The sequence below is a fragment of the Nelumbo nucifera genome, chromosome 3 (genome assembly GCF_055504915.1).
Source record: "Nelumbo nucifera cultivar China Antique chromosome 3, China Antique-T2T, whole genome shotgun sequence".
Taxonomy (NCBI): domain Eukaryota; kingdom Viridiplantae; phylum Streptophyta; class Magnoliopsida; order Proteales; family Nelumbonaceae; genus Nelumbo; species Nelumbo nucifera.
The window spans coordinates 54,432,351-54,576,529 of NC_142651.1; the positions used below are offsets into that span (position 1 = coordinate 54,432,351).

Genomic DNA, 144,179 nt, shown 5'->3' on the forward strand with positions numbered 1-144,179 from the left:
AGCATGTAGAGCATCAACGTTTGCAACATGAGCTGTTAGAGGAGAGGTCAAAGTATTCTTAGAAGGAGTGCCCAGGGGCTGAGCAGGCTAGGGCGGTGGCGGTTGCTTCTTACTTGAAATCCCCTGCGTACGAGAACCAGTGAGTAGTGGATGGTATCCCTTCGATGAAAAGGGGTTTCAAGTTGTGCTTCCGCTATCTTAAGTCTCTTTTTCCCAACCTCGACGTCAGTTCTGTAACTTCTCAGAAGGTACCGCTCGAGCTCGTCAGCCAGGTGGACAAGGAGCCACTGACCCCGTTAGAGGAAGAGGAAGACGATGAAGAGGCGTTTGAAGGGGAAGATGGTGAGGAGGCTTAGGATGATGCTGGTGGTGACGAGTAGCCTACTTCTCAACTCGGTCGAGGAATCTGTTAGGGCTGTACACGGTCGGGTTGGGTCGGTTTATTGGGGTTTTCCCAACCGACCCGACCTGGTCGGGCTACCTGAGGTGGAAACCGAAACCGACCCACTGATAGGCAAAACCGACCTGGTCAGTTTGAGTCGGGTTGGGTCGGTTTGGGTCGGTTTCGGTTTTGCTCTTGTAGTCAAACCTTATTTCTGAAACTTGTCTCACCTTTGGTCCAGTGTCAACCTTACTGACCCAACCCCTATTCCACTCAAAAAGCTTTTGTATTCAATAAGACAAAAGACAAAACTGTTTTATAGAAGACAAAAGTTATCAATATTCAATAAGACAAAAGTTAGAAGACAAAAGACAAAAGTTATCAATATTCAATAAGACAATAAAATAGAAAGGCAAACTGTTTTATAGAAAGAGGGCTGAAACATTTATATTTAAAGAAACTTTCTAAATTCTAATCTAGGTAAAAGAGGACACCTAATTCTAATTGTAATTGCCTAATGGGTTGCCTATTTGGTGTAAAAGACTATAGAAACTAGGATAGATATAATTTAGTTAAGTAGGAACTAGAAGATAGGGTTGTTCTAGTTCTAGTAGAAGACTAGTTAAGTAGGAAACTAGGAACTACCAAACTAGTAGAAGACTAGTTCGGTTTGGTTTCGGGTCAGTTTCGGTTTTTACACAAGAAAATCGAAACCGACCCGATATTTCGGTTTATAAATTTGCCCAACCCAAAACCGACCGGTGCTGATGAAAACCCGACCGACTTAGGTTGGGTCGGTCCGGGTTGGTCGGTTTGGTCGGGTTGGGCCTTCTTATGAACAACCCTAGAATTTGTGGTGGTCTTTGGTGGTGCTGCTCAGTTGTTTCGAGGGATTTTATGCTCTTGTTAAGATCTTGGGGCTTGCGTGCCCTATATTGTCCGAACTCATGAAACCATTTTTTTTATGCGGCCATTTGGCCTGCCTCTTATAGGGGGAGGGTTCTGGTTCCCCTTTTTTCTTTCTTCAGTAAAGGAGTTTTGTTTCTCCCAACGTTCCATGCTTGTTTATTTTGCGTGACTTAGCTGCGTTGTGTTGTTGTGGGCTTACCTATTGCCTACTGTCGGGCGAGCTAATTTCTAGTGCTGACGAGGTGTTCGACTCCCTTTTTTTGGCATAATACCGGTGCAGGTTGTCTATGTTCCATGCTCGGGGAACCATTTTGCCTTCAAGTGTCTCAAGTTTATATGCATTCCCACCGAAAATTTTAGAGACTATAGGGACCTTCCCAGTTTGGTCTGAGCTTCCCTACTCCAGGCTCATGCATCATGATTTTCTTGAGTACTAGGTCTCCAACTCTGAAATTATGTTTTCTGACTTTATCATTATAGTATTGCGTAACACGCTGTTGTATGCTACATCTGAATGTGAGCGAGTTCTCTAGTCTCTTCTAGTAGGTCGAGGTTAGCTCGTAGCTATTCTTCGTTTGATTCTTCGGTGTATACCTCAGATCACAGGGTTGGAATTTCTATTTCTGTCGGTATCACAACTTCGGTTCCATAGGTTAGATTGAACGGCGTTTCACCAGTTGCTGTTTTGACAGTAGTCCAATAGGCCTATAGAACACTAGGTAGCTTGTCCACCCACAATCCTTTGGCTCGAGATAGTCGAGCTTTGAGTCTTCGTAATATTGCTCTATTGGTGACTTCAGCTTGGCCATTGGCTTGGGGATGTGCTACCGATGTGAATTTCTGCCTTATTCCCATTTAACCCCACCAATCTTGAAATTTGATATCTTCAAACTGTTTTCCATTATCAGAGACTAGTACTCTTGCTAAACTAAATCTGCATACTATGCTTCGCTAGAAAAAAATTTGAATGCTACGAGCTGTTATTGTTACTAAAGGTTCCACTTCCACCCATTTGGTGAAGTAACCCACAACTATTTACCAGAAACTTCTTTTGTCCTTTAGTTGGTGGAAAGGGTCCCAATAAGTCTATGCCCCACTACGCAAATGGCCACAAAATGGTTAGGTATCTTAGGTCGGTAGCGGACTGATGTAGGATGTTCGCATGTCGTTGGCATTTGTGGTGTGGGCTTGCTTCAGGGGTTGGTTAGTTTGCACCACTATGGTGAAGGCTTGGAAATAGGGCCTCAACTTTCATGCAGCTAATACCAATGCAAAGGTGAGTTTCTCTATGTTGGGGTACCTTGTCTCAGCAGCGTGGAGAACCCTTCTGACATAATACAAAAGTCATTGTACTTTGTCTACCTCCCTCACAAAGGACTGAGCTTATCACCTCGTCACTTGCAAAGAGGTAGAGCTTGAGCTCATTTCCTTTCTTTGGCCTGGTCAATAGGGGGGGAGGGCGAGATAAGGTATCATTTCAGTTCTATTAGACAGTTTTGTATGCCCTTAGCTTCAATCAGAATGATGTACTTTATGAGTTTATTGTAAATGAATAAAGATACATATTTGATTCATGTTCCCTTGGTATGTTTCTGTGTAATACCCTTAAACTGGACACTTAATGAGACTCGTGTTAGTTTAGAATGTTCACAGCCAGTGGGTCGGTCTGGGGAGACCTATCCTGACAAGGCTGACACTGTGGTGCCACCAAGTCGGTTGGGGTGGCCTATCTCAGCTGCCAGGGTGAGACCCTAGGCACATACAGTGTAGGATTAATTGAATCTTTGAACTGGACCAGATTTCCAGTATTGCCTTGGACCTTGGAGATTGATGGGCAAAACTGGAAAGTTACACCCGACCCCTAGACTCGATTATGATACTGCACTAGGTGTCGGATTGGGCTATCTTTGATGTACCAATCAGTGAGATCCTTAGCGGGGGTCAAAACCTGGATATGTTGGGACAGTCTGAGAATTCATCTGAGTGGGTGATCATAGTGGCAGGATCAGCCCCTTTGTCGGACAAAGGTAATGATCGGGAATGCACTCTCACTGATGGAAACCAAGATTGCTGGCAGTCGATTTCAACCGTTGAGATTTGTTTTTTTGCAAAGTATATTTTATATGAGATATAAAAGTATATATATTATGGTTTCTAAAAGGTTTGCAAAAGGTTTTAATTCCCGGGATCCATATAAGTGGAGAGTGCAACACTGTTCCTTGCAGCCGAGGGAGAGGTCCTCTCTTGTCGGGCAGTGTATGATCATTATGGGCTGAGAGGTTAAGTGTAAGACCATTGAGGATAGCACCTGATGGGCTAATCTTGCATCTGCCCACAGTCTCTGGGTGTTACAAGGTGGCTTGGCCCAGGGACCACTTAGTATAAGTGTTGGGCCCATAGAGCCCATTTGATGGGTTTCAGGGGGTACACTGTCTTCAGCAGTGCATTCGGCCAGGCCTTGTAACAAAGGCTGGGCTGAACCCATGTGGCTGATGTGTACATCAATGCTTGGGTCCCACGCCATACAAGGAAGCCCAACTGGGCAGCAGTTTGGAAGGCTTTTTGAGTACATAACCTTAAATGGGCCTTAAGCCCATTTCGAACTGGGCTGATTTGATCAGTCATTTAAAGGGGGCGAATTCTGAAGTGGGTCAGCTAAAAGGATTGGGCTTAGACCCTATCCACTCAGAGAGTCCAAGATTTAAATGAGATTTAGATCTAGAAACCTCCTAATTATATTAGGAGATAGCTGATCTGATCTGCAGATAAGATAAGGATTATCCCTTATCACTAAGGGACTTCTAACCCAAATATGATTTGGATTAGCAACTCCTAATCTGATTAGGAGCTGATCCCTTTGAGATTATAAAAGGGAAAGGGGGCGGCAGCCTTTTACATCATCAACAACATTCTTCTCTTAAAGAAAGAGAGATTGAGAGATTTCCTGCATACTGCGAATTCTCTCCTGCCGCCACCTTCCTGCCATTGCCATTCCTTCAGTTCGATCTCCAGTTCTTGGGAGCAATCAAGATTTGATCTTGATCTCAATCTTTTGGGAAAAGATTGGTTGGAGCTGTACTCACAAGCCGTCCAGTTGATTCTTGCGAAGGGTCAAGTTCTTTTGAAGAACGTTGTTGATTCTGCTCCATCCTTCACTACGCCATCTTCAGTGGGAGCAGATTTTGGATCCTTCCTTGGGCATGAACACCTCCATTGGGAGATAGTATTTTTCGTATCAGGTATAATCCTCTCCCACTCCTTTTGGTTCAGATCTGGTTCAGTTTATGGTTCAAGATTGATCCTTGAAAATATGATTTTCTAAATAGGGAATACGATTCACAGTTGAAGGAAGAGATAAATTTTTTGAAATTCGCCCCTTATTCTGCAATCTTTGGGCGTCCATAGGATGGATCTCTCATCCCTTCAAGTTCATCGAAGACGAGCTGACATTCTTCAGTTCACTCAAAGGCTTGGTTCTTTTTTATGGCCTTAAAAAAGGGAAGACACTTCCCAACTAATTTAGACGTAAATCGGTTCAAGGTTGCTACTTGTCGTGTTAGTCTCTGGGTTTCTTTAACTGACCTAGGTGGTCTCATATGTCGATGACAAGGTTGCTTGCTTTCTTTACTAAAACTGGGTTGGCTACCCAGGTCGGGTATTGGACTTCCTCAATGAAGTCTACTGCTAATAGCTTCCCCATCTCGTCATTTTCTATGTTCCACCTTTCTGGGGCAAGGTTTCTCTTCCTTTACCGGACTGGTCTGACTGTAGGGTCCACATTAAGCTTATGAGTTATCAAACTAGGGTTATACCAGGCATTTCGGCAGTTGACCAGGCGAAAACTTCTAAATTATTTAATAGAAAACTTACCAATTCAGATCGCAATGGTTCCTTTAGGTGGACTCCTATTTGGAGTACTTTTTCAGGTTCGGCTTTGGAGACCTGTACTGTTGCCGTTTCTTCGATTGGGTGAGCTCTTTCTTTCGTCTTCTCCGGTGGTGGCTCCAAGTCTATATCAATTGTCGCTTTGCCTTTGTCTTTTAATGAAACCACAAAACATTTTCGGGATTCCAGTTGGTCGCCTTGTAACACTCCTACCCCTGTATCTGTCGAAAATTTTAGTGCGAGGTGGTATGTTGAGACCACAGCTCGTAGTGCATGTAGTATTGATCATCCCAGGATTGTGTTGTATGGTGATGCGGAAGCCACTACCAGAAAATCATGTTCAAAACGTATCATGTGGGGTGGCGAGCCCACCTCAATAGGCAGCTTGATCCTGCCGATCAGGCGAACTACCTCACCACTAAATCCTACTAAGGGTACGTCGGCGAGCTGCAGGTCACCTTTGCTAAGTTCCACCATGTTAAAAGCTTCTACAAACAAAACGTTTGCTGAGCTTCCTGAGTCCACCAGAATCCTCTTCACCTTGAAATCATTGATTAGCAATTTCACCACTAGGGCGTCATCATGAGGGTATTGGACCCCGCACATATCATCTTCTGTAAAATAAATGACTTCCTCCTTCTGTGGGCGCTTACATGGCTGGCTGTCTTCTTGCTTCAATTCTCGCCCTGCGTTCTTCCTAACTGATGTGGTGCAACTTGCTATTATTGAGCCCCCAACAATTACATTTATGGTCCCTCGGACCTGCCTTTCTTGTATTTGCTTACTCTACGTAGTTTGATCCTGCTACCTGGTGTCCTGAGGTACCTCCTTGTTTGTTCCTGCTTTGGTTGTTGTTCATCCTTGATGAAATGTTTCACGTAACCTCATTTGATGAGGTTTTCTATCTCGTTCTTTAAATTCCAACAATGCTCAGTGTCATGTCCGAAATCCTTGTGAAAATGGTAATATTTATTTGAGTTCTAGGTGTTGGGGTCTCCCCTCAGCTTGGGAGGCCACTTTACATAATCATTGGATTGAATTTGCATTAGGATCTCCTTCCTCCTGGTGTTCAGCGGGGTAAACACCCTCGTGTATGTTAGTGGTATTACTACTCGTTGTGCTACCCTCCTAACCGGCAACCTGCTTTTTTGGCATGGCGAGCTGCTATGTCTTCTCCTTGGGGATTTGCTCTTTCTAGGTGACTTGCTCCTTCGCCTGGTTCTACTGGTGCTTTCTTCGTCAACTCGCTTCCTTTTGGTTGTCTCAGACTCTGTGCCTACTACTTATTCTGCTCTAATAAAATCATTGGCTACTTCAAGGAATTTCTCCATGGTAGTCGGGGGATGCAATTCTATTTCCCACTTCAGAATTTGCAGTTGTTCCATGTTGAATCGCCGAATGTAGTCCCTGAGTGTCTCATTGGGCTTCTGTACAATGTTGAATAGACATGTAATTGATTTTGAATGCCGCTTGCTGGTGACAAACTGATTAATAGAGTCTAGCAAACTGGTCCCAACTCTTTATAGACCTTGGGGCCAGCCCTGAATACCCTAGCCATGCTTCATCCTTCAAAGTGGTGGGAAACGCAATGCACATACTGGCGTCATTCGCTCCATGAAGGAGCATAAGGGCTTGAAAGCTATTTGCATGTTCTACGGGGTCTGTTTTTCCTCGGTAGGATTCAAGGGCGGGGGCCCGAAAGTTTTTGGGCCGTGGTACTTTGAGGATTTCGGGTGCCAGGGGAGTCTCGCGGGTCAAGCTATGTTGTACTTTCTGAGAGGGAGACCAATTTACTGGTTGCAATGTTGCATTCTCCAGGTGGTATCATACTTTTGGCCTGGGCGAGCTGTACTTTCTTTCCCGCTCGGTGTGTTCATTTTTTCTTCTTGGTATACTCGATGGAACTAGCTGCATTGGACCCGGCCGGTGCATCTGCTTGACTCTCTACTGGGACTTGTTCATTTTGAACCACCGCTTCTTCTTTGTCTGGGACTTGAATTTGGCTTCGCACTCGCTGAGGGGGTGGGTTTTCATGATAGGAGTTATGACAAGGAGGTTGTTGGCTGTTGTGAGGTTGACTTCCTCACGGTATTTACTGATTGTCTTGTTGAACTGGTTGATCTGGTACCGCAGGGTGCGGTTGTCAATACTGCTATTGCTGGTGCTGTTGTTGCCTAGAAATGAATACAAATTTGTTTTCCCACATTCGCATTTGTTTTGTCATGTTGTGTATGCATCGTACCAAATCAATAAGATGTTGTACGTCCACAGCTGCGGGAGGTGCCATTGGAGGTGGGGGTGGCATGTTCACATTGTTCTATGCATTGACTGGTGGTAAAGGAACATCGAATTGGCCTATTGTGATTGTTGGCATTTGGCCGTGATGTTGTTAGCAGACGGGTTGCTGGAAGATGCCATTGAAAGGTTTATTTGAGGAAAATGAGAGAGATAAAGAAATGAATAAAAAGAAACACAGGCTTTTTGCTGCGTATCCCACAGACGTTGTCAATTAATGAAGCACAAAATATGCCCACCAATAGATAAAGCATAGAATCTATTCACTCCCTCGTGTCTGATGATGTGGCTCGGACTGGGTTCAATCTACGGTAAGCCGAGTTGTGAAGCCAAGCTGAGGGTCCAAGCTAAGAGTTGCTGAAATGAAAGAGAGGTTAGAGTGCCTGGGTAAATTTTACCCAGGAGGACACTTCGATGCTTAAGTTAGTGAGCAGTTCTCTTAGAGAAATTGAGAGAGTGTGAGAGCTTATGTGTGCATACCTTTCAGATTGTCCTTGGGTTCTTTTTATAGTTATTAGGTGTTCAGGTGTCACTGATCAATGTCTTTGAGTTTTCTGCGGAGCTGTTTCTACAGAGCTGTTTCTGTAGTTTGAGGGAGCGCTGAGCGGTTAGTTGCTAAGCTCGTGTGACTGTTATAGGTCGCATGTGGGTCTTGTGGCACGCAGTTCGGTGAGCTATCCCCTGCAGTTTTGATAGTGGTGCTAAACTGAATATGGCGTGTAAGACGGTTTCGGGCGAGCTGTTGTTGTTGGTGGGCCGAGCTCTCTTCAGCTAGGCTGCACACCTATTATAAATTTCCACGTGTTGAACAGGCGAGCTGTCTTGTTGATTTGGATGTTGTATTGCTGACAACGTCCATGTGTCCTTCACCAAGTGGGTTGACCAAAATGCCCCTCATCACTAACCATCTAACTTAGTTTGAAATTTGTTTAGTAGCTTTAATACTGATTTGGAAGGTCTAAGAATTAGAATATCTCTAGGTTTATTTTGAATTCTAATTAGTGAAGAAAATGAATTAGTGGCTTAGAGGATATATGCAACAAGGAGGATTGGGTTGAAACTTAATTACAAGTTACAACAAGATAAACAATTCATGCTGGAGAATGATCCTTAGTCAAATCGTGAGAGTAGGTTTGCTGATTAGGCTATCTAATGAGAAGGCATCCATTTGTTCTTGTCACTAGCATCAATTCATAGGTTGAAATTCATGTTATAATAAAGTTAGAAAAGGAAAAAATAAATTTGAGGAGGATGTGGAGCAAAGTAAGTAAAGAGGTAGAAGAAAATTTGGAGACTCAAACAAAAGTTACAGAAGCAGTTGAATCCAATGAGTTTGATCAACAACTTAAACTGATTAAATCAGTCTTGATTTTGTGATTTGTTCCAATTAATAATTGGATTTGTTATGGTTCTTGCATATTTCTACCCGATTAAGACCCAAACTAATTTTTGAGTTTATATATATATATATATATATATATATATATATATATAAATGGGTAAATTTGATAGGTAATCTATAAGTTTTTGTGCTTATGAGAATGTTCTGATATTCTTAGTTCCACCATGAACCTACCCAAATTAGATTGTACTATAATAACATACGTTTTCTTTTGAGTGGCAAGTGACCCCATGGGGAAGTGAGTGATCCTTTTGAAATTGAATTAGGTGGTTTTTTTGTCAAATTGTAAGGAATGCCAATCAAATTCCCCAAGACACTTTGGCTCACTTTTTGTGATATTCGTGTTTAATTTTACCCAAGTGTTATTTTACATAGAAAATGATAACTCTGTTGCCCTAGCCAAGTGGCCATCTATAAAGTTTAAACATATATATTGTTGTTTATAGAGTTTGGAAAGATAATTGTTACAACTTCATTTTTTGAAAATTGGATCAAATTCTTGGTAAGCAAATACACTCTCACTATGTGAAATCAAGACTTGAGGCTGATTATACATAGAAGGAGTTGGCTGACCTTGCCATGGTACTCTTTCTGTCAGATGCAAATTAACTGAGGGAATTAAGCTCAATCTATTCACTTTTGCTAGTGTTCTTGCAGCTTCCACAGCTAAGTGCATGGAATTCAAATTCAAAGGCAGGTCATAAAACTTGGCTTCGAGTCAACAACATTTATGGGAATTCTTTGATAAGTATGTATTCCAAGTCTGGACAAATTAGAGATGCTAGTGCAATGTTTGAGCACTGAGGATGAATTGAGAGATGTGTGACTGCAATTCACAGTGAGTAGGAAATCTGGGCTCATGAAGAACCGTGATGCAATTTTTTCTTGGAATGGTATGATTTCGGGGTTTGTGTTGAATGGGTTATAACATTAAAGAAATTGGTTTTGCAAAACAACTTCACTATCGGGTTCTAAAGAATGGGTTCGGATATGATCTTAACATTACAACAACACTTACGGTTGATCACTACAATAAGTGTGGTGAAATGAATGGTGCATTAGATTTATTCTCTACAATTAATGTATGGTGTTCACAATGTGGTATCATGGACAACCATGACTTGTGGATATTTGCAAAATGAGTAGGGAAGATTTTAGAGTGATGATGTTTCTTTCTATCTTTATCCTTGCTAGCTTGCTGGGTGAAGAGTGTGCAAGGGGCAGCTGTTTTTTTATCAAATTTTTCCATCCAATTAGCAGTTCCAAATATCACAGTAAACTCCTCAACTTTCTAATGATGTATTAAATTTATAGCCAAAAAAAAAAACTTTCTAATAATGTATTACACTGTAAAAACAACATGGATCATAAATTGAGCGACATTGATGAATAAATTAGTAGCCATTCACATGAGAGACCAACCAAAGACAAGAAAAGAAATGACAAATGGGACATGAATGGTAGGAGACCCAACCTTCTTCTTTTACAGTTTTCAGGCTTGAATATCACTGCTTCTAAGACTTCATGGTTTCATCAACAATTCTTTTACATGCAATAACAACTTCGTCCACATTATTAGTTTGGATATTCCATTTCAGTCCCTGATCCATTAGCATATGTCCTAAACAGATGCCTTGTGTCTCAACCCTTACAACCCCTTCCTGTAAGTAAAGAGATCAGGCTTGACCAGTGCCACAAAACTCATAGGATCATGAAGGAAACTACCTGAATTTAGCAACTGAATGAGTAATTCCATTGAGGTGGCAGAAGAAAAAGAAAATATTTTAGAATCATTAAGCTTATTAAGGGAAAGATACCATGGAGACCATCAGATTTCACATGATAATCTCTGTAAAATTTGCACATATCACTTAATAATTTAGCACATCTTCCTCTTGAGTCCCTCAACTGGGAGAGGTCTGCATCTGAAATAAACAAATAGTTTTCATGATTAGGTTAACATGCCAAATTAAGCAGTATAGGTATAACATAGCAGTGTTAAAAGTATAAAGAATGAAGTGAAAGGTATGAATTGCACCTGCTAATTAGCTTCACTTGGGTGGTAATATTTATGCTAACAACAAGAATATTTGCTCCAGATGCAAACACAAAATCAACTGCTTCTGAGTCACCATAGATATGCAACTAACTCTGAATGGGATTGGCAGTACTCTTATCATTATCAACATAGTTAACTATGGAAACTCTGCTTCATATCCTAGTCAGCATGATGCATGCTTGTAGGAGTACTAGGTTGCATGATGATTAAATGAATGATAAGCTGAAGAAAAAACGAACATGTTGAGTGCATTTGGAAAACAACATCATTTAGGAGTATAATATAGATGAAGAGAAAATGAAAAACGAGTGTGCATTTTAGAGCAAAACTAAATAAAAATGGAAGCTTAGATACTGGTTAGGGATCTTTTGTTCACAAAGAGAGCAAAAAATACCAAGTTGGGCGCTTAAGGGCATTTCAGTCATGAAAATATGTTTAATAGAGCTGATTCACCATTTAGGAGCAGTTTTCTAGTTTGGGTTTGTCAATGATCCCACCCTAAAATTTGAGTGCATGTATGTACTGTAAGCAAGCCAAGCCTATTAGCATTGCATACTTGAATTCTTGAACTCCACTTGTAGTAATTGAGTTCGAGTCGAGTAGTTGGTCAAGTAGAGTTCAAGCTTCATAGTTAGAGTTGCAACTTAGGTGGATTGGGTTGGGTTGAAGGTCAACCTAGGCCCAACCCTAAAGGTACAAACCTCAAGTGTAGGTTGCGTTTGGGCAGGTTGGTTCGGTTTGAAATAATTTATATGTACATTTTTACATAGTTATCTTTTGATGGGCTTTTATGGCCCAATTTAAGAGTATAATTGATTGGAAATATATAAAAATTTCATTTACAAATGTACATATACACATGTATAAATAATTAAAAAGATAATTTTATATAAATATAATATACATATATGTGTTATACGGGTTGGCTCGGGCTCTGGTCAAACTTGGGCTATTTGAGGCCTCAGCCCAAGCCCAACCCAAGCTTAGGTTAGGCCCAAAACTCAAGCCAACCTGTGCAAAAACTTGAGTTGGATCAACTCGGTTTCAAGTTGGACCCACCCAAGTTGCACCCCTATTTGCAATACTCCACTTGAGTGGCTCGGAAGCCTAATCGAACTTATAATAAAATACTATTTTTTAATATATTTGTATTTATAAATAAATAGATATAATTTTTTGACATTAACTTATTTATAATATAAATAAATAAATTTATAATTTCTTTTCATAATATATTTTTATTTATAGTATTTATAATATTAATTTATCAATAATTTTTAATATATACTAAAGTTTCCTAATATATTTTTATTTTTAGTATGTTTAATATTAGCTTGTTTATAATTTTTAATACTAATTTATTTATAATTGGCTCAAGCCGAGCTTGAGTAACTTGCAAGTATTAACTCAAGTTGAATTCCAGCTAGATTTGAGTTTTGAGCTTTGAGTTTTTGAGTTATGCTCAAGCTCGAATAGCTTGATACTCAACTCGATTTCAACCCTATGTATATACACATGTAAATATATATCTATATATGTATGCATGAATTTGTAGTTCAGTTGGGCTCAGATTGGGCTTGGACTAGGACAAAATCAAGACTAGCTCAGATAAGGATATATAGGCTACCTTAGGGCTAGGCCTGGGTCTAACCCAAATAGTAAAGAAGCCCAAAACCTTGGGCCCAAACCCAGCTTAATGACCAAAAATTCAAGCCCAATCCAAGTAAAATTACAGGTTAGGTCAATTCGAACTTAGGTTGGGTTGGCCAAAGTTACAGCCCTAGCCTTCAAGCTCATAATTGGCCAAATCCCAAAAGAGAGGCTAGTGCAAGGTTTTAAAAATCAGAACAGACACAGAAGCATTTTGGCCACTGGTTCTCAGGTCAAATGGTTTGATTGTCCAGTTTGAATGGACCGCCTGATCTGATTTAAAAAATAAAAAATGGCCAAAATCATTGTCAAATTCGACTGGATGAATCAACAGGTCGCTGACCAAATCAACAGTTTTTGAGTGAAATGAAACCAGTTGCCTGACCGGTTGTTGGGTCAACCAATCTGACTGTCCAGTGCAGTCTGGTTTTCAAAACCATGGCCTAGTGGGCGGTTTTTGGGCAGATTTGAAAAACCAGTTTGTAGTTTTATATGTATGTATCGTAACTTTCTTTTTGTTAAATGGTATTGGTTTTCAGATTGCTTACCCAAAACCACATCGAAGGTTGACAGGAAACTCCAGTCTATTTTCAGTTGTTTGGGTGGAGCATTTCATTTACACATAATTACCAAGGTTGTGTTTGGATAGATTTCAAGATTTTGTATTTTTAAAGCTCAAAAGCACAAAGGCCCAATTTTAAGTTTTGTGGTTTGGGGCTTAAAAGTGTTTTGATTTAAGATTATAATCTGTTCAAGACTAACTCTTACCAATTGTTCAATACGCTTTTTTGCTCACATCTATTTTTCACATCTTAAAGCTCAAAAGTAAAAATTTATTGGTATAGGATATCTGATATCATGAAAATGATTTTTTTTTTGTCAAATATAAGAGGGATCAACAAATTAAGGACATGGGATAGTTTCTAAAACTTTGTTCTTTTGGAATTTTTAGAAAGGGATTTTTGTTAAAAAAGGAAAAAAAATTAAAAAGTTAGAGGCCTAAGGGCCTGTTTGGGAGGGTTGAGTTGAACGTTCTTGATAGCTATTAAAAGAGGTTAAAGCAGACAACCATTCAAATGACTGGTTCACAGCAAATTTGGGCTCTCTAGATTTTTTCACCAAGCATAACTTGTATAAGCGGTCTGTGGGGCCCACCTAAGAAATCCAGAAGCTATTGTGATTCAACTCTCTCAAATGAGCACTAAATTTGGTTGTGGCTTATCTGTGTGTAGACCTGTTCGTGGCCCGGCCCAGGCTGGGTCGGGCTTTGCCTATGTATCAATAGAATACATTCAGGCCCGACCATTGGGCCTAGGTCTTCAGCCCGAGTCCGACCAAAAAATTGAAAATAGATTTTTTTTTCTTTTTATTCAATAAAAAAATGTTTTATTTGTATTAAAAGCCCTCAAAACTCGAAAATAATAAAAAATCTCACTATTACTTGAAGACAGAGAAGAGAAACAAAAAAAAATATTGTATATATATTATTAAATAAAATATATTTTTTATTATATAATATATATTATCAAGTTGGGCTTGGGCTCGGGCCTGACTTTTTTAAGAAAGCCTGAGCCCAAGTCCGTGGTCCTAAAATAATGTCCAAGCCTAACTTAGAACAGGCTAGGGCAGGCTGGCCCATGAACAGGTCTACCTGTGTGTAAGACAAGATGTTACTGTTAGGAGTGAGCATGGGTCAGTTCAGCTGGGTTTCAAGGTAGAACCTAGAACTAGGGCTGTCAATGGATTGGCTCTGGTTCGGAACATGGTAGAACTAGTCCCGAACCAACAAAAAATATCATGGACCCGGAACCAAATCAGACCCTCTACGGTCTGTAAATCTTAGAACCAAAACCGAACTGATTGGTTCTCAGGATAATCGGGTCTAACCCAATGGACCCGACAATAATAAACCTGTGAAAAAAAAAGACAACATATGAGCTCAATAATGGAGATCGATTTAAAACAAAAACTCTTGATGGCTTAATCCCAACAGCTGAATTCAACAATGTTTGATTTCAAACAAAACCCTGGCTTAATCCCAACAACCAAGTTCAATAGTGGGATTGATTTCAAACAAAACCCTCAATGGCTTAACCCCAATAGCTAAGTTCAATAGTAAAGAACTGAACATCAACTATTAAAAAAAGAAGAAATCAACTGGTAAAAACTAAAACATTAGAAATAGAGTAATGGTGGAGAAGGAAGAGACCATAGAGAAAAACCAGCGAGAGAGGAGACTGATGGCGACAAAGAAGAGACCGGCAAGAAAATATACTGATAGTGAGAGAGGAGAGACGAACGAATGGTGAGAGAGAAGGTTAGGTTGTCTCAACTGCAGCCCCTTTTCCTTTTGCCTTTTGAATGGAGAAGAAGACTCCAGCTTCGTTTTTGCCTTTCTAATGGTGAAGAAAACAAAATGGCTCATTTTGGTAGGGCTTTGAATGAAATCCTACCAAAATGACCATTTAAATTATTAAATATTACATAATATATAATCTATTAACTATTATATATATTATACATTTAATATTATATTATATAAGGTCGGACCGAGTCCAAGTGGGTTTGGGACATGGTGGACCCAGTTCCGAACTGATAATAATCAGGACAATTTGTTAGGAGGAATTATAGAACTAGAGCTTGTCCAATCAGTCCAGGTCCATCAGACCCAACCCATTGACAACCCTATCTAGAACTTACTTTATAGGGGTTAGATCCAGGTCCATCAAATCAATTCCCTGGGTTGATTTGGGTAGGGCAAACCTTTAGACCTTGAAATTGGCCTATGTTGGGGATAGGGATGGCAATGGAGAGGGTTTTGTAAACTTTAAACCCTACTCACACCTCCTTAAGCCTCTAAACCTGTACCCTCTTCAAAACCATTAATGGGTTGGAGTTTTAGAATCCAAACCCTAGGTGAGCATTTGACCAAACTCTAATTGGGAAAACCAAACTGAAGCTGAACTAGGTTAAAACCAAAATAATCAAACCGAAATTTTTGTGGTTATTTTGATTTAACCGAATTTAATTGTGGGAGTTTACAGTATAGGGGAAAGATCATTCTAATTAGACAAACTGGGCCCTAGGTTTCTTATGTTTACCTAGTTCCAAATGTGAAGGGGTTTGAATTGATCCTGTTGCAAATATATCTGTATAAATTTTATGTAGATTTGTCTTGAAAACCCAACTCTTGTTGGTTTTAGAAATACCCAAACAGAACCCAATCTAAATTTAAGCTAGGCTTATTACCGTGAACAGAACAGTAAACCTAAACCATCAATATAGTAGAGGTCGTCTAACATCCATCTTCTTTTCCTCTGGAAAATCTAGGTAAACAACATTAATATGAACCATCAACTGCATCGACTTAGAAAAAACCCAAAACTGAAATATAAAACATAATAATATGTAGGGGGACTATGATATAATCATGTCCCCACCAATAATATTTTGAGAAAATCAAAACTTAAAATTGGTTTTTTTCGGTTAATCAATTTTCCAAACTTGAGCACTGAAATTGAAATCAAATATAAAAAAAAACCAAGATAAAAAACCGAAACTAAACTGATAGTTGAAATAACCATACCGAAAAAATCAAAACCAAAATTTCAGTTTGTTTTTTTTTTTTTTTTTTCTAACAAAAAGCTCATCCCTGTTAGAACCCTCCTTCCACATGAAAAATGCAAAATCCTCCCTGACCCTACCCTTCCACATTTGATGGTGGATTGGTGGGGTGGGTCAGGTTGGCGGTTTGGGCCCAAAATCCATGCTAATTTCTTATTATGTATAAACAATAAGCAAGTAAAATAATATGAACAGACATCAAAATTTTCAATTATATGATTAAAACATATAAAAAATACATAAACTATCAATTATCTTTCACATAAAATTCAAAATATTATTAAATTTAACACCTAATACATAAGTTCATATGCCTTCCAACAATATATGGGTCAGGTTTAGCCTAATGTTGTACCTTGCCCATACACACATGGGTTGTAAAATCCGAAAACCCATCTCCACCCCAGAATCCATTTTTAAAAAAAATAAAATCCATCCCAACTAGAAGGTTACCTACCAGGTAGGTTAGAAATCACCATCCCTAGGTGGGGTCGGTTCCAAGAATTTGGAACCAAACCCTACCTGACAAAAATTGGGTAGGGTCAACTTGAAGCTGGTTCAAGATCGTTCCAATCAATTTCAGGTAGAACCTACCCATTTGCTCAATTTCAAATAGAATCTACCCATTTGCTCACACCTAATTAATTGTAAATAAAAAGGAAAAGAAGTATTCATACTGTTAGTAGTGTATGCTAAAATGGTCTAATTTAGTGATTTTATATTTTTCTTTCTTTTTCTCTAGGCCTGGTTTGTTTGCATTGCAGTTTCATTTGCACTAGTATAAGAGTGCAGGAATGCAAGTGATTTGAGATTTTGAGTACATAACTACAGATTCTGATATATTTTTGCTTCAGCCTTCTTTCTTTCTTGTTTTTTGAATAAAAGGAACAATCACAAGAGACACAGAACTCGCACAAAAAAATAAGAAAAACAATGAACCTAAGATCTGAGTGGATTAAGTGAGTGAAAACCGTTTTATGATCCAGACCATTGTTGGCTAGCCAATCCGCTGCACAATTACCTTCCCAGAAGGTATGATTGTACTCGATCGACTAAGGAAGAACACGTGCAATACTTCTACATTCTTGGATGATAGAGGTGCATCTTCATGGTGGTTGAGCTTCTCCTTTCAGCAATTCGATTGTGATGAGGGAATCTCTTTCTATAATGAAATAATAATCTAGGAATTGAGCTGAAAGCTTGTGGGTTTCTAGGACAGCCCACATTTCCGTTACTGTGATTATTGTACACTCTGTTGGTATTGGCCCATTTTGGCTTGTTAGACTTCTCAATTGTGATTTCTTAGAATACACCCATAGGCACACATTCCATTCTCTTTGGTTGAGGCATGAAAATTTAATTAAATAGCATTACAGGTGGGTGGCTCTGGTCGAATCCAGGTTAGGGATTTACTTGGAATCTGATTTTGGCCCTGTATTTCAAGGATTGAATTTGCTTCAACAAATTCCTTGATAGAATTTTGGATCTTATTTACAATCATCATGGGAGTACTATCTTTGATCAGAAAGATTTTTTCATTTCTATTTTTCCATTAGTGCTTATTGTTTCAGCATTTTTATCAGGCCTTTTTTTTCTATTAAATAAAAAGTAAAATAAAACCTAAAGCAAATCTGTTGGGAGGGGTTCTAATGTTTAAACATTAGAAACCCTTTAAATCCTACTATATAGTGTTTCTCTTTTCCTTTTTTTTTTTGGTGGAAAGTATATAGTGTTTCAGTAACTCTAAAAATGGATACATTTAGTATAATATAGTATTATACATATTGATACTTTGAACCATGAGTAAAACCAAAAGTAAAGTTAAGGAGAATTTCTATTCTTCTCATTTGCAGAATTGCACTCATACATTCGTATTAGTGAAAATGAAATTGCACTACAAACAAACAGAGTCGAACGAATAACTAGTTGACTTGAACAAGAGGCAGAGGCAGAAAGATGGGCTATCATTTTGGCGTGCATTCGAATCATGTAATGGACTAAAAGAGAAGTATGCGTCTTGCTTCAAAAGTGTGCTAACATAATTGTCACACCTTGGACAGTTGAACGTGCATTTTACTCAAAAGCTTTTTGTTTTTTCCTTTTACTCTTCCCAGTATTATTTCCTAGATATCTCTCAGTAGTAGGATCTTTGTTTTCACTTAGTGGTCCAAACTTGATTTGCTGGTAAGAAGATCACAAGGATGGCTTGCCTTGAGAGGGCGTCGCCAGCACTGAAGGAGGTCCTGCTCAAACTGCACCGGTAAGCCTTGCACCTTTGACATTTTAATAATGCTTTCAGTGCAAATGTTGCTTCATTTTGTTTTCTAGCACCAGTGGCTCTTGACATGCAGAGCTCTGTATCAAGTGATATCCTTTTGTGGATCCATCAAGAGGAGCTACTTTTCTGTTTCTCCAATGGTTTTCTCAGAGAGGGGAATGCAAGATTGGACTTTCAATTCTGATAGTAGTGCTCAGGGTCCATTTGGTTTACGGGAATAGGGGTATGAAATTCTGACTGTTTGGTTAGGCAGAATCAGAATCTGATTCCCACTCCTAGTGGAATGACATTCCCCATTTGAGGGAATGACCATTCCCACTCTCCCTTGGGAATGAAAATTTCATTCGAGCCCATTCCAATTCTGATTCCAATTTCCATCTGAAAAAGACAGATGAGGGAAATAGACCATTTCGATTCTGATTTCAAGGGATTTTGACTCCATTCCATTTCCAACTGCAAACTAAATGTATCCTCAGTTGCTGACATATCTGAGATTTATATTACCCAAAATGTGGAAAATTGGCCTCCTAATATAGAAAAGATGACAAAAAGATCCCAAGCTTTAAAGTTTAAATGACCATGTTCTTTTGCTATTTGGACCAAACTAATTTTATTTTCTCAGCAAGTTTGCTCAACGAGAAACACTTTTTAATGTGTGAATGATCCCGTGCCAGGATTATACGCGGTAAAGTTTGCTGCATTGTGCCCAAATACTATGAAAGTCAGAAAGGGCTTAACATTTTTCTTATTTCCAAACAGCCCTTTCTTCTTGACTATTATTGATACTGCGTAGACAACCACCAAGTAGTGAACTACCCGGCACCCACCTTGGCAGGATGCCGTATTATTCTTTTTAGTGATACCTGCATTCTCCACCAGATAGGATGCAGAGCAACCAGTTGAGTCAGTTGACTTCTTCATTCAATTATTCATATAAAGTCATATGATGAGATGCAAACATATTGCAAAATTATTGCAACCTGTGCAGAAATTAATGTAGTTAGGTAGCTTCTCATTCAGTTCTATTGGTTGCAGAACAGTGGTTAATGCTTGGGTTTACCAACCCTTTCAGCTCTAGCATATGGGAAAATAGCTGTTCAAACTTCTACCCTTCAATCCTTCATTGCCAGTTTGCAAAACAAGTCTTTCCTGTGAATGAGGCCTTGTAGACAGCACCATCTACAAAACAAACATAGACTACTTTAGATTTTAGAGGACTTTCATGGTTATGTAAGGTCCACAAAAACTACAATTCAGAACATAGTCTTACTTGTTGAGTATTTCATACTTCATATTTCTAGGCAGAGGTTGCAGTGACCAGATCGTGGGTCTAGAAGTATAATGCCTGAAAGATCAGAATCTGTAAATCCAGTAAGAGTCCATTATATCAGTGGGCATTACCTGGTTCTGATATTCCTGATGCTCCGGTTGATAATGCACTCTCAGATTGGTAAGCAGGAAGTAGGCATTTGATTTTAGAAAGGCTGCGGTTGATAATTGAAAGTAACAATTTTCATCAAAAAGTAGTAGCAAAATGGAACACGAATTATTAGTGAAACTGAAGAAAGAAAACAAACATAGAGATAATGATAAAAGTAAAGCTTAGCACATTATGATCCACAAGTTTCTAAGTTTCTTTCTCTTAAATTAGGATTTTGGTGTACGTCTTATATTACTGGGATCATAAATGAATAAAAAATAATAAAGTGATTTAAAAGTACTGGAAATATTAATACTCCAACACATAACCACTGCACAATGTATTAAAGCTCAAGTAGTCTTCCAATGAATATTTAGACATTAAAATAAGTTAGAACTTTCTCTACTTAAGCACAAAAAAAAAAAAAAAGAAAACAAATAAGTACACTGCACCACACTGCAAAATTCTGAATTCCACTGCAGACCTACAACAATTCAAAATGTCAAACATCCCCACCCTAAACACCAATACCCACCCATGTATTGGCATCAATTCCGAGCTGGCACCTATGACCTACCCCAACAGTACAGTGGGGCAACGAATTCTGGGGGTGGACTGAACTGTCATTCTCCCAAAAAAAATTATTACAAGCATTCGCATTTGAAAAGTTAAGACGATCTGCAGCTAATCTAATATTGTTTTTTTTCAGGTTAAGGCATCGAAGAATATTCTTTAAAATTCTTAATCACAAATTCGTTGTCAGGATGATACATCACATCTAAGACAAAGTCTATACACAATGTCATGTGGGTGATGTTCCTGAACCCTATTTGAAAATAGTCTCACTGCTAGCATAATCTTCATTCTCCTCTCTCAGAAAACTATTAGAGATGCCAAGTAAAAGAATGGAATGCCATATGAATCAATCTAAACTTGTAGCTAAGTCCTTGAGTGGTTCTCTGAAATAAAGAATGCAATGGTAACTTGAATACAAAGCTAGTTCACATTTAAAATTCCCGTCTCATTACCTTCCACCCTCATAGTTGACAGATTGATCCATATCATAATTTCCTCTCTTGCTATTCTGACACAACCATTGCTGGCTTTGTTTGTTCTTCAATCTTCTTATGGACTTGAACTTCAACTGGTAGAATTAATCTCAGGTGTGCAGCTGTTTTACTTCCTCTTGACTGCATTTCAGAAAAGGATATATCGTTTTTTTCCTTCCACTATGTAAATTGCAATGTGATTCATAACCTCAAAATGATAAACATATTACTTTCTTTGAACTTAATAATTGCAGTTTCAACCTTTGTATCAAATATTTACTGATCCTATTCCAAGAAGTTATGTTCCCATGACTGGGTACTTCTACCATATGACCTTTTCAACTATACTGATGTCTTATCATAAAAAGTAGATTCAGATCTTCTTGATGATCCATGTTATTTATTTTCTGGCAGTGCTGAAATACCAAGGGAGATTGATCACCACATATATGAATTTGGATCCGTTAAATATCATATTCAGGTAGCATCAAAAGATCTTTGCACAACAAAATTGGTTAATGGATATGTCCTAATACAACTATTTAAGGCTTCCCTCATATTTGTTTGTATACTTTTTAGCATTTAATACAACAGAAACATTAGAATATACTTGCACATAATTATCATGGCAGGATTTGAGGGATGAGGTACTACTCATAAACTCCTTTCATTTTCTGCTTTGTTCCAACCAGTTGGCAAACCAGAAAAAGAGATCCTCAGCTGATCTTTGTACAACACAATTCCCTTAGACAATTTATGGGGGAATGAAAATTTCTCTCTACTAACTTAACACTTAATACCTTTTTCTCCTTATAGGCGACTGTAGAATGTTGCCTTGTTGGTTTTCCCTGATTAGGATAAGTAGATGTTATACTCAGTATCTGATGATGATGATATAATGTGACAGGCTTCTGCATCCGATCCTTATCATGTCTACTTGTCAGTATCAACCCCATTACTGTCCCAAGGAACCGTGGCAGTGGATAGCCTTCCACATTCTACCTTAGAGACTGTAAAGAGGTTTTACTCTGATATTGTGGAGGTTATTGAACCACAAAGGGGAGGATACCAACTTACTCTACGACTTAACTTTGACAAGCTTCCACATGGCAAAGGTCTGGTAAAATTCTCGTGGCTTTTAGTGATGATCAACTATTGATTTATGATTTCTTGAATTTTCAATTACTTGTCATATGGTAGTACTAGCTTTTTCTCCTTTTAGTGATAGAATGGGTTGCTTAAAAGTGCTAAAGAAGAGAATTAATCAACAGATGCACTGTGTGTATGTATGTGTATGCATGTATATATCTTTTTTGTTTTTGAGAAAAGGTAAATTTCATTCAAAAGAAAAGGGCAAGATGTGAAAGCTGTAGTTACTGTATATTTTGCCTACATTGAAGATGTGCTTATGGCATAGGAGGTATTAACCAATGGTAGTGGTGCGGAGCCATTCACAAGAATCTATGTGAATAAACATGACGGAGGTGATTGTGAATTCATTAGGAGATATTTACGATCGTCTTACGCTGTTGGAGAGGAGTTTGGTAGGTCGACTTGTCAATTCTGATCTAGATGTGGAAGCTGTAGGGGACTGGGCTGTTGCTTAATGGTGCCCAAAGAATCCTTTTCAGGTTAGAAAGTGGAATGCTGTTTTTTCTCTTTACCTTCAATAGTAAGGTGGAAGCAAGCGTTGTTTTGAAGCGAGAACAGAGTAAGAAGCATTTTCCAGATCTTAGGATCGGGAGATGGAACCCATTGGTTGGTGCAATTAGAGACTTAGGCCCTTCAAGCTTGGTGTGGTTAAACATTTATGAAATCCCTTTGCATGCTTGGTGCTTCCAAACATTCAAAGCCATGGGGGATGTGTGTGGGAGGTTTAGGTTTGTGGACTCAAATAGCAAGTTCCTGGTGTAATCTCATTGCTGCATGTATCTTAGTCAAAGTTAAAGAGATTCACTTGGTTCCTACTCTGTTATCCCTTCATTTTGCTGGAGATATTTGACTTAAAGCTTGTTGTCAAGGGTTCCTACCCGTTAACATGGGTAAGTAATGTGACTTTGTGAAGGGAGGATAGAAGCAAGTGTTTACAGTCTTCTGCTCCGTTGGGAGGGAAGATGAATGGACAGGTAGAAGAGGGAGGAATAGAGGCGGAAAGGGTCATTGAAAAAGGAAAATGTAGGACTCCAAAAAACTGTGAAGGAAGTGGGGTCCACTTGAAGTCAGCTAAAGAGGAGGAAAGGGATTGCCCACTTGCTTTAATGGTTAGTGGTCATGGCAGGGTAGAGTGACTGAGGGACACATGGAAGGCCAAGAAAAGGGGTTGGGGCTGACAAGGGAGATGAAATGTCCTCAAATTTGGAAATCGAAGAGGCATTTCTGGCTGTGAGATTGGATATTGGCTTGAATGCGACCCATTCTACAAAGTCCAAGCCTAATAATGTGAGGAAGCTTAACCGCTCAAAAAGGTTAAGGGTGGATGAAAGGAATTTATTCATTGTCGAATGCCCAAAGGTGAAAAGGTGTGGGATTTCGAGCAGAACTCTTTTGGGCAAGGAATGAAGGGGTAAGGAAGAACGATGGGAATGGGTGATTTTCAATTACAAAAGAAGTGAAAGGGGGTCACTGGGAAGGCTGAGAGAGAGCGTGCTGATTGTGAGGCTGACCAAAGTTCTAATACTGTCAACTGTGTCTCAGTCTGCTGTGGTCGAAATAAGCGTGAGTCTGCTTTGCTTCTGAAGCGGTGACCCATAAGGAGGCTGATGTTGTGTTGTCTCAGGCTACCATCTCTGTTGCTAAAGAGATTTTGGTTAGTGCTTCTAGGTGAGATTCTAAAAGAAGCAAAATTTGGGTTGGGGGAGAGGAAGAAGGAAGCTGTGAAGGGGTTAGGTGATGCCGAATTTGGAAGAGATTTGAGAGTTGGAGGATGAAGCAATAACAATGACATGGATGGTGGTAGAGATTGGAAGGATAGGTGTGGATTTGGGTAGGAGGAGGGTGGTAGAGAAGGATTTTGATGCAGCTGAAGTGCTGGCCTCCACAAGAATTTGTGGAGCAAGGAATCTGCACATTGTTCATGTTACCAAAGTCTTTTCTTGGTTGAAACTTGGTTTGGGGGGGCAGGGCCCACAAAAATTACACAAGGGTGTATAAGAGAAGAGGAGGGAAGACTAATGTGCCAACAATGGAAGTTGCTAGTGATGAGGACTCTCAGGTTTACACCAGACTGGATGTTCAGTTGGGGAATTCTCAGCAAGAGAAAGATAGCGATAATGGTTTCGACTCTGCAGCAAGAGTTATTGATCCTTGAAAAAAAGGATGAGAGGCCTGGAAGTTTACCTATTTGAAAAAACTGTTGAGAAAGATGTAGTGGTTGAAAAAAGATCTTTGGCTTTTTTTTGGGGGGAGGGCGGTGGTGAGGAGTTTGCTAGGAAAGCTTTCGAGGAGTTTGAGAGGAGAAAGAAGAAAGAGAGGATGAGTAAAGTTGTAATTGAGGAAGAAGGAGAGATTTGGGATGAGGATGAAGATGGGCAGGAGGAAGTGTTTGAGGGGAAGGATTAGGATCTTGGCTTTGCAAGGTTCTGCTTGGTTTTAAAGGAGGTAGTGGAATGTGGAGTTGTCGGGAGTTCTGGTCCTGCTTGGTCTTTGTTTCTGTTAGAGTTATGTAGCCTGATGTCGATGGTTGTAAGTCGTGTCTTAGTGTTCTCTTTCCCTCAGGTGATAACTTGTCACCTTCCTTTTGTATTCTCTTTTTCTTTTTTGAATGATACTAAATTTATTAATTCAGAAGCAGATTTAGAGTGAGTTCATACAACATCCCAGGGAGAGGCGCGAGCTGCAGCCCCTCCTTGAATCTTACAAGTAAACTAGGAAAGAAAAGCAAGAATCACAACTGAGCCCAAAACAATTCTACCCTATTTACCCCTTGCTTAGCTAACACATCTGACAAAGTATTTGCTGATCTCCCCACCCACTGTACAGTGACCAACATATTCCTTATCAACCAACTAAATTTCTTCATTTCATTCTTGTAACGCCACATAGCCTCTTCAGGATTTTTTAACCAACCCACCACCACTTTGGAATCCCCCTCGATTGTTAGGTGTTGTACCCCCAGCTGGCTTGCAAATTGCACCGCTTGTACAGCAGCTAAAAGTTCTGCCCTGATGGAGTCCCCAATTCCCAAGGGACCTGAGTAGAGCAACAAAATCTCTCCCTTCTCATTTCTCAAAGCACCCCCCATTCCGGATAATCCTGGATTACCCATGCTACCCATCAATGTTCAACTTCAGTGAGCCTTCGGATGGAGGAGACCAGCTTTATTTTAATGAAGTTGGTGTTATTGATCAAAAAAAAAAAAAAAAGAAAAGAAAATGGAGGAGAGCAGCTTGTAATTGATTTGTCCTTTAGGGATGAACACCTCACTACTGCTGACCAATTTCTCCAAAGGTCATTAAAGGATAATTGATGAAAGATTTCCAAGGTCTTCAGCCAAGGTATTGCTCTATTTAACACGTAGTCTTTCAATTCCTAACTGCTCCTTTCCTTTTCTTGAAAAATTATAATATTCCTTTATTCCCAAAGAGTCCAAATCAAGGCAGCACGAGCACATCTCCACATAATTCTCCCTATTTTTGTAGGCCAATAAAAGGTAGAATGGTTGAAGAGCATGTGAACTTCTGCTGGTAGACTCCAACTACTCCCAAACAACGAAAGTAGCCAAGCCCAAAGGTCTGCAGAAAAGGGACAAGATATTAATAGGTGGTAGCAATCCTCACCGTGAGCTCTACAGAGGATACACTAATTAGGAGAAATACAGAGGAAAAGTCTTCTCTTTTGTAGGTTATCTAGAGTGTTTACTTTCCCATGGAATACTTCCCAATAAAACGCCATAATTTTTTGGGGAACTGACCTGCACCAAATTTCTTTTGACAGAAAGGGTTGGTGAGTAGAAAGTTGAGAGATGGACTTGAAGAAAGAAGCACAAGTGAAGGTTCCATTGGGTCTAGGAGTCCATACCCTCTTATCTGGCTTGGAGGAATCCAAACAAACCTGATTAAGACAACCAAGCAAGACAAAAAGAGATTCAATTTCATCATCCCTAAGTCCTCTATGAAACCCAAAATCCCAAGTAGGATCTAAGGGTGTTCCCAAAGGTGAGACAAATTTTGAGACCACCTCTTTTTTGTACAAAGAAACAAAAAAAAAAGCGAAGGGAACAGATCCTTTAAAGGTGTGTCTCCTACCCAAATATCCTCCCAAAAATGAACAGTGTTGCCAGAACAAACTTCATACCTGATAAAATTGAGGAATTGAGGAAGGGTGTTGTGAATGGCCTTCCAAGGTGTTGCTAGGTTAACTTGCCTTGATACACCAGCATCCCATCCATTCTCTAACCTCCCATGAATGCTTCCCATCACCACATGCCACAATCTCTCTTTCCAATGGTCATTGCCACAACCATTTCCCTAACAGAGCTTGATTTTTTCTAGTTACCCTCCCAAGTCCCAAACCCCCCTCTTCTTTACTTCTGCACACAATTTCCCAATTAACCAAGTGATCCTTTTTTTCTTGTCCTAGCTCCCATAAGAAATCTCTCATCAACTTCTCCAGTTTCCTAGCTTCCCTAACTAGTGTCCTAAATACAGACAAAAAATAGGTAGGCAAGTTAGCCAAGGTAGCTCTTATTAGGGTAATTCTCCCTCCTAAAGAGACATAATTCCTCTTCCATGAGGCTAATCTCTTCTCAAACTTTTCTATCACTGGGGTCCAAAATCTACTCTCCCTAGGATTTGCCCCTAAAGGAAGCCCTAAGTATGACATAGGCCAAGTAGAGGTGGAACACTCTAAACACTCCGCAATAGCCTCGACCTCCCCTACCTCCAAATTTATACCCGCTATGCAGCTCTTTTCCAAATTTATTCTCAAATTAGAAATACTTTCAAATCCTTTGATTAGCTCCATTAGGTTTGCTACCTTTCCGCTAAAACCTCCTTCACAAAAGATCATTAGGTCATCTACAAACTGAAGGTGGGTGACAGGGACTTGGTGTCTCCCTATTCTCCAACCCCTAATGGCATCTTCACTGTCAGCCTTAGTAATGATCCTACTAATCACATCAGCTATAAGGTAAAAAGGAAGGGTGAGAGTGGATCCCCTTGCCCGACACCCCTGCAAGCTGGAAAAAAGTCCCTCACCATACCATTTACCAGAATAGAGTAGTGACAAGTATTAATACACCCAAAAATCCAACTACACCACTTGTCCCCAAATCCATAGTTTCGCATAACCTCTAATAGAAACTCCCAGTCCACCAAAACATAGGCCTTTTCAAGATCCAATTTACAAATGAAACCTCTCTTCCTAGACCTTTTCATTTCCTCCACACACTCATTCGCAATTAAGATCTGATCTGTTATTTGTCGCCCTTGAATGAAAGCCCCTTGGGTTTCACTAATGATAAAAGGGAGGACTGTTTTGATCCTCAACGAGAGCACTTTAGCCAGAATTTTATAGATGCTTGTCACTAGACTAATAGGCCTATAATCTTTTGGGTGGTTGGCATCATTCTTCTTAGGTATCAAGGCCAAAAAGGTGGCATTAATTCCAGGGCTTATAATGTGATTGTCTGCAAATTCCTTAAAGACTTCAACTAAATCCTCTTTCAACACCTTCCAACAGTCTTGATAAAAACCCATTGTAAAGCCATCTGGACCTGGAGCCTTGGATCTATCCATTAGAAAGACAACTTTCTTAATCTCTTCTTCCTCGAAATCCCTTTCCAGCCACCTTGCCACTCCGTCATCAATTCTTGGCCATTCCACCCCTTCCACGACTGCTCTCTCACTCAAAGGTCTTCTATAAATCGATTTGAAGTGGTCCACAAATTTTCTGGCAATGTCATCCTGGTTGGTAATCACCTCCTCTCCTATCTCTAGTTTGGTCACAAGATTCTTTCTTCGTATCCCATTTGCCAAATCATGGAAAAATCTAGTGTTCCCATCGCCTTCCTTAATCCACTTGTGTCTAGATTTTTGTCTCCAACTGATTTCGTCCCTCAGTAACACCTCTTCCAAATCCTTTTTCAATTGTCTCCTTAACACTTTGTCCTCCTCGGTCAACCCATTTTGAGATTCCTTTACATCCAAGTTTTCTATTTGAGAGATTAGGCACAATTTCTGCTCCTCAATTCTACCAAAATGATCTCTATTCCACTCTTTTATTTTGGCTCTCAACCTTTTTAATTTCTTATGAAACTTGACCCCCTTCCATCTTACCCCCCTCTCCTCCTCACCCCACCATTCCTTCACTTTTTTCACAAAATCTAGATGGGTAAGCCACATATTTTCGAATCTAAAAGGTTTGGGTCCTGTAGGAAAAAACTCGGTACCTATCTAGATAGGACAGTGATCGGAGGTGACCCTGGGTAACGCTCTAGCAACAAAGTTTTCCAAACTATTCTCCCAGGCAAGGTTAAATAAGAACCTGTCCAACTTCGAACACAAAGGGGTTTCCTGAAGGTTGGACCAAGTGTAACTGACTTGCAGCAAAGGTATTTCCTTCAATTCACATTCTTCAATAAAACCATTAAATTTCCTCATGCTTGTTGTAATTACCTGTTGGGGATTACTGGTTTCATCAGAGAATCTAATGACATTAAAATCCCCGCCCAGGCACCAAGGGCCATCCCATAGACCCTTGATTGCATATAGTTCCTCCCACATCTCATTCCTCTCTCTATAGGAATTAGGGCCATAAACATTGGTTAAGACCCATACACACCCATCCTCTACATTCTTACACTTAATGGAAACTGAGAATCTGCCTATCAATTCTTCCACTACTTCCACCACATCCTCCCTCCACAGTGTTACGATCCCCCCCGAGGCTCCCCAAGAAGGAGACGAGCTCCAACCTAAACCTCTAGACCTGTAAAAGCTCCTCACCCATCTCCCATCTAATTCCATCATTTTGGATTCTTGTAACAGCACAATATCGGGTTTTTCTCTTCGGAGTAGGTCTTTTATCACCCTTCTCTTTCTTACACTCCCTAACCCTCTTACATTCCAGCTAATAGATTTCATCGAGACAAAATAGCAAAAAACCCATGAAAAGGCCATAATCTCCTCATTTTAGGCCCTTCCTCCTATCCCCTCTACCACTAAATTCTAAATCTCCCTCAATGTCTGAGATTAGCCTTTCCACTTCAGATCTTTTTTTCTTCTTTGTTCCTTTCCCCCCCCCCCCCTTCCTAATATAACAATCATCCTCTTTCTTTTCTCCATCCTTTCCAGCCAATGTCTGAGGAAGAATTTTACCCTGCTCACACTTATTTTGGCTACAGCATCTCTCTAAGAATCCTTCCTTTTTTTTAGTTCCTCCATCATTGTACAGATCAACTCCCAAATTCTATCCGCCTCCCCCTTACTACTTCCTTCCATCACCCTCTCTCCTCCTTCCACTATCACCCTCTCTCTTGCATTAGAACCTCCTGGATGGGAAGCTGGAATATCTGTTACAGGCATAGCACACAAGTCAGTACCTAAAAAAGAATCGACACCCATACCTGGTAGGACGGGGGTAGGACTAGAATCACTGGAATTGAGTTGCTGGCAGGCGACAAATGGTTTTAAGGCCTTTCCCCTTTTTGGACAAAGTTGTGAAGTAGACATAGTGAAAGAATCACTTCTTGACGACCTACCCACTTGGAAATCCTTTCTCTGTGTTTCCGACACTAGAATACCCACATCCATCCTCACGGCCGATTCTTGTCCCTCTCCACCAACATCCTGTAATTCCTTAGACTCAGGGTCAGCTCCCTCGACGAAGGGAAGAGGAGTTTTTACAGCTTTAGGACCATTTTCTTCACCATTTCTAGTCTTCCCGCCACCTGCCTCTTCAATCTCTTCCTCTAAAAACAACAGCTCTGTATGCAAACTTTCTATTTTAAGTAAATCGTTGTTGCTTTCCGGAGGCAGACTTCCCAAACTTACAGTTTCGTCTCTATCAGAATCGTCACTGTTGTTTTGTTCACTCAACCAATCTTCAAACCCTGTTCTGTTCAAATCACTGGGCTTCAGGTATCTCAGGTTGCGCCTATCTGGTGAGAGACAGTTCGCTAGGTTGGATGGGACCCACTGTAGAGAGCTTCGAGACTGAGAGTCTTGAGATTTTGCACCTGAACTGTTCGACCGAAAGGAGGGATTCGGGGTAGAACGCTTAATCTCGTCTATCAGCTCATCCCTCCTCCCAGTCACGTGCTTACTTAAAGGGTCCCTTGGCCCATCTGTCTTGTAATGGGCCTTGGGCTCAAAACTTGTAATATAAGAACCCAACTTTAAAACCTTTACTTGAGTTGCCTTCTCCGGCCCACCAGAAAAGGGATCCCCTCGACTGGGCCCATTTTCTAAGTCTTTTCCTCCCACGTGACCTCTTAACAAATCACGCCCCCCTGTTTTAATGGTCAAACCAGCAACCCTCCCTGTTTGAGGTTGCTGGTTCAGCCCCCTCCCTTTAGACATTGGTATATTTTTGTCTATTTCCCCTGACACCACCTGCGCAAAAGATCTGCCATTTGTCATAGCCTTTTCTTGCTTTCTACAGGTTTAACCTTCCATCTGCCCCAAAGCTTTTTGGCTTCCCAGAATTTGTTGGCCCTTTTTAGTGAAACATTCCTTCCCATTTGAATTAACCAATCTCAGAAGTCCACGTAATGCTTCTTCTTCCTCCTTCTCCCCTCCTACCATACGAGCCTCCTTCCACAGCCCTGCTTCAATGGAGGATGCTAGCCACACAGAGACAAAACTCCCCTCTGTTCATACCTCTACCTTTCATGGAATGTCTTCTTGCTTCACACCACTTAGCAGAATTGCTACTGAATAAAGATCACCCAGAAAGCTCCTTTCAAGATTCCTCCACACAATACTGCTATAGACTCTGCTACTTCTTGTTTCCACAGATGAAATGGCAAGCCTATTACACGCACCACCACACCATCTTCGACAAATAAATCCTTGGAGTTGGATGTTGGATTCCATTTAAAGACTGTGAATGATCCGAAATCAGCCTGAATATTGATAGCTGATATTTCCAATTCATTCTCTACTGGATCTAGGAGGGCTTTACAGTTATCGAAGGGGGTTACTATGAAGACACTCTTCAGCTTCAACCTGGTTGCCAGTAAGTCAGCTACCCTCCTCCAATCATTAACCTTTTCCTTGGCTTGTATCACAAATTTACTATCCCACTCTTCTCTCTCTATACCTCCCACCATTCTGCATTGGCCTTTTGTTTTTGCCATGACCACTGGCCCTTGTTCTACCCTGTTGTTGCTGAGATATGCCTTCTCCTCCCTTATGGAGGCTTTTTTATCATTTGCTACTCTTTGAGCTAAAAACTCTTTGAGCAACCAGTCAACTTCCCCCCATCCTTGGCTCTGTTTTCCTGCTGGTAGACACACCAGTTGCCTTCGTCCCTTACCAAAAAATTCAGCCAAAGCTATGAAGAAGCCTTTGCTATTCCTCTTACATTCAACAACATATCTTCTCCCTTCTAATGTACTAAAATCCTGCCAGTTTATCTGCTTACCTTTTGAACAGGCTCCAGCTATGAACTCTCTTAGCCACTCGATCACTTCTAATCCTTCCAGCAATATTGTACCCTTTTTCGCTTCCCTTACCTTCAGGCTTACCTTCCCCTTGATTCTCATCTCTTCAAACAGGAAATTTTTTGCTTCTATCTTCAAGGATCTCCTCCACTGACCTGCCTGCATGAACTCCATTCCATATGAATTTGGATGCTAAGATTCAGATTCGTTCTCACTTATTCTCTTTTTTTTTTAATGAATTACTTTTTACCTTTCAAAAAAAGGGAGGGATGTATGTATCATATTATCTTATCTTTAAAGAGCAGCCTATTAATCATGTATGGCATTATTGCTTTAGGAGGTCTCCTTTGAAGAGTGAGGTCTATGAGGATGATTCCCTTTTCATCACGAGGTTAAAAAATGACCATTGACAGTAAGAAAAAGAAACAAAGAGAATTATTTTCTTCAAAGCACACTGTTGACAGACACTGAATTATGAGAGAGAGAGAGAGAGAGAGAGAGAGAGGCTTAAAACTTGTCAGTTTGTACACCAGACAGAAGCTCTAACCAAACAACAGTGGCTTAGCATAAAACTTGACTTGGAACTTTCTAGTTGTAGAAAGTACTTCTTGCCATATTATATATATATATATTTTATATGTTCAGATATAATTACTACAAATGAGATAAGACGTGTGAGAATAACAGCCTCCAAGAAGAGTGAAAAGAGATAAAGATGCATGCAGCAACTGAAATGAGATGCCACCAGATGCATGATGACAATTACTTTCAAATAGAAAATTAACAGATAAAGTAGAATTCAGCACAACAAATTAATTCAGTTGCAACTACTTATATACATAACATTGAATCTATGGTTCAGCATGTCATTTTCATTACAAGGGGGCATGCATGTCTTAGTTACATTTCAAGAAATTAGTTCAAAAAGGATATCTCTTTACAATTTATCCATTACTGTTTCTTGAATATCTCCCCTGTGCTACAAGAAATTAATGCAACATTCGATGGATGAAATTATTTTAGTTTGATAAGTGAAAAACAATGCATATGATACCAACAATTTACTGTCTTTGTTCTGTTCTATTTTGACTTTATTTTCCTTTTAAATTTTTTGGTTATTTCAGAGTGCATCAAGGTGATATCAAATATTTCCTCTGTGCAAGCATTGATACTGAGCTCACAGCTGAAAGAAATGCTGTGGAATCTTGGTTCCCAGGAGATATCTCAGGGGACATACAAACCCATCAAACTTGTTTATCACCCAAGAGAGCCTTTCTTTGTTATAAGACTGGTACTTTCTGTTTCACACACATTTTCTATCTATTGGATTCTTAGTGCACCATAATCACTAAAAATTGAAGGAAATAACAAAAAAATTTCAAAAATTAATAACTACCCAGTTTCCTTTTCACGGATAAACTGTTCCATGTAAAATTTGATCAAATTAGACCAAGTTATGCCTGAAGCTTGTAGAGTTAAGTAGTACTCTTGAGTTCAATTCCCTACATAAAATTTACAACTGCAATTATTATTTTTACTGAGTTAACATGTTTCCGTTTAAGACACTCGATGCCTGTGTTAATGCATAGACCACTTTCCAAATATGAAATATAAATGGATGGAAATATTTAAAAGCAATTACAGGGTTACTTTGTTCGGATGTAAAACTTCGAAGGTGGTGGCTTCCTTTTACTTCTAAATTCAATTTTATACCCCATAAATACTTTTGATTCTGATTTTATTATAATTTCTAACCACATTAGATTCTTTCTTGCGATTGAACATTTGATTTATTTGTTCCATAGCCACAGAAGATCACTGCAGTTTTTCCCATGCGTTTTAGAGACAGTACAGATGTGATTATTGCGACAGCATTTTTTCAGGTTTGGATTCCAATTCTGACTACAAAAGAATCAGTTGCTCCTGGTTGATGAAAAGGATGGTATTATGCCCATTGTTGATTCTTAATACTCAACTTTCTCTTATAGGAGCTTATGGATGCTGGATGTTCAGAAGCATGTGCTAAAGCACCCCCTTGTACCTGGTCACCTATTCCTCCTCCAGAATTGAGAGGTGAACCTTTTGAAGATTTAAGTACCAATGGAGGATTTGTCTCTTTTGGTAAGAACTAGATTTGAATTTCCCAGTAGTTGAAAAAAAAAGTTTGACCTTCAATGTAAGAGGAGCAGAAAACAGACAAAAGGGGTAGTTGGTACGATACATATATTTAAAGATCAGTGATTATCATTAAATGAAAGGCTCACTATGTATATGATTGTATCTCTTCTTTTCAGACAACCAGATTTCAGAAACCTGAAAAAAGGTCAATAACATAAAAGAGAGTGCTTTTCCTTCATGTTTGGAAACAGGAGATAGGAAACAATCAGACTTCTCAGATGCCTTTTCCTATTGTATAATCACAGCATGGATTTTTCAAGTTATCTACATACTCATAGGACTGCTGGATAAAATTTTCTCTAATACATTTTCATATGACATATTTACAGATATTTTTTCACAACATGTAGAGGGTACAAAGCTTGACAAGACTGTATGGAGTCTACTGAACTTCTCTGCCTATGTGAAGTATCATGTGAAGGTAGATCTATTGTTGTCTAAAGAATCTTTAAGTGGTTTTACTTCTTATGTGTTTTTCTGACAAGATTATATAAATAGTGTACGAGAGGTTTTATACAAAGAAGGATGAGGAAGCGCTTAGAAAACCTGTCAGAGGTGATGGCCCTAATTACACTTGCTATTATATATATATATATATATATATATTGATTGATAAGACTTTTATTGATTTTTCTTCTGTTTTTCTCTTTTCTTTCTTTTTGCAATTCTCAGGTGCTGCAGATATCAAGGACAGGAGAAAATGAACTTAATACAGAGGTCCAAGGTGGGTACTGGCTTGCAGAATATGCTTGTCTAACCAAAACATTCAAAATAACCCATAGATTGTCGCTAAACTGCTACTGACACCATTAGCAACCCCTTTTAGCCCCAGGGACAAGGTACACTACCATGGTCATCAATGCAGCAATTTAAATTTTTTTCCAAAGTAACATGAATTGTTAGGAGCATTTTGGCATTTTGTGTTTCCACTCTTTTTTCCTAGACCAAGATCTGAGATCTGACAAAAAGAAATCTTAGCAGAACTGTGAACCAACAATTGTTCAATTTAGTTTATCTGATGTGGCATTTTAGCATATATACTTTTTCAATCAAAAGTAAATGGCTTGATGCAGGCTATAGGTGTATGAGGAAACTGATAGGCCTCTCAAAACCCAAAAATTTCAGAAGAAAATGTGGCACTTTCACCAAGAAGTTCAAGAGAATTCATTCCCCAATTAAGATTCATGGATTTGATCGATTCCGTCAAAGATGGTTGAAAATTCCAAAGTGCCATTCCTTCAGGAGAAATAAATTAGATTAAATTGCACTTGTATGGGCATGCCTGATAGCAGGTATGCCTTCAAGTTCATTTGTACCGTATTGGATTTGCGTTACGTCATTAGATTTCATTATCTTGAGCACATATGAAATAATAACTTTTAACAAAAAAATACAACCTAACTTCTTGACAATGTTGATGGGAATGCCTGATAGCAGCTATGCCTTGAAGATTTGTACCATATTGGACTTGCATTATGTCATTAGTTCACCGTCTTAAGCATATATGAAATAATCGTTTTAACAGAAAAATACAACCTAACTTCTTCACAATGTTGATGCCCTGTGAAACAATTTAGTTGAGTAATGAAAAAAAAAGGTTTGCTTGCTAAGTACACCTCAAGGAGATTATGTTACTCATCAATGCTAGGTTTTTCAAATTTTCTGCTTTTATCTCTGATACATAAGCTGTGTTCATAGATATAACCATTTAACTAATGTTCCAGACACAAATAAATGGTGTCACACAAATTTCTGCTGACAAATCCAATACGCTGAAATGTGCATGCAAACTAATTTAATACATTCACAGACATGCCATTAAATATGCATGGTCAAAGTTTTTTTTTCTATATGGAATATGTATAAATAGGTTATGACAACAAATCTTATTCTATAACGAGAAAAAAAGGAAGGATTTAACCTTGAAGGATTCTTTTTTACTGGAAATGGTTACTTTCAATTAATATTTAAAAGTATTACAACAGTCTGAACATCCAGAACTTGCTTAAACAGAACTACATGGCCCAAAAAGGCTCCCCCCTATTTGTCCCTTGTTTAGCTAAACTGTCAGCCATCTCATTAGCTGATCTTCTAATCCATCTGAAACTGGCATCAACCTCTCTTGCTAGGCAAGATATCTCCTTTATGATCTGCCTGTGGGTCTACACCCCCAGATTTCTTTTCTGCATCCACCCTATCACTAACTTGGAATCACCTTCCACTTCTATCTGCTGGAACCTTAACTGTTTAGCCAATTTCAGACCTTGGAAGAGGGCCAATAGTTCTGCTCTAAGTGAATCTTCCACCCCTATTGGACCGAAATATAAAGCCACTACCTTTCCTTCCCCATCTCTAAAGGTCCTGGGTTGCCAAACGAACTCCCATCAAAATTACATCAAATTAAGCTTAATTCTTTGGAGTGCTGAGGGAACCCAACTCTCCTAGACCAAAACAGCACAGCCTTGATAGTAGAGAATATTTACTACTGCATTTCACCCCCCCCCCTAATTATATCCTACACTGAAAACTCCTTGAATAGTTCACTTGTTTTTACTCAATGCACAACTATGATGGTAATGCTTTAAATCAGTTCCTCCTTTGACTTAGTTGATCCTTGGGAGATGTGACTCCTCCTTTCTTCCCAAACCACCCCCAGAAGCAAGGGTGGAAATTTTGCAACATATCATTTATCAAAAAAAAAATCACAACATATCAGCCTCTCTCTCTCTCTCTCTCTATATATATATATATATATCAATTATACTTTGTTTTAATGTTTTATTATTGAAATTTAAAAGAAAGGATTTTGAGGAGAGAAAAAGAAAGAAAGAATAGAATTATAAAGAGGTTCTTTTTTTTTCTTTTCTCTCACTCTAATTAAATAAAACAGATATCTTACTTTCCATCTTGAATATTTATCATATAAAGTTAATAACCTTCTTTAGCTGCTAATTGATATGAAATTGCTCTATTAAATACTTATTACAGTAGTATTATTTTTGAAAATAATGAAATTAATATATGTAAAAGATTTTGTATATAAAACTAGGGAAGCATCCCAAAGTTAGTTTTTTATATTATAAAATTTTTATTTCCTAGGTGACACCTAGGAAACCAGGCACCCCAGTGTTGCCCATAATTGCCCAGATGCCTTGAAAACTATGCCCTCATCCTTTGGTTGTATAAGGAAGCCTACATCAAACAAGGCTTCTAATAGAAAGTGGAAGCAACCAACTACAACCAAAGAGAGAGGAAAACCAATCCCAAATATATGAAATAAAAGGACAAGAGATTAATAGGTGTGCAGATGAAGGATACAAACATGAGAGGAAAGGCATCGATTAGGCCTTCTTTTCTGAAGAACATCACAAGTGTTAAGCTTATTAAGAACTACTTCCCAACAAAAACCCTACTTTTTGGAGGCACAAGTTTACACCATATTTATTTGGCTCGAAAAGATGAAGTCTGCTTGGGTGAGTGGAGAAGGGAACTGAAGAAAGAGTTGTAAGAAAGCATTCCAGAAGGAGAGGTCGTCCAAAATTGGCTATCCTAGCAAGACTATTTCAAGAAAACAGAGTTCAATAGAGAAAGAATTTCATCAATAGCCCCCATTTCAGCTTCCCCAAGTCCTTTTTTGCGATCCAAATCCCAGGAGTCCCCATTACCATGAATTGAAGATAGGTTTTTGTTTATGAAAAGAAAAAGATTAAAGCAAAGGAAATTTAACCATGACGGAGGTGTCCCCAAGCCAAATATTTTTCCCACAAAGCACTTTATCGCCACAACAAGCATCGTACCCCATGAAGGGGAGGCAATGTTTTAAAAACTGACCCAAAGGCTGAACCATTTCTGCCTCTGGGTCATGGGACAGCAGTTTGACTATTTGAGTCGAATGAGTCAGATCGTGCCACATTAGCAAATATATATACACATATACACATACATACATGTATATATATATAGATAGATAGATAGATAGATAGATAGATAGATAGATATAAACACATTTTATCAATTAATAATACATAATTATATTCTACATGTAATATATGCATTATTTTATATTTAATTTATATTTTTAATTCAGTTTTTAATTTTTTATTTGTAAAAAAATGCTAAAAATTGCAACTTGAGGCCAAAAAAGGTTTTTTTGGCAAAAATAGAGGGCCAACAACGCCTTGGGATGCATAGATCCTGAGAAGTTACCTAAAATAAAAACAAAAAATTACCCTACTTGGACATTTGAGTGCAAAGTTATGGCCTCCAGAAGTTTGCACATACATTTAGTGTGCAACCCATGATCTAGTGACCGGGTCAAACAAGTCAATGGTTTAACTGCTTGGGTTGGACGGTTTTTGACTAAGTAAATGGGTTTTAGCCAAATTGGACCCAAAATCATGGTCGAGTGACGGTTCAGATGATTCAACCCTCCAAGTCAACGATGGATTGGAAACACTGAGGGGAGGAAAGAGGGTAGAGCTACAAGAATAGATTTCCATGGGGAATAATGCATAACTCTAGGTTGGGTCAAGTCCCGTGTCCCAACCATTTGCCACAAATCCATGGATGCTGACTATTACCTTGTGCCACAACCTATCTTGCTCAAGGGGCAATCTCCAAAGCCACTTCCCTAAGAGTGCTAAATTTCTTTGCCTAATGTTTCTAATCCCTAATTTCCCTTGCTCCTTACTCTTGGAGACCACCTCCCACTTCACCAAGTGATCATTTTTTGTTTCACTAGGTTGCCACAAAAAGTCTTTCATGATTTTCTCTAATTTGTTAGTAACAGGGATACGAAAAGTAAAGAGGAAATAATTTTCCAACCTATTAGCTTTTTTTGAGAACCCCTCCAAGACTGGGTACCAAAAAGTCTTGAATTCAGGTTTCCTTCCAAAAGTAGACCCAAATAACTCATAGGCCAATCATTTGCCCACAACCCAAAATGTTAGCTAGTCCTGTGACTCCTTCCTCTTCCCTATTTATCCCTGCCACATGGCTCTTTCCCTAATTCACTTTCATATTGGAAACCCTTTCAAATTGATTAACAAGATTCTTAAGGTTTCTTAATTCCTCCAACTCCTTTTCACAAAACAACGGTATACTATTTGCAAATTGTAGATGTGTGATGATCACCTCCTACCTCCCTACTCTCCATCTTTTAATTTCCTTGTATCAGCTCCAAGATAAAAAATCATAAAACATCAACAATCAAGGTAAACAAGGGGGAGAGTGAATTTCCTTGTCTAAGACCTCTCTTAGTTAGAAAAAAAATAAAAGTCTCCGGCCACACCATTAACCAAGATACAGTAGTGCAAGAGAAAATATAACCCTTTACCCATTTTCACCATCTCACTAAAACCTTGAATCCTCAATACTTCCAATAAGAACTTCCGATCCACCATGTCATAGGCCTTTTCCAAGTCAATTTTACATAATAAATCTTTTTTTCAAAACCTTAGATATGATTTTATACATGCTACATACCAGGCTAATAAGTCTAAAATCTCTTGGGTGAGAGGCATCCACCTTTTGGGATCAGAGCCAAGAAAGTGGCATTAGCACCAGAATTGATTTTACCTCTCCCATAGAATTCCTCAAATACCTCCATTAGATCATTTCCTAAAATGTCCAAAAAATCCTGATAGAAAGCAATCAAGAAACCATTTGGACCTAGAGCTTTTGATCTTTCCATGGACAAGATTTCTTTGTTCACTTCTTGCATCTAAAATTGTCTCTCCAATTCCATCACCATCTCCTTGTTTCCTTCTTGCCACTCCAATCTAGGTAAGCTTTCTCTAACTCTATCAGGTTTGTCATATATGGATTTAAGATGATTCATGAAGACCTTTGTTATGTCTTCCTCTCTCGTTAGGGTAGATTCATTCCAATCCAACCTAGAAACATAATTCTTCCTTTTCCTCCCATTTGCCAATGTGTAGAAAATCTGGTATTTCCATCTCCTCCTTAAGTCATCTATATCTTCATTTTTATCTCCAACTAATTTCTTCTCTTAGTTTTTTCTTCAAGCTCAAGTTTTAAATTCCATCTTTCCTCTCTCCCTTCCCTCTCTAGCCTCCCCTTCGACTCAGCTTCATCCAATTCCTATGGGCAATCCAATTTTTCCTCTCCTCCATCTTACCAAACTCCTAGTTGTTCCATTCTTTAATTCTAGCTCTCAATAGTTGCATTTTTTATAAAATTAGTAACCCTTCCACCTATACTCAACTTCATCCTCAAACCACCATTCTTGCGTTTTTTTAACAAAGCCCAAGGAGCCACATGTTTTCAAACCTAAAGGGGGAAGGTCCACCTCTAGTCCTTTCCTGGGCAAGCCTAATAGGGCAATGGTCAAATGTGGGTCTATGGTCTCTTTTTTCTTCTTACTCCACATTGAGATTTCTTTCGTCCATCTTTACCCCACCTAAGTTTAGAATGTCTCCCTCCAAGTTCTCAAGTAAGCTAATTTGCATCTTTACCTCCACTAGTCCTCTAAACAAATCCATTACTAGGACTCAAATCCTCTCTCCCTCCAGTTCTTCCCCATTTTCCTTATCATTAATCTCCACCACCTTTATATGTTCCATGAATGTAGATGAATTGGTGGAAACCTACTAGGGATTAGTCTCACCTATAGGCAAAAAGACAACAGGACCATAGACAAGATTAGTTGCAAAATCCAACACAGTGGTAAGTGTAACTTGGTTTTGAGTGCTTTGTTTTTCTATATTGCCTAGTAAAGATTGTCCTGTGCCAAGAAATGGGCTATTAATAGAAGCATTCTCGTTAGCTTCACTTCACCCTTGGATGAATTTTAATGGGATGCCATCATTTATATCCTTTGTAAGGACCTACTATGAACCAATGTCCAACCCATGTACACCTATAAGTATTCCAAACTCCTCATCAAGCAGTGAAGTCATCTCTGCAATTACTTTCCACATTTCCAATACTCAATCTACATCAAACTCCAGTACTCGAGCTTTATTTAACCTTGAAGGATTCGCAAATTGATCTTATTGTAGTGTTAAAGGTTGGTAAAATCAATTGTTTTTTATTTTGATCAATTAAGCAAGAGCCACTAACCATCTCAACTTTAAATCTAACATTCAAGGAATAGAGAGTGAGAAACCAATAAGAAACCCACTTCATCTAGAACTAAGTTATAAGATCAATTTTTTTACTTACATAATGATAGAGAAATTTCCAAAGTACAAGCATTGTAATTATCAATCACTAGTCACCACATTTATCTATTATTTCTTTTTAGGAAGGTTAGTTAGTTTAATAACTTGAGGATATCAGCACTCAAGGAGCTGCTTCATAGAAAGAAACTTTTTTTTTTATAAATGAAAGAAGTTTTATTAATTCAAATAACGAAAATACAATCAGCCTAGGAGGAGGCACGAGATGTTACCTCCCTCGAGAACTGAACCATATACACTAAACATGCCCAAGCCTGAAACACAATTACAAAGTAGCCCAAAACAAATCTCCCCTTGACACCCCTTAGAGCTGAGATCTTTGCAGTTATGGAAGGAGTCCGGAAAGCTGAGGAGTTGAACATCAAGAAACTCATAATTGAAGGGGATTCAGAGGTGGTGATAGGGTGGCTGACTAAAGATCAAAATGGTTTATGGAAGTACAACAATGAGGAGGAAATTCATGTGGCGGGTGCGGGAGATGGAAGTTAAGACATGTTGGGTTAAAAGATCGGCTAATTCCCTAGCTGATGGTTTAGCTAAACAAGGGGCAGAAAGGGATTCACTGTTTTGGGCTAAGCTGTAACTTTAGTGTCGTCTTTTATTCTTCTTTTCTCTTTTTCTTCTTTTTTTCCTTTTATGAGGCTCTTTGTGGCTCTTGGAAGATAAGTGTGTTTGTCTTCCTCCTGTAAATCTTCTACTGATGATTTAATGAAAGTGTTATTGATCCAAAAAAAAAAAAAAAAATCTCCCCTTGACACCCCTTGCTTGGCCAGAGAATCAGCCATTGCATTTTCTGATCTTCTGACCCACTGAAACCTGACAGTCATATTTCTTGTCATCCATTTAACTTTCTTTAACAGATCCCTATAGCCCCAACAAGCTGTTTCTGGGCTTATCAGCCAGCCCACTACTACCTTGGAATCCCCTTCTACTAACAAATTGTTCACTCCAATTTGACTAGCCATCTGTATACCTTGTACCACTGCTAGTAACTCTGCCCTTGCAGAATCACTTTCATCCACTGGTCCTGAAAATAGATACAACATATTGCTATCTTTGTCTCTCAGAATCCCACCAATTCCGGATGGCCCTGGGTTACCTTGGCAGCTGCCATCAAAATTCAATTTTACCACTCCATCCGGTGGGGGTTTCCATTCAACTTGTGATTTGTTCTTGGTGGAGACTGTAGAAGCCACTGCTGCCCAGTTTCTCCTCAAGTCATCAAAGGTGTAATCTGCCAACAAATGTGAAGATTTTAACCATGAGATTGTCCTTGTCAATATGCATTCCTTGATTTCAGCAAGACTTCTTTCCTTTTCTTGAAATATTCTAGCATTTCTCTCCTCCCATAATATCCACAAGGTAGCGGCTCTGATACATTTCCACATTAGCTTCCCTTTTTTGTCAATCTCCCAAAAGCAGCCGGAGTGAACAGCAGCTTTACTTCAAAGGGCAAGTTCCACCTGCACCCAAATAAGGAAACAACCCAATTCCAAATATTGCCAGCAAAGGAGCACGATATCAGCAAATGGTTACAATCCTCACCCTTCACTTTACACAGAAAGCACCAATTTGGGGACAAACACATAAAAGGTTTCTTCTTTAGCAAGTTTTTCATAGTATTGATCTTACCATAATAGGCTTCCCAACAGAACACTGCTATTTTGGGGGCTATTAGCCTTGACCAAACCACTTTAATAGGGAAGACCTGAGAGGAGGGGTTGGAGCAAAGGGCTTTAAAGAAAGGTGCACAAGTGAAGGAGCCAACCAGGGTTAGGGACCAAACTCTTTTATCCGAGTTAGGGGGGTCCAAACACACCGAGTCTAGAAGCAACATTAGCTCTAAAACACAAAGAAATTCTTCATCCCTTAACCCTCTTCGAAACCCAAAATCCCAGTTTAAAGCCAAAGGGCAAACCAGGGGGGAAAGGAACCATGAAATGGGTTTCTTTTAAAGAGGGAGATGGAATAGAGAGAAGGGAAACGGTCTTTTAGGGGTTGAGTGCTCACCCAAGTATCTTCCCAAAAAAGAATGGAGTTTCCAGAACAAGCATCATACCTTACAAAACTGAGGAATTTAGGAAGAATGCCAGAGATAACCTTCCAAGGTGTTGTGAGCAAAGCCCTTCGAGATACCCCACATCCCAACCTGATTCAGAACAGCCATGGATACTTTTCACTACTTCATGCCACAACCTCTCCCTCTCTAGGGGCCACCTCCAAAGCCACATTACCTAAAAGAGCCTCATTCTTACTCACCACATTCCCTATGCCTACGACTCCTTTTTTGCTCCGACTCACCACCTCCCACCTAATCAAGTGATCTTTTTTCTCTTCTCCAGGTTCCCATCAGAAGTCCCTCATCAGTTTTTCCAACCTATTTTCCTCCCTTTTAGGAATTCGAAAGACTGACAGGAAGTATGAAGGCAAGTTGGCTAAAGTTGCTTTAATCAAAGTAATTCTACCCCCACGGAAATATAGTTTCTCTTCCAAGCTGCCAATCTTTTTTCGAATTTTTCCACCACTGGGTTCTAGAACCTACTTTCCTTTGGATTTGCACCTAATGGAAGTCCTAGGTAGGGTAGAGGCCACTGAGAGCAAGTGCATTCTAACAAATCTGCTATAGACTCCATCTCCTCTCTGTTCAAATGAACTCCCACAACACAGCTCTTCTCAAAATTTACCTTCAAATTTGAGGCCCTCTCAAAGTGAATTATTAAATCCTTCAGATTCCTTACCTCCATCATATCACAACCTTCGCAAAAGATTATTACGTCATCTGCAAATTGAAGATGGGTTACTGAAACTCTATCTCTACCTATTTTCCACCCTCTTAGAGATCCAGCTCCATCCGCTTCTGAGAGGAGTCTACTAACATCGGCGACTAAAGTGAAAAGGAAAGGTGACATGGGATCACCTTGTCTCAAACCTTTACTAGCTGAGAAAAAATCATTAACTACCCCATTGACTAGGATGAAATAATGGCAATTGGAAAGGCAACTGTTTATCCATTTGTACCATTTATCCCCAAACCCACACTTCCTTAGCACAAGTAATAAGAATCCCCAATCCACCACTAGATCATACGCCTTTTCAAGATCTAGTTTACAAACATAACCTTGACGCCCCAATCTCCTCATCTCCACACATTCATTTGCTATTAGAATCTGATCTACAATTTGTCTCCCCTAAACAAAAGCTCCTTGCACTTGGCTGATAAGACAAGGAAGCACCTTTCTTATCCTCAAGGATAAGACCTTAGCCACAATCTTGTATACACTAGTCACCAAAGTAATAGGTCTAAAATCCTTTGGATGCTTGGCCTCTTTCTTCTTAGGAATTAAGGCTAAAAAAGTAGCATTAATTCCACGACTCATCACTAGGTTATCCTCAAATTCCTTGAAGACCTCAATTAAATCTCTTCATAGAAAGAAACATTGACAGACCTTTTGTTCATCAAATCGATGTGGGAACTGGAAATTAACATCTTTGGGCTTCCAATCAATTCAATTCACCTCTCTACTACTTGGGATTAAACTTTGAAGCAAGAATTGAATAATTGTCCTTGAAAGTCATTGCAAAATTTGGAAAGGGAAGAATTTGAGGCTCTTGAGAAAATCTAGCATAAAGAGGTTGAAATTTTACCTAACCAACAAGACGAAGGCAGGAAGATTAAGCTACCATTCAAAGGAGAAAGGAACTTGTAAATGAATTAAGCTCTTGCTGGTTTTGGTTTAGAAGCTAAAAATCGGGACCGGGGAAAGCATTGTAATTATGAGGCTATTTTTAGGCCCCTAGGGACATATTTGGTTCAATCCCAATCTTGCTCATTTTTTCCCATAATGAAATTCTAGAATGAGAAAGAATGGGTAAGGATGGGCAAAATGAGAAAATGTGGTTGTGAACCAAATGTTTTTTTCCAAAAAAAATGAATTCTTTTTGTGGCAAGAATGATAATGAATTTGGACATTGGTTATAATTTTCATTCTCATCCTTGTTTTAACAACCAAAATAATAACACATGTATGTATACAATACTCAAAAGCAGATATTGTTAGGCAGTGAACGCCCTTATCTCCAATCAGATTGATATACATAAAACAATATTAGTAAATGAATAAAGTACATTATTTTTCATGTTCTAATCGGTACGTTTTTTGTGAATTACTCCTTAAACTGGACTCTTACAAGGCAGACACTAATGTGTTGCCAAACTGGTGGAACAGCTAGTCTCAACTACTAGCATATTCAGTGGGTGTTTAGAAGAAACAATGAACCCTGACCAATTTCCAATTATGCCCTGAACCTTGGAGATTGATGGGTAAAATTGGAAAGTTGCACTTAACCCCAGACTTGATTATGATATTGCATTAAGTATTAGACTAAGTTGCCTTTGATGTGCCAACCAGTGAGATCCATCAAGGGTCAAATACCTGGGCATGTTGGGAGCAGTTTGGGAAATTATTTGAGTGGGTGATCATTGTGATAGGACTGACCCCTTTGTCAGACAAAGTGAATATCAAGCTTTACACTCTCTCTAATGGAAACCTAAACTACCGGCAGGGTATTCCAACTGTATTATCTAATTTACAAAACGTATCTATATGTTTTTTTCTATGAACGGAAGTAGTTTTATTAAATTTGTTATAATTCAGGTCTGCCTTAGAGTTCGGCCTGACTGAGTTCAGTTATGTAGAAGAAGAAAAAGTGATAAAGAAAGAGAGAAAGAGAGAATTCTGGTTCGAACTGAAAGAGTCAACTTGACTTCTCCCAGTCGGCCAGTAAGTATTTATATTATTATTAAAACATAACTGAAAAGACCTATGTGCCCTTACTTAAGTTAAGAGCACATGTTTCAACACAACATTACAGATCAGCAACATCAATCAAGGTATAAAGACAGAAATACCCCTACGCTAACACTCCCCCTCAAGCTGGGAGTATATTACATATGTAGTCAACTCTTCCCCGACTCAAGCATTTTGTAAATAAGTCAGCCCACTGATTTCCTGTATTAACATGTGTAGTGTCTAGCTCTCCATTCAGCACCTTCTCCCTTACAAAGTGACAGTCAACCTCAATGTGCTTGGTTCTTTCATGAAACACTGGATTAGAGGAGATATGAACTACAGCCTGATTATCACAATAGAGCTTCATTGGAGTGTTAATGTTGTACCCTACTTCCTGTAGAAGGTTCCTTAGCCACACTAATTCACAAGCGGTATGCACCATAGCCCTATATTCTACTCTGCACTGCTTCTTGCCACAACCGTCTGCTTCTTACTTTTCCATGTCACCAGGTTACCTCCCAAAAACGTGCAATAGCCTGTAGTAGACCGCCTATCAGACATAGAACCGGCCCAATCAGCATCAGAATACCCTTCTGTTTCAAGTTTTCCCCCACTCTTGTATATCAGACTGCGACCCAGGGCCCCTTTTAGATACTTCACAATTCTCAGAACCGCATTCCAATGAGGAATCAGAGGTTTTGCATGAACTGGCTTACCACACTAACTGCAAAGGAGATGTCTGGTCTGGTAATGGTTAGGTAGTTCAGTTTGCCCACAAGTCGTCGGTATCTGCCAGGGTCTTCAAACACATCACCCATATCACTGCTTAGCTTGGTATTTGTGTCCATGGGTGTTTCAGCTGGTTTGGCACCCAACAAGCCTGTTTCTTCCAACAAAGCAAGCGCATACTTCCTCTGGCACAGGTTAATCCCATACTTGGATCTCGCTACCTCTATCCCCAAGAAGTATTTCAGTTTACCCAGATCCTTTGTCTGAAAGTGATCCTGCAGATAAGTCTTCAGCCTGTCAATACCAATGTTATCATTCCCAGTAATAATAATATCATCTACATACACCACCAACAGTATTTTTCCTCCCGGAGAGTCATGACTAAATACAGAATGGTCAACTTTGCACTGTTTCATGCCAAACTTCTTTACCACCTCACTGAACCTACCAAACCATGCTCGAGGAAACTGTTTAAGCCCATATATAGCCTTCCTTAGTCTGCACACCTTACCATCCTCCCCCTGAGCAACAAACCCTGGAGGTTGCTCCATGTAGACCTCCTCGAGTAAGTCACCATGCAAAAAGGCATTCTTGATATCAAGCTGATATAGTGGCCACTCATACATGGCTGCAAGAGAGATCACAACACGAACTGACCCTATCTTAGCAACCGGTGAGAAGGTCTCTGTGTAGTCAATGCCATAGGTTTGGGAGTACCCTTTTGCAACTAATCGCGCTTTCAGGTGTTCAACACTACCATCAGGCAGATACTTAACCGTATAAACCCACTTACAACCAACAGCTTGCTTCCTAGGAGGAAGAGCAGTGAGGTCCCAAGTATGATTATGATGAAGGGCTGAGAGTTCTTCTTCCATGGCACGGCACCACCCTGGAGAGGCAAGGGCTTCCTGGACATCTTTAGGAACAATAACTGATGATAACAAGGTAACAAATTGGCGATGGGAAGCAGAAAGGTGAGTGAGAGAAACATAATTAGAAATGGGATGAAGGGTGCAAGTATGTTTACCTTTCTGCAAAGCAATGGGAAGATCAATCTCAAATGCTAAGTGGGGGTTTGGTGTTGGATCTGTCGACGGAGATGTAGCCGGAGGAGTAGTAGCTGGTGCACGTGGGCGATGTGTATACACATGACGGATAGGTGGGCATTCAACAGGTGGTGGCACCGGAGGCAAGGATTTGGTCACGACTGGAACAAAGGGAGGAGGATCGACAACGGGAAGTGGAAGAGGAGGAGGTGATGAGGAGGAGGAAGCTTCACCAGACCCCAAAAAGAACGGAGTAGACTCAAAGAAACTGACATCAGCACACACAAAGGACCGTCGAGAACCAGGATGGTAACACCTATACCCTTTCTGGGTCCGACAATAGCCAAGGAAGATGCACTTGAGAGAACGGGCATCAAACTTGTCGTTCTCGGGACCCAGATTATGGACAAAACAGACACACCCAAAAACTCTCGGCGTAAGAGGGAACGGAGACAAAGTGGGAAACAAGACCTGAAACGGGGACTAACCATCAAGGATGAACGTGGGCATCCGATTAATCAAAAAACAAGAGGTAAGCACTGCATCACTCCAAAAAGGTTTGGGAACATGCATGTGATGCATTAGGGATCTTGCTGTTTCAAGGAGATGGCGATTCTTTCTCTCAGCCACCCCGTTTTTTTGTGGGGTGTAGGTACACGAGGTCTGATGTATAATGCCGTGTTGGTCCAGGTATTCCTGAAATGATGAGGATAAATATTCGCGGTCATTATCAGAATGAAAAACTTTGATGTGGGTACCAAATTGGTTACGAATTTCAGCATAAAATTTTTGAAAAATGGTAAACAATTCACTTCTTTCTTTCATTAAATAGAGCCACGTCATCCTTGAAAAATCATCCACAAAAATGACAAAATATTTGTATCCATTATATGACATTACTTTATAAGGACCCCAAACATCTGAATGAACTAAAGAAAAAGGACTCGACACACGGTTATCAACCCTAGAACTAAAGGGAACACGATGGTGTTTCCCAAACTGACACGACTCACAATCCAAAACAGAAAGCTGACTCAAGGACGGAACCCAGGACTTCAAGACTTTGAGCGACGGATGACCAAATCGGCAGTGCCACTGGAGAGGAGAAAGAGATGACTGGAGAGCTGTTGAAGTTCTACCACCACCACCGTCAAGATAATACAGTCCACCTGCTTCGTGCCCTCCACCAATCTTCATCCCCGTCATGAGATCCTGAAAGACACACATAGAAGGATAAAAGGTAATGGAGCAGTTAAGTGATTTGGTCAGCTTACTAACAGACATAAGGTTAAAAGGCAATTTAGGAACATACAGAACTGATGAGAGGGATACAGGATCTAGGTCAACATTACCAACACCACAAATTGAGGATGTGGAACCATTAGCAAGGGTGACAGATTGTGATGTTGAGCAATGAGATAACTTGGAGTTCCAGTCATGTGATCGGAGGCTCCAGAGTCAATGATCCAGGGATTGGGTGTAGATGCCAGACAAGCCATACCTGAGGAGCAAAAGTCGCCATGTTCTGCTGTGATTGGATAAACCTCTCATATTCATCACAGGGAACACTCACCATCTCCTTCATGGGACCATCTATGGATGTATGAGGCAACTGGTCAGATGAATGATTCTCCTGTCTAATGCTGGAACTTGAGTCACCGGTCGCGGCATGATTGGCCCAGGTTGAGGGAGGACCATGTAAAGCATAACAATAGTTGATGGTATGTCCATCCATACCACAATGAGTGCACTTCCTCGGGCCTGAGCTACGTCCTCTACCACGGGCTCCCCCTGAATCTCTGCTCCCACTACGACCACCACCACGATTATAAGTAGACCCACCATTGCCACTTCGACCATATGTAGAACCACTACCAACACCACGGCCAGACTGAGCTCCCCGAGCTCCACCTCTACCACCACGGCCTCTCGATGCAGCAAAGGCATATCTATCTGAGATATTAGAGTTCTCAGTAGATCCGATAGAAATCCTCCGAAGTCGAGCAAATACCTCTTCTAGGGACGGAAGAGCTGATCCCCCTAATATCTGAGCCCGTACTGGTTCATATTCAGACTTTAGTCCCACCAAAAATCTAGTCACATCAAGCCGCTCTCTCTGTTGTTGCTGAATCTTGACATCAGAAGTGAGAGGATGATAGACATTCAACTCATTACGTATATTCCTCATGTTGGCATAGTACTCCTCAAGACTCTGATTGCCCTGTTGCAGATTAAAATACTCTTGATAAAGCTGATAAACTCTGGTTGTATTGTCCTGCCCCGAATACAATTTCTTCGCATGGTCCCACACATCTTTGGCAGTATCAAGGAACATGAAGTTCACACTAATCCTGGGTTCCATACTGTTCCACAACCATGTGATGATCTGAGCGTCCTCTTGCTCCCAGTCTTCATACTCGTGAGAGTCAGATGAAGGTTTCTCCTCTCTGATGTGTTTTACCTTCTTCTTTGCCTTCAGAAAGACTTCAACGGATTTAGCCCAAGGCACATAATTCTCTCCATTTAACTTAATGGAGGTCATCTAAACATTCAGGTAGTCTGTAGGCACCATCACACTAGGTTTATAATCATTATTGTCTCCCATTATGTTATCACCAATTCTGCACACTTGCTGAATTCTGTTATCACTGAGATCTGCACACTACACACCACTAGGTCACACCTATCACACTGATTGCAGCACTAATTGTTGCTGGAATGTGTGCTCTTTACACCACAAACCCTAAATCACACCTGTCACACTGATTTCAGCACTTGTTGCTGAAAAATGTGCTCACACCACAAACCCTACTCCTACAACTACCTGAAATCTCACCACTATATGATCATATCTCTTCCTTCAAAATGCACAAAGAAACCAGCATAAACCCTAGCTCTTACTGGCCGAAACCCTGGCAAATGGTCTGAAACACACCTCCTATTTAATCCATAACAGATATCATGCACTGAAATCTCTTACCTTATCGCTGAAATAACACCCATGCGAGCAGGAGAGCAGTCCACACACAACAGCCACACACAGTTCGGCCCTCTATTCTTCCTCTACTAGGAGAGGGCGATCTCAGAAATCACAGCAACCAACCACATACGACCTGACTGGAGGCATAGAGACCCCCAAGGGAAGAAGGCGATCACTCCTTTTCAGCCCTTTCCCTTATCTCCAATCGAACACAGAAAAAAAAGGAGAAAAACCCTAGATAGGGTGCGCAGAGAATGAACCCTAGGCAAGCAGAAATCTAGGCAGATTTAACCTAGCTCTGATACCATGTTATAATTCAGGTCTGCCTTAGAGTTCGGCCTGACTGAGTTCAGTTATGTAGAAGAAGAAAAAGTGATAAAGAAAGAGAGAAAGAGAGAATTCTGGTTCGAACTGAAAGAGTCAACTTGACTTCTCCCAGTCGGCCAGTAAGTATTTATATTATTATTAAAACATAACTGAAAAGACCTATGTGCCCTTACTTAAGTTAAGAGCACATGTTTCAACACAACATTACAGATCAGCAACATCAATCAAGGTATAAAGACAGAAATACCCCTACGCTAACAAAATCATATATCAATAATACAATCAGCCTAGGAGGAGGCACGAGATGTTACCCCCCCAGGACTGAACCATATACACCAAAACTACCCAGGCCTGAGACACAATTACAAAGTAGCCCAAAAAAGATCTCCCCTTGACACCCCTTGCTTGGTCAAAGAATCAGCCATTGCATTTGCTGATATTCTGACCCACTGAAACGTGACAGTCATATTCCTTGTCATCCATTTAACTTTCTTTAACAGATCCCTGTAGCCCCAACAGGCTGTTACTGGGCTGATTAGCCAGCCTACTACTACCTTGGAATCCCCTTCTACTAGCAGATTGGTCACTCCAATTTGACTAGCCATCTGTATACCTTGTACCGCTGCTAATAGCTTTGCACTTACTAAATCACCTTCACCCACTGGTCCTGAAAATAGAGACAACATATTGCTATCTTTGTCTCTCAGAATCCCACCTATTCCCGATGGCCCTAGGTTACCTTGGCAGCTACCATCAAAATTCAATTTTACCACACCATCCGGGGGGGGGGATTCAATCAGCCTGTGATTTGTTCTTGGTGGAGACTGTAGCAGCCACTGCAGCCCAATTTCTCCTTAAGTCATCAAAGGAGTAATCTGCCAACAAGTGTGAAGATTTTAACCATGAGATAGTCCTTGTCAATATGCATTCCTTGATTTCAGCAAGACTTCTTTCCTGTTCTTGAAATATTCTTGCATTTCTCTCCTCCCATACAGTCCACAACGTAGCAGCTCTGATACATTTCCACATTAGCTTCCCTTTTTTGTCAATCTCCCAAAAGCAGCCGGAGTGAACAGCAGCTTTACTTCAGAGGGCAAGTTCCACCTGCACTCAAATAAGGAAACAACCCAATTACAAATATTGCCAGCAAAGGAGCACGATATCAGCAAATGGTTACAGTCCTCACCCCTCACTTTACACAGAAAGCACCAATTAGGGGACAACCACATAAAAGGTTTCTCCTTTTGCAAGTTTTCCACAGTATTGATCTTACCATAATAGGCTTCCCAACAGAACACAACTATTTTGGGGGGAATTGGTCTTGACCATACCTCTTTAACGGGAAAGACATGAGAGGAGGGGTTGGAGCAAAGGGCTTTAAAGAAAGAAGCACAAGTGAATGAGCCAACTGTGGTTAGGGACCAGACTCTTCTATCCGGGTTAGGGGGTCCAAACACACCGAATCTAGAAGCAACAACAGCTCTGAAATGCAAAGAGACTCTTCATCCCTTAACCCTCTTCGAAACCCAAAATCCCAATTTAAGGCCAAAGGGCAAACCGAGGGGGACAGGAACCAAGAAATGGATTTCTTTTTAAAAAGGAAGATGGAATAGAGAGAAGGGAAACGGTCTTTTAGGGGTTGAGAGCTCACCTAAGTATCTTCCCAAAAAAGAATGGAGTTTCCAAAGCAAGCATCGTACCTTACAAAACTGAGGAACTTAGGGAGAATGCCAGAGATAGCCTTCCAAGGTGTTGTGAACAAAGCACTTCGGGATACTCCCGCATCCCAACCTGATTCGGAACAACCATGGATACTTTTCACTACTTCATGCCACAACCTCTCCCTCTCCAGGGGACACCTCCAAAGCCACTTACCTAAAAGAGCTTCATTCTTGCTCACCACGTTCTCTAATCCTAGACCTCCTTCTTCCTTACTCCTCCGACACACCACCTCCCACCTAATCAAGTGATCTTTTTTCTCTTCAGCAGGTTCACATAAGAAATCCCTCATTAGTTTTTCCAACCTCTTTGCCTCCCTTTTAGGAATTCTAAAGACTGACAGGAAGTATAAAGGCAAGTTGGCTAAAGTTGCTTTAATCAAAGTAACTCTACCCCCCTTGGAAATATAGTTTTTCTTCCAAGTTACCAATCTTTTTTCGAATCTTTCCACCACAAGGTTCCAGAACCTACTTTCCTTTGGATTTGCACCTAAAGGAAGTCCTAGGTAGGATAGAGGCCACTGAAAGCAAGTGCATTCTAGCAAGGCTGCTATAGACTCCAACTCCTCTCTATTCAAGTGAACTCCCACAACATAACTCTTCTCAAAATTTACCTTTAAATTTGAGGCCCTCTCAAAGTGAGTTATTACATCCTTCAAATTCCTTACCTCCATTAAATCACAACCTTCACAAAAGATTATTATGTCGTCTGCAAATTGGAGATGGGTTACTGAAACTCTGTCTCTACCTATTCTCCACCCTCTTAGAGATCCGGCTCTATCTGCTTCTTTGAGGAGTCTACTAAAAGCATCGGTGACTAAAGTGAAAAGGAACGGTGACATAGGATCACCTTGTCTCAAACCCCTACTAGCTGGGAAAAAATCATTAACTACCCCATTGACTAGGATGGAATAATGGCAATTGGACAAGCAACCATTTACCCATTTGCACCATTTATCCCCAAACCCACACTTTCTTAGCACAAGTAGTAAGAATCCCTAATCCACCCAGTCATAGGCCTTTTCAAGAGAAAGTTTGCAAACAAAACCTTGACACCCTGATTTCCTCATCTCCTTCACACATTCATTTGCTATTAGAATCTTATCTACAATTTGTCTCCCCTGAACAAAAGCCCCTTGCGCTTGGCTGATAAGACAAGGAAGCACCTTTTTTATCCTCAAAGATAAGACCTTGCCACAATCTTGTAAACACTAGTCACCAAAGTAATAGGTCTAAAATCCTTTGGATGCTTGGCCTCTTTCTTCTTGGGAATTAAAGCTAAAAAAGTAGCATTAATTCCACGACTCATCACTGGGTTATCCTCAAATTCCTTAAAGACCTCGATTAAATCTTCTTTGACTATGTCCCAACAGTCTTGGAAAAAAGACATTGTAAACCCATCTGGCCCTGGTGCTTTTGACCTGTCCATTGAAAAAAAGGCTTTTCTGATTTCTTCCTCCTCAAAATTCATTTCTAGCCAGCTTCTACTCTCTTCTGGAAGCCTCTGCCAGGTAACACCTTCCAACTCCACACTAAGTCATAGGGGTCTCATCAAAATGGATTTGAAGTGCTCAACAAAACAATTGGCTATCCTCTCTTGGGTATCAAAGACTATTCCATACTCTCTTGGATTTAAAGTGCTCAACAAAATGTATCTATATGTTATGTTACTATTTTATGAAAAAGGTTTGCAAAAGGTATTAATCCTGGGATCCATCCGAGCAGAGAGTGTGACAATATGTTTTGCAGTCAAGGAAGAGGTCCTTCCCTGTGGGCAATGTTCTAATGATTATGGGCTGAGAGGTTAGGAGTAAGAGACCATTATAGGGCTGATTACCTAATAGGATTTATCTTACATAAGTCCATTATCCTTGGGTTTTCATAGCGTGGTTGAATCCAATGATCATTTAGGTGTAAATGTTGGGCCCAAACTGATTGGGTAGGGGTTCACTGCCCTGAGTAGTGAATTCGGCCTAACCTCTTCCAGAGGTAAGGCCGAACCCTTATGGACTTGTGTGAGACCTTTGTGGGTCCCATGCCATACAATATTCAGGCCCAAAGTGGCCATGCAACACATTAGGACGTGAACCATTAGAGAAAATGGGCCTAAGGCCCATTACTATATGATCACATGTAGGGGTGGCCACGAGCCAAGCACTTCACGAGCTATTCGAGCTCGGCTCGTGAAAAGTTTGCCTTGGCTCGGTTTTAACCAAGCTTTGAGCCAAGCTCGAGCGCAATTTAAAGGCTCATTTATTAATTAAGCCGAGCTCGAATAGCTACATACATACATACATATAATAGTAATAATAATAATAATAATAAATTATAGAAAATAATATATATAATAAAAATATTATATATAATATTTTTATTTGTATATATAATCATAACTAATTATTATAGTTCTTAATTTTTTTAATATCAAATAAAAAATATTTTTAAATATAATTTTTTTTTATTTTTATAGAACATTTTTCTCAAGTCGAGCTCGAGCTTACGAGCTTTTGACTCGAGCCAAGCTCGAGCTTAAGGTTCTAGCTCAAACCGAACTCGAGCTCGAGCCTCATACTACCTTGGCGAGCCAAGCTCGAATAGACTCGGCTCGAATCCACCCTCACATGACTTGGGTTGAAAATGGGCATGGATCTGGTTATGGAGCATCTATCCTCTTGAGAGGATAATGCTTATTAATTAAAGATAGAGTCTTTATCCAAATTTGATTTGGATCAAATCCTAATTAGATTAGAAGAGTGCTTTATATAAAAGAGAAAGAGGGGAGAGTCCAATTCAGCTAATTCTCTCCACTCTCTTGTTCTCTCCTCTTCACCCTTGCCTCCCAGAAACCCTTATTCGACCTAGCATTGTTAGAGACTGATTTCTATCAGTCCTCCACTATGTCTTTACAAGAAAAACATCAGGGCATATCAGGTTCACAGAGCCAATTCAATCCAAGCAAGTTGGAGAATAGTTTTTGCTGAAACGGTGTTGCTGAATCGGCTTCACATACACATTGCGCCATCTTCAGTTGGAGGCCAATTTTGGGACTGATATTGGGTGTGAACTATCACTCTAGGAGCTGCGTTTTGTGGTCTCCATATCAAGTATGATTAGTTTTAATTTGGGTTTCAGATCTGGTCCAGTTCAATGCAAGATCAATCCAAAAATTTCATATTTCAAAATTACCGGGAAATTGGTTCTTGGGTTGGGTTAGAAAATTTTTGTAAATTCGGCTAGCCACCAAACCTGGTTTGGCCATGTCAAATCAAACCTGATTTCTATCCCTTCCAACAGATATATAAGGTGTAGAGAGACTGGGCCGAATGGGCCCTAGCCCATTAGTGTCTTACTTATTATTGGGCCTTTTTCATTATGGGCCTTTAGCTCTTGTTTATGTTTTCTAAGTGTATTGCTGATGTGGATGCCCACTTAAGGGCAGTCTTGTAAATTATGTAACTTAAGTAAGTTTAATAAAAGATTAATGTGGGGGAAAGAGGAGATCATCGAACTCCTCCTTTCTTTCTCCTTTCTTTCTCCTTTCTTTCTCCTTTCTTCTCCATTCTTCCTCCTTGCTGTCTTCATCTTCTTCTCTACTTCTTTTGCTTTAATCTAAATTATTCTACTAATTTTATTGTTCTGAATCACATTTGGTATCAGAGTAGGTCTTCCTTCGCTTTTCTCTTTTTTCTTTTCCTTTCCCATACACTTTTTCCAATCGAAAGGTGTATGGAGAGATAAATTGCTGATCATTTAGAGAGATTGTTTGCCTAGTTGGTAGAGGGTTTGGAGAGTCCAAATCTGGCCACAGATTGCCAAGAAAGTGGGATTGCAAATTTTTTCCCAGAACCCTAGCTGCCTAGAGAGTTTCCAGTTACGGGTTGAAGAGACCGTTTGGGTGTGGTGCTCAAGGCTTGGAGGGTTCCTTTTTATCTCCAAAAGTTGGCAGTTGTAGTTGGAAGTGGTTTGGATAGCTCTGGTTTGAGCGGCTACCTCTTCTCTCTTTCTCCCCGAAGGCCAGGTATAGTGAAACCCTAGTTTCGAGACTTTTAAGTACTTGACTGACCTTAGTTAGGTCTATAAAGGTTGAAAACATTGTTTTTTTATTTTTGTTTGATTGATGGAGCAATCTGGAAGTGAGATGAAGCAGATCCCAATGTCGGAGGTTGGTCCTGTAGATTCCATTCTGACAGGAGTGACTACAATTAAACTTGACGGAACAAATTACCTAGCTTGGGCACAATCTATTAAGATCCATGTCTGTAGTAGAGGTAAACTAGGGTTTCTCACGAGTAGTAAGGTGATGCTAGAAGAGACTGATGCTGCATATGAGAAATGGATGCAGGATAACTACACAGTTATTGGGTGGTTGGTAAATTCTATGCAGCCCCACATAAGTCAACACTATCTTTGGATGACTTCAACCAAGGAGATTTGGGATAGTGTTACAGAAACATACTCTCATAAATTAAATGTTGCAAGGGCCTACAAATTGAAAAATGATGTAAAAAATTTTGAAACAGGGGGAGAAGAGTGTTGTTGTCTACTATTCGATGTTTAAGTCAATATGGTAGGAGATTGATGTTATTGGAAGCAGTTGTATGGAAAAGCACCAAAGATGCATAATCCTTCAAGAAATTTGTGGAAAGAAACAAAGTGTTTGAATTCCTTACAGGACTCGATCCTGAATTTGATATTACAAGGAAAAATATTCTGGCCAAGGATGAAGCATCACTTGCTCAGGCATACTCTATGGTGAGCAGTGAAGAGAGCAAGCAACAGGTACAGCTACAGACTCCACCACCCCCAAAACATTTTGCACATGCTGGAATAAAACCAAAGGGGGTAAATGAAAAAAGGGAGGTGATATGTGAATATTGCAAGAAGCTGAAACATACGAAGGATTCTTGTTGGAAACTTCATCCAGATCTTCTTCCAGAGAGGTTTCGGAACAACAACTTTAAGAAGGGTGGTCAGTCTGGAAAGCCCAAGAATGCAAATGTTGCTACAGTATCTGAAAGTAAAGAAAAATCTGCTATGGAACAACCGGCAGCAGTGAAGGCAGAGTTTGAGAGATATGGGAGCTTGATAAATCACTTGGAGTCTATTGTTGCAGCTTCCTCCTCAGGCACCCCCTCTACATCCGCTTTTTCCCATTTAGGTATTTGTGCTTCTGCAAATCATGCTACAGCCTCAAGTAATCGTAGAATTCCTTGGATCATAGATTTTGGTGCATCAGACCATATGAGTAGCATACCTAACCTTTTTGTTCATACTAGCTCGTCTATGGTAGAGAGAAGATTTCTCTTGCCAATGGGTCTCTTGCTCCCATCTCTGGCAAGGGGGATATTAGAGCCTCTGACTCCCTTGTATTATCTTCTATCCTTCATGTTCCTAAACTTAGCACTAACCTTTTATCTGTTAGTAGTTTAACAAAATCAATGAACTACAGCATAACCTTCTTTCCTACTTATTGTGTTTTTCAAGACCTGAAATCTCAGAGGATTGGGAGTGGCCATGAGGCGAATGGGATATATTTGCAGGATGTCTCTGATTAAAGTCCTGGATCACCTAGTGGAGTAGCTTTGGAGTCTATTTCATTAGAGTTAGTTGATAGAGTCATGATATGTCATTTGAGATTTGGTCATTTGTCTTTTTCGGCTTTGTGTCATTTGTTCCCAGAAATGTTTAAGGGAATATCCTTATCGAATCTTCATTGTGAGTCATGTGAACTTGCAAAACATTGTAGACAATCTTTTTCAGTGAATAATAAAATATTTGTTTCTCCTCTCCATATTGTGCACTCTGATGTGTGGGGGCCATATCATTTATCTGCTATGGGGGGTTACAAATATTTCATTATTTCCATTGATGATTTCTCTCATTACACCTAGATTTACATTATGAAATCCCGGGATGAAGTACCAAATATTGTACAAAAAATTCATGAACTTATCCTTACCCAGTTTAACATTGGGATCAAAATATTCCGATCTGATAATGCAAAGGAATATTTTGAGATGAGTCTTTCCTCCTATTTTGATACCTTTGGAGTTATTCATCAAAGTTCTTGTTCCTACACTCCTCAACAAAATGGAGTGGTGGAAAGGAAGAACAGACATGTGGTTGAGGTTGCGAGGAGCCTCCTTTTTTCTTCCCATGTTCCCGTTAAGTTTTGGGGGGATGTTGTCCTTACAGCTACATACTTGATAAACCGAATGTCTTCACGGGTTCTGGGGTTTAAAACTCCCTTTAGCTTGCTTTTTCCAAATGAGGATCTTTTCTCTCTTCCTCTCCGAGTGTTTGGGTGCATTTACTATGTTCATGTTCACAGTCATCAAAGACATAAGTTTGAGCCTAAAGCACACAAGTGTGTCTTTTTGGGATATGCCTCCACACAGAAGGGATATTGTTTTTTGACCCGGTTTGCGGCACTTGCTTTGTTTCCAGAGATGTCACATTTGCAGAGTTTGTTCCTTTCTTTGGTACTTTTCCTGAGGGGGAGCATTCAGAGGAGTTGTTTGCGTTGTCACCACATGTTCCTCTTCCAATTCTCATTGAATCTTCTATTGAGTCTCCTCCAATCGAGTCCTCTATTGGCTCTTCTTCTCATGTTCCTGCTCCCCCTCCTCCTCCTGCTCATCCTCCCGCATTTCCTTCCCATCCTATTATCCAAATGTGGTACAAGAGACAAAGACTCAGAGACATGCAATGTTTCCACACTTTCAGATGAGCCTCTTGCACCTCCCATCATTACTGAGGTAACAGGTTAGCCCTCTTCTACCACTTTGGATACCTTCCCTGACCTTGATCTCCCTATTGCCCTTCGCAAAGGCAAATGGAAATGTACAACTCATTGCATTTCCAAACACCTATCCTACAGCCTTCTTTCCCCTTCCTACTATTCCTTCCTTGCCTCTGTTTCCACACATGTGACTCCCAAATCTGTCCCAGAAGCCTTGTCCAAATCAGAATGGAGGGATACTATGATGACTGAACAAGATGCTTTGCATAAGAACAATATTTGGGAAATTGTGGATTTGCCTGAGGAAAAGGAACCGGTTGGCTATAAGTGGGTGTTCACTATTAATTATCATTCAGATGGTACTATTGAGAGATATAAGGCCCATTTGGTTGCTAAAGGATACACTCAGATGTATGGTATTGATTACCTGGAAACTTTTTCCCCAATAGCCAAGATGACTTAAGTTCGAGTTTTGGTATCTTTAACTACTACTTTTGATTGACCTCTTCATCAATTCGATGTAAAAAATGCTTTCTTGAATGGGGACCTACATGAAGAGGTCTATATGTCTTTACCTCCAGGGGTGTATGGGAAGGAGATGCAAGGGAAGGTTTGTAAACTGAAGAAGTCCTTTTATGGCCTTAAGCAATCTCCTAGAGCCTGGTTTGACAGATTTTGGGCTGCTCTTGTTGCTTTTGGGTACATATAGGCTCAGTCGGATCATACCTTATTTGTCAAGAGGAGATATTCCTTAGTGACTCTTTTGATTGTCTATGTTAATGATATTGTCGTTACTGGTAACGATACTCAGGAAGTTGTTTATCTCAAAAGTTTTCTTAACACTGAGTTTGAAATTAAAGACTTGGGAGAACTTAGATATTTCTTAGGAATTGAAGCTGCCAGATCTAAGGATGGTATCTTCATTTCTCAATGGAAGTATGTTCTTGATCTCCTTGTAAAGACTAGCAAACTGGGTGCTCGACCTACTTATACTCCTATAGACCTAAATCATAAGATGTCAGCTACTGATGGTGAACTACTAACTGATAAGGGAGTGTTCTAGAGACTGGCTGGGAAGTTATTATACCTTTACATGACTCGACCAGATATTTCTTATGTAGTTAGTGTAATTAGCCAATTCATGCATTCTCCCAGAGATTCACATTTAGTAGCTGCTGAGAGGGCTCTATGCTATCTAAAAGGGACTCCAGGGAAAGGTATCTTGTTTTCTAAGCATGGACACATGAAGTTGGAAGCATACACTGATGCTGACTGGGCGGGATGTATTGATAAGAGGAAATCCACTTCAAGTTATTGTGCTATGGTAGCAGGGAACATTGTATCATGGAGGAGTAAGAAGCAGTCTGTAATGGCTAGATCCTCATACATTGTCCTTAGACTGTCCAATATGTCCTTGGCAAGTTCGATCTGATCGAACTGCCTCTGTATTGAGTTGTCTAATGAGGCAATGACAAAGCAGCGGGCTAGGGAGTTCTTATCCTCCCAATCTTGGTAGTCCCTCCTACGGGCCTCAGAAGCCCTATCACCCGGACGTTCCGGGGCAGGATTTTTCACTACCTTGTCTAACTTTTCAGAAGTTAGAACCAGCATAAGATTTCTGTACCAGTCGGCATAGTTTGGGCCCTTAAGCTTGTTATCGTCTAGAAGCTTTGCAAATTGACCGTTTGCCATTTTCTGATAAAACAGCAAAATCATTAGTCCACAACCTTAGTTTGATTCATGTTTACCTACATAGATATGGCTTTTAATCTATGTTCCATTCCCATTTGTTCATCTCTGAGATTTCCCTCCTATCTCAGTGACGGAGACGACGAAATGTCTCTGGAAATGTGGGAAATCACATGGGGTGCGTGAAGCCAACTGTTTCAGCTGCATAACCCCACCACCTTTCTGTGACGGATCATATCCACTCATCAAATGAGTTTCCCTTTGGCCTCTGTCAGACAAGGTTCAGAGCCGTTTTCAGGTAAACCCTTCTGTCAGTGAGTGCACACCCATCATATTCAGGTTACGCCAAGGTACCGTGAGAGAGTTCCCATTTTCTGGTGAAGCCCCTCCCACATCGGTCTATGACGCCCCTATCATCTTATGAAACACTCTAACAGATCCAACAGCAAATGGATAGCCCAATTTTATGGTGCGTTTCCTCATTACTGATGGACCCATCATTGTGCTAATGACGGAAGGCCTTTAGAGAGTCCATCATATGGATCTCCCTATCACTTGCATTCATATTTGCTGGAGGGAACAAAATTACGGCCTAGTTCTAATTTAGGTCAAACCAAAGTGGCTCCCACTGACTTTCATAAAGTCAGATTTCTGGTGGGCCTTAATCGGCTAGGGGTTCCGTACGCATCCCTTTTCAGGGTTGTGGGGCCCACCAGGCAAAGAGGGGGGTCATCCAATGACCTTCAGGGACACCATGGCAATGATGTGCATTCAGCCATGGTGTGCGCAAGAGCCACTAACGAGTCATCACGGGCCAAGTACTTATGGCCCATGGTCGCAGCACATCAAACATCCAAACATCACATGTAAAGGAGGAATTGATCCAATCAATTAATTGCTGTAAAGCCCATTCAACGGCCCATTTAAAAACCAAGTCATTAACGATTAATGTCCACTAGGTGTATGGGCTGAATCGCAGATAGCAGTTCGGCCCATACAGCTTATCTCACAATAATGGGCTTTTGCAGTTTTAACCCTTTAAAACTGGGCTTTACAGGTGGGCCGAATTAATCCCTGTAATTGAACATCAGATTTGGAACAAAAGTGTGAGACAATTGGACTGAGAACAGCCCCTTTCGAAACCCAGATTCGGTCCAAACAGTTTTGGTCCAATCTAGTCCGAAATGGTCCAAAACTGATTTTCAATTCAAGAATTAATTATTGAATGATCTGAAATTAATAGTTTTGATTTCTAGCAAACACAAAACAATTATGAACTGTTCGCACCACCTGCAAAACAGAGGTTAATCACAAGGGTTGCAGTTTCATAAACTGCAAATCGCAGAAAACGATTTCTCCATCTACAAATCTCCAGCGCCGCCATCTCCTTCCATCTTCTTTAATCAAGAAAAATAACAGAAATCCTATTTCTATTAATTACATTCTTGATCAAATCCTATACATTCAGTCTAAAAATAAAAAAAAATTATTTACAGACCGAATTGAATGAAATAAATAAATAGAAAAGAAAAAAGGGTGCGCAGACCATCTGCGCTAAAACTGCACTGCGATCTCCAGGTTTGAACAGTCCATTAAATCAAAATAAACAAAGAACAATTCCAAATAAATTTTGGATTTAATAGAAATTAATTTCAGATCAATCGCCCTTAACAAGAAACAGTTTCTTGAAAAAAGAAAACAATCTGCGCAAATCTTGAAAGAACACCTTCTATCCATCTGCGCAGGGTCAGATCTGATTTTCTTTTTGGTTCAAGATTCGAACCTGTGGCTCTGATACCACTGAAAGAATGGTAGGATCCATCTAATGGACGCCATAAAGGTTGTGGAATGGGTGGGGCGAATTTCAAAAATTTCCTACCTTCTCCCAACTGGGAATCATATTCCCTGAATTTAGAATACAATATTCAATGATCTACTTGAACCCTAATCAAACCAGATCTGTACCAAAAGATAAATGGGAGGATTATACCTGATCCGGAGAAGCAGTATCTCCCAAAGTTGGTGTTCACGCCCAAAGAATGCTCCAAGATCTGTCCCTGCTGAAGATGACACAGCTGTGGATGGAACAGAACCAGCAGGGTGCGTCCTACACACTGGATCCTTCACAAGAATCCCCTGGATGTACTAAACACTGAATTCTTTCAGTCATTCTTGCAAGACTGATGTCAAGAACTGGTTTCTTGACTTTCTTTTCTGCAAAGATCAAATCTTGCAATAGTGCAGATGGCGGCGGCAGGAGGAGATTTTCAGAAACGAAAAGGCTGAACTGTTTTCTTTTCTGGAGAGTATGAGATCTAATCTCAAATCGCAGGAACCCTTCTTGCTTACCAAAACCCCTTGGATCGAAATCTGATTTCTCTCCCTCTTGGTACATTCGAAATCTCCTGCTTTTCTTCTTGATTAAGAAATCTCCTAATTAGGAGTTATCCCAATCCAAATCAATATTTGGATAGGGGATAATCTTAATCCCTTTCCCAGATAGAGTTAGCTTACTCCTGTTCTTATCAGGAGGTTACCAGATTCAAATCTGATTTGAATTTGGTCTCTAAGAGTGGATAAGGCTAAGAGCCCAATCCTTTTTGCTAACTTCAATCTCAAATTCGCCCCATGGATGGGTGATCATATCAGCCCACCTCGAAATGGGCTTTTGGCCCATTAAGTATTCAGTGTTTAATTAGTTTCCAATCTGCTGCCCAGTTGGGCTTCTTTGTATGGCGTGGGACCCAAGCATTGATCTACACACCAGCCACATGGGTTCGGCCCAGCCTTTAATACAAGGCCCAGCCGAATTCACTGAAAATCTCAATGAACCCCTTGAGTCCATCGTATGAACCCTATGGGCCCAACACTTACATTAAGTGGTCCCTGGGCCAAGCCATCTTATAAAAACCCAGGGACTGTGGGCAGGTGCAAGATTAGCCCATCAGGTATTATCCTAAATGGTCTTACACTTAACCTCTCAGCTCTTAATGATCAAGCACTGCCCGACAAGAGAGGACCTCTCCCTCGGCTGCAAGGAACAGTGCTGCACTCTCCTCTCACATGGATCCCGGGAATTAAAACCATTTGCAAACATTTTGAAACCGTACATATATATGTAAATATATTAATTTTGCAAAAACAAAATTCCAACGATTGAAATTAACTACCGGCAGTTTGGTTTCCATCAGAGAGAGTGCATTCCCGATCATTACCCTTTGTCCGACAAAGTGGCTGATTCTGTCACTATGACCACCCACTCAGATGAATTCTCAAACTGCCCCAACATACCCAGTTTTTGATCCCCACTAAGGATCTCACTGATTGGCATATCAAAGGCAGCCTGATCCAGCACCTAGTGAAGTGTCATAATCGAGTCTAGGGGTCAGGTGTAACTTTCCAGTTTTGCCCATCTATCTCCAAGGTCCAGGGCAAGACTGGAAATCTGGTCCGGTTCAAGGATTCAAGTAATCCCATGCTGTATGTGCCTCGGGTCTTACCCTGATGGCTGAGACAGGCCATCCCAACACTTGGTGGCACACCAGTATCAGCCTTGGCAGGATAAATCTCCCCAGACTTATCCAACGGCTGTGAACATTTAAAACTAACATGAGTCTCTACAAATGTCCAGTTTTAGGGTTTTACACAGAATTAAACCAAACAACATGAATCAAACATGCACTTTATTTATTTCCACTAAATAACAAAAGTACATCAAAATGATTGAAGTTAAGGGCATACAAAACTGTCTAACAGAGATAACATAATTTGTTAAGAATAGCTTTGTTTACCTTCTATTATAATTTGCTTCAAAGTTGGCATAGAGGATCTTATAGGAGTATCATACATCAAACTATTGCTTCTATAGAATTCGACAATTGAAAAATTAACAACTAGTAAGACAAACAGAACGAAACCACCTGCTAGACTACGAAAACAAATTAATATGCAAATTGAGCACTGTCAATATTAGGAAGGCTCTCCCTTCTCAAATACAAACAATGATCATCTCTGTCCAATTCCCATCCATTTGTAAGAAGACCCAGTCTAGGCACTAGTCATAGCTGCACTGCATAGACTTCTCAAATCCCTCAGCTGCAAAACTTGCTTTCTAGGTATCCTCCCCCCCCCAAGGGTTACAAGAATATAAGAAAGTATTTTATGCATACAAGCCCAAAATACTTGGTTTTACTTTTTTACACGACTATAATAATGGTCTGAGTACACTTTTTTGGAGTAGGCCCTTTCAGGTGGGGCCCACCCAGTAGTGGGTTCTGTAGAGAAGATGGGCCGAATGGCCCATAGGTTGTTTATTCTTTCTTGTTATTTATGTTTATTTTCTGTAATGGGCCTTATTCTGGGCCCATCCTGTCTATATTTATGTTAGGGTGCTGAGAGTGGGTAGGTTCGAAACTCTCATTCTTAGACCCTCATTGCTGAATTCTCAAGCTCTCCTCTCTTCAGTTTTCTTCATGGTATCAGAGCATATCTGAACCTGAATATCATAGGGCTGGAAGCTTAGTCACATACTGCCTGATTCTTGGAGGTCAGTGGACGAGCCCAAGACTAGAATCTCTTGGGGAAGGGGTTCGGTGGCCAGGAAGAATCAGAGAAAAAAAAGGGGAAGGAGAAGGGGAACAGCTCGGTTCTACTTTTGAAGCTTGAACTGTAAGTTGTGCTCAGTTTCTGGTTGTTCTGTATTATCTTCGACTGTGTTTGGACTGTTGAAGTGTCCGAAAACCCTAGCTGTTCTGTACTACCTTCAACTGCATTAAATCTGGTTTAACCCAGAAATTTCTGGGCTGTTTTTTTCTCTTCTTCTTGGACTGTTAAAACCTGCCGAAACATCCTTGTAACAAGGCTGTGTATTGTTACTCATATTTTGGCTGTTTTAAGGGACTGTACGAACTGTTTTTTGGGGTCTTTTCTCTTCCTTGACAGTGGGGCTGTCTCTATTGCCCACACTGTGTTTGTGAAAAGGCCTGTTCAGCAATACCGATTGGTATTTACTCTTCTTGGCTGAGTGCACAACTTTGAAAAGGTACTTCGGTTGATTGCACAGTGCCTAGGAGTTTTTGATTACTTCTTGAAGGCTGAACTCAGTATATTGTCTTCTTGTGGTCGGCTGAACTCTGTTTAGAGTGTTTACATGATGTACTCCTCAGAGTTTGAAAACAAAAGTGGTGCCGAATATGGACTAGTTCAGGGAACTCCAAATGATTCCTTATTGACTGTGACCACAGTTAAACTAGATGGAACTAATTATTTGGCATGGTCACAATCAGTAAAGATTCATGTTTGTAGTAAAGGAAAGTGGGGATTCATTTCCGGAAGTAAGAAGGCTCCCCCAGAAGATGATCCATCCTACGAGAAGTGGATGCAAGAAAATTACACTGTCATTGGGTGGTTTGTGAACTCAATGCAGCCGCAAATCAGCCAACACTACCTATGGATGAATTCAGCAAAAGAAATTTGAGACAGTGTTGCGGAAACCTATTCACAAAAACTCAATGTGGCCCGGGCATATAAATTGAGAAGTGATGTAAAGAATTTAAGACAAGGGGAGAAACCTCTTGCTGTATATTTCTCAACCCTGAAGTCCTTATGGCAAGAGATTGACCTAATAGAAACTGTACCTTAGGACACCACCAATGATGCAGAGACCTACAGAAAATTGGTTGAAAGAAACAGGGTATTTGAGTTCTTAACTGGACTAAACCCAGAATATGATATCACAAAACAGAATATTCTTTCCAAGGAGTGTGTCTCCTTGTCACAAGCTTATGCATTGGTGAGTAGTGAAGAGAGCAGAAGGGCTGTTCAGGTTCAAGGGGCTGATATGAATGATCACTTTGCCAATATGGGGATTAAACCCAAAGGGAATGCTAGAACTTCTGATGGCATAGGAAAGAAAAAAGTTATATGTGAGTACTGCAAGAAGTCAAAGCACACCAAAGATAAGTGCTGGAAATTACATCCTAATCTTGTTCCCAGTCGGTTTCAGAAAAAGTATGATAGTAAAAGATCAGAAAGTGCAAATGTAGCTGTCGGGCCAGATAGTGAAGAAATGTCTGCTTCTGCACAGTTGGCAGCCATGAGAGCAGAATAGGAAAAGTTTGGGAAGATGATCAGTCAGCTGAGTGATGTGACCTCTTCTTCCAACCCTTCAAGCAATTCTTCTGCTGCTTCAGCATTTGCTCATTCAGGTATAAGGGCTTCTGCCAATCATGCTACCACTTCAGGTAATCTCAAGATCCCTTGGATTATTGACTTAGGTGCTTCTGACCATATGACCAATCTTTCTACCCTATTTGTTTCATATGACTTGCTCCCTGGACGTCATAAAATCACTTTAGCTGATGGTTCACTTGCCCCTATCTCTGGTAAGGGAACCATCAAGGCTACGGATTCTTTGTTCCTACCTTCTGCCCTTCATGTACCTAAACTAAATACAAATTTGTTGTCTGTAAGCAGTTTAACCAAGTCACTAAACTGTTGTGTAACCTTCTTTCCTTCCTACTGTGTTTTTCAGGATCTGGAGTCTCAGAAGGTGATTGGGAGTGGCCATGAGGCGAACGGAATATACCTGCTTGATACCCCGAAACAATGCACTGATCATCTTGGGAATGCTGCTCTTGGATCTGTTTCTTCAGAGTCTGTTAGTCGGATTATGTTGTGTCATCGTCGTTTTGGTCATCTGTCTGTTTCTGCCTTGAGTCATCTTTTCCCTGAACTGTTTAAGGGAATTAGTTTGTCTAGTCTTCATTGTGAGTCTTGTGAATTGTCAAAGCATTGTAGAAACAATTATCCTTTGAGTAATAAAAGATCTTCCTTTCCTTTTAATATTGTGCACTCTGATGTGTGGGGGCCTTACCACTTACCTTCCATGGGTGGCTATAAATATTTTATCCTGTTTATTGATGATTTTTCTCAGTTCACTTGGATATTCCTGATGAAATCCCGTGATGAAGTTCCAAGACTTGTAAGACAATTCCATGAATTTGTTTTAACCCAATTTGATACCAGGATTAAAATCTTCAGATCTGACAATGCAAAAGAATACTTTGAGAAAAACCTATCCTGCTATCTCTCTGACATGGGGGTTATTCATCAAAGCTCATGTGCTAAGACCCCAGAACAGAATGGGGTTGCTGAGAGGAAAAATAGGCATATTGTTGAAGTTGCAAGAAGTATCTTATTTGCCTCACATGTTCCTACCAGATTTTGGGGTGATGCTGTTCTTACTGCTACCTATCTTATAAACCGTATGCCATCCAGGGTTTTGGGGTTTAAGTCTTCCTTCAATCTTCTTCATCCAGACAATGACCTTTTTCCTGTTCCTATTCGTGTCTTTGGCTGCACCTATTATGTACATGTTCCAAGTGTCCAAAGGCATAAATTTGAACCCAAAGCTCAAAAGTGTATCTTCCTTGGTTATTCCCCCACACAGAAGGGTTATTGTTGTTTTGATCCAAAGTCTGGCAATCGGTATGTCTCAATGGATGTCACCTTTGATGAGCTTTCCCCCTTTTATGGTTCCTCTCCAGAAGAACATTGTCCACAGGGGGAGGATTTGTCACAAGTGTTTGCTCTTCCTCTTCCTGTCCCTGTTGAGTCTCTTGATGTGTCTGCTTCTCCTTCAAATGCATCAAGGGTGGATCAGTCGTTCATTTCCCCTTGTCCCAGTACTCTACCTCCTCGTCCTATCCTCAATCCCAAGGTGTATCAAAGGCAAAGATCCAGAAATGTGTAGGTTGTTTCTCCTACAACACATGGGCCTCATACACTTCCAGTCACAGAAGAGACAACAGGTACTGTTTCAGCATCTTTGGATTCATCCTTCCCTGACCTTGATATTCCCATTGCTGTTAGGAAAGGAAAACGGAAGTGCATTGCACGCTGCATTTCCAAACACCTTTCTTACAGTTTGCTTTCACCTCCATACTTTGTCTATCTCTCTTCTGTTGCTTCTCATCCTATTCCCAGGTCTGTGTCAGAAGCTCTTAAGATTCCAGAGTGGAGGGATGCTATGAGATCTGAAATCGATGCCCTATACAAGAATGACACATGGGAAGTGGTGGATTTGCCTGAAGGGAAGGATCCAGTCGGTTGCAAGTGGATCTTTACTATCAAATACCAAGTTGATGGCACTATTGAAAGGTACAAGGCCAGGCTGGTTGCAAAAGGCTATAAACAGACATATGGGATTGATTATTTAGAGACCTTTGCACCTGTTGCCAAGATGACATCTGTGAGGGTTCCTCTATCTTTAGCTGCTCACTTTGACTGGCCCCTTTATCAATTGGATGTGAAGAATGCATTTCTGAATGGTGAATTACATGAGGAGGTTTATATGTCTCTTCCTCCAGGGATGTATGGAACTGATATGAAAGGGAAGGTATGCAGGCTGAAGAAATCTCTTTATGGACTAAAACAGTCCCCTAGAGCATAGTTTGAGAGATTTAGAACAATACTTGTTAACTTTGGTTATGTAAAGACATAGTCCAATCATACTCTTTTTGTGAAGAGGAGTGGACCTCTGGCAGTACCTCATTGTGTATGTAGATGATATTGTAGTGACTGGTAATGATGTTTCAGGAATTCATGATCTAAAATCTTTTCTCTATACAGAGTTTGAGATTAAAGATTTGGGGGACTTGAGATACTTTCTTGGTATAGAAGTGGCTCGATCCAAGGATGGGATTCTTATCTCCCAAAGGAAGTATGTTTTTGACTTGCTCTCCGAGACTGGAAAGATGGGTGCTAGACCAGTTGCTACTCCTATTGATATGAGTCATAAACTCTCAGCCTCAGAAGGGACATTGTTAAAAGACAAAGGAATCTTTCAGAGACTTCTTGGGAAACTTTTGTATCTATGCATGACTCGGCCAGATATTGCATATGCAGTCAGTTGCATTAGCCAATTCATGCATGCTCCCCGAGACACTCATCTGGCAGCAGCAGAGAGAATCCTATGTTATTTGAAGGGCTCCCCAGGAAAAGGTATTCTGTTTGCCAAGCATGGTCATATAAAACTTGAAGCCTACACCGATGCTGACTGGGCCGGAAACATTGATGACAGAAGATCTACTTCTGGGTATTGCAGCTTGGTGGCTGGTAATGTTGTTTCTTGGAGAAGCAAGAAACAATCGGTTGTTGCTCGGTCCTTTGCTGAAGCAGAATACAGGGCCATGGCACATGGAGTTTCTGAATTATTATGGCTAAAATCATTGATGGAAGAACTTGGAGTTGAATATGACAAGCCAATGATGTTGTACTGTGATAATCAGGCTGCCATCAACATTGCTCACAACCCAGTGCAACATGATAGAACCAAGCATATTGAAGTTGATCGACACTTCATTAGGGAAAGGATCTCTTCGGGTGAAGAGTGTCTTCCTTTCATCACATCTGAAGGACAGTTGGCAGATTTTCTCACCAAAGGCATTCCCAAGGCAAAACTTCAGCATGATACCAGCAAGCTTGGCATGATTGACATCTATGCTCAGCTTGAGGGGGAGTGTAGAGAAGATGGGCCGAATGGCCCATAGGTTGTTTATTCTTTCTTGTTATTTATGTTTATTTTCTGTAATGGGCCTTATTCTGGGCCCATCCTGTCTATATTAAGTTCTTTGTAAATTCTTGCCCACCTAAGGGCCTCCTTGTAATTATTCAAATATATCTTAATAAAAGAATGTTAGGGTGCTGAGAGAGGGTAGGTTCGAAACTCTCATTCTTAGACCCTCATTGCTGAATTTTTTCTTCAGGTTCTGATCCTTTTACATTTGACATGTCAGGAGTAAGAGGAGCCTTGACCCAACTACAGGTCTAGTAGTCCACATAAATTATTTCTATATAGGATACAAAGGATGCTTTATTTCTAGAAAAGCTTTCTCAATCATCTTTACCTACTCTTCCAATGACATTGATCACTTGGGAAGCTTGTCCTTCAGCAGCCAGCAAGAGTAGTAAATTAAAATTTAATGTATTCTAAGTTTGTGAGATGCAGAGCTGCACAAAACATGATTGGATATTGGAGTATGGAGAGAAGCACACAGTCCAGCTGAATATTGAATTTTATTTGGAGATCACTGTTAATCCTTGGTGTCCAATTAGTGGAGAGAAGCTCTTTTTGCTTGAATCAAGGTGTTATCGATATTTAGACTGAAATTTATAAAATATAAATGCAATACAGTGCAGAAAAGGTTCAGTGGAACTTAACCCAAATCAAAAAGCAATTAAACAAAGCAAACAACTCCAACATTTTCAGATCTCTTGTATTGAGCAATTACACATGATTCAAGACAGGTGAGAAGCAATAGATTCTTTATCTGACAGAATTTTTACATGCTTTAGGATTCATGAAAACAGTAGTAAAGGATAATGCAAATGATTATGTTTGTGGCTAGTTTAGATATCATACAACTAGATTAGTAAGGTTTCTATGAAATCCCTGACAGCTCTCACTTCATGCTTAGGTACTTGGGATCCATCATTTCCATCAAATAAAGACTATGGGTGGGAGGTTAGTATATTCAGTATCAAAACCCAGGGGGAAGTTTCAAAAGATGTCAGAACCAAAAGAGGTCCATTCAAGTCATCCTATCACCAAAACAACCTAATCCATGTTCACCGTAGACATGTCTGATTTCTCTGTTCTATGGTTTATTCAAAAAAGTATTGGATATTCTAATGATTTATTCTTTTCTATAGGCATGTCTATGAGTCGTCGTTTTTAAGTCTTGAAGAGCTAGACTGCAGGGCACTCATTGAAGTGATATTGATTATGATGATATATTTTCCACCCCATACACCAATCCAATTCACCAAATGACCAAATCACAAATCTATGTTGACTGTTTAGTCATGCCAGACAAGTGTACCCAAATTTAATCCTGTGTTTCATCCATTCATCTCAAATTCATAATTCATTATTGGAATCTTCTTCAAAACTGAGTGCTGATACAGAATTCAGTGCTGAATTTACTTTAATATATAAAAATATTGAGACTCTGAGCATTGATTACCACCAACAATTTTCACATCAATTGATCCATAAAAAAAAATATTATGATAAATTGGAAGTTATAGTGCATAGATCTACGAAAAATTGGAGTCCAATTATGAACACAATGATGAATAAGCAAACCAGAACATTCGTACACAATATTCGACAAAAAAACCAGATCTGAGTTCAAAAATTCTGAAAAGGAAACGGTCCCACCACCCCCAACAACCTTATTGAAGAACCAGAATCAAGGTACTCCAATTAAAGAAACATCTGCACAGTATAATGTCTCAAAAGACAAACAAACAAAGAAAAAGAAAACCTCATAAGATCCTAAACCAAAACTGCTTTCATAAACAGAAAAAAAAAATTTATCAAAAAATAGAAACATTTTGAACCAAAAGGGAACAGAGAGACAAATAAAGCACAGAGGGAAGACCAGAAGAAAGAAATACCAGTCAGTTCCGAGTCCAACTCATGCACAGGGCAATAATCTCCCTTTAGATATGCCTTCAAGAATGGATCAATGCTGCTGTAATGGAGGTTGAAATGAGGCAGCAGACAATGCCAAATGAGTTTATCAAGATTTGGTACAGTTCATCAGGTGAACTAGGAAACTCTTCCCAGTGTTTGATCACATCTGTTTGAACAAAATTTTCAAGTTGATATCTCAACTTGATTGAAGGAAGAAAATGGAAGAAACCAGAGGCACAATAACAGAGACCACCAGCCGAGAGAGTCAATATATATACACATCATCATCAGATGGCATTTACAAGAATACGAACTCCCCCTATAGAAGGGAAAAAAAGAAGAAATATTTAGGTATTCTTTCAATAACTCACAAATAAATTTCATCTCTCAACAAATTAAAACATGTTCATCCAGCAATCAACTTATCACCAAAAACCCTTGCAAGAACACTCCCCATCTTTAAAATGGTGAAACCTATTCCTATCCCTTACAATGATCTCTCTGTTGAAAACCCTAGATATGACTTTTGTGGCATCATGGCAATCCCCACAAACCCTGAGGTTCTTAACAATCCTTATTGGCACACCTTCATCCAGACTGATCAAACCAAAAGCAATGGCCACCTTCTCACTATGCCTACACAGAGCATCTTCTTTCTCTTCTTCCTCTATATCAAAGAGCACAGGGTTAGTATTAGCCACATACCCAGCCAGTCTCAACCTCCTTGAGATCTCTCCCAACATCACCTCAATTTCACCATACCTAGGATGTGATTTGTCTCCCATAAAGAACTCATGGACTACACCCCCAACTTCTATGACACTGCACCCAGGAACCTTTCTCACCCCTTTAGCCTTCATTAGATGCCTAATGCTACTGACCCCATCCCAGTTTTTAGAATCTGCATAGATGTTCGATAGGAGCACATAGGCGCCATCGTTCTTGGCCTCTAGTTCTACTATATTCCTCAGTGCAAGCTCACCCAACTCCATGTTTTTATGGATTTTACAAGCGTGAAGCAAAGCCCCCCAAGCTCCTGCATGAGGCTTCATAGGCATGTTATTGATGAAGTTAAAAGCATCATCCAACCGTCCAGCTCGGCCATATAAATCAACCATGCATCCGTAGTGCTCAAGTTGAGGCTCAAGCCCATAAACTTGGGTCATGGACTCAAAGTGCTTTCTACCTTCCTCGACTAGTCCAACCACACAACAACCTCGTAAAACTGAAATGAAGGTTACTTCATTTGGCTGAATGCCGTCTTGTTTCATGAGGGAAAAGAGCTCAAGACACTTCTCACCAGCACCATTCATTGCCAACCCACCCATAGCACTACTCCATGTGTAGACATTCCTCTCCTTCATTCCCCAAAATACATCCATAGCTTTACTCATGTTACCACACTTGGAGTACATGTCTATGAGTGCAGTCCCTAGCGTCACGGTCATCTGAAGCTTGTTCCTCTCTATATAAGCGTGTGCCCATTTCCCCTGATCCAGTGCACCTAAATGGGTGCAAGCCGATAGGACGGAGACCATGGTTGCCTCATTAACTTTGGCGCCATCCATTTGCATTAAGTGGAACAAGTCCAAGGCTTCCTTTGACCGTCCGCATTGAGAGTAACCCGCGATCATCGCATTCCAAGCAATGGGATCCCGATAAGGCATTTCATCGAAAAGATTCTGTGCAAAATCAACTTCACCGCACCTGGCACAAGCACTCACCATGGCCGTCTGAGACACCAAATCTGGCTCCCTAATTTCTGAAAATAGCTTTCGAGCTGAACCCAAGAAACCCAATTCAGCATACATATTGATCAACCCGCTCTGAACATGCCGGTTCGAATCGGAACCGTGTTTTATAATGGCAGCGTGAACGGCCAGGGCAGCGTCAGACGAGGAGACCTGTGTACAAGAGCGGACTAGGAAAGTGAATGTGTAGTTATCAGGGGTGTTGGATTGGAGAATCCGGTTGTAGAACTGAAAGCCTCGTTGAGGAGTTGAGCTTCTAGAGTAAGCTCTGATCATGGAGTTCAAGGCGAAAACAGTTGGATTGTGGGATTGATCGAGGAGCTGGTCGGAGTAAGCAAGATTGTTTTGGTGGTTAAGAGCTATGGAAGCAACAAATTGGCCAAGACAGTAAGGGTCGTTAAGAAGGCCGTTAATGAGCAGTTGGGCGTGTATTTGCTTGATCTCTCTGAGGCCGGTGCATGATTCTACCAAGGTCACCGTTGGGTGCGTAGCCATGTACCTTATCATCATTCTCACTAATCAGGTGACCATGTCATGGGTCTGTTTGTGAACTCTGTACCTCTGCCGCTTTACTTTTTACAAACTGTTTTCAAACTACTTATACAGTTGGCATCCGTGGGAGATGTCTTCTTAATGCATGCCCGAAATGTGCTGTAAGGTTGGTATGAGGAGCGCTCCTGAGAGTAAATCCGAATTCATTTCTCCATTGCATCATCTAAGGTCAAAGGTGATGTTTAAATAAAAATAATTAACATAATTAAAAACAATATAAATTTGTTAATTGACTTAACAAAAATTATTTTATTAGTTAAAATTGATATAAATTAATAAAAATATAATTCAATTAAAATCGAAAATTTTATTTTTAATTTATCTTAATAAAAAAAAGTAACTCTCTCTCTCTCCCTAATCCCTTTGTTTTTTTAAACGTTGGACAATATATAACCCAATAATAATGCTAAGATGGATAGGGTTCAGCTTGCTCCAATTAGAAAAGTCCTAAGGGTCCGTTTGGTTTGTAGTCGAAATTGAAATCGAAATCACAATCCTTTGGAATTGGAATCGGAATTGGAATGGTCCATTTACATAGTCTGTTTGATAGGAATGAGAATTAAAATCAGCAGGAATGGGATTTCATTCCCAAGGGAGGAGCAGGGAATGGCCATTCCCTCAAATAGGGGAATACTATTCCAGTAGAAATGGGAATGAGATTCCGATTCCGCCCAACCAAACATTTGGAATCGGAATAGCCCATTCCGATTCCGATTCCAGACCCCTATTCATACAAACCAAACAGACCCTAAGATTCCCATCTAAATGTCACTTAAAAAATCATGTGCATCACATTTAAAAGTAATAAAATATAATAAAAATGTAAAATTAAGATAAATAATAAGAATAAACACAATTTTATCTAACAATATGTAACTCAAAAATAGTTTACCACTTGGCCCAATTAATGTTGTCATAATAAGGCCCCTACCACAATTTCCTTTGACAATAGTCATGCATCACAGGTGGCCCAACTATATATAAAGCCAAGTTGTCCATGTGCCATCCTTGTTTTCTTCAAAATTTGATCCAAAATTCTTATTCCAATTTTCTCAAGTTTTAAAGCCATGTAATTGGACATTGAACCAATAAGAAAACAACATAGGCTCTTGGCGGTATGTTTATTTTATCAAGTGTGTTCTTCTTTCCATGTCCTAAAAGCATTCTTAAAATCTCTCTCTCTCTCCTAAAACATCTCCATCTTTCTTACCCCAATTCTTATATCTTCTCAAATTCCTAAGATCTCTCTCTTTAAATATCTCTTTTATGTTTCATTTGTTGGTTTGCTAATCCCTAAAGGATGGATTTGAGCTGAATTGCTTGAGATGTCAGCACATCAGCTTTGATCCCCCTCCTCCCAATTCATTTGGTGTTTTTTTTTTTCTTTTTTAATTTTATTCCATTGGAACTGAGCATCTTGAGTCTTGGCCATGTTGTTGAATTTCGAGAATTCATTTGATCCTTAGGCTCAGTTTGGAAGGAGTATAAATGCAAATATGTACAACACAAATACATACAAAATAATGCAAAATGCAAGGTTTTGCAGTGTACATATTTGTATTTGTACTCCTTCCAAATTGAGCCTTATGGATGCTATCAGCACTCCTCTTTATCAAAGGCTACATTAATTTAAGCCAGTAGGACTAATTGAGAATTATGTATATACTTCAATATTGATTCTGACTTGAATACTTTTGTAAAGATCAAATATTTAATTTAGGCCATGTTTGGTTCACTGCTCTAAACCTCATTCTCTTAATTCTTGCTCATTCTAGGCAAGAATGGATAACATTAGAGTGTTTGGTTACAAAGTTCTTGCCAAGGGGCACACTCTTTTTAGAATGAAAAATTAGCTCCATAGCAAGGTTTAAAATTTGGATATGATACGCTCAATACGGGGCGTATCATATCGTATCTTTGAAAAGTATATATGGATACGCATGAAAGTCGGGTGTCTCGTCTTTTTTTTTTCATGTGTATTGGACCCATATCAAGGCATATTGAAAGTGTATCAAGGCGTATTGGGAGTGTATCAGGGTGTACTGGTAGTGTATCGATGAAAAAGATGCAGTCAAAAAGTGAAAAAATAAATAAAAGGGGAAAACAAGCTTCTTTTCCCTAAAATAAGCTTTCTTTCGCCCCTAAATGACTCTCTAAAACTCCAAACCTCATTCCTAAAGTGTTAGATTTGCACAATTTTGCAAGAAACAAGTGTGGATCGTTAATTTTTTGAAGAGTTTTCAAATTTTAAAAAATATATGGCAAAAATAGGTAATTTTTTTCAATTTTTTATAATATCTTGTGATACTTTTTTTTCTTGAATGTTTAAATTTATGTTGATCTACATTTCTTACATTCAAAATCACTTTTTTTTTGTTATCAATAGATTTATGAAAATTTCATGAAGATATTTGGGGAAATTATAAATTAACAAAAAGTTTGAAAATATAATTTTTCTCTGCCCATAAAGACTAAATATATTTTAGATCTATGGATTTATCTATCATATCCATAGAGGAATTGAAATTTCTTCTTTAATATTTTTTTATTTTTTATATTTTTAGAATTAAAAGATAAATAGTAATTAATTACATTTTATCATTTGATCACAACAATTGAATATATTATAATTCTATGGATGATCTATCATATCCACTAACCAATTGAAATTTCTTCTTTAACAATTATTTTTTATTTATATATTTTAGAAATAAATAAATAATTATATTTTATCATTTGATCACAATGATTGAATATATTATAATTCTATGGATAATATACCATATCCACAAAGCAATCGAAAATTCTCCTTTAATAACTATTTTTCGAATATATTATATAATTTTTTATTTATTTTTGATAATTTTTGGAAATAAATAATAAATATTTAAATAATAAATAAATATTAATTATATTTTCACTTAGAAGTTGTGCTAATGCATGTTTTATGGTTGGATAGGAGAGTTGGGTTTTTCCTATCCCATAAAACATTAAAACTTAAGAATTATATTTCATAAATTGTAGTTAAGTATAGGATTTTCAATGAAATTATAATTAACTACTATATATTTCTTCATAAAATCATTAAAATATATTAATTTAATGTCTATACACTTCACTAAGGTCTTATATTTAGTGTTATTGATGTATTTTTATGATTTATTAAAGTATTTATAGTGTTTCCAAGCATATCTATGTGTATCTTAATTTTTCTCCGATATGCATACGTATCGAAGGCGTAACTCGATACGTCTCTTAAAATTGCCTTTCCGATACACTTAACGTTTCCGATACTTTGAACTTTGCTCCATAGCACAAAAATTGAGTAGCCTGCAACATGAAAATTAATCATGCCCATCTTGCTCATTTCATTCTTTGAGGTGACTTTGCCTACAAAATCGTTGCCTTAGATGTTTACTTTTGTGAAAGTACTTTTACAAAAACGCTTTTATAAAAGTATTTTTACATGAAAGCACTTTTACGAAAATACTTTTATGAAACACTTTTATGGACAAAAGTACTTCCACAAAAGCACTTTTACGGAAGTACTTTCACAAAAATACTTTTACAAAAGCACTTTTATGAAAGCATTTTTATAAAAGTACTTTACCAAAGCACTTTTACGGAAGTACTTTTATAAAAGCACTTTTATAAAATCACTTTTACGAAAGCACTTTATAAAAGCACTTTTATGAAAGTACTTTTATAAAAGCACTTTTATGGAAGCATTTTTAAAAAGTACTTTTATAAAAGAACTTTACTAAAGCACTTTTACAAAAGCACTTTGATAAAAGAACTCTAGAAAAATACTTTTATAAAAATACTTTTATGGAAGTACTTTTATAAAAGCACTTTTACAAAAGTACTTTTATAAACTTACTTTTACGATAGTACTTTTATAAAAGTACTTTTGTGGAAGTACTTTTACAAAAGCACTTTTATAAAACTTTTACGAAAATACTTTTATAAAAGCACTTTTATGGAAGTATTTTTATAAAAGCACTTTTATAAAAGTACTTTTACATAAGCACTTTTATGAAAGTACTTTTACGAAAGCACTTTTATAAAAGGACTTTTATGAAAAACTTTTACAAAAGCACTTTTATTTCACTTCATCCTTTTAACCTTACTTTCTCCAAAAGAAGAGGAGAGAGAATTATTTATTGAAATTGTCGTGTAAAATAAATTAGTGAAGGGTGAAGTTGAAACTTCAATATCTTTGTTATTGAAAAGCTATGGAAATGAAGTATTTGCACTTAAAAAAAAAAAAAAACTACAGGGGGAGGGTTCTTTTTTTTTGTTAGGATCAAAACACATGGGTGGTTTATATATGATGGGTTAGGGGGTTTATATTCCATCACCACCTTACACTGGCCTTCCAACGGTGCCATAAAATAGTAGAACACTTAGGTGGTGTTTGGCATCCATGATGGTTTCTCCTTGCCGATTGTCCACTAATCACTGATTTTCTAGAATTAGTGATTTTTGAAAAATCATAAAAAATTGTTGTTTGGTATCATTTATGCCATGTAAGCTTATTTTTGAGAAAGTGGCTTTGAGTTTGTTTGGTACTGATTTTCAAAATTTTACATATCTTTCTTAAAATTTTGGAAGTTTTTCTTATATTTCATCCAAAATTTTTTATTTTTAAAATATAAATAAGAAAAATTATACAACTAAAATTATAAAAACATTAAGAAAACAAAAGTTACAAAACATTCTGTCCGAAATTTTTAAATTTCATTATCAGTTCTTAGGCCCAAATCAAGTAGACAAAATTTCTGAATTTTAAACATTGATTTTAATTAAATTTAACACAACGTAAAAAGAGAAAAAAATGGCCAAGCCACAATTGACCAAACGATGGGAAATTCTGTGTAGTTGACATACAGATTTCAGGGGAATTTGCTCTTCCACAATCTCTCAAGTTTCAAGTCTCAAGACTCTCAACGATGAATTTATGTTGATTTTGCCTTATTTTCCTTTTGAGTTCATGAGATTCGATCCCAAGCCTCTGCTATTACCGGGCAGAGAGAGTCAGAGACCTCACCATTCACCCAGGCACCAACGAGTCACCTTAACTCATGGTCAGGGCTGATGGGCTTTGTGTGTAGCCCCAAATCGTAAAAGTATGCTATCAGAGAATTGCTTTTAAGCAGAGGAAGCGCATAAGATCATACGACCTTACTTGAACAGGATCTGTTCTATAGGCTCGTACCTCTGTATCCTTGAGTTCCAAGGAGACAGGAATCTCAGTCTAGTGGATGGATAATGACCATGTGATCAGAGCGTGATTAACGACTGCAATCTCAAGATTTGGGTTGCCCCGGCAGTAGAGGATCGTTCTCAGTCATCTCTGATCTGATAGCTGAGATGGTCGCATGGTTGTCTGACAGACTTTCCCTCTTTTGTCTCATTTTCTTTAAGTATTAGGGTTGTGTCATCTTGATAGATCATCCTTGTCTTGGCTTTCAAGATTGTAATTGTTTAAAGTCTACTGCTTTTGTAAGTTGTTAACTTTTAATGGGTGGTTGATCTTTCTTGCATTTTGACTTGTTACTCTAGTTCTGTTTACTGTGATCTGTTGCTATTGTTGGGACTTATTTGTTAATAACCAGCACAGAAAGAATAATCAAGAGGCATTTATACTTAATTTCGGGATTCAGAATTACTAGTCACTTCTTGCAATCAATTTGCCTTTGATTTGTAATAGAAGTCAAGACAGACATTTGGTTTTCAGTATTGAGAACAAAACATACAGAATCTTCAAATAATCCTCTTATTGAAATACTCTCAGATCCCACTTTGGATACCATTTTTCCAAAATCTAATCAAATAACCCATTAGGAGAAAAGGAAATACATAAGCCATGGGAATCATGGTGACTTGATTTTCCTTTTTTTCATGGAATGTTTTCATGTATTGGCCATCAAAATGGTGAATCCTATCCCCTCCAAACCCTAGCCACCTAGACAGAAATCCCCAAGAAGGATGATTATATTTTAGAACCTTTAGTGGAAAATTATTATAATTATAATAGTTAAGAGATTTCCCCAACAGGCAAAGAAAAGGAAACATAATAGTGACACCTGATAATGACCAAAATCAGGAACTTTTGTAATGAGAACTTTGGTTTTGGGATGGAACAAAGTACTCTACAGGGAGAGAACTTTTAGTTAAAACATGATTCCAACTAATGAGGACTTTAGGTGAAGCAGATAGGAATATTTTTGTAATTTAACCATGGCTGTGACTGTTTCATAAGCAAGGTTTCCTCCAATCACTCTGTTTCTTTGTGTCACAGCCTCTGGTAATAACACCTGATCATTTATTCCATTATCAACAGTTCATGCCATTAGCAGAATGATACTAAGGTGTGGTACTACAAGCAGGTCTTTAAGTCTGAGTGCAGCCACTTTATGCGAAAAATGCTGCAGGTTAGGTCTGTATTCAGTCCACTTCTCCCCTTAGATGGTTGGGACCAACATTTGGCAATGGCCATTTTTAGGTTTCCAGTGAGAGGGTGTTCTCCATCATCTGAAATATTTAGGTTTCTCCTTACCTAGATGCTAAAAGGGCATCTTGGATTGCAAGCTCCTTGTCAAAGTTAAGTTCTTCAGGTTGTTGCAGGCTCACAGCTTGTTGAGACACAAATAAAGGGAATACAAGTGTACAAGAAAAGGCCACGCCAGCCTTTAAGTAATGTAACTGACAACCAACCACTAGAACAAACTAAATAACAAACTGGACAAGTGGAGAGGCTGATATAACAGAATTGTATAAATAAGGAAAGGAAGCCAGGAGAGGAATTATTGATTTTGAGAATACAATCTCTCTCTCACTCTCTTTCTCTCTCTCTCTCTCTCTCTCTCTCTCTTTCTTCTTTTTTCTCTCTCTCGTTTAGGAGGCAGGCTTCCTTGAAAAAGTCCCTGAGTTAGGTGGTTCCTAACAAGTTGGTATCAGAGCCAAGATGCCAAGCACAAGGTCGTTCGCGATGGAGAACAGGGTCGACAACATGGAAGGAGAAATGCAAAGATTATCGGCTGACGTCAAAGAAATCAAAGAAAACTTCGCATCCTTGCTTGAACAACGGGAACAAACACCACCCATGCCGAATCGGGAAGGGCAGGAAGAACGCAGTGACACCAGTCATCGAAGCGGACCAAGAACAGCAAGAATCGAGTTTCTCGTCTTCGTAGGGGGAGATCCCACATCCTGGCTTCTGCGAACAGAAAGATACTTTGATTACCACGATACGCAGGGACTTGATCGTGTTCCATTAGCTTCTGCACACTTGGAAGGAGAGGCGATCGTCTGGTACCAGTGGTACCGGCGACGGCACCCAAGAGCCACATGGGTGGACTTCACCGATGCCTTAACCATGAGATTTGGAGTCTCGGCTTTTGAAAACTATGATGAAAGCCTCGCTAAGCTACGACAGACTGGCTTCGTCCAAGATTATCAGATGGCGTTCGAAAGGTTAGTTGTGTGCGTGCAAGGGTGGCCAGAAAACACGTTTGTCGGTAGTTTTGTTGGTGGACTCAGGGAAGAATTGCGGCTGGAGGTGAAAGCCATGCAGCCCACCACTGTTCTTGATGCAGCAGCCTTAGCTCGACTACATGAAGACAAACTGAATCGCGCAAGGATTAATTGACCTTTGGGAGTTGCAGTCAGACCAGGTATACCGAATCTAGAACCAGGTATCTTGGGTAAACCGGAGCCTAGACCATGAGTAGGAATCACAGGCAAGGACGCCAACTCTGGTTCAGGCCCCGGCTCAGCCAAGAGGTTAACCTGGGCTGAGATGCAAGCCCGATGAGAAAAGGTCCTTTGTTATGCTAATTATAAAAAAAAGGGCCTTTGTTATGCATGTGGAGACAAATTCGGGCCGGGCCATCGCTGTAAGATCCCGCAAGTTTTCTTCCTTCAACCCGAAACCGAAAACGTCGAGCAATCAACAGACATTGAAGAGCCAATGGACAACCAAGAATGGGGGCAATGGACAAAGGAATACCCGAAAGTATCCCTGCAAGCCTTGACCGGTCTTGCTTCTTCTCAAACTATGAGAGTAACCGGACTGGTACAAGGGTGCCATGTGTCGGTTCTGATAGACAGTGGCAACACTCTCAATTTCGTTACCCAAACATTGGTTAGACAACTAGGGATTCCGGTCCAACCATGTACAACATTCCCGGTGCACGTAGCTAATGAGAGCAACCTGGTGTGCGACAGTACGTGCACAGGATTAAAGATGAAGATACAAGGACACGAGTTCGAGGTAGATCTACACCCCTTGGAAATCAGTGGAGCAGATGTAGTTCTCGGAGTCCAATGGTTAAGGCAACTAGGGCCGGTGATATGTGACTGGGCCCGTCTCACCATGGATTTTCAAGTGGGCAGAGCTCACAGGTGCATATTCAAGGACAACTGTCCAAGGGTCCAGGACCCATTAGTCTCGCTACCCTAAGAAAACAGGTAGCAGACCCAACCAACATCATTTTAATGCAGGTAGACTTCCACGGGAACGACCCAATTCTAGCCCAAGGAAGTAACTCCAGCAGATCCGAAGAAGCCCGCACACAACTACAACAGCTACTTCAGAAGTTTTCAGTGATCTTCCAAGAGCCTAAGGAACTACCACCGAAACGTGCCCATGATCATTGCATTCCATTGCTGCCCGGAACGGCACCCACAAATGTAAGGCCCTATCGTTACCCCTATTTTCAGAAACTAGAGATTGAGAGGCAAGTGCAAGATATGCTTGATAGAAAAATTATACAACCCAACCAAAGCCCATTCTCCTTGCCAGTATTACTTGTGAAAAAGAAGGATGGGACATGGCGGTTTTGTATAGACTATAGGGCCCTGAACATTACTGTGAAGGATCGATTTCCCATACCGGTAATCGATGAACTACTAGATGAACTCGACAGGGCCACCATATTCTCTAAACTAGACTTGAGATCGGGATATCATCAAATTCGGGTTCATGAGGGTGCCATCCACAAGATTGCTTTTCGTACACACGAGGGGCATTATGAGTTTTTGGTCATGCCGTTTGGGTTGACCAATGTGCCAGCTACATTCCAAGCACTTATGAATGACATATTTCGACCCCATTTGCGCAAATTTATACTCGTTTTTTTTTTATGATATACTTGTATATAGCGCTACATGGGACGGACACCTAGTACATCTACAAATCACCTTGGAACTACTAAGGACTCATAAACTCTTTGCAAAGGAGTCAAAGTGCGCATTTGGACAGACGCAAGTACACTACTTAGGGCACGTAGTCGAAAACGACATTGTAGTAGCAGACCCAGAAAAGATCTCAAGCATGATAAATTGGCCCCGACCTCAAAATGTTAAGGAGTTACGAGGCTTCTTGGGTCTAATAGGGTACTACCGGCGATTCATCAGAGGGTATGGACTGATTGCTGCCCCCTTGACAAGTTTACTTAAGAAGAATGGTTTCTGCTGGACTAGGGAGGCCCAATAGGCCTTCGAGACACTCAAAACAACTGTCTCGTCCGCACCGACGCTCGCACTTCCAGACTTCTCAAAGGACTTCATCATTGAATGTGATGCGTCAAGCCAAGGAGTTGGTGCGGTCCTCATGCAAGAAGAAAGGTCACTAGCGTTTTTCAGCAAAGCAATGACAACACAGAAATGGGCCAAGTTAGTATACGAACACGAACTGATAGCAATTGTTCTCGCAGTTCAGAGGTGGTGGCCCTACCTTCTAGGGAGGAGGTTCATCATACGAACTGACTACCATAGCCTAAAATTTCTGTTGGAGCAGTCCGTACTATCCCCGGAACAACAGCGATGGATAGCCAAATTACTCGGCTACGATTATGTCATTAAATACAAGGCAAAGCACACTAACAAGGTGGCGGATGCACTGTCACGCCAACCACAACTATTTCCATTACTTCTCACGGGCCCAACATGTTCCATCATGAGTCAGTTAAGGGAAGAAGTTGAAAGACACCCATAACTGAGCAAAAGGCATTCATAGGTCCAAGAGGACCCTACTAGCCACCCAGGGTACACAGTGGAGAATAACTTGCTGCTGTATAAACGCCGAATGGTGATACCACAGGATTCAGTCCATATTCAACAGCTTCTGGAAGTGTTCCACTCATCACCAACAGGAGGACACTCAAGGATTCTGCGCACTTACAAGAGACTAGCCACCCAATTCCACTAGAAAGGCATGCGAAATTCGGTCCAAAAATTCATAACCGAATGCGTCATTTGCCAGAAAAATAAGGCTGATACCCAGTCTCCAACAGGACTGCTACAACCACTCCCAATTCCTACACAAGTGTGGGCGGATATATCCATGGACTTCATAACGGGGCTTCCCCTTTCCTATGGCAAGTCCATCATTCTCGTAGTGGTTGATAGATTCACCAAATATTGCCATTTTCTCCCTCTTTCCCACCCCTTTACAGTTTCAATGGTGGCTGAGATTTTTACTAAGGAGGTGGCACGACTGCGTGGTACCCCTAACTCTATTGTCTCAGACCATGACCCAATTTTTATGAGTCGTTTCTGGGCAGAACTTTTTCGACTATAGGGAGTGAAATTCTTCAAATCTACCAGCTACCACCCTCAAACAGATGGGCAAACTGAGGTGGTCAACCAGAGTTTGGAAACCTATCTAAGGTGCTATGCAGGGGATAGGCCACGCCAGTGGCTCAAGTGGCTTCATTGGGCGGAATGGTGGTACAATACCACGTATCACAGTGTAGCAGGAATGACTCCCTTCCGGGCTCTATATGGACAGGACCCACCTCCCCTACTCCCATATGAGAAAGGGTCTACAGCAGTAGCAGCAGTGGAAGACCAACTCCTCCAATGAGATAGGGTGTTACAAGATCTCAAATCCCACCTCCATCGAGCCCAACAATGGATGGCAGACTCCTACAACAGAAAGCATAGGCTTGTCCAGCACCAGATTGGGGAGCAAGGCTTCCTTAAATTACAACCATACAAGCATGTTTCAGTAGCAGGCCACAGGTGGAACAAACTGAGCCCAAGGTACTTCGGCCCATTTCGAATTGTGGAACGCATTGGGTCTGTGGCGTATAGGCTTGACCTTCTAGCAACATCAAAATTGCACCCTGTATTCCATGTATTTCTATTAAAGAAATGGCCAAAAACATGAGCAATAACAACAACCACCCTCCCATCATTCTCGGAAGATGGCCAAGTTCAAACTGAGCCCACCCAGATAACAGATTTCAGGTCTCCCACTTGAGGATGCAACTTGGGAACCTTACTTGGACTTACAGAATAGATTTCCACATCTTGACCTTGAGGGCAAGGTCGCTTTCAAGGGAGGAGGGACTGTTGAGACACAAATAAAGGGAATACAAGTGTACAAGAAAAGGCCACGCCGGCCTTTAAGTAATGTAACTGACAACCAACCACTAGAACAAACTAAATAACAAACTGGACAAGTGGAGAGGCTGATATAACAAAATTGTAACAGAAGTGTATAAATAAGGAAAGGAAGCCAGGAGAGGAATTATTGATTTTGGGAATACAATCTCTCTCTCACTCTCTCTCTCTCTTTCTTCTTTTTCTCTCTCTCGTTCAGGAGGCAGGCTTCCTCGAAAAAGTCCCTGAGTTAGGCAGTTCCTAACACAACTGAATTGACGTGAGATTTGAAGGAATTTATCAAGTTCATCCCTGATGATTTACGATGATTTACTCCAGAAAAGGTGATACCCATTGAATCAAACCTCATTTCATGTAAGGAAGGTAAAAGTAACTAAGGCTTTGAAATGTCTATTCCTCAGTAGCTTCATGTAATTTCATGAAATGTTAGATTCAATTGATTGTGTTTTAGTTCCAATTTGGTTTTGGATTAAATCCTAATATCCTATCATGATATGAAATAAATTGCTGTAGTATGAGGATAATGAACTTCAAGTAGATCATCATACCTTTCTTAAGATTTCCATAAAATAGAGAAAAAAAGAAAAAAATATAAGATTGGTGTGCATTTTAATCGGTGATTGAAGTCAGAATTGGACAAATCAAACACATGCATTGTGCCCGTGGAAGATTTGGAACATTTAGATCATCTGAGTTTTAGACTAAAATGCGTCCAAGATGTGAACCATCTTTTTCTAGTTTCTAGCTTGCTTGACTTATGCAGAATTCGTTTATGATGGCTTGTGCATGGAGTTGAATACATGTTGAACTTAGCTATTGTTGGCAGAAGCCAATATGTGGTTCCCAACATAGTGAATTTAGAAAAACTAAAATTGACTTTGCAATTTTAATATGTTGGCAAATGTTAATGCAACCCATGTTGGAGATGCCCTAGGAAGATGGAGTGTCCTTGTACTCTTGTTTTGTCTTAATAACTTGAATAAGTCTTGGTTTGTATTTTCTGGCTTAAAGTTATTGTAATTTTCATTGGTATGTATGAGCTAAAAACTAATATTTTTTTCATACTTTTTGTGGAAAAGAAGGGATCAAAGCTGTTCACCAGAAGAGAAGAAAGTTGAGTTCTATAAATGAATTCCAATGCAAAAACAGAGTTGTATAGTTATTCTTACATAATATACAGATTCCTTGTAGTATATTTTCTCAAAAAAGACCCCTTAGATTTTGTAGTGTAGTCATGTCAAACGGCTCAGAATAAAGCTGATGTGCACCATATGAGAGTTCATGAGACACTTGATCCATGTTAGGCCGTGAATTGGGGTTTGCACGTGTGCAGGCCAAAGCAAGGATCACCACTGAAAGTATTTGTTGCAAAGTGAGACCACTTGGAGCTTGAAGTTTCTGGTCTAACACACTTGTGATTGTGAAATTCAGGTCTTGTTGCATGCATGAAAGGAGTTCTCCGGGGTGCTTTCCCATGATTACTTCCAATGCAATAACTCCAAAGCTGTACACATCACATTTCTTTGTAACTTTCATTGTAGAGGCAAGCTCTGCAAGATCCAACACAGATATGAATAAAGAAAACTTTAGAAAAGCTACTTGTTATTTGTTTTTATCATTTTTGTTGAATGGAAATTGAATAAACTTAACCTTCTATTATTTATGGGAACTTTGCCCATCCATGTTAGAAATCAAGATCAAAGTCAAATATTAAAGTCAAATATTGCCTTTTGAAGTTTTAAAGGGGACTGATTTGAATGAACCTGCTTTTTGTACAAACCAGACACATCCCCAGTGGCAACTGACAACACAAAGACTTGTTCATAATGATGATAATTAATACATGGGGTACTTTGTCTTTTAAAAGATGTACTTTTTGACTAATAATCATGGGTGAGGACCCTATTTAAAAAGAGACATGACCAAATTACCCCATTATTGAATCATTTTGCAATAAGGAAAGTATTTGAAAACTCAACCTCATTTGTTGAAACTTATGCATCCTATAAAAAGTTAGCATTTTAACATTTTGGTTTCTGAAATGGATGTTGATTTCAGAATGGTTATGCATGTGGTGTGGTGTTGTCTAACTTGGCTAAATAAAAAGGGACATCTATGAATCATTTATCTAGATTCTAAAACAAATATGAAATTGAAAAACCAAAATGCATAATGGTAGAACAGTTAGAAATTAACTGAAAAAGTTTACCTGGAGCCATGTAGCCATAAGAACCAACTGGTTCCGTCCAATTGGACTGATCTTCTCGTAGAAACCTTGCTGTCCCAAAGTCAGATATCTTTGGTTCGAACTCTGAGTCCAATAAAATATTATCCCCTGATATGTCCCGATGCACTATGGGTGGTGAACAGTCATGGTGCAAGTAAGACAAGGCATGTGCAACCCCTCTAATAATCTTCAACCTTGTATTCCAGTCTAGCATCCTTGCCTCTTTCTCATCATAAAGTAAACATTTTAAGCTACCTTTCTCTACATACTCATATACCAAAAACATGAACCCCTTGCTTGAGCAGAATCCATACATCTTTACAATATTTCGATGTCGTATTTCAGTCAGAGCGTGTACTTCATATTCAAAGTTCTTCACCAACTCTTCCCCTGGCAACCCATTCTCAATGGATGATGGCATGTGAAGACGCTTTACCGCAAAGACGTCACCTGTATGAAGTATTGCTTTGTAGACACTTCCTTGTCCACCCTTCCCTATGCAATAAGCCTCACTGAAGTTTTCTGTAGCAGTGATGATATCCTTGAACACTAATTTCCCATTATAGTTCCATACTGAGAATGAGCTGTCACCTGCTGAATACGAATCATGCTTTTCTTCATCTAGATTTCTGGAAGTACGGTGGCAAATGAAGATCCAAAACAAAATTGATAGAACTATGGCAGTAACAATGGGGACACTTGCAGCAATGACCAGCTTCCATCTGTTGCTTTTGTTGCCGCTTGCAGACAGAGTATTGCTATCACAAGAGCGCAAACCTTGCACTATGTTGCTGCATAGACCCGGATTTCCTTCCAATGCCTGGAGAGGAGCTTGCTCAAATGCCTTTATTTCTGGAAGTGGACCTTCAAGGTTGTTATATGATATATCTACTGATTGAAGGCTTATCAGACCTTGCAGTGAAGGTAGCAAACCAGAGAGGCTATTGTGAGAAAGATTCAAATTTTCTAATGATTTTAGATTTCCGAGCTGTGGTGATATCTCCCCCATGAGTGAATTTTGACTAAGGTCTAGGATAGACTGCAATGCCACTAGGTTTCCAAGCTGGAGAGGAATTGTCCCATTTAATTTGTTGTCATTGAGCTTCAAGGATATTAATTCTTCACAGTCTCCAAGCTCCTCTGGTATTGGCCCACTTAGATTATTCCCTGACAAATCCAGGGTTTGTAGTTGTGATAGTTGTCCAATCTCTGCAGGTATATGGCCTGAAAGCTGATTGTTGCTCAGATTTAGTTCATATATACGTGAAGATGAAGTGATAATCTCCAGTGGAATATTTCCTGTTAGTTGATTTGAAGAAAGACTGAGCTCTTTTAGATTTTTCAACTTTCCAATCTCCTTTGGAATTTGGCCTGATAGCATATTGCCAGAAACTCGAAAAAATGAGAGGCTCACACACTCTCCCCAACTTCGTGATAATACACCAGATAGTTGATTATTGCCCAAATCAATGTATTCAAGAGCTGGGTATACCCCAAATGCATTAGATATATCTCCATCAAGAAGGTTTTGCTCAAGACGGACTCTGGTTAAACCTGGACAATTTTTAAGGCTTTGGGGAATTGGTCCCACAAATCTGTTTCCATCTGCTGACAAGTATATAAGATGTCCTCCACAAATTTGGGGAGGGAGATTTCCTGAGAAGAAGTTGTGTGAAAAACTTGCATTTTTGAGAGAACTGGGGCCAAAATCTTCAGGTATGCTACCAGAGAAGTTGTTATTTGGAACATAGAAGAGAGTCAAAATTTTCAGGTGGGTTATTGATGAAGGCAAGGTGCCTTGCAGCTTGTTTCTACTGAAGTCAAGAAATTCTAGGCCTTCCATGTTACCTATTTCATGGGGAAAAATTCCAGTGAGTTGGTTATTGGAGAGATTTATATTAACAAGCCTAGTCAAGTTTCCTATGCTTGAAGGAATTGAACCAGTAATGAGGTTGTCAGCCAAATCAAGGTAAATCAAATTCAACAAGTTGCCTATATCCAATGGTATGGAACCTGATAATTGGTTCTGAAATAGGAATAAGTAGTTTAGCTTGCGAAGTAACCCAATTTCAGGAGGGATTGTTCCTGTTAGACTGTTGACATGGAGTTGCAATGAAATAAGTTCTGTCCAATTGGATAGGAAATATGGATGGATTTCACCAGAGAGCTGATTGCTAGAGATTCCAAGCTCAGATATTTGGGTTAGGAGGGCCATGGTGAGAGGCAATGCTCCTGACAGGCTGTTTTCTGACAGTTCAAGGAAAGTAAGGTTGGTACAAAAGCCAAGCTCACTCGGGATACTGGAATTCAGACCTGCTTTCCGAAGATTTAGTTTCTGAAGCATTATAAGGTTTCCTATTGAAGATGGCATTGGCCCATGAAACAGATTCTCATGCAACTCAAGGACTCTGAGGTTGGACAAGAGGCCGATTTCAGCTGGTATTGTACCATTCAGCTTGTTTATTCCCAACCTCAGATCTTGAAGCTTAGTAAGATTCTTTATTTCTACTGGAACCAGTCCTTCAAATTCATTATTAGTTAGGTTCAAGAATTCAAGGTTCTTAAGACTAAGGAAGTGTTGCACAGGAATTGGACCTGTGATGAGATTGTCTGACAAGTCCAGAAAGATCAGCTTTGAGCATTCAAAGATGAAAGGTGGAATGTCTGGTCCCAGATAGTTGTAAGTGAGCTGAAGTTCTGTTAATGATGCCATGCCCCTGAAATGAACTGGGTCAGGATTCTGTAGGTAGTTTTCACCAAGATTGAGATTCCATACCTTTTGCAACTTGCTAAGCTGATAAGGAATTGGACCTGTGAGTGAATTGTTGATGAGGCTAAGCACCCGCAACTCCAAAAGATCTCCAATCTCTGAAGGGATAACATCTGTGAAATTGTTGTTTCCTAAATCAAGAGAAATGAGTTTCTTTAATGACCCAATTTGATTCGGAATCACACCAACAAGATTGTTGCGATTGAGATTGAGGGAAGTGAGATTGGGGACAGCAGAGAAGTTGAACTGGTCCAAAGTGCCACTGAGGCCTGAATTGGCAAGATTTATCTCTACAATGCTCCTGGCTTCATCACATTGAATTCCAGTCCAGTTACAAGGATTGCTGCCACTGCTGCCATTGGTGAGGGACCATGAAGTGAGCCCATGAGAATTTAAGCTGTTTTTCCATTTCAGCAAAGCCTCTGCTTCATTCTGTGCTGAGGTTTCCAGAAGAACGCAAGACAAGATGATAATGTAGAGCATACTCTTCAATGTTTCTCTCATGGCTGCAGCTGTAATGGTCTGCAAAGCTCCATTTGTTTTCATCTTATCCTTAATTTAAAACAAAAAGAGCCAGCACTGAAAGAAGTCTGTAGCCTTCTGCCTTCCTATCCCAGGAATAAATGGAAAGACATCTTCCTTTGAAGTAGTTGCTTGAGAAACAAAACCTGGTAAGTTAGTTGAGGAAGTTTCTCAAAAACATCGAAGATCTTCTGTAGCCGACTTACATCCGTTTTGATTTGACTTTCAAACTTTTAATTGCTGCGTAGACATTTGATTGGTGGACGCTTATGGTTTTGCTTTTAGGTGGGACCCACATGCTATTGGTTCCTCAAATGAAAGTTTTGTAGGATAATCTCCATTCTGTGAAATATTTCTTTGAGCAATTAATGGGCATTTCTAAAACTAAATTGTTGAAGCTTTCATGGATTTACATCACTGGGGAAGAGATCCAATGCATGGGGAATAGATATCAACAAGCTCTGCCATCTGATTGCAACTCAGCCATGGAAAACTATAAATGGGCTAAAAAAAATGTTCTTTGCTTGACCTGATCCAGGCCAGATCAACCTTAATGGGGTTTCAGATTATAATCCGATTGATACCAAATCCGAGCGGTTGGCATAGTAAAATGGATTCATGGAAACATTTGTAAATTTGTAAATATAGCCATCTCTGGGTACAGGGATACTATTCATGGGATGGGGTGGGTTGGATTGTCCACCCCATTTTATTCTTAGTTGGGTTGAGTCAGTTTTGGAATGAGGTGGCTTGTCCCGATGAAAGATTGACTAAAGCCTATTTTTAGTTGGGTTGGGTCAGTTTTGGATTGCCCACCCCATTTTATTTTGGTTGACTAAATGCCTCGTGGTCAAATGGTGGAGACAAATTCTTGGTTGTACGCATACAATGAAGACAAATTCTTGGCCATTTGAGTGGTTGTACGCAGACAATCATGGAGTTAGACCGCAAGGTTGCCTCCTTAATTGAAAGTAAAATAAAATCATTTTTCATCAACTTTCTAGTTTTTTCTTGTTTTCTATCAAACCAAACAAAGCCTTTGTTCTTTGTGACAAAGGGGTTCTTGCCAAACATGATATGACAAACGTTTGGAGGATAAGCTCATCTTATCTTATTTACAGAAAATGTTTAGGCCCGACCCTGAATTTGCTCCAACCATCGGACGATCTTGTGACCCGATCTGAAAAGAAAAAGTCCTGCATACTTGTAATACTATCATATATTATGATGTCCAAATGTGTAAATTTCAACAAATAAGTAGGATTATAGTCAAATTACAAGTTAGAGCATAACTGTCAATTATGATCAAGCCTTATTGGGTCAGACCTGATTGATAGTCCCAAATTTTTGGAACTGGTTCTTTTGGGTTGGGATCGGGTCTACCAGTATGACCTGATCTGGACCCGGCCCGACCCGCTGACAGTACTATCTGGTACTTGATTTTCTACGATTAGAGTTTATGAGCGTACGTATGATTTTACTGCATTTAGTTTGATGGTGGAGAAATGCTTTTTCTTAGTTTGTGTAGTATCCAAAACAAACCGGTTAAAAATTATCTCTAACTCTGAAACAGGTCAAACCTCGAAGCACCCTTATTTCACCTATTAGTGACCCGTCAATACGATACATATTGACCAGTACGTTATATATGTGAAATTTAGTCTTTGCATAGTCCCAACTCTCAAACAGTGGTACGCGTGGCAAGCTATGGGTTCTAGGTGTACATGAATCCTGCATCGCCGAGTCCCCAAACACTTTCCTTTTATAAGTAACTAGTGTAGAGCCAGTCTAGTCTATTCACGTCTGAAATTAAAAATCAAAACCCTAGGCTGTGTTTGGTTTGAAGGAAAAGGTAGCTCAAGGATTCCATCAATCCCAAGGCTTGATTTCTCTGATACATTTGGTCTTGTTGTCAAACTAGTGACAATTCATACTAATCTTGCTCTTGCCACTTCTTAAAGTTTCCCTATATGAAAATTAGACATTAATAATAAATTCTTAGATGGGCTTCTTGATGAGGACATTTATGTACCACAATCAAAGGTTTTGAGAACCCAAACTTTCCCCACCATGTTTGCAAATTGCATAAGGCTCTATGGGGTCTTCGTTAGGCACCAAGGGCTTGATACTCTCGTTTGACATCTACACTCCTTAATTTGGGTTTTCATAACTCTATAGCAGATCTATCTTTGTTCATTTATACAAAGGGGTTGACTTCATTATATATTTTGATATATGTGGATGATATTATTATCACTGGCACCTCCTCTGCTTTCATTGGCTCTCTCCTCTAGAGCCTCTCTGTAGTATTTCCTCTAAAATACTTGTGACCATTGCACTATTTTCTTGGAATTAAGGCTCGGTGTAGTTCTTTTGGTCTCCATTTATCTTAGCAACATTATATACTTGATTTACTTTAGCATACAAAATTGGATGGTGCTAACCTTACTCCTCTCCCAAGGTGGCTTATGCTCAAGTCAATAAAGCCTTTGGTGATCCTCTTCTTGATCCTTCTAAGTACAGGAGTGTAGTAGGTGCTCTACAGTATATTACCCTCACTGGACTTGACATATCTTTTCCTATTGATAAGGTGTGTCAGTTTCTTCACTCACCAATTGAGGAACATTGACCCACTATTAAATGCATACTATGTTATTTGAAGTGTACTATCAACTATGGATTGCATTTTTCTACCTCTTCTTCTTTAAAGTTGAATACTTTTACTAATGCTAACTAGGTTAGTTGTCTAGATGACAATTGTTCTATAAGTGGGTTTGCCATCTACTTGGGTGATAATCTCATTAGTTGGAGCTCTGAGAAGCAACACACCATTACACATTCTAGCATGGAATCCGAGTTCAGATCTCTTGCTAACTCAACTACAAAGATCCTATGGATCAAATCTCTACTTTCTAATTTCGGCTTTCCTTCTTCAACTCTTGTTGTTTGGCACTCACCCGATGTTTCATGCTCACACCAAGCATGTTGGAGTTGATTTTCATTTTCTAAGGGATCTCTGTCTCAGCAATCAGTTGTCCATTTGATTCATCTCTTCCCAAGACCAGGTTGCTGACATTTCTTACGAAGCCTCTTCCTACACCAAGATTTGAACTTCTTCTATCCAAGCTTCATGTCACACTGTTCAGCTTGAAGAGGCATATTAGAGAGATATATGAGTCTAACTAATGTATCAAGATAACTTAGACTCATTATTGTATTTTATCTAGGACCACATCTCCTTGTTCATCTTAAACTCTCTATATAGCTTAACAACTTATCCTGATAAGTCCTATGTAATCTAAAACACTTGCATACATTTATAAATACTAGAGGATTCTACATCTAGAAATACTAGAGGATTCGACATCTATAAATACTAGAGGATTTGGTGGCTTTCTCCATCATTGAATATTCATTATTTAAGAATATTTAAGAAGTTAGTTGGATGCAATTTCTACACTTATATTAGTTCAAATTGAAAAATTAGAAATTTCAGGAATTTGACCAAAGTTTCAAACTTTCAATACATATGTTTATTTAACATATGCTGATATATAATGTTTTTTATATGTTTTTATTTTCTATAATGACAGTATTGTAACTCAAAATTCTATTTTTTATTATTTCTTTTCTTCTAAAAATTAGCTAAATGATGTAAAAATATGTTTATATGTTTATATTATGTTCATCTATTCCATTAATTTATGTAGTTTTTTGTTTGAAATACATTAAAATTTTAGTGAGATGTAAACATTTCATCTAGAATTAAATTTTCTGGCAGGAATTTGGAGATTTCAATTTTGTTTCTTTTAGTGAAGTCAAAATCTCATGAAATTTTAGGAGAATAAGAACCTTGAAGATGATGACTACTAACTATGGTATCGTCAGGTTGTCATTTGTCATTCCCAAACAAGTTTATTACCCTTGATCCCAAACTCTTTTAACTTTTCATCCTAATTTTCCCAATCCATTAAATCCATTGTGACCCATTTGACCCAATTATGCATATTTATTGTTGGCATTATTTTTCAAATATGAAATTCAAATTCAATTACCTTAATTAGCACTTATAAACTCACCATAATTGGCCCTATTTAACACTATTCACCATAATTGATTCCATAACTACCCTTATTTGAGGTGCCACTTATAACACTAATTATCTCTATCTCACATTAATTCCATTTAAGTCACTAAAACAAGTTCTAAAGGGACTTGAACCCAAGTTGCTTAATTTAAACATATGTATTTTGACCATTAGACCACTCCATGATATAATCAAACTACCTCTAGATTCTACTTCATACTTTTGCCTATATAATCTTAACTATCCACTTGAGATTTTTTTTTTATTACTTTCATAAGATAATTTAATATTTCTACTGACATATCACCATTATTTATTAAACCTTTTACATGATTATAGTAGAAACATTAGTTTGTCAATCTAACTTTTCCTTGGGCATGGCATGCAGTCATATATTAGGAATATCTTCCATAAATTTAATATAGATATGTATAGGAGATATTCACAATGTGCGGCTGGATGCTGTATTGTCAGGATCAAGTACTGACACTAGAGTTCAGTGAAGCCCATATTCCTGGGGCCATTATAACTACTGAATTATTTATAGGTTTTATAAGAAATTTGAAATTCCAGAATAAAAAGAAAAAGCATCTAACCCTACACCTGTTGATTGAAGTGGAGTAACAGGGGGTGTGATCATTTCTGGTCTGACTTACAAATTAATTTCTAGGATTGGTTTAGGTTTTCTTTCTTTTTATTTTTCTTTTATATCCTGGTGGTCCTGGGCCAACAAGCGGGCTTCTTTCTTTTTAAGCGTGGATGAATAAATGATAAAAAAACTTAAAATCATCATCAATTCCACAAGACGTCAGTGCTTAACCAAAAATATAATACAACTTCATTTAACTGCATAAACTTTGAAAATGAGGATAATGGAGGCTGAGGTGTGACCATTAGGCTGTGTTTTGGTATCGTAGAAAATTAAATAAAGAAAAAAAAAACAATTTTGTAAATTAAATTCCATCACTTCCCAACTTTGATCCGCTTCTGCTATTGTGCCATACCAATCATAGCCTTATAGAAAGGAACCACGCACTCATGTCAACTTCAAACTCTTCGTTGCTTTTCCTCCCAAGTCATAAAGAGTTGGTTCATGCCTAGAGTACATCACTGCCTTTAGGGTGTTCAAGGTTCGGCTCTTCAGTTTTTCGACCAATATAAAATCTATGATACCCGAAAGATATGATATGAAAAAAGTTTTGATCAATCAAAGTCCATCCATGAATTTTGAGAAATGATACCTGATTCGTTATTAAGTTTATGATTCCAATTTATTGGTCAGTTATTTTTTTGATGTCATATCTTTTTCATATCATAGTCAACGGTTTTTTATATTGATAACCAAAAATCGAGCCAATACTTTTGACTTTTCAAAGATTCTGAATAACTGAAATTTTTAATTCAGCCTTTTGGTTTTTTATGAGCACCCCTACCTTCAATTCGTGATTGATCGAGGGTGGTCAAATCAGTGACCTATTTAGCAGGCCAAACAGGAATGAGTTTTGGGTGTTTTCCAATTTTGTCATTTCACCCGGTGGACGGTGAACTCCCGGTTGGGGCTGTAATGGTATCCAATTGTCAAATTCTATCCATTAAATATATAAATTAACATTATATAATCAAATTCAACTTCTTATTACAAACATCAAACTTTTTTTTTTTTTTAAGGCAATGGCTAATTTCATTAAGAATGCTCAGAAACTCAAATACAATTCACGGGTATACAATCAGCAAACAAAAAAGAAAAAATAAACTCAATACAAATTGCAACAAATCCTGAGCACGAGGAGAAATTCTTGTAAGCGCATTGCAAACGGCGCAAAAAGATGGAATCGCCAATAAAGGAGGACCGACCTCCAACAGAGTAAAAACTCCACAAGAAACTCCCGAAAATGGGGATACACAAAAAAATTGCCAAAGCCACCTGTTCTATGGCAATGGCAACTAAAAACTTCAGAAATGAAAGGTGAAAAGATGAGAGACAACCATTGTCTCACCCAGGCTTGGACGTAACAGCTATCTTGCAAAATAAAACTCCTTCCAAGGCAAACCATCCCTAGGCATGAGGCAAGAAAAAGCCACGTCCCCACTAAAAGAGAAGATGGTCCGAAAAAAGTGCCAAAAAACGGTTCCTCCAATAACTGAAAGGCTGGACAGTGCCGGAGACTGAATGAAAACGATTGGGCTGCACCAGAAAGATATTCCAGAACAAAGATCAATCCTCCTCACTAAAGAACAACTCCCTGGAATACACCACACCAGAAAGCATCCCAAGGAAGAGGATACGCCCAAACATAAAGTCGTTAGTAAAGCATCCACATATTTCTTTCTAGAATAGACTTCACCATTCAAAGCGATTTTAGAAACAAACACATCTTCAACCTACATGAAAATAAAGCCAATGAAGAACAAGTCGTAGAGGATGAACCACTTGTCAGAACAAATGAAAACACCAAAAAAAGAAACAAATAAAACAACAAAAATAACACCCTATCTATAAAAAACCTATCATAATAGAGGAAAACTTGCATCAAGCAATGCAAGAGGGATACTCGCATCGTTGATGCGAGAGGGAGACCCCTCCCAGACAGGGAGGGGTTTTGAATTAACTGGAAAATTTGCTGTTCTCACGCAAACTCTCTAACTGGAAAATTGACCACTTTGGAGCTTTACAAACATCAAACTTAACCAAGACAAGTATCTGCTTTATATAATTATACATGTTCACATATATTTAAAATTTGTATCATATCTATTAGTAAAGTTGGTTTGAATGTTGTGTTTTTACTTAAATTGTCATGCCCAAATAAATTTTAATTCATTTTGTTCATAAAATGCAATATCAAAGTAATTTTTTGTTCATTTATTAATAATATATAATATATTGATCATTTTTAGTTTAAATCAGATGGATGCAGATTTGAATATATACCTATATCAAAGTTAATGTTTGGTTGAGTTTCTAGAAACGTTGAAGTAAATGAGCAGAGCTCTGCCCGTTTGAGACGACTTTCCTGTATAGGCTTTTGCCTATGCGAGTAAGGGTTTTAATGGACTGGTTTTGGATAGGATCCCGTCCAGTCCAAAATCAATTTGGATGGATTGGACGGACCAACAAGACAAGTGGATTGGATCAATCCGGTCCAAAATATTTATTAGATTGGATTGGACCTGGTTCGTCTGTAACAATTTCATATTGGATTGGGTTGGATTAAGCCAATATCTGGTCCATTGATATAAGATGAAAATATATGTATTAATGAACTGGGTTTGGGTTGAAACCAATCTATATCAAAATGGACTTGAACAGATTGGATGGTTCAGACATTGAATTGGACCGGTCCAAATAGAATCAAAACATTTATTGGATTGGATTGGACCTGGTCCATTTATAATGGATTCACACTCACATTGAACTGGATTGGATTGGACCAAATACAGTCCAATTGACACCCCTACATGCGAGGTAGATCCCACCCCGACAATATATAAACAATGTTTAGTGGAAAGACTAAACATGCTACCCTTCGGTTAAAAAAACGTGTTGTTTTCTTTATTTCTTTAATTTTATTTTACATTGAATCTTTCTTTAGTAGCATCTCCAACTCTAAAAAGCTCAGTCGTCAATGCTTTAGCCCTCCCAAATGGGCCATTAAATTTGAAGTCCAATAGGGATATGGTTTCATGCGTCTCTCACTAACCCATTATCTCTCTCCCTCAAATTCTCTAATCTAATAGCATTTGCATGTCATACATCTACCTTTTCTCCTCTGTTCCTACAAATTGCCTAATATGCAATCTCCAAACCTTACTCTCTTGTAATGGATATATCTAAATACACGTATTATAAATTAATTACTCCACTTCACATATAGTTTATTTGATACCCATCTATATGACTATATGTTGTATGGCTCTCCTACAAATGAAGAATAAGTTAAGTTTGCATCTACTCTCATTTACAAAACAAGTTATTAAAGTGTTCCTTATTTTATGTAAATCTATTTTCTAAACCTGCCTTACCACCAAACAAGTTACTTAAAGTGTTCCTTATTTTAAGTAAATCTATTTTCTAAAAAGAATTTAATTTAAAAATCTCAAGGATTCAAGGTCCCAATGGGGAACTTGTCTCCATTGGTGTTTAGGGATGGAGGTCATTTTTATCCCTGGTGGAGATAGAAGTCGGGGATGGGGATTTATTTTAAAGTTGGGGTCAGGGATGGGAAGTCTGATCCCCATCTCATTATCATTCCTAGTTTATGCTGGGTTCAAGGAATTATATACAAACCCCATCCTTGCCTTGTGCCTAGTTTGGGGAAATAATATTTTTCTCATCCCTGCTCCATCCCTATTTAAGATCGGGGAAAATTCTCCCCATTTAGGGTGAGGGCCCTGGTTTTATAGGGAAAATTGACATCTCTAATCTAAATTGATTTATCCAAATTAATATAAACTAAATTACTTGTCTACAAAATCCCACGGTTGTGGTGAGTACGGAATAACCTACAGAACAGCCAAAGTTTTTTTCTAATCAAGATCTTACTCCTGATAATCAACCTACTATTCTTGGGGACATGTCAAGTGTTCGGAAAAAAGACTCCATGAACAATTGTGTAGATCAGGGTACACTTGTACAAGTCTTGGAACTATGTGAGGTGGAATGAACAACAGGTATTTGACAAAATGTCATTAAAGACACAAAGAAGGAACCGAAAGATTAGTTAGATGAAGGTAAAACTACTATACCCATGGAAACAAAATGGCTCAAATCAAGATTGGGCGATGGTGGAAAGCAAGAAGAAGAAAAAGAATTATAGAATTATAAATCTAAGAAGACCTAAGAGACGTATCACTCAGGAAATATTCGTAGATCCTCCATAAATAACAAAGGCTACCACCCCTCTTATTCTTAAGTTACTCTTATTCTTTTGTTTTAGATTTTTCTTTGTATTGAGCTTTGGCTCCCAATTTTTATTTCGAGGTTAAGGTCTCATGCCCCCCGCCCTCCTTTAATTATTAATGAATTCTTCTTCTTAGTCTGTAAATTGAAATTAATTAATTAATAGATATGGGGTCTTCTTCTTTTAATTCTTGAACAATGGATATGGGGATTTCTTCTTTAGTAAGTACCTTAATTTTACTTAAGTTTAACTAAAGTTATCTGAATTTAATTATTTGATATTTAGATTAATTAAATTACTATTATTAAAATAAATTGCATTAAATTTAAATTCAACTATATGTAATCAAATTTAAAATTTGATTATTATAAGTAAATATAATTAAATTTTGCTTAATGTAATTAAAATTAATGTTAGTAACTTAAGTAAATTATTATTTAAATAAACTTTTATCAAATTAATAGTATCTGAACTAATGTTTTACCCTATATTCCATTTTAATATTTAATACTTTTAATTTTAAATTCTTAAAAATATTTTTAATATTTTTACCTATATTCCGTTAATTGTTTATGAATTCTTATACCTATATTTTTAATATTTAATTCTTAAAACATATTGATTTTCTTTCCCTAAGTTAATTATTCTCAAATCATTTTCTTTTCTTGCTTATTTCTACACAGAAATGTATTTCTTAAGATATCACCTATAATAGTATTTATATATTTCTTTATGTAGCAAGCTGTACATCTTTGATTTTTTAATTTAAGGTAGCTTTTATTTTTAACATTTTCCATGTTTTAAGTATATTAACATTATTCTTTACTCCCCAAAGCTTTAGTCCAATTAAGGAAAAATAAATTTATATGAAATATTAATAAACAAATAGTTTAATCTATATATCTAAAACTAGTCACATTTTAAAATTAGTATAATAAATTAATTGAAGGTCTACATTTATTAATATGTTAATATTTATTTGAATATACTAGTATATATTTTCTAGTTTTTGAATTTGAAATTCTACCTTCTTCTTTACATTCCCATGCTTGGCATGAGAGATACTAGGTTGATTGTTCAAATGACTGGTGGTCAATAGGAGGATATGGTATATTTATGGGCTTGGTCTTATTATATAGGAATCTGGATTTTCTCCTCACAAAGCGTGCCTCATACCACCCTCATAGTGCTTTCAATTGTGCATTGAAAATATCTTATATACTTGATTTTATCATTCATAGGAAGATGTTCCTAATGAAGGGCTGCGATGTGCTGTGAGGTTGGTGTGAGGTGCATATTGTAAGGAACAAATCTGATTTCATTACATAGAGGCTAGAGTTCTAAGAAGCAGGTCATAGTCTAGTATAGAGATAGAAATAGAATTACGTGTTGTTGCTAATACAATAATAATTGCTAATACCATAATAAAGATCATCTGGATTTAGAAGCTACTCACTAAACTTGGTTGCAAAGTTTCTCAAGCTCTAATTATATGGTGTAATATTGGAGTATTGTATCTTGCATCTAGCCCTTAATTTTGTTTAGGCTGTGTTCGGAAACGATGCAAATAAGTAGAGTGTAAAATGGTCCATATAAATTATAAAGTTGGGTAAGCTTTGCATGGACAAATTTACCTTCTTACCAAATAGACTTTTTAATGGATGCAAATAGGAATTCTAATAAAGCATATATATGCCTTATTTTTATCAAAAGCCCACTTGAATGCAAATTTACTTCTTTTTTATTCATGTACTTTTACATCTTATTATCATTGAAAATAGGCATTGGAAAATGTGTTTTCTGTCATTTGTCAATGCATAAATGTAATGTTACCAAATACCGACAAAAGTGAACTAGAGTGCAAATTTACCCTGAACCAGGATTTACGCACCATTTGTATTGTTTCCAAATGCAGCGTTACCAAAAAAGATCGGTCCAAAATACTAAGCTACATGTTCAAACTTCAAAGTAAATTATAATTAAGTAATTTATCTTTATGTTTAATGTTTATTGTTAAGTAGATGAGACCTGTTGGACGTACGGGCTAGTTAAAAGATGGCCATATTATATTGCTAGGGGAGTCATCATAGTTAGTTTTCTAATACAACAGGAAACTGAATTGGTTGTCGCCATGGGTGAATTTAAATGATCCCATGTATGATTTTCTATTTTTAAAATTAAAAACAAAATCACAAGATTTTAAGGAAGTAGGAAAGTAATACGAGAGAAAGAGAGAGTAAACTTTTTTTGGATAAAATCCAAAGTTAAATTTCGTTCAACTTGTTTTAGAAGATAATTAGTCCCTTAGAAGAGCAGTAGCTAATAAGTCTGGAAGTGTGGATCATGTACAAGGATGACGCCATCATCATCATCCATGCCTTATCCCAACTACAAGGGGTTGGCTACATGAATCCGGCTTCACCAATCAGTTCTATTTCAAGCCATATTAATTGTTAAATTATTAGTGATTAAATCGTTTTTTACTACTTTTATCTATGTCCTTTTTGGTATACTCCAATTTATTTTATCCTCTTCATGTGTAACTAATCCATTCTATTTAAAGCCATATTCATTGTTAACTTGTTAGTGATTAAGTCATTTCTTACTACTTTTACCTATGTCCTTTTTGGTCACTCTAATCTCTTTTAGCCTATTCAATGTGTAACAAATCACTTCTTCTAATTGGCGTAATTGGTAGTCTTCTATGCATGTGCCCAAACCATCTTAGTCTACTCTTTCATTTTATCACTTTTTGGAGATGCTCCTAGTTTCTTACGGATAAGTTCATTCTTAATCCTATCATTTCTAGCTTTTCCACTCATCCTTCTTAGCATTCACATTTCTGCTACATTCATTTTATGAACATGTTGTTTCTTGGCTACTTAACATTCTTGCTTTATGCAACATAGTTGGCCTCACAATTGTTTTATAGAATTTTTCTTTTAATCTAAGTAGTATTCACCTATCACATAAAAGTCTAGATCAAGGCTTTTAAAACTGAACCGGACAACGAACTAGTCAGGGGTCCAGTTCTTGTGTCGAACAGTCCGGCCATTCGAACCAAACGGATGATCCGTTCTGACAAAAAAATGAAAAAAAAATAAAAAATGACCAAACTATTGACGGTTCAAACAGTTCAATTGCTCAGGTCAATGGTTTGCCAACCAAATCAATGGTTTTTAGGGAAATAACGGTTTTGGGGTAAAATGGAACTGGTCACTTGACCGATTCCTGGTTTTTCTGGTCCAACCGTCTAGTCCGATCTGGTTTTGAAAACCATGGGCTAGATGCACCCCCTCAATTTTGCTCATCTTGCTCTAATTCTTTGAGTGACATCCTTCTTAATTACTCCCATGTTATGAACTATTGAACCAAGGTACTAGAAATGGTCATATTTAATTATCTCTTAGTCTCCAATCCTAAGTGTATCTTGATTTACACTCCTATTATTACTAAACTTACATGTCGTATACTCTATTTTAGAATAATGTAAAGTAAATCGTAATTTGAACTCAAAAACCAACTCATACCTTAGGAATGGCCTTCTTACTTGCTAGTGGTTCCTCACCGTCACAGTCTGCGACGATGGTGTAATACACATCTGGTTCTCTTTTTCTTTTCTATAGTTGCTAGATGTTTGCTTTGTGCGAGGTCTGGTAGCTTCGTCCCTTCTACCTTGGTTATCCTTGTCTCCCTTCATCTGCCAGCTCTGTGTAATAGATTGCGTCTTGTAGGTGAGTCTCTGACTTATCGAAGGGGACTCTGGTGGTCGGGATTCTGATCATGCACCCCTTTTGTTTGGCTTTGATGCACTGGTGATATGTTGAGGGGACAAGAGCTAGGCCGTGTATCAAAGGTTGTCCTAGGAAGACATGGTAGGTGGTCCTTCCCGAGATGACCTGAAATTCATGTGCGGTGGAGAATGGCCCGATTGCTACTTGCAGTTCAATGGACCCTTCTGTGATAAATGCGTTTATGTTGAAATCTGTTACCTCCATCGGTAGTCCTTTGATAGTTTCTTGCTGTATGTTCATCAACTTCAACGTGTAGATGGAGATAAGATTAATGGAACTCCTAGGGTCGATCATTGACCTTCTCATTTCGAAGCCCCCCACTCTCGCTGAAACATACAGGGGACGGTGGTGATGGGGGTCGACCGCTAACATGTCTTCCACTGTAAATTCCACGTTGTTTCGATCAAGCCGATAGGGCTCTAATGGGCGCTTGAAGACTTCTACCAGCGCTGATAGCCAGCTTCCTGGTTGATGTGCTTGCTCCCTACTTGCTGAAGAACTCGAGTCTCTCTATTAGCGTGTCAGACTGATACTGGCTTGTTGTTCCTACCACATTGATACTTCCCCCTTGGGCATGGGTCGGGAGGGGGTCAGTTTTTACTTGCGCTGGGTCTCTTTTCATGAATTCATCCAACTTTACCTTATGTATGAACAACCTTCTTAATGAGAAACAGTGCATCAAGTCATGGTGTGGTGACTGGTGATAGTTGCACCACCTTCCACCGCGTTTATCCTTCTCTGGGTGTACTCTTGTTGGTGGTGGCGGCAGATTGATCACCCTGTCTTCAACCAACTTATTCATTATCATAATCACTTCCTCTTTTGTGCAGGGGAAAGGAGGAGAGATCGGTAAGTCATTTCTCTTTCCTGGGGCAGCGTTACGATAGTAGGGCCCCTGTCTAGGTCCTTCGTTGTTCCAAGGCTTTCGGTCGACTACATATGCTTCATTCCTTCTATATGGTGCAGGCTGGTGTGAGATGTTCTTGACCATATTTTCTACGCACCTCCATAGTTAACTGAATGTCTCAACCTCCACTTATTGATACCTATTCTATAAGCGGGCTGCATCCCTTGCACGCATTGTTTGACGAAGCTTTTCTTTGTGGCGAGCTCGTCGAAAACGGAGTGAATCAGTTTCTGGAACCTCATGGCGTACACCAAGAGGTCTTCCCCCGAACATTGCTCTATATTTCTCAAATCGGCCATCGTCAGCTTCCTTTCTAGTGTGAACCATTTTGGCAGGAACTTTTTGGCTAGTTCACCCCAGGAATCGATGCTTCTAGCAGTGAGGCTAATGAATCAGGTGTACGTCGGGCTGGTTAGAGATTTTGAAAACTCCTGGATCTTGAGATCCCCATCAATAGAAAAAGATCCGAGGTTGTCTTTAAACTTGCTTATGTGCTCCTGTGGGCTGCCTTTTTGGCCATCATACTACGACCACTGCTGCGGAGGAACATATCTGACGGGGTAAGGTTTGTACAGGACCCGGTCAGAGTAGGGCTTCTGTAAGATGGCAGAATCCTGTGCTCAGTTGCGGCTTTCTACCACTAATCCTTAGACATACTCTCTCAGCTCATTCCGGCTGAGTGGGGTCTCCATTTTCAGATCTGCTTGGGAGAAAGTTCGTGGCTGGTTGATGGGGTGTTGCCTTGTCTGCCCGGGCGTGGGATAGGTTTTGTTGGGTTGCTCTGGTGCGGCGAGAATTGGGTTGGAGGCATGACGGCTAGCGGGGACGCCAGTGGGAACAACGACTGGGGTGATGGGAGACTGTTCGGCTTGGGTTGATTGCTGGAGAAGGATCTAGAGAGCGTTCCTTGTTTCTTCTTGCATCCGCTCGATTTTTTTGAATCGAGCCTCAAAATGGGCCTCGAACTCGTACACCAAGTTTGAGAGTATCTCGATGTTAGCTTGATTTGCTACCTTTGTTTTGAATTGATTCTCCACCCCTGGGTTGGTATCCTCAGGGATGTTGTCGTGTTCTTCAGGGACTGGCATGAGGTTAATTCTATGGGCGACCATTCTCTGTGATCAAATACTGAACGAGAGATTCTACTATAGGTGTGGTGGAAAGGCTACATGCGGAAGTCTCCTTGAAAGACAACGGTGTAGGTAAAGTGGCGGCTAGGATAGGGAATTGGTCTGTTTGAAAGATAGAGAAAGACCGAGAACAAGGGAATCAATCCAGAGGCTAGGGCACAAAGGGAGAGTAACAGAATGAGAGATCAATGATGAGGATAATCAATGATTGAATGAAGGAATTTCATTATGAGAAGGATCTCTATTTATGGGGAAGATCCCGAGATCCTGAAAGGAATGACCTAAAGGTGTTTGTCTTCTGCTAGGAAAGTGAATGTTGGATTCACCCTCAATCATTAAGGGTATTGCTAGGGTTTTGCCACGTGTCCCTACGGGAATCTTTCCAAGGATTGGCTTTCCTTTCACCGAAAGATCCTCATAGCCCACGTGTGCTACTACCCTTTTGCTTCTTACTTAACTGACATGGTGCTAGTGATGTCACTGTTCGGCGGGCGGGGGTCTTATTAGACCTACGTGGCGCCATGTCATGTTCCTCACATCGATATTACGTGTGTAGCTAATACCTGAGTCTGGTTCTTAACGAACTAGAATCCAGTAATGGTTTTAGGGTTCATTGCGGGGCCAGGTACGCCTGAAACCTCATCATAAGTTCATCCTAAGTTCGTTTTGGGCTTGCACTAAGCGTAGGTTCATCACAAGCGTGTGGTCAACTGCAGGTTCATCGCACAGGAAAGATGAGCTGTTGGCTGATCGCGAACATCCATGTGGTATCGATTAATGTCTACTGTGCTATGAGGGACTTTGCGAGCACTATGTACTTACAAGTCCTTATTCTAATATATTTTCTTTATAAGGCATTTGTCCATAAGCTCAATTTTGCTTTTAATCCTTTATAAGTTTCATCAATTAAAATAATATCATCAACAAACAACATGCACTATGGAACTTCCTCTTTCATACATAGTCAATTCATCTATGATCACTTTATTTGCACTATAGTTCAGTTTTATAAGCATTTGATAAGAATACATTTATGTAATGAAAATAACAAATATCGCAACTTCCAAGAACAAAGTTTATTTATCCAAAAAATGGATATAAGCTCTATACCCAAAGTTGGTCAGTATGCAAAGGTGAATTGCAATCACGGAATTTGTGTTTATATTCATCAAAACGGTTTGAACATATTTATGTTTGCACTGTAAATAAATGCAACCGAACTGAGCCACACCAATGTATAGCAAACGACATTATAGGATTTCACTAATGGATAAGATATTCTATTAAAGTGTAATTGGTGGGAACCACTAACTTCTTTCCCACCAAAATTCAAAGTGGTGGCCCACTAGTAAAGCATACCTTTTACATTAGGTAGTGAAGACCATTTTCACCACTTAACGTAAGCTATGTACTCAACTGCATTTGCGAAGCAATAAAATATGCCCATTATGTTCCTCTATATTACTATAAATAGGACCCCTCTTCTATTCAAATCATCCATTTCATTTTTTTATATACATCATTTAGGATATAAAAGTGTTGAGAGGAGTGTCGAATCTATAAGGGTGTATTGGGCATTGGGTGTGAGTGAGGTTCTGGTGAGGTTATATTAGTATTGTAATTTATCTTGTTTTATAGTAAAGGTGATAGCTTCGAATTAGTATCCGTAGTCAATTTAGTTGAATCACATTAAATATGATGTTTTCTCTCTTCTTTTTTATCTTTTTTCTTGGATTTTTGTTATTTATATTTCGTTTCTTTCTTTGTACATATAGATTATATTATCCATTGTGCCAATCCCAACAATTGGTATTAGACCTTCATGGTTTTAAATTGGGATTTTGTCAAAACTCTATATTTGTTGTTCTGATGTTGCACATGTTAAATATGGCAAGTTCAAGCTCTATCCGGTTTGATATTTCAAAATTCAATAAGTCTAATGTTGCAATTTAAAAGTTGAAGATGCATGCCATGATGGTGAAAGAAGATTATGCAATTGTCTTGAGAGGAAAAGAAAAGAAACCTATTAATATAAAGGATGAAGAGTTTGAGAAGAAAAACTAAATTGCCATGATGGATATTCTTCTTGACTTAATTAGAAGATTTTGTATTATTCAATGTATTTGATGAAACCACTACGAAGGATTTATTCGACAAATTGCAGAACCTCTATGAAGGAAAATCGATGTCCAATAGAATCTTCCTCCAACAACAACTCTATAACCTGAGCCTCTCTATAGGAACACCTAAATGAGTTTTCAACATTTTGGAAAGCAAATTAGCAGTTGTTGAGGTATTTATTGACAAAGGTTGCTCTTTTGTTTTACTTAATGCCTAATTTTTTGATAGTTTGGTATGAATTTGAACAATACAAAAAATTATCATTGGAATCTACTATTTTTATGTGGCTTATGAAAGAATTTCATAGAAAATCTAGCAAGAGTTCTTCTAGTAATGCAATGATGGTACATGGTAGATCTAGTGAGAGAAGTAGCATTAGCATAAATTATATGAGGTCCAAATCAAGAAGCAAAATGTAGGGACTCAAGTGCATGTTAGAACTACAACAAGAAGAATCACCTTTAGAAAGATTATAGACAACCCAAAGTAACTTTGATTGTGGTTCAAATTCAAAGAATTTCCAAAGAAACATCATAGAAGGAAGTGATTCATTAGAAGATGGTGCGGTGCTATGTATTGATCCATGTGAAAACCTAAAGCACAAATAGATATTAGATTTTGACGCTTTCTTCCATATGGCACCATGTACAAATTGGTTCTACACATACAAATCATGCAATGTTGGGATTGTTTACATGGGTGACAATAACACATGTAAAATAATGGAGCTGGAAATGTCATAATTACCATGGTTGATAGTATCACTCATATAGCGTTTGGTGTATGACATGTTCTAAAACTTCAAAAGAGTCTCTTATTACTGAAAAAGATTAATGAAAATGGCTACAAAATTTCTAAAAAGAAAGGTTAATTGAATATCAATAAAGAAGCTCTGGTGGTTGAAAAAAGTAAGTTGTACAAAATTTCTATAAAACCTTGAGTGTAATAGCTTCTTCTTTAACATATCCACCACACCTTGCCAATTTGGCACTTTTGATCTCCCTAGAAATGGAAGACCACCCAAGTAATTTTCACTTGTGCTTATAGCATACACTCCCCAAGAAGATGCCATTCCTAGTTAAAGTGACCTATGTGCATTCTTAATAGAAAAAATGGCAAGTTTTTGAAATTTTATAAGTTGCCTTGACCAAGAACTAGGAATGGCAATGGAGTGGGGCAGGGACAAGGAGTCACTCCCCATCCCCGTCCTTGCGAGAATCCCCATCTTCGTCCCCACGGGGATCCCCACTCCCCGTGATTTTTTATAATGTCAACCATTTTTTTGTTTTTTATTTTATTTAAAAAATTAAAAATAAAATAGTTAAAAGTTACAATCCTATTAAAAAATATTCAAACATATCCAAACATATTCAACCACATTTTTAAAAATATTAACATACATAAATGCATAAATATATAGATGTACACATACATATATACATATATATTAGCAAGGATTAGGGTCCCACGGGGTGGGGAGTGCTCTCCCCATCCCCGCCCAGTCCCCGCTAATGGTGATGAAAATTTCTCCATCCTCATCCCCATAGGGGAAAAATCATCCCCATTCCCACCCCATTCAGGGTGAATCCCCATGGGGATCGGGGAAATGGAGAAAATTGCCATCCCTACCAAGAACTAAACAAATAAAGTTGCTCCTTCATACAATCAATCTCCTTAAAACAACATTTACCAAATAACAAAATGTCATTTTGCGAAAAATAGGTGATTTAATTCAACACATGTTCTCCACAAAAGCCATGTAAAGAGCCATCATTTAATTTCTTATCTAGCAAATGAGAAAGAACTTCCATACAATGGACAACTGCATTTTAAGCATATAATATGGGAGTTTATTTTTTCTATGGCAATGTCCTAGTACTGACTAAAATTGAGAATTATGGCTCATCCAAGACATCACTTCATCAAAGGGTTTGATTAGGTTGTTTTAGTCATGCACTACGACATTATATATCCCAACAGAAGTGGTTTGTATAGAATAGATATGATTCTAGATTTCCTATACATTCACTCTTGCACATTTTACTGCATGTCTCATTACAACTTAACACATCAGCATCACATGGTCAAGACTAGGGACTTACGCGACATAAAGATTCTCAATTTAAAGGATCTCTTCAAATTATATTAAAATAAAGGAAAATCTATGATGCTAAAAAGACATGGTGCCGAAGAGTTTTGACCAATTAAAATCCACATATGAGTTCTGATGAACATCACAAGTTTTTTGAATATCATAATGAAGAAGACAAAGTATGCGTCTTCTTTAGCTGAATGGCCTTCTATTACTAAACTCAGAAGGTTTATACTATGTCCCCCACAACAAAACAAAGAAAAAGAAGAAATAACGATCTTATCAGTAATTTAGGAGCTTACGATAGATAACTACAGTTTTAAACTTGAGAACATATCGAAGCTAGTAAAGGGGAAAAGGGAAAAACTGATTCAACGACATTATTAGATTAAGCCCATTATTGCCATTAAGAGATGGAAAGGAGGGTTGTGTTAACGGTGAGATTATGCCCATTATTAGCCGCTCTATCTCATTCAAAGGGAATACAAGAAATACCATGAATTGAAAGCATTTAGTTGAGTATGTAAATTTTTCTTTATGATTTTGAACTTTCCACAGAAATATACTAATAACTTTAATAGTTCACTACTAATAGGTGTGTTTTAAGCATATGACGATTCAGCCCAGGGTTGGAATTATGCAATGGGGTTTTGACATTTTGAATATTTATAGATCTATGGTGAAATTCAGAAATCTGCATATATTTCCTATGTCAAAATTGAATAGTGATTCATGAATTCATGTAAGGTAAAGGTTAAAAGGTAAGGCAAGTCGTCTTTGGTAGAAAATCTGCATATATGATTTCTCTCGATTGTTTTTTGTTTTCTTCCATCAAACATGTCATCTCAATTTGAAAAGCCGGCGCCATATAAAGCATTGAGTCAGTTGAAGAACAAGTAGATTTGCTGGAAAATCCAAAACACTTTGTCAAGGAGAAGAAAATAGAAAGACGGTTTTCCTCTATTTTCTTGGGTGAATAAACAAGGTAGTCAAATTTGTCTTTTTTTTTTTTTTCTTTCAATGTATTGTTTGAAATTCAAAAATAAGAGAATGATTAGGCTGTGTTTGATTTGAAGGAAAAGGTGGGGAAAGGAATTCAAACCAAATACAACCAAAATGAAAATTGAAAAACAAGTCTAGATTTGCTCGCAACAACAATCTCAATAACGTCCCAACAAGCCATTGCAGCAGTACATTGGGAACATCTCACCTAGACAGACAAGGTTGTGACGGCTACAATGTGGGGATGTTGTTGAGACCATGTGTTGTGCAGATTCCAGTTTATGAAAAACATCTATTAAGCAATGTTTTAAAATTGACCATGAAGCTGAATCGTTTTTGCCTCTGGGTCGTAGTCGATTTGACTTGTGGATCGAATTCGAATTAAATCAGATAATATCTGAATTTGAATCCTATTAGAAAATTCGATTCACTATCTAACCAATTAATTATTTTAGGTAATTAATAAATATATAAAATAAATATTTTATTTATATAAAGTATGTAAATATATAAATAATTTATATAATGTAATTGTTATATAAAACATTTAAATATTTTATATATTATATATAAGAATTAAATAATCAATCGAATTCGGATATTTATCAAATTGAATTAGGTCATATCCAAATTCGACTGATTAGATATTCAAATTATTTGAATTTGATTCGATTATGTCGAATCTCGAATTCAAAATCGGATTTTCGAATACCGTTGACACCCCTACATCCAGGTTAAATGAGTTAGACCATGCCATGCCATCATTCTATATATGTGCATATATGTGATGCGACACGATCTGGGCACTCCTAACTGGCTGCTGACTGGCTCCTTGTTGGCAACGAACAGCACCTGAGAATATGGAAAGAAGGATTCCCGGGGATTTACCCAGTGGGAATACTCCGAAGCTTAAGTCAGAATGTTGGGGAAGGAGAAAAAAGAGAGTGCGAAAGCTAAGAGTGTAGGTCACGCTTTATCATTGTGCTCGAGAGATTAGCTCGCAAGCAAGTAAAGACTCAGGTTGAGGATATGAGAGTGCGGAAGTATTCAAAATTATGAGACCTCTTCTCCTTTGCCTTAGGGGCTTTTATAGGGGAGTTACTGTCAAATCGGGTGTAACCGCCACTGGGCCCCTGCCGCAGCCGTTACCTGCCAGGGCTGCGTAGGTGATCGTTGCAACGTTCCTCTTGCTCGGATGAGTGACACGTCTTAAAAGGGGAGGCATGCCTCCGCCAACTGAGAGACATGGGTGCAGACTGTAAAAAGGACAGGGACTGCGCCGTTAGTCAAGAGACGTGGCGCAGAATGATCGGTACGGTTTGTCAAGTGGAAGCTTCCTGAGAAACATCCGCGCCACTCACTCGCAAGCTACTTTGTAGCTAGCTTGGGAATACTTTGGGGTTACCCTTACTAAGTGATGGAGGGTGATTTGGCCCGACCTCGCAGCACGGGTACACGTGGGCGTGACCTTGCTCAAACAATGACTCAGCATGACAGCGCAACGAGCGTGAACACAACTCGGAGGGAAAGCCCCGCCGAGTACTAGCTCGGCAACTCGACGGGTAGACTATTCGCCGGGAGCCGCCTTACCCGCACCTCCTCCCTGGGGTTAAGGCACTTCGGGACGTCCCGAGTTCGGGACGTCCTGACCTCTCTTAAGGCCCGAGCTCCCGCCAATGGACCTCGGGCCACTCCTAGGCAAGAACGCACCGATCCATCTCTAGACACCCCAAGGCATGGACACCTCGGGTCAGCCAGTTCGGCATAACCTGCTACAGGCAGCTCGTCACTCAAAAGACAGCCTAGCTCAGGGTGATTCGCGGAAGGGCGGTTTGGTATACCACAGGAAAGCTTCCTGCTCGACCGCCGTACCCGACAAATCTGTGGATAGAAGACATGCCCCTCGTCAGATAGCATCGCGCCTGTCACCCCCAGAAAGGTGTCTCACGCCTGACAGGCACGTACCCTATAACGACGGCCCCGTGCGTGCCACCTCATCCTTGCCTGTAACGGCTGTGGCAGGCTGACAGTGGCGGTTATACCTGCCCTGTCAGAAGTCAGAGGGCCTGAAGCAATGGAATTCGGTTATAAGGGGATCATTCTCAAGGAACAAGGTATCTTCGAATCACTTGCACAATCTTCATTCTTAGCCTTCGCTTTCCCTTTGCTTCTTGCACAAAATACTGACTTAATCATCGGAGTGTTCCCACCGGGCAAAACCCCGGGAGTTCTTCTTCTTCCTCTTCGTTTCAGGTACCTCTCAGGAGCCACGTGAGTGCCAGCTAGGAGTGACCGGATCGTGCTACATAATTTGGCGCCGTCTGTGGGAAACGCTTCAAAAGGCCTTTCTCTCTAAACTCTCACAGTTCTCTTCTTCCTTGAAAAAAATCAGCACTCATGGCTTCCTCTAGCAACGTTGGACGAAGCATGGAAATGGATAACTCCAAGGAACAACCCCAGCTTCCTATTGTCTGTATCAGACAGTTCACCGTCCCCCTCTTGGCGGACGGAATCCCCAGCTTGAATGTGCCTCTCACAGTGGCACCTATCATCGCCTCACTCCCTGATACAGTCGGAGCAATGTTCACCGAACCTTCGGTCGTGCCCCCAGCGGCCGGCCCGAACCAACTGGAGGACTTGATGCAATGCATGCGGGCCATGCAGGCCCAAATGCAATAGTTCCAACAAATTTAGCTCTATCAACAACACGTACTGCACCAGGTCTCCCAGTATCAGTATCAGCAGCAGTTACCCCAGCTGCCTCAACCTCAGCTTCAGCAGCTGCAGTTCCCACCTCGGCACCCAGCCTCGCAGTAAGCTAGGTCTCGTTGCCAGGACGAGCGCCCCTCTGGCCAGGGTGAGGCCCCCCAAAACCTCCCCAAAAACCAAGCCTCCCCTCGCGGCAGACGAGAGAGACCGGCTGCCCCGGTCTCGCCGCGGGCGGACAGGTCGGGAGGACCCCAGCTCGCCAGGTCTACATCACCTTGGCAGTCGAAGTTTGAAACCCTGATCCTTGAGAACCGGTTCGAGATCCTGGCAACAGACTCCAAGAAGGACCCCTCTGTCCGCAGCCATCACCAGCAGACCGAGCTACTTCCTGCACAAACCATTCCGGACAGCGCAGGGGTGAGCAGCATGAACGCCGAGCCCACCAAGAAGTAGAGACGCTGCCGCCAAGCTCGCCGATCTGTTACCCGCGATTTGCCCGAGCTCGGGGGCAAAGAAGAGGAAAGCTCGGCCGAAGTCAAAGCCCCCCTCCTCTCAGTTCCATCCCTCCTGACTTCCGAACTCCTGGCAGTCCCAATGCCCAAAGACTTCAAGCTCCCCCCTCTTGACAAGTATGACGGGTCGTTGACCCAAAGGATCATGTAGATGCCTTTCAGTCACAGATGCACCTGGTGAGAGCCAGTGAGTCATGCATGTGCGTGGCCTTCTCCACTATTTTTAGAGGAGCAACCCGCATGTGGTACCGGAACTTGGCACCTGGGTCGATAAGGAGTTGGACGCAGTTCGCACAAACCTTCACGTCCCACTTCGTCACCAGCAAACGGTGCCCGTGAACTGAAGAAAGCCTCCTCAGGATAGTGCAGAGAGAGGGAGAGTCCATCCGGGGCTATATCAAGTGGTTCAACGATGCCTGTATGCAGATACCACGCCTGGACCCCGCCGTACGCCTTGTAGCAGCCAAGAAGGGCGTGACACATAAAGAGTTCAAATGGCACATGGTCGTCAACCAACCAGCGACCATAATCGAGTTTCTGAAGCTCACGGACATGTTCATAGTCACCGAAGAGGAGATCAACCAAAAGGGCGTGGGCGTGCCCGAAAAAAGAAAGAGGGAAGGATAACTTTTCAGTCAGGGGGACAGCCGAAAGAAAAAGGATGCAGCTCGGGGGGCAAAGCCAGGTCAATTATTCCGAGCTCCGGTGGCGGACTGAGCTGATTACACCCCACTAAATGCGAAGCGGGCCGAAATCCTGATGGCGATCAAGGACGCCCCGTACGTGAAGTGGCCACCCCGTCTGAGGGGGAATCCCAATGAAAGAAATAAGAATATGTATTGCAGTTTTCACAAAGATCACGGTCACAGTACCGAGAGTTGTAAAAACCCCCGTGACGAGATAGAAGAGCTCATCCGTCGCGGATATTTGAGAAACTTTGTACAAAATAATAATAATAACAATAGTAATAAAACAGCTCGGTAAGGAGAGCACGACAAGGATGCTCCCGAGTCCAGTAGTAGGTCGGCCGAACAACCGCAGAGGCAGCCTCCGGAGGAGAGGCCAGTTCAGGGGACCATCCACATGATAGTGGGAGGTTCGATTGTTGCGGGTTGCACTTAAGCAGCAGCTCGGACGTCAGTTCGTGAGGCCACCCGGGAGGAGCAAAACCCCCCAAAGCGGCCAAGGACGGAAGACCCAATTTTCTTCACAGAAGATGATGCGCGAGCGGTCCACTATCCCCACGATGACGTGCTCGTAATAAAGCTGAGAATCAACGACTTTGAAGTCAGGCGTGTGCTCGTCGACTCAGGCAGCTCAGTCGACATCCTCTTCAAAGCTGCGTTCGACCAGCTTCAGTTGCAGAGAAGCGACCTAAAGCCTACAGACACTCCTTTGGTGGGTTTCAGCGGAGAAGAAGTCCGGCCCCTTGGGAAAATAACAGTACCTGTGGAAGTCGGCACATGGCCTTGTGTGGTCAGATTCAAACACGACTTCCTGGTGGTCGCGACCCCCTCCCCCTACAATGCCATAATAGGTCGATCGATCACCCATGTCCTGCGGGCGGTGGTTTCCACCTAGTATCTGGCTATGAAGTTCCCCTACAGACTTTGGTGTGGGGGTAGCGCGGGCGGTGTCGCCGCCCTGAAGGGAAAAACCAAGGTAGCCGACGACCTCGAACTGGAGTGACCTACGGAGCAAGGTGAAGAACAAGCCGCGCCCACAGAAGAAACTGTCGCAGTCCCAACCTCAGCGGAAGACCCAGCTCGGACGCTTCAAATCGGCGCTTTCGTCCAGGAACCTCTACGATCCGAACTGGTAAGTTTCTTACTTCAAAATTCAGATATTTTTGCATGGTCCGCGGCAGAGATACCCGGTATAGACTCCGACCTTATAACTCACAAGCTGAATATTGATCCTGTAGTTAGGCCCGTCGACTACACCGACCTGAACTGAGATTGCCCAAAAGACTGCTTCCCACTCCCCATAATTGACCGTTTGGTGGACGCGACCTCTGGGCATGAGTTGCTAAGTTTCTTGAACTCCTATTCGGGCTATAACCAAATCAAGATGGACCCGACGGACGAAGAAAAGACTGCCTTCATCACAGAATTCAGCCTGTACTATTACAAGGTTATGCCCTTCGGGTTGAAAAATGCAGGGGCAACCTTTCAAAGGCTTGTAAATAAATTGTTTGCGCCATTAATCGGCAGAAAAGTAGAATGCTATGTAGACGACATGGTCGTCAAAACTCAGTTCTCACATGATTTAATACAAGATTTGCATTCTGTTTTTGAAATTCTACGTAAGTTTAATATGAGACTGAACCCAAAGAAGTGTGTAATCGGTGTGACCTTGGGCAAGTTCCTAGGATACATTGTTAACCGGCAGCATTGAGGCCAACCTGGATAAGATTAAGGCCATCTTAGATATGAGACCACCCCGTAAGTTGAAGGAGGTTCAGAGGTTGAATGGCCGCATAGCCGGCTTGGGCCGCTTCATGTCCAAATCGGCAGACCGCTGTCTGCTGTTCTTTAAGGCAATCAAGAGCAAAGGGTTCGAGTGGACCCATGACTGTCAGCTCGCGTTTGACGAGCTCAAGAAATACCTTACTAGTGTGCCGATCTTAACCCGGCCCGAGGAGGGCGATGTTTTAGGACTGTACCTCTCGACAAGCGACGAAGTGGTCAGTTCGGTACTAATAAAAGAGGTAGATCGGGTTCAATAACCCATCTATTATGTCAGTAAGGTATTGCAGGGAGCAGAGACGAGATACCTAGAGATAGAAAAGCTAGCATACGCACTGGTAATTGCAGCTCGGAAGCTCCGCCCGTACTTCCAGGCTCACACTGTTATCATTCTCACCGACAAACCTCTGAGGCAAGTCTTACTTAAGTCTGAGGTCTTTGGTCGGCTGACGAAGTGGGCCGTTGAGCTCAGCGAGTACGATCTCTAGTACAAACCACGAATTGCCATTAAGGCCCAAGCCTTAGCAGGTTTCATCGCCGAGTGCACATTCAGCTCCGAAGCCCCCTGGCCAGTTGAACACGAGGCTCCCAACTCGGGTGAGCCCGAAGCTCCCAGGCTGGTCGAGTCTGAGCCCTATGAGGCAGCAACCAGTGTGGCATCTCTCCTAGTTCAGCCAAGCCTGAGCTGGGATGTGGAGCCCTGGATCCTTCACGTAGATGGCTCCTCGAACCAACAGGGCAGTGGAGCCAGAATAGTTCTGCACGGCCCAAGTGGCACGAAACTGGAGTACGCGCTACGCTTCGAGTTCACGGCATCTAACAATGAAGTAGAGTACGAAGCATTGATAGCTGGACTAGCCCTAGCCAGAGAAGTAAAAGCAAAGCACATTGTTATCTGCAGCGACTCCCAACTCGTGGTCAACCAGGTCACCGGCGAATACGAAGTTCGCGAGCCAACCATGATTGCCTACTTGACCAAAGTCAGAGAGGCCCTGCTCAACTTCCAGTCACATTTCATCAGGCAAATACCAAGGAAAGAGAACGCTGAGGCCGACACCCTGTCCAGACTGGCCAGCGCCAGTGACGTCACCATGAGGACCGTGCATATAGAGGACTTGCCTCGGCCTAGCATTCTCGGGGGGGCAGAGGGGGTTGCTCCCGTCGTTCAAGTAGAGTCGAGCTGGATTGACCCACTCACGAGCTTCCTGCTACATGGGACCCTCCCTACAAATCGTAATGCAACCGGAAGGGTGAGGCGCCAAGCAGCCAAATACGTCATGATAGACGAACGGCTGTACAGGAGATCCTACACGCTCCCCTATCTGCGTTGCTTGCGATCTACCGAAGCCAAGCTTGTACTCCGTGACACTCATGAGGGATTGTGCGGCGGACACTTGGGGGGCAGGGCCCTCGCCCAGTAGGCACTTCGACAAGGGTATTATTGGCCAACAATGAAGGCAGATGCTATTGAGCTCGTCAGAAAATGTGACAAATGCCAGAGACATGCCAATATTCACCACCAACCCGCTGCTGACCTCAGGTATCTCACCAGCCCATGGCCCTTTGCACAGTGGGGCATCGATCTACTCGGGCCATTCCCGCCAGCAACGGGTGGAAGGAAGTTCTTAGTAGTAGCAGTGGACTATTTTACCAAGTGGGTAGAAGCCGAACCCCTCGTGACGATCACAGCCCAAAATGTTCAATACTTCTTTTGGAAGAGCATCGTGTGCCGCTTCGGATTACCTCGGGTATTGATTTCCGACAACGGCAAGCAGTTCGAGGACATCAAATTTCAAGACTGGTGCCGAAACAAGGGAATCTGACAGAACTTTACTTCAGTCGCACACCCTCAAGAAAACGGTCAGGCAGAGGTCACAAACAGAGCCATCCTCTACGGATTAAAGGCACGGTTGGACCAGGCTAAAGGATTGTGGGCAGATGAACTACCCAGTGTCCTATGGGCATACCTGACCAGGGAGAAGACCGCCATGGGAGAAACACCCTTCAATCTCACCTACGGCACCGAAGCAGTGATTCCTGCAGAGATCGAAGTGCCTACGCTACGATTAGAGGCATACAGTGATCAGACAAACGAAGATGAGCTACGTACCAACCTCGATCTACTCGACGATGTAAGGGACCTCGCGTACATCAGGATAGCAGCCTACCAGCAGAGAGTAGCTCGGTACTATAATGCCAGGGTCAAGAAGCGGAATCTCCGCATTGGCGACCTGGTCCTTCGTAAAGTTATGGTGCCTGAGCCTGGCGTTGGCAAGCTCAGGTCCAACTGGGAAGGCCCTTACCGAGTGAAACGAGTGCTCGGGGAAGTAACATACGAACTCGAGACCCTCGAAGGGAAACAAGTACCTCGAGCATGGAATATTGTCAACCTAAGACAATACTATCTGTAAGAATCGAGTAGGCCACGAGCCACTCCCAAAGCCAAAGGGCCAGAATACCGAGCTAATATGACCTCGGCACAACAGGACCCAGTCGCCTCTATGGCATGGTCAGACTCCGAGAGTGAGCCACAAGCCACTCCCAAAGCCTAAGGTCCAGAATACCGAGCTAATATGACCTCAGCACAACAGGACCTAGTCGCCTCTACGGCATGGGCAAACTCCGAGAGTGAGCCATGAGCCACTCCTTCAGCCTAAGAGCTGAAACGCCGAGCTAATGAAGAAACCTCAGCAGCATACAAAAATGAGTTACCCCATCAGCATGAACTAAGTACTTGCAGCGCCTGAGGTGCAGGCGGCTCGGGCACGAACCTTACAACAAATAGCCCACCCTGGTGCACAAAGAGTTGGACCCATTAAGAATAATAGATGGAAACCTACCTCGGGTGCAGACAGGTCGGGCATGCGCCCTTCTATGTCCCTCACCCCGACGTACACAAGGCTACCCCTACTGAACAGTTCGGGGCCACGGTGGCCGATTAAGGAACACCCACTTTGGAAGTTCAATACGGTAGGCTAACAGTTCGGAGTGAATGACCACTTCGACAAAATAAATTGCACAAACTTTTGGCAAAAAGAAAAAATCTTTTCATTGCAGAGGATCCATTACATAAACTCTATTAAGGAACGTGTTGGTTACAAGAAAGAAAAAGGGGGAAGATTAAGTTTACAAATACGGGAGCAAACTACTTTGGAAGCTCGTCGCCTCTGTTAGGGACCTCCTTGGGGGCAGTAACTGGGCCAGCATCCTCTGCCATCTTCAGCGCCCTCATCTTCAGAGTCTGGATCATCTTTGGACTGACGCACGATGTCATCAGTGATTCACGAAGTGGTGATGGCGCTCGTATCCAGGTCGGGGTAGAGATGCCTGATCAGCCACCGACTAAGCTTGAAGCCCTTACGGTAGGCCTCCGTCATCACGTCGTCGAACCTTGAAGAATTGACGTAGTCAAGGACGGCCTGAGTCTTGGCCTCCTCGAGAGCACCCTCGAAGATTGCAGCCTTCTCTCTTATGTCTTCTTGGAGGTACTCCACTTCATGCTCCAACTTCCCATTCGCCTCCTTGAGGCCTTGCACCTCGAGCTTCAAGGCGTCCCGCTCAGCCTTGAGGCTGTTCACCTCGAGCCCTAAGGCCTCCTAACCGACCTTGAGACCGTTCACCTCGGCCCTCAGCTTGTCCTTGTCTCGGGCTAGCTCCCCATTCTCTGCCATTAACACCTCGATGAAGCTCTTTTGAGCCGAGGTGTCACTCTCCAGGCGGTGGACCTGGTAGCGAGCCGCCCTCAACTCGGTATGGGCTGCACGAGATGACTTCTCAGCCTCCAGAGCCCGCCTCAGGTGCCGATCTGATTGAAGAGTCAAGGTGCGAATGGCGGTGTTTACCTGCAAAAGGGAAACCAGTCAAAAGGGAAACAAAAAAAAAAAGAAAAAAAATGAAGAAAGAAGAAAGAGAAAAAGAAAAGAAAAGAGAGACTCACCACCATAGTATGAGTGGCAGCTCGGGCGCCGAGCTGACCAGGAGTGAGTTTGGCCACTCGTTGACCTCCCCCAGGTATGCAGCTAGCTTGCTCTTGCCCAGGCTGCACTGGGGGTTCAGAACAGTTTGACTCCCTTGGCCCTCCGAGCTGGATGCCGTCATCTCCACGTCGTGAGTGGAACTCTCAGAGGCCTCGGCGGCCACCTCGGCAGGACGAGCCCCGGCAGCATCCTCTGCAGTACGAGCCTCGACAGCGCTCTCAGCAGCCGACTCAGTAAGCTTGGCATCAGGTTCGGTGGGCCTAACAGTAGGCTCCGCTACCGCCTCGGGCCCCTGAGGCACCGCCTCTCCTTCCAAATCGATGACAGGCTTTGCTGCCACCTCGGGCCTTGGAGTTGAAGTCTATGGAGGTTGGGCCTCGGCTGAAGCTCGCGGGGACTCAACGCGCGCCTTCTTGGCTACGCGTTTCTTTCTCTTCATCTGGCGGAAGAGCTTCTAGTTGTTTATCCTCTCTGCCTCCATGGGACCTGCAGCAAAACATGACATCAGTAACCTGAAGTAAACATACGAACAAAAAGCCGAAGTGAAGGAAAACCTACCCGGGCTCAAGCTCACCTGAACGAGCTTCTCCTCAGAAGTGAAGTGTTTATAATCCAACCTGAGCTGAGCCAGTGACTGGAGCACCTTCTTGGTCTTCCCGTCCAGGATGACACCAGGGTCTTGAACGGCTATCCTCCAATCGGTGGGGAAGGGCCACCCCGTACTGCTCCGGACTACGAAGTAGTCTCGCTTCCAAGCTGGGACTTTGCTCGGGAGCTTGTGCATGAGTTTAAAACCCGGGCGGGGGGATAGGTAGTAGAATCGCCTATGCCCGAGGAGAGCACCCGAAGCGCTCTTCTTTATGGCCAAGATGGTGCTGAGAATATCTAAATCTAGGGAAAGGGAACGGTCAAAGCAAAGAGAGATGGACCCCACCACATTCCGTATGGAGTTTGGGTGGAGTTGGTCCAGAGTAATGTTGAAGTGTACCAACACCTCAACGATCAAAGGGTGAAGAGGAAGTCGGAGCCCGTCTATCAGTTGCTCCCTGAAGATCACGATCTCGTTAGGACCGTGCTCCCATGGGAAGTTGCCGGTGGAAAGGCTATACGAGTATTCCTTAGGGAGGCGGAACCTCTGTATGAGGTCCTGAAGCCTCTCCGAGGTCATTATGGAAGGGCCGAACTGATCTGGCTCCCGACCTTGGTGAGAGGCGGACGCCAGTTGACCCGAAGCCACCGTACTTCGGATGGCTGAGCAGCAGAGGAGCCACCTCGAGTCGAGGTACCCACCTCGGGCTCGTCGATAAGACTGCCTACACTAGACGACATAGTGAACTGAAGGGAAGAAACAAATTGAAAAGAGAAAAGAAGCTCGGGGGGACTCACCAAGGAAACGCAACCGGACTGGGAGAACGGGACGTATTGGAAGACCCGAACTATGAGACCTCTGACGCGAGCTCAAACGCTAATGACAAGAGCTTTGTGGCGAAGGAAATGACCATGGGTCCCTCTATTTATAGCCGCAACTGCGGGTTCCTCGAGGCAAAAACGGTTTAGCGCGTTTTTGACGTCCGCAAAGTCCAAATCGCGTGAGATCCGCGCGTAATCCAAACGTGACTCGGGTCTTCTTTTGATCAAACCGGGCGCTAAACCGGTCCAGTTGGATGGAGTGCACGACAAAGCGGCATGAATACCAACGCCAAATCCACCCGGCGTGTCATGACCTCCTTGCGCTGGGTCATTGACGCCAGCGCAGGGAGTGGGGGGCAATTGATGGAGGGTGATTTGGCCCGACCTCGCAGCACGAGTACACGTGGGCGTGACCTTGCTCAAACAGTGACTCGGCATGATAGCGCAACGAGCGTGAACACAATTCGTAGGGAAAGCCCCGCCGAGTACTAGCTCGACAACTCGGCGGGTAGACTATTCGCCGGGAGCCGCCTTACCCGCACCTCCTCCCCGGGGTTAAGGCACTTCGGGACGTCCCGAGTTCGAGACGTCCTGACCTCTCTTAAGGCCCGAGCTCCCCCCAATGGACCTCAGGCCACTCCCAGGCAAGAACGCACCGATCCATCTCTAGACACCCCGAGGCATGGACACCTCGGGTCAGCCAGTTCGGCATAACCTGCTATAGGCAGCTCGTCACTCAAGAAACAGCCCAACTCAAGGTGATTCGTGGAAGGGCGGTTCGGTATACCACAAGAAAGATTCCTGCTCGACCGCCGTACCCGACAAATCTGTGGATAGCAGACATGTCCCTCGTCAGATAACGCCGCGCCTGTCACCCTTAGAAAGGTGTCTCACGCCTGACAGACACGTACCCTGCAACGACGGCCCCACGCGTGCCACCTCTGCCTTGCCTGTAACGGCTGTGGCATGCTGACAGTGGCAGTTATACCTGCCCTGTCAGAAGTCAGAGGGCATGAAGCAATGGAATTCGATTATAAGGGGATCATTCTCAAGGAACAAGGTATCTTCGAATCACCTGCGCAATCTTCACTCTTAGCCTTCGTTTTCCCTTTGATTCTTGCACAAAATACTGACTTAATCATCGGAGTGTTCCTGTCGGGCAAAACCCCGGGAGTTCTTCTTCTTCCTCTTCCTTTCAGGTACCTCTCAGGAGCCACGTGAGTGCCAGCTAGGAGTGACCGGATCGCGCTACATCACTAAGGTTGTTCTCTGGGGTGACTTATCCGCTCGGGGGCTGGAGCGAGCTGGTTTCCCCAGCACACGAGCTGAAGCAGTCTTGAAGTATCCCCTTCTGGGTAGCTCGGGGGACCCATGGCTCGTGTTGTAGCGAACTTCTCCTACAGCGAACTATGATATAGCGAGCTGCTTTATGGGCTCGTTACTTAGCCGTGATTAGGCTATAATACTGGGCTGTTGCCCGTGCTGAGTCAGGTTCACGTGTCATCATTTCATAGGTCGGGTCAAATCATCCTCCATTAATATGTATGGACGTCTAATATATATATAACTATATATGTGTGTATTATAAACCTATATTTTAGCAATAAATAATGTATAATTATATATGTTTAATTTTAAATTTTTATTTGTAAAAAATGCTAAAAATTGCAAATTGAAAACTAAATAAAGAGGTTTTGGCAAAAATAGTAGGATTGGTACGTTGGGACATAGATATAAAAAAATTACTCAAAAAACAAAAAAAGAAAAAAGAAAAACAGCCTAATCAAACATCCAAGAAAAAAGTTATAGCCTCTCGATATTTGCATGCACATTTTATGTACAATTCATGACTTGGTCATTTAGTTGAATGGATCACTGGTCCAATCATCAGGATAAGAGGAGTTTTAGCCAAAATCTGGGTTTTAGGAGATCTGGAATTAAAATCATGACCAAATAACGGTTGGAACAATTCGATAGGCTAAGTCAACAATGGGTTGAAAGTGCCACCATTAGATTGCTCACCATGTTCCCTGTTCCCAATATTTGGCTAAATGACTGTTGGGACGTTGTTGGGAGTAAATTTGAATTCAGGAAAATATCCGCTAGACTATTAAGTTGCTCACGAGTTCAAATCACTTACCAACAAAAGACCTTCGCAACACCCTCCCAACATGATTTGACACTGTATATCTCAAACATAATGTGGTCCACTGGTGAGGTGTGTGGTCTAAGACATTGTTGGAAGAGTATTGGAATGTCTTTCTGTTGCTAGGCGACTCTAACTCGTTGCTCACGCAAATGAATTTGATGGACTGCTCAGAGAGCGCATCTTATACACATTTATCGATGCATTTGAAGTCGGATCACATCGGCGCCCCACAACGCCTCACAGTACATCCAAAGGTGTATTGAAAGAGATCACATCTGCGGATATGAAGTTTATTAGTGGAAAATATTCTTAATATACGGTTAGGACATGCTGTGAAGCGTTTACAGGGCACCCTCAGTATGGCGCAGATATAAATTCGTACTGAAAATATTTTCAAATGCACGTGAGGCGCTAATGTGATCTCATTATGTTCTGAATGGTGAGGAAATATGCTCTTTACAAATGAGCGCCTCACATGTACATCCACCGTACATCGAGAATATCTCACGTGAATAATAATTAATAAATATGGGAAACGGAGCAGATCCGGTCTCCTTCCGAATGAAGGGGGAATGACAATATACGTGTGGGGCGCACTCTGGAAAACCCATCAGAATCCAAGACTGGTATGTGCAGGAAATCCGAACTTAATAATAGATGCCGACGCTTGCTTCATGTTGACCCACCACTGCCTGAAAAGAAAAATTCAAAATTAATTATTTGTTTATTAATTTTCTCTCTCCGCCTCTCCTAGTCCTCGTCTGTGGCCTGTGTTTTATTGATATTAGAACTGTCTGACAGGCAGGTAAAAGCTCTTCACTTTCACACGTAAGAGGATTTCAGTGATGTGTTTCGGCGCGGCGCCTCCCGATTTTGACTGCCCAACCAACAAATAGAACTCAACGGCCAGTGTTTCTGGTCGGGTCTTCGTCCATTCTCCATCAGTGGCCCGATCCATTACCAATAGGCGGGTTGTGTTGTGTGTCGTCATGACTCATAACTTGCCAGCTGTATACATCAACAGAGGATAGGGCAATCAGCAAAGGTGCCATCCATGACAGGTGGCAAGTTGTGGGACCTACACACAGTGTTGACCATGATTTCCGCTTCCTTGCTTGAGCTCTATCTATCTCAATATTAAAAACTCTTGCAGTTCCATACTTTTCCTTTCTGTGTCGTTCGTCAACAAAGAAGATGAAACTTATCAATTCTGTACAATAATCATCCAACCATGTGAACAAGCTTTTGACCCTCCACAGTCAACGCCAACCCATCCTCTCTGTTCCCCCATTACTCTCCACTAACTCCTTCCTTTCTGACTTTCATTTTTTTGAATTTCTCCGTCCATACCTCTCTCTTCTCTTCTCTTCTGCTTTGTATACAGCCTCAGAGAAAGAAGCAAAAAAATCGAAACAGAGAAGGCTACAAAGTGAAAACAAGAGCAAATGGTAAACTAAAGACGCCAGACATGTGGCAGACTCAAAGGCCTCATCTTTTCCTTGCTCTGCTTCTTCTGTTTCTCCTCTCCCTCCCATTGAAGCTCTCTACATCAACAACAACCGAAGCCCAAGCTCTGGCCAAGTGGAAGAACAGTTTAGCTTCCTCGGATTCTCTCCGTTCTTGGTCCCTCACCAATATCAGAAGCTTCTGCAATTGGGCAGGCATCGTCTGCAACAAAGCCGGAAGCGTCACCGAGATAAACCTCCCCAGCTCCAGTCTCAACGGGACACTCGACCAACTCAGTTTCGCATCGTTATCCAATCTCACTCGCTTTGATCTCAACGGCAACTCTATTGATGGAACAATTCCCTCGGGCATTGCCAACCTCTCTAAGCTTACGTACTTGGACCTGGGCACCAATTACTTCATTGGTTCCATCCCTCCAGAGATCGGAAGATTGTCGGAGATGCGGTATCTCACCCTATCTGTAAACAACCTCGAGGGTCCAATCCCATATCAGATCAGCAATCTCCAAAAGGTATGGTACCTAGACCTCGGAGCTAACTACTTAGAATCCCCCGATTCATCCAAGTTCTCTGCCATGCCCAATCTCATATATCTAAATCTTTATCTCAACTCACTGAGCTTGGACTTTCCGCCTTTCATACTGAACTGCCGGAACCTGACGTTGCTCGACTTGTCGGTCAACAACCTTTCGGGTCCGATACCAGAACTGTTGGTCACTAATCTGCAGAAGATTGAATACCTCAATTTTACGAGTAATTCCTTTCAAGGGCCCTTGCCCAAAAACCTGCCCAAGCTTGCTCGGCTCAAAGAATTACGTCTGGGTACGAACAGGTTCACCGGTACAATTCCCGCTGGAATCGGTTCTATTTCAGGACTTGAAATTCTCGAATTACAGAACAATTCTCTGGTTGGGGAGATCCCTTCTTCACTGGGCCAACTCAGGATGCTTCGAAAGCTCTATCTGGATGGTAACAGATTGAATTCTACTATTCCTTCGGAGCTAGGCCTATGTACTAATCTCGCCTTCCTTGCTATTGCGGTGAACTCTCTCACTGGGTTCCTTCCTCCCTCTCTATCCAAACTGACCAAGATATCTGAACTGGGTCTCTCAGACAACTCGCTGTCTGGAGAGATCCACCCTTACTTCATTACAAACTGGACGCAGTTGACCTCTTTGCAACTCCAGAACAATAACTTTACAGGAAAAATTCCCCCTGAGATCGGTAGATTGACAAATCTCACTGTCCTCTTCCTCTACAATAATCACTTCTCAGGTGTGATACCCCCAGAGATTGGAAACCTGAAAAACTTGCAGCAACTAGACATATCGGTGAATGCTCTCACAGGTCCTATACCTCGCACAATTGGAAATCTATCAAAGCTTGATTTCTTACAGCTTTTCTACAACAATTTGACCGGAACGATTCCTCCAGAGATTGGTAACATGTCATCATTACGGACGCTTGATCTCAACACGAATCAATTGCAGGGAGAGGTGCCAGACACCATCTCTCGCCTTGAATATCTTGAGACACTCTCCTTGTTTACCAACAATTTATCGGGTAGCATTCCGAAAGAATTTGGACAGCGTAGTAATTTGGCTTATGTTAGCTTTTCCAACAACAGCTTTTCCGGTGAGTTACCGCCGGGGTTATGCAATGGCTTTTCCCTCCAACATTTGACAATCAACAGCAACCATTTCACAGGGCCATTACCTGATTGCTTGCGCAATTGCTCACAACTAGTTAGAGTCAGGCTTGAAGGAAACCAGCTCACTGGGAACATATCAAAGGCGTTCCGAGTACATCCAAATCTTCTGTACATAGATCTTAGTGGTAATCAGTTGTCTGGTGAGCTCTCCCCTGAATGGGGAGAATGTGCAAATCTTACTTATTTTCACATTGATGGAAATAAAATTTCTGGTGAGATTCCAGCCGAGCTTGGGAAGTTAACACAATTAGGGGACCTAAGCCTGTCTTCAAATGAACTGAGGGGGCAAATTCCAGCAGAATTAGGAGATCTGAACAGGTTATTCAAGCTTAACTTGAGCAACAATCACTTGGCAGGAGTGATCCCTTGGAGCATTGGCAATTTAAGTAGGCTACAAGTACTTGACTTGTCAGAAAATGTATTAAATGGCAGTATACCTTCAGAGCTTGGAAACTGCACCAACTTGATTAAGCTGAACTTGAGCAACAATGAGTTAGTGGGTGAAATACCATCTGAGCTGGGGAACTTAAATGCCTTGCAGTCATTTCTAGATCTTAGCCAAAATTCACTCTCAGGGTCCATCCCTCCAAACCTGGGGAAGCTGACTGCATTAGAGAATCTCAATCTATCCCATAACAACCTCTCTGGCACAATCCCAAAATCATTATCAGGCATGTCTAGTCTACAATATATTGATCTTTCCTACAACAACTTGACTGGTCCTGTCCCAACTGGTAACATTTTCCTCAAGGCACCTGCTACAGCCTTCACTGGAAATCCAGGCCTATGTGGAACTGCACAAGGATTGCACTCTTGCAATACAAGTCCTCCAGGTAGCCATTCCAAGAAGCATTACAGACTCCTCATTTCTATTATTGTCCCCATTGTCTGTGTTTTGATTTTAGGAGCTATAGTTATTGGAATGTTAATTCTGAGTAGGAAATCAAGACAACCAGATGAAGAGATTAGAAGTGTCAAAAAGGATGAGACTTCTGAGGCACTGATTTGGGAAAGAGAAGGAAGATTCACATTTGGTGATATCATTAGAGCCACAGACAACTTCAATGAAGAGCACTGTATTGGAAAAGGAGGATATGGATCTGTTTACAAAGCAGTGTTTTCAACAGGTCAAATAGTAGCTGTTAAGAGGCTAAATATGTCAGATTCAAGTGACATTCCAGCAATAAATCGACAAAGTTTTGAGAATGAAATCCGTACATTAACAGAAGCTCGGCACCGGAATATAGTTAAGCTGTATGGATTCTGTTCTAGGAAGGGAATCATGTATTTGGTGTATGAGTATGTAGAGAGAGGTAGTCTGGGAAAGGTTTTGTATGGGAAAGAAGGGGGGAGTGAATTGGACTGGGTGGCAAGGGTGAAAATTATCCAAGGGCTTGCCCATGCAATTGCTTATTTGCACCATGATTGTTCTCCTCCTATTGTGCATCGGGACATATCTGTGAATAATGTTTTGCTTGAGTCAAGCTTTGAAACTCGGCTTTCAGACTTTGGAACAGCTAGATTATTGAGCCCTGATTCATCCAATTGGACTACAGTTGCTGGGTCTTATGGTTACATGGCTCCAGGTATGCTATATTTTGTATCCATTTGTTTTTTTATTCATTTCATTATTCTTACCTGTACGAATTGGTGTCTCCTGGTTTAGGATAAGAGATCATCTAATGGTTTAGTTACACTGGAATTAGGGATGAGGACATAGGCAACTGTTCTTTACAGAGCTAACTGTTTCTATTTGGATTCTGGATCATCTTCAATGTGCTCAAGAGATGATTATCCCCATGTTTCAATGAGTTTGACTGTTTGAGTTGATCTCCCCAGACAATCCTTTCTGGGGCTAGAAAAAACTAAGTAATGTTTTAAGCGTTTAGCAGAAGTTACTCTTTTTCCTTTGATCCTGAATTTAGAGATTCGTTTTTTTTTTTTTAATTAGAGGCTTTTGACCTCTTATTTGATATCTATTTATCAAATAGTGTGCATTAATAATAGTATTATTATTTCTAACCTGCCTAGCTTTTCAAAATTTTGGTCAGATGATCTCAACCTGGTCTTACCTTACCTATACCCTCCCTAACTAAGCCTTTTGGTTCTATACTGGAAGCTCAGGACATTCTTGATTTGAGTTTTGGTACATCTGTGGTGCATTAGTGTATAAATATAATGATCTCTCTCTCTCTCTCTCTCTCTCTCTCTCTCTCACACACACACACACACACACACACACACACACACACATAGGGGTGTCAATTGGCTGGTTGCATCTGTGGTGCATTAGTTTATAAAAGCACTTTTACAAAAGCACTTTTCAAAAGTACTTTTACACGAAAGTACTTTTATGAAAGCACTTTTATGACAATGCCAGAAGGGTATATTTTTGTAATTTTCAGATTTCTTCATTTTAATATATTTTTGTAATTTTTATATGTTCTGTTTTTTTACATATAATTTTTTATATTTCATTCAGTTTGGATTGGATCCAATCCAGTCCATTTACATTTTAATGGATTGGATTGGATTTGGTTTGTATTGGATTTGGACTGGATTGGGTCCGGTCCATTTGTGAGTGGACTCACATTGGACTGGATCGGGTTGGACCAAATCTAGTCCAATTGACACCTCTACTCACACACACACACACACACACACAAATATACTTACAGATTGCACTCTGAAGTGGCAGGGTAATTACTGAACTATTTACTTAGATCCTTGAATCTAAATACTGTTCTGCTATTTAACAAAGAATCTAAATATGTTTTCTCCATTAAATGGCAGAGCTTGCATTTACAATGAAGGTCACTGAAAAATGTGATGTTTATAGCTTTGGAGTGGTGTCTTTGGAAGTTATGATGGGAAAGCACCCTGGGGAGCTGATTTCTTCTCTGTCATCATCGTCTTCTAGTGATGGTGGCTTGTTCCTGAAGGACGTCTTGGACCAAAGGCTTCTATCACCCACAGGTCAGTTGGCAGAGGAGGTGGTCTTTGTAGTTAAAATGGCACTGGCATGCACACATGCCAATCCTGAGTCACGGCCTACAATGCGTTTCGTTGCACAGGAACTGTCAGCTCACACCCAGGCATATCTATCAGAGCCATTTAGAACAATTACAATGAGCAAACTAACAAGCTATCACAAATAGATCAAGTTAGATAAGGGTCTATGGCCTTTGGATGAATGTATGGAGCTACAGTATAATATCACTGAATGACCTTGTTTTTTATTTAATTCAAAGCAAAAGAAAGAAAAAAAAAACATGATTTTACATTCTGATAGAAGAATATGTTAAAAAGGAGAAACATTTTTGTTTTCTTAATTTGGTTTAACTAAAACAGATTTTGATTCACTCAATGTGAGGTGTCTCATCGGGCAAATTGCTGAACCATGTAAGTCATGCATCTATATTATCATAGCTGACCATGTTTCTATATATATTCACTAACAAATTAAGGTCTATCGAAGTTATCTTACAGGACAGGTAAATTACCTCAGTAGAGAAAGGAAAACTCAGGCTATTTTTGGCCTATTTCATCAACTGCCTTCAAACAGGGAACATCTGGCATTCTGGCTTGGTTCCTCTCCGGCATGAGTATAGCTTGGGCTGGGCTTGGTCACCTAGAGCTTACCTTAGGAACTCAAAACTGTTTGAAACCCAGTTAAGAACATCATGCAGCAAAAGTTATAATCTAATAAAATTTGTAAGATACTAATCAACAACTGTTTCTTTTGCATGTAAAATATCTTTCTCTCAAGGAAGAAACTGTGGTTCCAGTGGGTTGTTTATAAAAGCAATTATCTCTTGACAAAGATTTGTGGAAATGTGGCGGGTTGGTCAATGGGATTTTAGTTCTCTTTAACCAAGATACTCATGTTCTTTTTTCAGATTTATGTGGGGTCTATGAAAAATTTATTTTCCTAGGTAGTGATACCTATCTCCCACGTGGGTAGGGGTTTCTATCGACCAAGATACTCATGTTCCTTTTTCAGATTTATGTGGGGTCCATGGAAAATTTATTTTCCATAGGTATCACTTGGGTAAGTGTTACCTATCTCATAGGTGGGTAAGTAACTTTCCCACTTGGGGGAAAAGTGCCAATACTTGGATGGGATAAAATTGCACCTTTTAATAATGGCTTTTTATGGCTAAAATGGTCATTGTTTTATTTACCTAGGATATAAAAGAACATGGTAAATGCATTTACATAGGAAATCCTAGGTAAGTGTTTAAACCTCCTTAGACAAATAGAAAAAAGAGAAAAGGAAAATTAAGAGTGTCTAAGATGTCAACCCCTACTCCAAAGTGCCACTTTATATATTAAGGTGAATGCATAATTACAAAAATGCCCATGTGGGGCAAAGAGAGAAACAAAAGGAAAACATATAAACATAAAACAATGAACTACACAAAAGGGACTATCCTAATAAAGTACATTAAGTCTAAGAGTATCCACACTCCCTCTCAAATTGATGCATAGACAAGCATTAGTTTGCCTACAAGAAAGACATGTTGAGCTCTAGTCATGGCCTTAGTGAAGATATCAACAATTTGCATCTCCGAGACCACATGGGATAGAGAGATGGATCCGACAATGAAAAAATCTCTAATTAAATGACAATCCACCTCAATGTGCTTAGTCATCTCATGGAATATAGGATTAGATACAATCTTGATAGCACTAGTATTTTTACATAAAGTGGAGTAGGTGTAGGATGTGGACTACCAAGATCTACAAATAGAGATTTTAAATCTATGAATGACAGGGCAACCAACCCAATCTACATCAGCATATGATCTTAATTGAATGGAAGAGGAGGAAGAGAAGAATATCCCCTAAGAAATTGTCTTTGACAAAATAAATAATGCAATGGACAACAGTTATAATTGGGCAGGAGTAGAGACAAACTAACTAACATATTAAACAACATGTGAAGTATTAGGATGAGTCATGGTGAAATAGATGAAAAACTCTACAAGCTGGAAATATAGGGTAGCATCAAGAATCATCTAACCGTTAGATTTAGATAATTTAACATTCAGATCTAGAAATGTATCAACTTGTTTCTCATCATTGAGACCTACAAGTTTGACAAGATTGGAAGCATATTTCTACTGGCAAACAAAGTATCCCCGATTACTATGATGAACTTCTAAGCCTAAAAAATAGGTCAGAGGGCCCAAGTCCATGTTAAAGAGATCATGAAGCAAGGACTTCAATTCCTAAATGCTTTCATCATCATTGCCAATCAACAACATATCATCAACATATAACAGGAGAATAGTGATACCCTGGGGCCACCTCTTAACAAAGAGAGAATGATCAAAGGAGTTTTGACTATATCCATCGTTTACTACAACATCTTGAAAATGCTCAAACGAAGCTTGGGGAGCCTGTTTCAAACCATATAAAGATTTATTTAAGCTACATACCAAAGAAGGATCACTGCAATATCCAAGAGGAGCCTTCATGTAGACTGTTTCCTTCAGCAATTCATAAAGGAAGGTATTCTTCACATCTAACTAACAGATGATCTAGGATTGGACAACAAATAAAGCTAGAAGAGCACGAACTATTGTGATCTTTTCAACTGGTACAAAGGTTTATTCATAGTCAATGCCATACTCTTGGCTATAACCTTGAGAAACTAATCTAGCTTTGTACCGATCAAGAGAGCCATCTGATTTTATTTTGGTAGTGTAAGCCCAACAACTCCCAACAATGTGGGCATCTAAAGGAGTAAATGGAGTAAAACAAGCTCCCAAGTATCATTTTGATGTAGGGCCTTAACCTCGACATCTATGGCTTCTCTCCAATGAGAACTCCTAATTTCTTGCTAGTAAGAGTGAGGAATACCTATTGAGGACAAAGTAGTAGAGAAGGATCTATGGTTTTTATTAATACAAGTAGAATGGCAGGGGAGGAATGAAAAAATTAGCATTGGAAGTAGTAGTATTTGAGGGAAAAGCTATGTTTTCCGAATTGTTTTTGCCTCCGGGTCGCGGGTCACTAGTTCAATAGGCTGGGTTGAATGGTTCAGATATATATATAAGAAATAAATAATGTATAAATATGTTTTACATATGTTATATGTATTATTTTATATTTAATTTATGTTTTTTAATTCAGTTTTTAATTTTTATTTATAAAAATATTAAAAAATTATAATTTGAGGCCAAAAAGGGGTCTTTCTTCGCAAAAAAAATAGTGGGGAAGGCGCCTACATCACCTTGGGACGCATAGATCTCAAAAAGTTACCCAAAATAAAAAATCACCCCAATCAGATATTGGAGTGCAAAGTTATGGCCTTCAAAAGTTTTGCACGCATTAAGTGTGCAACCCATGACTCGGTCACCGGGTCGAATGGGTCAACGGTTGAATCGGTCAGGTTGGACGATTCTTGCCAAGTTAACGGTTTTTGACTGTTTGACGGGTCTTGATTGAACCTGACCTAGAATCTTGGCCAGGTGACAGAACAGTTCAACCGGTCGGGTCAAAGGTGGGTTGAAAACATTGGGGAAAAGTATCACTTATAGGAGGATTTACAGAATGATGTTCTGGACTGAATGAAAATGGAGCGGTGGGTATTTATTCTATACTTAAACTTGTTGGAATTTTTGTTGTTCTTCAATATTTCTGTCAAGAGTAGGTAATGTAAGAAAGTTCTACCACCCACTTCTTGTAAGTGCTAAACTTGAATAAACTAGCCCTAAAATGAGAAACCATGAAATGGAAATGATAAAGATGTTTAAGACTTTCAATGTTCAAAAGTCAATAATGTAAAATAACTATCATCTTTCATGCTTCATGATACTAATGGTACCGGGACTTGAATAGAAGCATTTGAGATAAGTATAACAATATGAAAGTTTCAAAAAACAAATACTAGATTCAAAGTGAACTTTGGATCACTTGGTTAAAAAGCTCACCCCAACACAAGGGTTTAACTCATGAGACTCAAGAAAAGTTATAATGCAAAAACACTTTTTTTTTTTGAGAAATTATGTCAAAATTATAATGCCAAAACAATGTTGGTTAAAAATCTCACCCCAACATAGGGGTTTAACTCATGAGAGTCAAGAAAGATTATAATGCCAAAACACTTTTTTTTTTGAGAAATTATGTCAAACATCACACAACAAATTCACTGGTTGGACTATGAATATTTGTTTGATTAACCTTACTAAGCAAGATGGTATGTTTTTTACGGATTCAAAGTTGATATGATAACTCACTTCCAAGATGGTCCTAAGTTATATATTGCTAGATGGTTGATATAATTTAAACCTATCTACTTCCTTTTTTTTTCTATTTTCATTTTTCTCTAGGGTGAAATTAGCTAGAGCAAGAAGATATTATATAGCATCTTTGTTACACATGGTCATGATCATGTAGTTCTATATTTCTGCCCATCTAAAAAAAAAAGTTTTGTTCTTCTCTTTTAGTCAAATAGAAAATATTCCTTCATTCTCTATCAATCAAATAAAAAGTACTTCTCTTCCTTATGAAATGTGGTATGTGAATGATTTGTTTATAAGATGTGGTATGTGAACAATTTTCTTATGAAAGTTGGTATGTTGATGCTTTTCTTATGAAATGTGGTATGTGGATGCTTTTCTTATGAAATGTGGTATGCGAATGCTTTTATCTTTCATTTTCATTGGCTAAAATCCTTCCATTGGCAAAAGTTTTGTTTCCATCATGCATAGGAATGGAAGTAGGGAGATATATGTTCATTGTCAACCATGGTGGTCAATGGAAGACCACTAATGGGAAGTTGTCATATGTCGGTGGTGATGTGGGATATGTAGATAACATTGACAGTGACAGGATTTGCTACTTAGACATCATCGATGACTTTTGCAATTTGTGTGGGATACCTCCTGGTAATATGGTAACCATAATCGTGAACTAGAGGAAGAATTGGGTTTGTTGGGTATTGAGAGTGACATATTGCAGATGTTTGCCTTGCATGGTTATATGTGTGAGATTATCTTCTATGTCACTACTATGGATGCTAAATGTGTATTAGTTGATGACATGTGTGTTCAAAGAAGTGGAAAGAATAATGACCACGGAAAAGGAAAGTATATAATTGAAGGTGATGATGACTGTTGCATTGTTGAATCTGTATCCGATGATGATGCTCATTATGATAGTATTGGAGATTGTGCATCTGAGCATGAGTATGGTTATGGAATGGAGGGTAGTGATGGTGAATTTGATTAAGATCATAATTGTGGAGATAGGCTAGGTGGTGATGATGATGGGCTGGAAGGTGATATTGGTGACTCTGATTTAGAACAAGATTATGGGAAGGAGATGAAAGCTGATGTTGGGGAATTTAATAAAGGGCAAGGTGGTGTTTATGGTGGCAGGGGTGTTGGTGTACCATCAATCGGGCATGATGGTGTTGGTGTATCATCAGCAGGGCATGGTGATGCACCATTGAGTGACAATGATGATGCAAATAGTGGTGGATATAGTTGATTTGTCAGATTATGAACCATTGAGTGACAATGACAATCCAAAATGGGGTAGTTGGGTTGAGAATGGGCAGTCTACCTGAATTTGATTTTTCTAAACCAAAATTTTTTGTTGGAATAGAATTTGCAACTATAAAGGAGTTCAGAGAAATCTTAAGGCATTACTATGTGGTAGAGGGTGTGGAGATCAAGAGGAAGAAGAATGAGAAGTCCAAATTTACTAGAGTTTGTGTTGTTAGTGAATGTATGTGGAGGATACATGCATCCCTCAACCATGATGGGGTAGCTTCATTGTCAAGACACTTTGTGACAGACATACTTGTTTGAAGATGACAACAAACAAGGAAACTAACAACACATGACTATCTACAAAGATTGAGGGGTTGTTAAGGCTTAACCCCAACATGCCAGTACATGTACTCACTTCTGAATTTTTGTAGGTTGAAGGTAAGAGCAGCTAAGAATTGAGATATTCATAGCCATATTGAATGACAAACACTTGATTTTTTTTTTGATTATATAGAGCATGTGCATTGTTGTGTTTATATTCCAAAAACCAACTGAAACTTAGATGACCATGTGCATTACTATGTTTATATGTTTGGTTTTCTTTTGATGATTTGTCTTTTTGTGTATTTATTATAGGGTTATGGCTAAGATTTCTTTTTGTTTTGTGTATATGATTAACGCTCAAGTGCATGAACCATGTTCAAGTTGGATATATTGTCAATATAACACTTATTTTTTGTAAATGTTGATGAACCATTTGTTAAATGAATGATGGTTTTTTTATTGTTTTTAAACAAGGTCCTCTTCTATATATGAAAGATGTGTTTTTAACCAAAACACCTCTGAATCACAAAGAATAACTTAGCTAGCTCTAGCTGAGCTCAGATAAGTTGTATAGTGTTTGACAATTTAGAAGCTGCCAGTGTTACAACCCAAAACTAAGATTCTTTGACATTAACAACATCAGGTCTAAGTTCAAGACTCGACAACTGAGGATAACTATAATTGATTTCAACTGATCTTTGCATTCATTTGACCACAATTAGGGCATTAGTGATGGCGATCTATAAAGAGCTTAGCTTGTACCTGACCTAACACCTGACGTTCATTCATCCATTCCTCCTAGATATGGATCATTTCACATGGGAAAAGTTCACAAGTTCCATATCTTCATTAGCAAAGTAATATTAGTTTGGTAACTTTTAAGTAAAAACACATGTGCAAATGAAATGATCATAATAAATTTATTTTAAACTTGAGAATTAAGTTGCAACCTGAAGTGGGTTTTTTGATGACAAAACTTGTGGAGTTCGAACTCATATCCATTTTTGCAAATTCATAACCTAGGCGCTCTAATGGGAAATGCCTAATGAAGGTTGTATTTGGCTGGCAAAGAAAATGACACCCCCTACCTAATTATTGACATGGTATTGACCTCTATCTAATTATTGAAAATTCTATCATTTTTTGCCTCTTTGTATAAGGAGGAAATTAAACTTAATGAACCTACCTCTTCAGGAATTCAACTAGACAAAAAGAAAACCAAATTTGAATTCAACTAAATAGTAGACCACCAATAGGGTTTGAAATCAACTAAGTTGTCCGAGTACCAACACACTAGTGCATCAGATTATACATCATTGATTCTCATATTTTTTATATGACCCAACAATTTATCACAAAATTCAGACATTCTATCAAAGTTATCATTCTCTATCTGGACAACTTCTTCAACCTCATCTAGTGGGTCTTTAGAAGGCCCCGTGCTATCTCCTTTGATGGTTACACTCTGCTGGACATGTGGTCTCCCTGGTATTCATTCAAAGAACTTACACCCACTTACATCCTACAAAAAATAATGTGGATTAAGCGATTGAATATTTAACAAAATTGCATAGACAAATACATCTTATTTGGTGCTTTGCACAAACCCAAAATCGTCTCCCTTGTGTACTGGGCCGTTTAGATGTGAAGACCCTGCAAACCCCATTTTCACATGGACAACTCCTTATCTCATCCTTCCAATAGAGGAAATTACATCTTATATCAGGGGCAAACTACAACAATAACCAAGAATTTGAGTTACATAAAACGTTATTAAATGCCCAATGCAAAATCACAACACAATGTATAAGTTACGTAGTAGTGACAACCATAGAACTCCTGCCCAACATTCTCAGCCTTCCCATCCTGCACCATGACAAGTACACACTCTCGACCACCACATGGGCAAAAAACCTTCATGGTATCAAAGGGGTGCTCGGGTGTGCGGGTGTGTGTGGGGTGCATGGGGCTGGGTGGGTGGGCATCGATAGTGCATGTGGGCACGGGGCTAGGCAAGCGGGTGCGGGTGTGCATAGGCGGCCGTGGGTGAGGGTTGGGCGCAGTTGTGCACGTGCGGGCATGGGGAGAGTGCAGGGGCTCGCGTGCATGGATGGGCATGAGCGGCATAGGGGCGAGCGTATGTGGGTGGGCGGGCATAGGAGATGGGTGGGCGTGAACATGCATAGGTGTGCGTGAGAGTCTGCGGGTATAGGCTTGCGGGCGCGGGAGGTGGCCAGGTGTGCGGAAGTGGGCATGACTGGGCGCAGGTGTGTTACACTAGCATCGAGTTGTGCGTGTGACGTGGTCTGGCATTTCATCAAAAATCTACAAGTCCACTTCCTCCTTCCTCCTTCCAACTTCCTACTCCTTTTCATCCTAACCGTAAATAGCCCTATTGTCATCCTACTCCTTTCCATCCCAAGAGGTCTAATCACATGGCCCTCCTTCCTCCTGAACCGTCTGCCTCCCTCCTCCCTACTCCTTCCTAGCCGTCGATAACCTCCGTTCCCAATCTAGTTTTGTTCACCTCTTTGATCCTCCCTCCTCCCTCCTCTCTCCTCCTTCCTATTCATAGCCGTCAATAACCTCTGTATCCAGTATTCTATTCACCTCTTTGAAGTAGGAAAGTCTAAGTCTGCACCAGACAACACCGCTCCTAAGAGTCTAAATTTGTGCCAGACCAGACCACCATAGTAGTTTTTTCTCTTCATGTGGGAGAGTCCAAGTCAAATGGGCATTTTCAACCTATGAAGGGTAATTTGGGTATTATGTAACATTAAATCAAACACGTAAAGTCACGTGTAAACAGTCTTTGATAGAGAGTTAACAGTAAGGGAAGATTTAGACAATTGCCAAAAATAGTAGGGGTAGCGACAATCGATTTTCAAATAGTAAGGACACACTTAGTCAATTAGCTAAACCATAAGGGTAGTTTAAGAAATTTACCCTTATTTATATTAAGGCTAAGGAACAATTTTGTAAATTTTAGAAAATTTGAGGGTAGTTTTTGGTAATGTTTTGAATTTGGGTCAAAACTAGTCCAAGAGGGTCAACTGGGGTTCTGGTTCAATGTTAGGGGTTTTGGGTCAATGATCTGGGGGTTGGAAGGGGTTCCAGACGTAGAGAGGTGATTCGCATGTGCGGGTTAATGAGATTGGTCAAAACAAAATCTTTCTCGATGGGTGGGTAAATTAGGGTAGTTTTGGTTGAAACTTCACAAGGTAGGGTTTTTGAATAGTTTGAGGTGATCGATAGGGTTTGACTGGCCCAACTGGGCCTAGACCGGGCTGATTTGGAAGGACAATGGTTTGATCAATCTAGAGCTTCGAAATGGTATCTTGGTGCGATGAAGGAGCAAACAAAGGCAGTTTTGGGTGAAGCTTCACATGGTAGGGTTTTTGGGCAGTTTAAGGTGATTGATAAGGTCAGATTTGGCCAAATGGGCCCATATTGAGTAGATCTCAAAAGGGCTTGATTTGGTCAATTTGAAGCATCGGAAAGGAATCTTGGTGCGATGGAAGGGAAAACAAAAGTATTTGGGTCTGTAATTTTACTGGTGGGCATTTTATGGTATCTAGGATCTAGCGGCAATGTTTGATTGGTTCAGGGGGGTCAAGATTATTGAAATTTGAGTGGGTGAGGGGATCTGGAACATAATTTTGGTTTAATGGAAGGGTAAATATGAGAATCTCGAGTTAAAATTTTTTGGGCAAGTGTTTTGGTGTATCCTAAGTTTAACGGTGTGGTCTGATCGGTCCGGATATGTTTGGATCAAGGGGATCTGAGTTGTAGGTATTCCAGGCTAACGAAAGGAGTCGAAACAGAATATTCGTTTGATGAAAGGATAAATGAAGGAATTTTGAGCTGAAATTTTATGGATAGGCATTTTAGGATGTCATGAGTCTAATGGTGGTGTTTGATCTTGGGGTCAAATTGTAGATAGGGGGTGATCGTGAACATCGGATTGGTATCAGGTATATTTAACGATGGATTTGAAGGCTTTCAGGATGAAATTCGGGTTTTTTGGGTTTTTAGGATGAAATTCAGGGTAAATTATGGTTTCAGGTAGCGGACTGAGCAAAAATCGGGTGTTGACACTAGCAAAACCTAAGGACATCTTTGCCATTCTAGGCTCTACAACATGATCAACATAATTCAAATAGCCAAGCAACCAAGCAAGCTTATGTCATAAATGAACCTGGATTAAATGAAACCACCACCTTTAATCTTCATTTACATTATCTAAGTTTTAAAAAGAACAAGAGGCAATAGCTTACATAATCTCAAATATTATTCTTATAATTCCCTCTTCCATCTTGGGTAGATAGGAATAAAAGACATTATTCATCAAGAGGAACTATGCCTTTTACTAAGATTCTTACTAAAATAGATAAAGAGATAAAGAGAGAGGGGAGCTTTAGTTGAAAGAAAGTTACCTAAGAGATAGTTGACAAGTCATAAACCTAATAACAAAAAACTATGCCTACACCTATGATGAGTGCCTAAGGCTTCGTTTGGAAGTGATGTAAATCAAGATTGATGTAAATATTTATGTCGGTTCAGTTTTGTCAACATTTGGAAGCAGTGTAAATCAAGATCAACATAAAACTCCATTCCGGTTCTGTTTTGTTGGCATTTGGAAGGAGTGTAAATCAAGTCATAAACCTAATAACAAAAAACTATGCCTACACCTATGATGAGTGCCTAAGGCTGCATTTGGAAGCGATGCAAATCAAGATCGATGTAAATATTTATGTCGGTTCAGTTTTGTTGGCATTTGGAAGCAGTGTAAATCAAGATCAACTTAAAACTCCATTCTGGTTCTGTTTTGTTGGCGTTTGGAAGGAGTGTAAATCAAGATCGACGTAAAACTCCATTCTGGTTCAATTTTGCATATACTTGGATGGAATGGAGTTTTACGTCATAAATCAATGTAAAACTTCATCTAAAGTGGAATCAATGTAAAACTCTGTTTTTCTTGTCATGCTTTTCGAAATTCAAACGGTCATATTCAAATGGTTCAATGTAAAATGTCATCAATGTACTTTTATACTGATGACATTTTACATCGATTCCAAATACAACCTAAAGAAATAGAAAATAAAATTTGTTCAAACTTAAAATATACCATTAATAGAAAAGTGAAAAAAGACTCTTTACAATTATGATTCCTAATACCAAAACATTGAATTAGTTCACTACAATAATATAATTATGTAAAAATAAATAGCTGCTTGTAATGGTGCCTAGGAATGGCTATGGGGTGGGGAGCCACCTCCATCCCCACAAAAATCCCCATCCACATCCTCGTCCCCGCTAACAGGGACAAGGTTATCCCCATCTCCGTCCCCATGGGGATCCCCACTCCCTTTGATTTTTTTATAGTGTCAGCCATTTTTCTTTTGTTTTTTATTTTATTTAAAAATTAAAAATAAAATAGTTAAAACTTGCAATCCTATTAAAAAAAATTAAATATATTTAGACATATTCAACCATATTTTAAAAAAAAGTAACATACATACATATATATTAGTGGGGATCCCCACGGGGCGGGGAGTGCTCTCCCCATCCCTGTCAATGGGGATGAAAATTCCCCATCCTTGTCCCTACAGGGGGAAATTGCCATCCCTAATGGTGCTTCTAAGCTTAATTTGATCAATCTCATTCTTTGTTGAAGATTGATGGTTGGAGGAGGCATCGAGAAAGGTCTTATAGTGCTGAAAGACATTATATGATGGAGATTTAATAAAAAGGTCGTCTTGTATTTCAAGGGATTTGTTACAAGTAAAAAAAGGGTACAATTGGGGTTTTTCTTAGCATCAATTTATAAAATTCTCCTATTGTCATTACTTGCAGGAGATGTATCCAACAATTGGGATGAAATATGCTTAAGGAGTTGGGGGTGGGGCAGCATTATAACACACACACACAAGGTTTTAATAGGCTAAAGGTGTAGTTGAGGTGTAATGGCCCAAAAAGTTGAGCATAAGCCTCAAGGCGTAAGCCCCAAAGTTTAGGGAAAAAATTAATTAAAGTTTGTAAATTGATGAAAATAACATATAATAAGTCAAATTGAAAAGATAGAAAGTACACATATCCATAAACTAGAAGTGTATAAACAATAAGTTTTGGCATTTAAGCATTAAATAAAATAATAACTAATCAACTAACAATTATAAACATTTTACATTTCATGTAAAAAAAAACTCAATTTAGAAGAAAAGAAACAACTTAGTTGATTTGATTTATAATAATAATAATAATAATAATAATAATAATAGCAATAATAATAAATAATAATAAACATTATTATTATTATTATTATTATTAAAAAGAAAAAAGATCCATTAGTAGAAGAAATGAGAAAAATATTTAGAATAATGAGAAAAGTGTCACTTGATTTATCCAAAAGAAACTACGAACTTGATTGATCCTTTTTGCATTAAACTCTCTTAAGACATTAGGAAAAAAATAATAGAATTTGATGTGCCTTATTGGTTTTTCTTCTTTACTTTTTTATTTAGCCTATAATTATTGAAGTGATTTTTTATATGTTTTAAATTACAAAAATGTATTTTTATGCATTAAACCATTAAGTGATCATTGATACTTGAGGCTTATGTCTCCTTCTAACAAAGGCTTAAGCCTCACATCTCAAGGCTTAAGCCTTTTAAAACAATTGACACACATATAACATAAACATATACATGTTATATAAATATTTTTATGCTAAGTCGGACCGGGCTAGGTTATAGATGATTGCCCATAATCTGGATTACCTGGCAATTGGGTTGGGTAGGTTGGGTTCATGTTGGGTCAAGACACTTCGTGTTGAATTTTGGGTTGGGTTGGGTTATCAAATGCTAGACCCTAACCCTAAATGTTCAGGTTAGGGTTGACCCATGGGTCAATTCAGGTCATCCCAAAAAATAACTAAAATTTAAAAAATAAAGAAAAACTACATCAAAATTGCCAAAATTAAAAGAATTAACCTTAAAATTCCAAATATAAATAAAAATACTTGAGCATTTGGCAATTTAAAGAGTAAACAATAAAGAGTAAAGACTAATTAGAAAAAAATTAAAGAACGGAAACTTCTAACAATGCATAAATAGTCCCAATTAGACTTAACAATCGGGTCAGCAGGTTGATCCATGACCCAACCCAATCCAGCCCAGTTTTTTCCGAGTTAGGTCTGGTTGGGTCATTCTCACATTTAGGTAACTAAATATGAGA

General features: G+C 40.0%; 4 protein-coding genes and 1 non-coding gene across 16 annotated transcripts; 3 read left to right on the forward strand and 2 right to left on the reverse strand.

The window, feature by feature from the left end:
- Positions 1-16,985: 16,985 nt before the first annotated feature.
- On the forward strand, positions 16,986-71,892 carry ARPC2B (actin-related protein C2B). 8 transcript variants are annotated; one of them, XM_088901578.1, is made up of 11 exons: positions 16,995-18,466; positions 21,368-21,434; positions 21,861-22,068; positions 32,681-32,847; positions 33,362-33,439; positions 33,545-33,677; positions 34,064-34,155; positions 34,233-34,289; positions 34,407-34,458; positions 34,808-35,026; positions 71,436-71,575. In XM_088901578.1, exons 1-10 carry the CDS (start codon positions 18,408-18,410, stop codon positions 34,993-34,995), a joined length of 1,101 nt encoding a protein of 366 aa, XP_088757704.1. In that variant the 5' UTR covers positions 16,995-18,407; the 3' UTR covers positions 34,996-35,026; positions 71,436-71,575. The 8 variants fall into 8 exon arrangements, with proteins under 8 accessions (XP_088757706.1, XP_010262423.1, XP_088757708.1 ...); XM_010264120.3 differs by lacking the exon at positions 71,436-71,575 and having other exon boundaries at positions 16,997-18,214; positions 18,321-18,466; positions 34,808-35,264; XM_088901579.1 differs by lacking the exon at positions 71,436-71,575 and having other exon boundaries at positions 16,997-18,214; positions 18,370-18,466; positions 34,808-35,264.
- Positions 19,385-74,886, reverse strand: LOC104600950 (Tetratricopeptide repeat (TPR)-like superfamily protein). 4 transcript variants are annotated; one of them, XM_088901576.1, is made up of 5 exons: positions 72,421-74,886; positions 20,933-21,094; positions 19,886-19,968; positions 19,755-19,814; positions 19,385-19,663 (listed from the first exon to the last, which is right to left on the reverse strand). In XM_088901576.1, exon 1 carries the CDS (start codon positions 74,698-74,700, stop codon positions 72,865-72,867), a length of 1,836 nt encoding a protein of 611 aa, XP_088757702.1. In that variant the 5' UTR covers positions 74,701-74,886; the 3' UTR covers positions 19,385-19,663; positions 19,755-19,814; positions 19,886-19,968; positions 20,933-21,094; positions 72,421-72,864. The 4 variants fall into 4 exon arrangements, with proteins under 4 accessions (XP_088757702.1, XP_019053918.1, XP_088757701.1 ...); XM_019198373.2 differs by lacking the exon at positions 20,933-21,094; XM_088901575.1 differs by having other exon boundaries at positions 19,755-19,968.
- Positions 74,887-79,918: 5,032 nt separating this feature from the next.
- LOC104600951 (uncharacterized) lies at positions 79,919-92,336 on the reverse strand. Of its 2 annotated transcripts, none has more exons than XM_010264124.3 (2): positions 88,367-92,289; positions 79,919-87,707 (listed from the first exon to the last, which is right to left on the reverse strand). In XM_010264124.3, the coding sequence occupies exons 1-2, from the start codon at positions 91,698-91,700 to the stop codon at positions 87,358-87,360; spliced, it is 3,684 nt and encodes a 1,227-aa protein (XP_010262426.1). In that variant the 5' UTR covers positions 91,701-92,289; the 3' UTR covers positions 79,919-87,357. The 2 variants fall into 2 exon arrangements, with proteins under 2 accessions (XP_010262426.1, XP_088758243.1); XM_088902117.1 differs by having other exon boundaries at positions 87,504-87,661; positions 88,367-92,336.
- Positions 79,921-80,141, forward strand: LOC148801223 (small nucleolar RNA U3). Its single transcript, XR_016084842.1, has one exon. It is a non-coding gene; the product is annotated as a small nucleolar RNA U3 (small nucleolar RNA).
- Positions 92,337-126,089: 33,753 nt separating the features above from the next.
- Positions 126,090-131,510, forward strand: LOC104600953 (uncharacterized). Its single transcript, XM_010264126.3, has 2 exons — positions 126,090-129,698; positions 130,906-131,510. Exons 1-2 carry the CDS (start codon positions 126,404-126,406, stop codon positions 131,268-131,270), a joined length of 3,660 nt encoding a protein of 1,219 aa, XP_010262428.1. The 5' UTR covers positions 126,090-126,403; the 3' UTR covers positions 131,271-131,510.
- Positions 131,511-144,179: the final 12,669 nt, after the last annotated feature.

Bases quoted from the DNA above. Each gene is read 5' to 3' on its own strand.
- ARPC2B (XM_088901578.1), top strand. From the start codon at position 18,408: ATGGCTTGCCTTGAGAGGGCGTCGCCAGCACTGAAGGAGGTCCTGCTC. The intron at 33,678-34,063 runs GTAAGAACTAGA...ACATATTTACAG, and splicing joins TGGAGGATTTGTCTCTTTTG to ATATTTTTTCACAACATGTA. The intron at 34,156-34,232 runs GTAGATCTATTG...TTATATAAATAG, and splicing joins ATGTGAAGTATCATGTGAAG to TGTACGAGAGGTTTTATACA.
- LOC104600950 (XM_019198373.2), bottom strand. From the start codon at position 74,700: ATGATGATAAGGTACATGGCTACGCACCCAACGGTGACCTTGGTAGAA.
- LOC104600951 (XM_010264124.3), bottom strand. From the start codon at position 91,700: ATGAAAACAAATGGAGCTTTGCAGACCATTACAGCTGCAGCCATGAGA. The intron at 87,708-88,366 runs GTAAACTTTTTC...TGGATCTTGCAG, and splicing joins TTATGGCTACATGGCTCCAG to AGCTTGCCTCTACAATGAAA.
- LOC104600953 (XM_010264126.3), top strand. From the start codon at position 126,404: ATGTGGCAGACTCAAAGGCCTCATCTTTTCCTTGCTCTGCTTCTTCTG. The intron at 129,699-130,905 runs GTATGCTATATT...ATTAAATGGCAG, and splicing joins TTATGGTTACATGGCTCCAG to AGCTTGCATTTACAATGAAG.